We start from the raw sequence: 137,975 nt of genomic DNA on the forward strand, positions 1-137,975 counted from the left end.
TTACCACCAAATAGCGTTAGGGACGGTGAAAATTTCACCCGTGAGAACTTCTCCCCGAAGTTTGTGGAGCCAGACTGAAGCAAGAGGAGAAGAAGAGGCAGGGCTTACTCAACTGGTCTCAGTTAGTGTTAAGACACAGAGCTATCACTGCAACGAGCCAGCAGGTGTGTGCACATGTGTGGGCAGCTATTACCATCTCCACGTGCAGTGCCAGCTTGACACCATTGTGCAGCCAGCTGAGAGCGATGATGGGGTCTCCGTCTAGCGAGCTTGACAGGACGCTTTCCCAGCTATTCACCAAGTGATCCGACATTGACCAGCATTTGATCTGCCCGTCGCCGTCTGCAGACAGCAGCCGTGAGCCTGCAGCACGCGCAAACACACAGACACACACGTCACTTCCTGTCTCTCTCAGCAGAACGTGACACTGCAGCATGTACTTACATAAAGCAGGAGAACAGCAGCTTCTCCTGCTGGCACAGTCTGAACAGCTTATAGCCAATCAGATTCCAGACCAATAACAGTCAATCAATCAGCTGAGCTCATCTCCAAAACATTTAACTGAAGTCTCACCTGATTGGTCCCACTCCAGACAGGAAATGACCTCTGTGTGTCCAGAGTTGATGGAGAAAACATCCCAGGGGTGCTCAGTGTCGATGATATGGATCATGTGACTCACATCTGGAAAACAGAACATCAAGTTCAGCGTGTGTTTGTGTGTTCGCCTGTGTGTGTGTGTTCGCCTGTGTGTGTGTGTGCGTGTGCGTTTGTGTACTCTTGTCGTCGTCCTCGCTCTTCAGGTCTGTGGTGAAGGCCACGAGGTTCCTGCAGGACCAGGAGCAGACCAGCGGGATGGAAGGGCAGTGCGTGCTCTTTGGACGCTTCTCCCACTCACACACATAGGCCAGTTCCATGATTCCACCACAGAAGAAGAATCTAGATCCCAGGTGGATGCGTCACCTAAAAAAAAACAGACCAGTCAGCTGCTCTAATCACTTAAACACAGATTACTGACCTGTTTGTGTGGATAGAGCAGAGATGAACATGAGTGATCAGACCTCTGCCTTACCACTACATGTGTCAGACAGATGCATGAGCCACGGGCTCTCCAGTGCCACCTTTACCTGAAGTAGTGGAAAGTAAAACTTTCAAGGGGACAGCACTACAGATATGTGAAAAAGCAAAGCACAAGTAGAAGGACAAAAGAAAGAAAAGGAACACACATGCAAAGAAGAAAGCTCTTAAAACATGCGGTTGTCCCCACTGGACTTTCATCAAATCAGCAAAGATGCACAGAAAAGAAGGTCAGACACCAACTAGGGAGAATAAGAAGGACAAAGGGGAACAACACTGTAATCCCGTATGTAGCAGGTTTATCATAGAGGCATCCCAGTGTACTTCAGACCCAGCCATCTGCATCTAAAAGTCAAAGGTCACTCTTTTGAGGATGCCAATGTTCACTATTTCCACCCAGATTCACACCTTGGCTCAGGTGTCCTCAACAGGTCACACGATGGGCTGGGGCAACATCTCACAGTGGTTTCACCATTAAACCCCATTGATGGTAATGAGCCCCACCTTCTTTCATACCTTGGTTCTGGTGTTGACTCACATGATCACTAGTGGGTAAATGACCCAGGATCACCTCTAAACACCTGGGACCCTCCACCTTACTTTGTAGAACTGAAGAAGCCTGTTGCACGAAACGTCTTTACAAACTTAAAGCAGTTCAGCTGCTTCTTTTTCAAATTGAACATCAAACTGTTCACCCAGGCCGTGCCAAATAACACCATAGTCACAGTACTCAAAGTACTCAGTCACAACAGTGAATGAGCAGCCGCACTAGCCTCTAGCGTTAGCTCACCTGAAGGTTTTTCGCTTCTGTCACGCAGATGAGAATGAAAATTAGCCGTTTTCCTTTTCCTGTTTTTAAGGCTGTTTAATATTAACTTAAAGTAATTAAAACACCAAAACATCGAAACACCAGACTTGAGTTAAACTCAGCGCTTTTTGCTTGCTGCTGTTAAAAACAAACCGCTCTCTGTTAAAAGGATGTGGGGACCTCGTGGCTGCCTCTACAGCTGCCTGACTATAAAACACTGACGGCACCCCGAAGCTCTACTCAAACAGCGTCACGGCGAGACGTTTAAGCCGCGTGTCATATAAACGTGTTTGTCTGTGAGATGACTGATATAACCTCTGTGATCAGTATGATATCGGCCCTGTGCGACGAACCGGCTGTTTATCTGACGGGCGCCGCGGACACCCTCCTCTTCTTCTTCTTCTTCTTCTTCTTCTTCTTCTTCAGTCAAGTTTAACGGCAGCTTGCATCCAAAACTGTTGCATTACTGCCACCTCCTGGCTGTTAATCGTCCGTCATTCCTGAATCCTCAGATCCTCTTGATGAGACCAGTATTTCTCAAAAAACGAAAAACCACCACTTTCCCTTCACCATGACTTAACTCTTTAACCACTCGTTCAAACGTAAGTTCCCTTCCACCACTCATTTCACCCCACATCACCCTCCTGTGACTTGCATACTTCCTGCAACTAAGGAGTACATGCTCAACCATCTCCATATCAGTGCACCCATCACACAACGCAGTCGATGTTTTCCTATCCTAAAAAGAGTACCATTTAAAAAGCAGTGGCCTGTTCGTATTCTACTGACAACAACCTCCTCCTGTCTCTTTAATCCGCTACTCCTCTTAGCTTCTATTGTGTTTGGCACATATAAATGTCTCGCTTTTGTGTCATTATCCCATGCCATTTGCCACAAGTTCCTACTTTCTGTCCAAGCTACACTTTTCCCTTCAGATTTTGACAGTGGTATCTGTGCATGTATATCGACTCTTTTAACAGCTGCTTTGGCCAACCTATCTGCACTTTCATTACCCAAAATACCCACATGAGCCGGAGTCCACATTATTACTACATGTTTATTTTGGTCAGACAGTCTATGATGAGCAAAAAGAATGTCATAGAGAATTTGCTGATGGGTAGTTGTGTATCCTTGTTCAATACTCAATAACGCCGACAATGAATCACTGCATATCAGTACTTTTGAGACTCTGCTGTCTTCCACCCATTCTAGAGCCAGCAGTATGGCATACAATTCAACTGCATATACACCCAGACGAGTTGATGTTCTTTTCGCAATCTTAAAATTTAACTCCGGAATTACCACTGCTACACTAGTTGCTTCAGTCTTATGATCTTTTGACCCATCTGTATAAACCTGTAAAAATTCACTGTATTTGCTCTCCAATCTGTTATAAAATCGTTGACAAATATCTGTGGTCAATTTCCTCTTTTTAGTGTCCGTTAATGATCGGTCTACGTCAACATATCTCAATGTCCATATGGGTCGCAAAGGCCACAACACTGTCTGATTGAAGTCTGTGTCATACACTTTAAAAGTTCTCGCTCTATCATCGACACCCTCCTCTATCCCCGGTAACATACTTCCCTGAGCGAAGTCTTCTAGGCGGAAAAAAATTACAAGATACCTGCACCCGATTTTAGTTTATTGTGGTTTCCTTTACTAGTATTTACTGGTTGTTGTTTTTAATAATGGAAACTAACGCTGAAAAAAATATCCGACCTCGATGCATTGTCATCTTGTTCATCTGTCCAGAAACATATTTTAAATCTGGTGTCAGGTGACTTTTTCTTTAGCTGCGAGTTCACACTGACAAGGTGCACAGCTAGATTATGGTCTGATCCAATGATCTGCTGTATCAGTGAATTCGATCCTCTGTTTTTTGATCACCTTTTGTGTTGTATCATGAGCAGGATGCTGTCCATATGGTTGGTGTTTGTGTGGACTGAAGTAAAGAAAGACTTTATCACGTCCTCTTTTCCTGTCTCCTCCTCCCTGATCCTGGTTTTCTTCACGATTAAAGAGAGTTCTTCCTCTGTGCTGTCACCAGGTACCCTCTGATGTTGTTGGTTACACTCACCTCATCGTTATGTGTTTGTTTATTGTGTTTATGTTTTGTGCTGTGTCGGTGTGTTTAAGTAAGTAAATGTATTTGTGTAGCACATGTCGGGATACAACATGTGTTACAAAGGTGCTTTACATCAAATCAAAACATGAAACAAAAAAAGAAATGCAGGTAAATTACAAATAAACTAGAATGAAACGTCAGTTTAACCTCCTAGGACCTGGTTACCACATATGCGGACATCACATTTTGGGTTGTCTAGACCAAAATACAAAATTTTGCTCTACAAGGGCCTGATATCCACTTACGGGGACATTATACTGCCACTGTTCTATCAAAATTTAAAACGAACGTCCTCATATGTGGATCTCATTTTTCTCATAAACAAAAATCAGGTAAAAAAAGATAATAAATAAATCTGGTAATTCTTTGTTTTTACATTCATCAGGTCACAATCAGCCCAAATAGCAAAGAGAAAGTAAAAATGCATGCAATGAAAGAGTTCGGGTCTTAGGGGGCTAAAGCAATGAGAATCACTGTTTAATTTTGTGTGGTAGGTTTTCTGGTAATGCTGCTAAAACACATTGTAAACCTTTGTTTCAGAGATGGGTTTGGCATGCTCTGTTTGGCTACACTTCCCGTTTCTGGATCTTTTGGAGAAAGTTAGAACCCTCTGTTCAGGTGTTTTTCAGAAAGCAGGTAAAACTGAGCTTCCTGTCGCTGGGATTCTGCTATAATGCTGCAGCTGTCGGCAGATGTTTGTGTCTTGCAGTGAACCATCTGAATGTCTGAGGACTAAAAATAATTTTTTATTTTTGATGCATCATGAAAACAATCAGAAACTTCCTGTGCTGCTGTGTCAGATTAAAAGTCTCCAGATAAACACTGGAACTCTCTTTTTTTCTCTAGATGAATGAGACACGTTGTCTCTGTTTTAGGCTCTAACCAACGGACTGCTGATTAGACAAGGGGAACTGCTGTCATCTTCAAGGACCAATCAGCAACAGCCATTTCTGTTGGAGCGTCTTTAGAAACCACTGCATCCCAGCTTGAGGAGAGAAACTCAGTCCCGTATTTTAGGATCTCCTGCCCTGCTGCTTGAGGTCGAGTCCTGTTTCGGAGTCAGGCACACTCACTGGTTCTCCTGGTTGGCAAATTGTCTGGCCTCCCAGAGCAGAGCTCCCTGGTTCTTATGTCGACTGACTCGAGTCGACTCCACAACCTGAAAACAGGCCAAGACGACAAGGAGTTAAGGAGACAAGGAGTAAAGGGGTTAAGGTTACAGGAGAAGCCCATACCTCGTTGTTGATCTCATCAACTGGCTGGATTCCTGCGTACTGTAAAGAAACAAACAAATAAAAAATAGACTCTGTTATTATTGTGCAGTTTTAAAACCTCAGTTCCAACAGTCAGGACGCTGGTTGAACTGCAAATAAAAACAGAATGCAATGATCTGCAAATCCCATAAACTCATATTTTATCCACAATAGAGCACAAAAACACAGTAAATACTCAAAATGAGACATTTTACTGTTTCATGACAAATCTGAGCTAATGTGGAATTTGGCAGCAGCGACTTGACCTAAAAGTTGCGACGGAGCAGTAAAAGTGTGTCAAAGTCCGGCAGTGCAAAAGAAAAGATCAAAGGGAGCTGGCAGCAGGTCGGTCACATGATCAGGTGGAAAAAGATCCTCTCAGAGAGGTGGAGCTTCTCAGAGGTTCACCACCCTGTTTCAGAATCACAGTCCGTGCTGTGAACATTTCATCAACTACACAACATGACATCATCAGCATATTCAGTGGATCTGAGCGCAGGGATGAGGCTGTAAATCAGTATTGGATTTCTGTGATCTTCAGCTGTTCTCCTCAGCTCACAGACTGATGTTGCGGAAGAGGAAACATGGACCTGTCCAGATGTGTTGCTGCCATCAGATTCAACACAAGCTCATATTTTTATTCAAACATTTACAATGGTTAAACATTTTCTGTGTTTTCTGTGTTCTGTAGTAAATAATATATTAGTTTAATAGATTTACAGATTGTTGCATTCTGGTTTACAGTTCACACAGACACAGCTTTGTTGGACCTTGGTTTTTATTTTATTCACTTCCATTTTATTTGTCCAGCATCATTTCATTGACAACTTCTAAATTATCATCTTCATCATCTCCTGAAACAGGAAGAGGCTGAAAAAACAGAAAGAGCAAAATTACTTACTGCACTCTCCTCCAGCTTCAGTTTGGCTCGATACTCCTCAAAGTCCTGCAGCAGAGTTTCCGTCAGACCTCGCACTGTTAGGGAGGGGGAGGAGGGAGAGGGAGAGGAGGTGGTCCAGGGCCGAGCCGTGATGAAGGAGACGGAGGGCAGACGGAGGGAGGGGCGAGGAGAAGACACGCTGGCTGGTTTCTCTGAAACATCGTGGAGGAAATCATGAATGACGTCATATGTGACACGCTGTGATGTCATCAGTGTTTGAACAGCAGCTGTTTCCTCCAATCATTTTTTTTAAATTATGTAAATGGAAACAGAACTTTAACCAGGAAACACATTTAAGGTGGAGCTTTCCAGTTTTCAGTTATATTCAGTGGAATCATTTTAATGTGGAGCTGTGGTTGTTCCTCTACCGGCCAGCAGAGGGAGCAGTAAGTAAGTCCTCAAAGACTTCCATGTGTCTGTAGCTACTAGCTGTCTGGTAGTGTGATATCCACTAACATGTGATCACATTTATGTGAATTCATTTATATTTAAGCTATTTTACTTTCAATGTAAGTGATATTTTCATTTGAAACTGCCCTAAATTAACTAGTTTTTACAATAGACCTGCTTGCAGGACACATATATAGCTGTCTACAGGTGCTGCCACATGGTACCTGTAACACTAGCTTCACCGTGTTTGTGCAGTTGGAGATTTTGGAGCATTTTTAATGACATCATCTGACCAATTGTATGGCTGCTGAGAGGTTACTGTACCAACACACAGTCCAACAGGTCTAAGCTTGGGTGTGCAGTGAGATTTGAGGATTATAATTGGATGTTACTGAGCACTGGTTAGCAGATATCTGTGTCTGTGTGATACACCTGTACAGTCTGAGGATGCACACTGATGATGATCATGCAGCAAAACTGTTAAAACCAGGGGTTCATAAACCAATGAGTAACATCACAGAGGTTGGGTCCATCTTTTATCTACAGTCTGCTCATCATGTCTGCTGTGAGGCACGGTTTCTTAAGATTGCGCTGCTGCAATGTTTCCCAGCGTGGATTCTCTGGATAACAGAATGTGCTGATTGGTCATCTGCTCTGATGAGCGAGTGTGTGTGGCTTTGGAGCAGCTGTTACTGATTGACTGAAGTGGATTTCTGTGCTCCGCTGGACTTTGATCATTTCTTTCGTTGAGTTACTCATTCTTTGATTTTTATGTAACAAGTTTACCTTCCTTCCTGCAGATCATTTTCACACTCCTTCAGTGGATTCCACAGACATTTAAACCTTCAGCAGCACTCTGTCTCTCTGCTCTGATCTCTGTGTCTTTTATTTTGAAGATTTCCCCCTCAGCATCACCTGTTGTTAGTCACTTAAGTCAGAATATCACAAACTGGGTGTTTATAAACAAAAAAAACCCTGTTAGTAAAAGTTGCTTGTGAAAATCTGATGACAGCAGCAGTATGGCGTTATTTTTGTGCCACTATTCTGAGCGCACATAAAAAAAAAGTTGTTGCATTGCATTTTGAGGAGAAATTTATTTTGAGCAAAGAAAAACTAAATTTGAGTTAACAAAGAGAGACCAAAGAGAGACCAAAACAGGCAATCAGAAGTTTTTTCCTCCAAGTCTGTGATTGGTTGGTTTTGTGGCACAAATATAACAGTCTACAGAAAGAGTTGAACGCACAGGGAGCAGAGCTGTTGAGAGTGCAAGCGACACACTGCGAACAGGTCTGCAGAGATCTGAGCAAGAACAAATGCAAAAACTGAGCAAGAGGGGCTGTTACTGTGTGTTTCTATGGATAACAGCAAACACTGAAATACATTTTTTGCACGCAGCAATGAATTTTGTTCGCTTAAAATGTAGCTTTTCTTTGCTCAAAATAAATTTCTCCTCAAAATACAACACTTGTAAAACAAAATGTTTACATGCGCTCAAATCTTTTTTACATGCTCTCAGAATAGTGGCCTGACAGAGGAACTGCAGACTGAAACAAACCCTGAAAACTACAAACTAATGACAGTGATGAGCTGGAGGAAACTGTATAACATCCTGCTTGTCCTGAGTATGGATACATGTGAGCCTCACAGCTTTTCTTTGTGTTTTGTTTTTTTACCACTTCATTTGTTGTCTTTGCTCTGTTTGAATAAAGCTTTAAATAGTTCTTTTGAAGAACATCTGAGAACAGCTAAGGGCAAATACGGTTATAGGTTACTGTTTGGCTTTATGGACATTTCCACATATTTGACTTTTAAACCTGCTGATTAATTTAAACTAACAGTGATGAGATGTATTTTAACCTTCAGTCAGTCACTGTGACTGCTGCTCCACACATCGTCCCGAAACATAATCATTTAATGCAACAGAGCAGGGTTACTGTGAAACACCATATTTCAACCCAAACCATCTTTTCCTAAACCTAACCGAGAGCCTTGAGCTGAACGTGAAGCGCAGCAGGGGTCAATGTGGGCCTCCTGGGAGGTTTTACTGCTGCACCTGATGCATCACTCAGACACCATTGAACCAACAACAGTGTTACATGGGTTTAATAAGGCCAGTGAAGGTTAGAGTCTGACCATACATGGCCACCATCTCATGTCAGAGTTTTAATGATGTCATAGTGTGATGAGTTTTTCCTTCAGACCAAGAGCTGGTGTGGACTCTGAGGAGGAACCGGGTTTGAGTCCAGGCCTGCTGGGGGGTGCCACTGTTCAGACTCATAAACACCTCTGAAACACTGAGTCAGCAAATTCTCCCATGAGCCACTCTGATGTGATTGGGTAGGTTCAGTCCTCTTTCTAATATTTGGTGAACATTGGGCCTCGGAGAGGTGTGTTAGTGTCACCGCTGGACAATAAACTCACAAACCAAAGCGCAGGCTCTGTTTAGGGCAGCAGCCAATCCCCCGTGAGAGGAAACACTTTTTCAATCGTGGTTTGGTGTGGGTCGAGTTAACATGTACTCTTTCAGGGCCCAAAGCTTCTCTTCCATCTTCTAAACCTAGCTAACATAGGTTTAGAAGATGGTTGTTTTGACAGTGAATGACAGGCGGAAGATATGTGGTTGGTTACAAACAGGTGAAAATAGTTTTCCTTCAAAGATTACCGAGTAACAGCTAAGCCCTGTTCCTGCCGGAGTGGTGAACTTTGACCTGAAAACAGCCTCAAAAATCATACTTGGTCCTAAGCTGAAATTTATATGAAGTCTTTCCTGAGATATCGAAGGACTAAAATCTAATGAGGTCTGGAAACATTAAAAAACTTTTAGACATGATTGGACTGTCAGAACAAACTGACATTGAGAGTTATGGGGCACTTTGAGTTTGCTGTGATCGGGTCAACAGTACGTACCTGTTTTTATCGGCGGGTAGAACTGACTGACGGCCTTCTGGGTCGCTTGTTCCACCAGAGGAGCTGGAGAGAACAGCTGCTGTTTAGCTTCCTCCCTGGACTCCCTCAGCTCCTGCTCCCTTCTCAGAGCCTCCTCAATTTCCTTCTCAATGAAGTCTGGGGCTCCTTTTCCTCTACACTGCAGGCCAGTGGACTTCAGGCTCTCCCTCCAGGACTGAAGGGCTGTTTCACTTTGAGGTGTCAATGCTGGGGAGGCAGTAGAGGAAAAGGAAAACACTTGATCCTGGTCAAGACGTCTTCTGTCCTGGACCCCAGAGTCTATCTCGATCAAGGAAGAGGGAACCGGGCTCATCTGTTTTCGTTCTTCAGGGTGTCGATGAGGACAGCAAGGAGATGGAAAGACTTCACTTGTTTCAGACTCAGGCTGGCTGCTCTCCTCTGTCCACCTGTCCTTGTTTCGTGGCTCCGACTGACTTCTAGTCTCTTCGATATTCTGAGAAGGATCAAGCTTATTCTGGTTCTCGTTTTTGACCTCTCCCTGGACAATGAAGCTCACTCGAGTCTTCTCTTTCATTTTGATCGGTGCTGGTCGTGGTTGTAAGCGTTTGGTTTTGATCTCAACCATCTGTCCCCAACTGTCACTAAGCTTCAGGCCTCGAGAGCGGCGCAGGTTCTCCTCACGTTCCTGGATTAACCGAATCTCCCGTTCAATTGGGGTCTCACAAGCACTAGTGGACTTGATGGGTCTGTTCAGCTGCTGTATGTTATCGTTGAACACCCCATCATCGCTGACGTAGCCACCACCCACCTCCCCTGATAGCTCCTCCAGTCCAGAGTCCAGGTCATCAAACACGCTGCTTTGCCTGCTCAAACATTCCTCAGTCTGGAACACCGTCACCTTCTTCTGTCGATATGCTTCGTCTTCTTCAGGTGCTTTAAACTGTGCTGCGTTGTTACTTGTCTCCACCTTCTTTGGTGTGGTTACATCATGATCTGGCCACAAATATGACTTCAGGTGTGTTCTTGGGGACTTCAGAGGACTGGACGGAGCCTTCAGCCGGTCCTGCTCCAACTTCAGAAACTGTTGTCGGACCGTGTTGAAGTTGATCTGCTCCTTGTCGATGGTTCCGGGCTCAGCAGGACGAGGGGGTTCTGGTCTGGAACTGACTGGCTTGTAGCTTAAACTGAAACCTTCTATCAGTTTGTTTGTAGACTGGCTCAGGTCCTCCTGGGAGCTCAGCTGGTCCTGAAACCCAGCACTCTTCTTTGGAGCTTGGGTACGAATGATCTCTTTGCGAAGCTCCTTCTCCTCTTCCTCACCAACCACTTTGATTCCGTTGTTTGCATCAACCTTGTACTGCAGGTCTACGTTGCTTTCTGAGAATAGACTCTCGGGCTTCTTGCTGCTTGTGTAGGTCTGTAGTTTGAAGCCCTTCTCTTGCTTCAGGGTGGCCAGCATAGCCTGGCGCTGGGGTGAGACCATCCAAGCTTCATTATGCTCAGCCTTGGGGCTTGCTGGATCTTCCACAAAGGAGTAAAACCCACAATGAGACCCTGAGCTGCTGCCAGGACTGCTGGGACTGCTGGGTTGCCACTCGTCACTGGAGTTTCCCCCATCAGGTGACACAGCAATCTGCCGGGCCTGAACCACAACATCCTGAGACTCATCGGCCTGCTGGGAGGAGACGACTACGCAAGGCTGACTGTGTGAAACTGAGATGCTCCTAAAGGCGGTGTCCAGGTCATTTGGACCTGGGGCTGGTACAGCAATGGTGCGTAGGTCTGATGGTTGGAGCGTGGGGGACAGAGGCTTTAAAACCCAATTCTTTGGAGTGCTGTCCATGGCTGCAGGTGGTGTGGCAGAGCCAGCGGGTGACAGAGGTTCTGACAGATGTTGATGAACAGAACTCGACTGAGAAGATGGAAAAGTCAAAACATCCTGATGGTTGCCCGCTGAAAGTCTCTGAAACAACAGGGAGGAAAGAATGGTTACTGTGGCAACCACAGAGGACAGCAATAGGGACAGGACAGTTTCTCTAGTAACAGGAATCAATATGGAGGGCTGATTGGTTGCATTGGAAACATCCAGTTCAACTCAGTTTTATGTGCCAAAGCACAACAATGGTTTCCTCAGTGCACTTTACGTTGTAAAGTACAGACCCTGCAGTGAACATAAGGGTTGAAAAGACTCAGATCCATCCAAACATGGAGCCGGAAGCTGAGACAGGAGGTCACAGCAGACCGGTTATCATTGGGCAGGTGGGTGGAGCTGCTGTGACCACTTAAAGAAGTTTATCAAATCCATAAACCTCAGAGTAAACCCTGAGCTTTGGGGCCACACATTGACCTCATCATTAGGAATGTGTTTTATATGAACGTTGTCACTAAACACAAGACACAGACAGGAAATGAGGAGAAGCAGAACCGATCCACTAATCACTTCCTGTACTTTTCTCTGTACATTCACTAAGTGTGCTGGATTTATCCAACTGGGGGGCTGGTTCAGGGCCCCGGGCACATGTTTGACTGTAGCATGTCTGACCTGAACTGGAATCAGCAGCTGAGTTTTTATGGAGGAAATTTAACTGAATCCAAGGAATGATGGATCAATGATAACGTTTACAGCGACTCTCGTAAAAGACAGACTGAAGTCATGTGACCGTTTATGGGAAGGCATCTCGTCTGTGGTCATGAACTCTAATAATTAATCCACCATAAAACAGATAAAGTTCAGAGCTGCTCGGATAAAGGTGGAGGTCAGAGGGTTATAAACCTGCAGCAGTTCAAAGTTCAAAAGCTGACAAAGTTGTAAAAAGGCCTGTTAGCACGGAGAACTGCGGCTCAGAGCCGTCACCAATCAGCTGAGCATGCCAGGGTTACAGATACACACACACCTGAGTGCAGGACATCAGGTCAGGTGTGCTCCTCACCTGTCTGTGTCTTTGAGCTGAGTCGGGACTCAGACCGGCAGTGACGGCCATCTATAATCTTTAGTCCGTGCAGGCTGGAAATGCTATGAGGTGCTCAGAGACAACATTTCTTCTTATTCTTTGTCATTCCAGCGTTTCCTGCTGTCAGGGACTCTTTATGCTACCGTCTCCTCACACCTGAGCGCCCCTGAAAGAGCTTCAGAAATCACTTCAGCACTCAGTAGCTGCTCTGATACCCCTGTGGGCAGTTATGTGGGCATCTGCGAACTTTTACTCCGTCACGCCACTGGAACAGACTGGCCTTTCAGAGGGCCTCTTCTGGTCCCTGGGCCTGTTATTTTATTCCCTGGTATAAAGTCTTCTTTCACCTGTTTGTGCAGAAATTCACCAGCCAAACACGAGCCCCAGATGACACTCGACTGATTCCTGGAGTGTTCCAGACAGCGGCGGCCTCAGAGCACCCTCCTGTCTGAGCATGCCTGATAAGCGGCTCCTCCTGCAGACAAGCCGCTGCTGTCACCTGATAACATGTCCAACTGTTTGGAGACCACCCAGAGACCCAGAAACTGATCCTCGGGGGGCAGGGCTGTAAAACTTTGTGTTTCGGGTGCTTTCAATAAGTAACCAAGTCCTGGTCATGTGACAATCAATAACTAATAATAAGGCAGCAAGGTGTGAAGGAGTATACTCTCCTTCACACCTTGGATTCAGAAAAATAGCGCTCCCAGTCTCATCACTAGTCAATGATTATAAATATCATTAATTAAAGATGTTATTGATTACAGTTGTTACTGATTAAAGGTCTGATTGATCGTGTAAAGGTAGATCTGAGCTGATTTCTTACCTCTGATCAGTTTTCTACCTGCTGCACAGCCTGAAGAACAACTGACTGATGTGCCAAAGGTCACTGAATGCCCACTCACAGGCCCCGCCCCTAAAGCAATGCCTCGCCCCCAGAGACCAGTCTTTAATGATATTCCTAACAGGCAGTAGCAGCCTGTGGGTGTTTTATGGTAAGACGCAGAGACGCTGAAGGACAGGAGAGTGGCCTCAGCTCGTGATCCACGCTGGATCATCAAACTGAAGGCTTTACTCCTGCTCCCCTCAGCTGAACAACAGGAAGTAATGCAATCACACCACTCTGACCTCTGACCCTGGGGACAGAAAGTGCGTGTCTCACCTTCGTCTCTTGGTCCAGACTGTGACACAGAACCTGCCAGGGAGGCGTGTACCTGAACATCCTGCCGGTCTGAACTGGATTTGACCAGTTCTGGTTTTGGATGATGATGTTAGTCAGACTCACCTGGTCAGCAGGAACCAATCACCACAAGCCCTGAAGCAACAGTAATAGAAATAGGAAGTTACTAAGGAGCTGTACCTTTTCAAAATAAAGCGATCAGAAAATTATGGATTTGTTCATGTTCTTAATTGCAAAAATATCAAAATATAAGAAACAGATTTGTCAAACAGATCATCCATTTTGTTTTGTGGTGATAAATCTGTAGATGTTGCTGTACTAACTGCTTAGATACCAGGTTATTTTATATAATTTTAAATTATAATTGGCCTATATGATTTTTGTTCTTGTCCATAAGCGTATGACTACATGTCCAGTCTAATTATAGCTGATTTTATTCTTTTCTTTGTTCAGACTGTTCTGAATAATCATTCATATATTTGCTGTAATGTGTGGGGGTCTTTGCCTTTTAATGACATCACCCTGCAGGTGTTACACAGCTTCCCTCAGGTGTTGATTGATTTAAACCTTGGGATGGTGTGTAATTCTGATGCTTACTGGAGTTTTATTTTTTTGAAATGTAAAAAATGTTTCTCAAATTTTACTAATACCAATATTTTTAACTTATAAAGGCACCTTATGTAAGTGAGAGCAGTGTTTCATGACTCATGAGATTAATCATCATCAATTTCACTGTAATTTTTCTTTTTCCACAATAATTAGTTAACACAATAAAACACACCTTTCAGCGTTTCATGCATTTTTAAACTGTGTTTGTTGAGACCTGGAATGTCTTTAAGGCACTTTGGATCACCACCTGTAGTTTAAATGTGCTATAGTCTGTAAATAAAATAAATGTGAAGGTTCAGCTCTTTATCATAGTGCATGTTTGAAGTATACCTTCTCATTTCCAAAAATGAGAAATGTGAATGGGAGGCAGAGGACAGGACTAAAGATGCACCTGTGTGGCACACCTGTGCTCAGAATTAGGGTTAATAAGGTGTGGCCTCCCATCCTGGCATTCTGGGCCTATCTATGATCCATGTGCTCAGTAAAGAGTTCAAGCGCTCTCTTCATTAACCAGTTTGTTGGGCAATATGGTGCTGAACACAGAGCTCAAATCAACAAACAGCATCCGTACAGGTGTGCTGATGAAGGTGTGTAAGGACTGCGTCTTGTCTCTCACAGATGTTTGGTAGACCAGCTGGACAACAGTTGTTTGGACAGGTGACAGCTGGTGAGCTGGCACAATGATGGCTGACTGGCTGAGGTTTTCAAACCAGACATAACAGCAAAAACAACAGCAGCACCTTGAAGACAGCTGGACGCAATCGGTCATGTGATCAGCTGGGCAGTCAATAAGAAGCTGCAGTATTTATCAGATGTTAAAATCCGTTTTATTACTAAGACACACAGAGATTAACTCAGAACCAAAAAACATGTTTCTGTTCTTTCTTCTTGAAAGGAAATTGTAAACATACGAGTGATATCATGAGTAAATATCATTTGTTTGTTTTCTGTTTGTGTAAACAGCTTTAACCAGTCATATTGTCTGACTGCCAGAGGAGGGCGGGCTAATACTATTTACATTTCACAACATCATCAAACTCACTAATAAATTAAACCCGTCATCAGTCACATGATTAGAGATTGGACACACAGGTAGATGATGTCATCATGATGTCACCCAAGTTAGAATAAAGAGAGGAAAACAGAATGTGGACTCACCCTGCAGTCGCCGACAGACAACTGATCCACGCCAACGCTGTGTGTGCGAGAGAGAGAGTGTGTGTGTGTGTGTGTGTGTGTGTGTATGTGTGAGTGTGTGTATGTGTGTCCTGGTCTCTATGGCTCTGTGAGGACATGCCGCCTGGTCCTTACTTCATGTCAGACCTTCAGAGGACTGAGTTCAGGATCAGGCTTAGGTTTAGGTTTGGGCTCAGGTTCCAGGTGGTTTATTCTTCGAGTCTGTTTAATATTCAGAGTTTGGAGGTTTATCAGTCATTCAATTTTAACCTCAGGAGCTTCTGAATAAATTCTGTTCAGATCAAAAAGTGTTGTTTTTACTGTGAATCAGATGTGTAACAGGAGCTCTAAAGATGTGTTCAGCTGCGATTCCCAGACAAAAGTTGACTTTTGAAAATAACTTTTAAAATAAATTTGACATCAACCCTCTTGTGGGTCAAACTGATACTGCACTGTGGGAGTCAGAAGGGTAAGGTCATCAAAATGTTAACCACTGGATTTAAGATATATTTCTAAAATTTCTAAATTAGCTGCTTCCTTCCTCCTTCAATCAATTAAAAAAAAATAGCAGATTTGAGAGTTTGAGGAAAGTTTCTAAGAGCAAGTGTGCAAACAAGGAGCCAACAAAGCTCCAAGCAGCAGAAACAGACGTAGATGAGATAAGGAGCTTCTACAGTCATAATTCATCCACATCAGTTGCACTTCAAGATGCAGCTGGTATCAGAACAAGTCAATGTTTGTTTGTTTTAAATTATTATTCTGAAGATAAATCTGCCTCTTTATAAAATGGAGGGACCCAACTGTCACATCTACAGATCTGCCGCCTCTCTCCACAGAAAGACACAGTAACAGTAGTCACAACAACACAAACAGGCAAAGCTTAGTCATTCATGTACTTATATTCACAGAGTCTAGATGGTGAGTTTTCAATAACCTAGATGGCAAGGTTATTGAAACCTCGCCATCTAGACTCTCACAGAGAAGATCAGCTGATAAATTTCACAGATTTCCTGAACTTTTTATTTTATCTGTTCAAGTTTGTTGGATATTCTTTATTTAACCAGTTCTTAGCCATTGCTTCCTCACTTGCAGGTTATATTTTTAAGAATTATTGATCTTGTTTTTTGAGTTCATTCGAGTGGCGATATAAAAAAGACTAAAATCAGGTTAACCTGTGGGCTGATTATTGAAATCATCAGTGTTGCCAAGAAGAACCCACAGGACAGTTCCAGAAAGCATAAAATTCGTCAGCAAACATGTTCTCTAACAGTGACCAGACTCAGGTATTTCATGCTGTTTTATTCTTACAGTAATTAAAAACCAGAAAGAGTCACGTTTGTTAACAAGGACCCCAAATGCAGACACACAGTAAGCCACAATAAACCAATCAGGATGCAAGAGTGGACGACAGTATAACAAGGCAACGAGGACACACAAATTGAGGGTATAAATGCAGGCAGAGGTATTCAGGGAAAGTAAAACTGAATACTAGATACATGTGAGGTTATGATTAAATCAGCTGTAGAGAAATATTAGCCTTATCCTCCCTCCGGGATTACTGACTGCACAGTTCAAAGAATAAATGTTTTAATTGTGCAGGAACTGTATTTGTGTGTTTGCATTCACATGGACCAGTTTAAAACGGTCCTGGCAACGCAGTGTGTCCCAGGACCTCACTCAGCCACAAAAACCAACGTGTGTGTGTTTCAGTGTTGCTGAGCAGTAGAATTTATCAGGAATGCTGCTGACCAACAGAAACGCACACACAGAGTGAACACATGGAATTTGGAGTTATTTTACGCTGTTTTTTGTGAGTTTTTTTTTGGTTTTAAATCTTTCCTTAAAGTCAAGTTTGTAGTTGTCATTATCTGAAAATTAGTGTTTAATCAGTTAGTTTAAGCGGTTCATCACAATAACAATAAAATACCAATTCAGACAGTTGGGCTGCCACACACATTCGACTAAATACAGTGAAACTGCAGAGACTGTATGTCCATAAAGTCTGACCCCATCCTGCACATTCTTAAAGTGCATCTTTAAAAAACAAATTTCTGTTATTTTGCCTTAAATAACAGAAACCCAGAGTCACAGTTGCTGTTATATATTGTCTCTGATATTTGTGTGTGTGTGTGCAGCCCGCATGCACAGGGTCAAACTTCACTTGTGAACTAATCAGGGAATAATGGGGTGAAAACACAACCCTCACTGTCAGCAGGTACTGTGTCCTGCAGTGGGCGACACTGAGCCTCATTCTGCAGGTTACTAAGACAACAGCAGGAGGCTGCGGAGCATGCAGACACTGCTGAGTGAAATAAATCCCTCCGTTCTCCATCTGAGCTTGTTTTTATCTTCCTCAGTCTCAAACACAGCACTCTGCTGGAAAACCTCCGTGAAGTCACAGACCCACCAAGACAAACCCTCGATCTTCCACTCAGCTCCAGAAATGCTCAAAAGATCAAATAAAAACAGAAAAAGCAGCAACGTGTCAATCACTGTTCAACCCCGCCCTAAATCCTTCTTGCTTCCTGCTCCTCTCTGACCTTAATGGGAACATTATCTCCAAAACAAACATGTTTTATTTAGTCCTGAGACCATAAACTCACCAGGAAAGAGTTCACTGAGCTCAAAGATCATCTGATGAGGAGACTCATTTCCTCACAGACTTCTATCCAATCAGAGCAGAGTCGTTGCCCCCAGGACGTCAGACAGACCGACACTCTGTGTGTGAAACATGACGACCTGATGAATTTCAGACACAAGTTGATGATCTGATAATGTTTCAATACTGATCTGTAGGAGCTGCTGCTCAGCAGATATGAACCTGGTTTTAACCCTGACCCTGTTTCAAGAGCTTTCTCTATCAGACATTGAATCGCTGAAATCATGATCAGCTGTGAGGAGTCTGAAGAAAGAATGAGGGCATGTTTTCAGGCTATAAATAAAACTGGATGTAAGGTCCATCCTTGTGTGTGAACTTCTCAGGTCAAGTGGCTTTATTGTCATTCCCACCACGTGCAGTGGTACAGTACACAGTGAAAGGAGACAACATTCCTCCAAGACCATGGTGCTACATATAACAGACACTCAACACAGGACTAGATAAAGTGCAAGTGTGCAAAAAAAAAAAACCCCTAAACAAAGACAGAAACTATACAGACACAGCAGTGCAATAGAAAAGTGCAACAATGAAAGTGGGTTGTGCAAAAACTAACTTGATGTATTAAGGGGTGCGTGTGTGTGTGTGTGTGTATGAGATTGTGCAAATAAGTGTTTGTGTAGCTGAGATATAGTGACAGTGAACTTTTTTCAAACTGCATTGTATATATTTTATTTTTTATTACTTAAATGGAATTTTTGTAATACTAAGGTTCCACTGTTGTAGTGGGACGTTGATCAGTGGGACACTGCTAGGAAACATGTTGCATGTGTGGTGGGTTCCCAGCCAGAGTCGCATGGACTCCACACTGGACTCCACATTCTCTGTAGCTTGTCTCCCTGTACTAAATTATAAATTTAAGTTCGGTGTATTTTGCTTTACTAAGTATTAGTTCTTAGGGCTAAAAGTCCGCAAAGTACTAAAGTGATGGAAACTGCCTTTTATCATTATACCACCTATTTATGTTTTTCACTTGTGCTAAACAGAGAGGTCTGCTGCTGCATTTTGTCTTTTAGGCATATGTAAATAGCTTTTCCCCCCCAAGCAGTCCGGCTCCCGAGGACCACACTGCCCCCCTCCACACTGGACTCTCTTCTCCACACACTTCTTGGACTACATAACACTGTCCTCTCACTCCCGATACTTGCACTATGCTGTATTGCACTGTTTGACTCTGTCTGTGTACTATTGTACTTATTTATTCTCGTTCTTTTCTGTTCCTATTCTATTTCTATTCAAGTAAAACACTGTTGTACTTATTATTAGTTTATCTTATTCCTGTATAGTTGTGTATATATGTATATTTTATTTTTTTCAGTTCATTTTTACAGTTTGCACCTTTGATCTAGGAGGACGCTATTTCGTCCCACTGTGTACTTGAGTCTATATTGTTGGGTTGACAATAAAACTCTGCTTGACTTGACTTAAATGTTAGAGTCATGTATAGATTTTGTTTTATGTGTATAATGAGTTTGTCATATAAGGCTGCACGTTAAATAGTGTTTTCAGTCATGTTGGGAAAATTTACTTTTGTATGAATATGTGTTTTGTAATTGATCCATCTCAGTGGGGATTTAAATATTATGAGTGATTATCAGTAGTTTATTTTGAAGTATACTTTGCTTCATATTTGTCTCAGTTTTACCCCGCTATTACACTTGATTTTGAAGTGGCTGTTGAGAGAAACCATTGTTTTGATATTTTTATGTTTTTTAAATATTGTGGGCCAAAGTTGTATGGACTCCACATTGGGATTAAGAAACACCTGCTGCTCTGAAAATGCTTAGAAAATAAAGCCAGTTTTGCAACCAGTCCCTGTTTGTCGTCATAAAACAGTCTACCATTTGAAATACGCTACACTTGGCAGTGATGTGTATGAGGGTGTGTGTGGCAGTCTGGTCACTGAGCTGTGAGAGTTGGATCCTCTTGGCGAGCGTTGCTGACTCAGCGGGTGAATCCAAAAACAGCTGATGGGATTGTGAGTGCTGTTTGATGGAGCTCAGTGGGAGTGAATCCTCTGAGGTTATGTCAGACTTTTAATGCAGCACGCTTCAAAAGATTTCCACAGAGACGAAGATCAGCAAATGCTTTTCAAACTTTCAGAGGTCAAAGAAGCAATCAACAATTAAAACGTTTCATTGTATTCAATAAAGACGACGGCAGCTTTGAGCTCTCATCTGTTTCCTGTAAAGGAAACAGATGAGAGATGGTTTGAGCAGCGCTGGATTAAAACCTCTCAGACTGACCTGATCACACAGAGCCATGCACGAGTCTGCAGGATAAGACCTCATTCAAGGACAGGTGAACAGACCTGTCAGGTATAAGACTCCAAACATGCATTTCTGTATTAAACCTTCATGTAGCTGTTTATCAGATTCATAGTGTACACATTAATTAATGCTATAATTTGCAAAATCTTTTACTCTCCCCATTTTTATTGTCTTTGTTCGTTTTCACTGCTGTATATGTAACATTTTACACAGCCTTCAGTGCTCGTGGCACTTTTACTGTGTTTATTTATTGTAGACTGGACCGTCTTTATCCTACTGCTCGAACACAATCATTTCCCTTGAGAGATAGAGAGGTACTTGTTGGTCCATATAGAAAGTGGAGGTGAAGAATTTAGGCTGCGGCACAAAAGCAGACTAGTTTCTGCTCATTTTATTTCTTCTTTTAAAAACTCAGACAGCTTCTAATAAATATAATAATACATTCACAGAAAGGGGGGGGAGGAGCTACAAACATCTTGGCACAGCGAAGGCGGAGGCTAACACTGAGGCTATGCTAACACTGAGACATGTAAGTACAGACGTGCAGAGTAAAAAAGTAAAAAGGCTTCAAGAAAATAGAAAAAGTAAAGAGAGGCTTTATACACCTGAAGGAAGAAACAGGAAGTGATGTTGGGGGGGCTGTGAGCAATGGGAGGAGTTTTCAGTCCTTTTTATTTTTGTATTTGCGTGCTACGTTTCAAGGCGGCACCCCCCCCCCCCACAGGTCACCAGGTCACATGATGCTACAGCACTTACACGGTTTCTTCTCCTTCTCCTTCCCTGCTGTCTCCCCATTGCTTGCCACTGGTATCGCCATTGGAGGTTTAGTGGAGGTTGGTGGGGTCTTGGAGGTGGGCAGAGGTGGATCCGCCTCCTTTTCTCCCCCTGATGTCTTCCCGTTTGGGTCATCAATGTGCACCAGCTCGGCCTTCACCGTGCCCTGCAGCCCCAGCACCTTCTTGGTCTCGTCTTCATCCTCTACGCTCTGGTATCCCATGAACACCATGGTAACCGGGTTCTCAGTGCTCGCCTCAGCCACGCTCGGCTCACCACCCACTTTGGCCTCTAGCCCTGTGATCTCCACTGGAACCTGAGGTAGCGGTGACTTGGACCGCATCAGCCCCAACTCCTCCCGAACCTCTGCTGTCGGGAGGGATGTCACAGTGGTGACAGTCTGTGACATCATCGACGCCTCATCAGCTTTGTGGATGAGCTCTTCAACCTCAGAGGAGCTGAGCAGGTGGACATCCTCACCATTCAGCTCATGGACCACTGGGAGACAGGAAGACACAGGTGAGGGTCAGAGTGCGACACCTGAATGCTCTCCAGCTGAAGGACCAATAAAGACTCACTGAATGATGTCACAGAGTACACCTGTGCAACAGCTTCCTTCAGCTGGAGCTGAAAGTGATGAGGTGTGACCACCTGACTGTCAGGTGAGTGTTGATCAAGCAGGCAGGCTGCAGCCTGTGGCTTTAGGAGAAGGAAAACTGCTGCTGTGAAAATCTGCAAACCTCCAGCAGGAGGCGCTGCAACAACCAGACACATGGATCTGCTCCTCACACTGTGCTATAAAATGTCCACTGCAGGAACTCAGCAGGAATGACCCTCAGATCTGAAACTCTCAGGATACAACAGCCTGTCACAGATGTGTAACGCAGGTGTGTAATGCTATGAAACTGCCTGGTGGAACATCTGACAGGTAATGAGTGGAGTTCAGAGGTCCTCCCAGATATGCTGAGAGTTTCAGAAGTGAAGATGTGGAGGTGTTCAGCAAAGACTGTGAGGGCAAATAGTTCAATAACTTAAGAAAGAAAGAATGAGTGATTCATCATCTACAGTCCGTGAGCTTGTGAAGAGATTCAGATAAATGCGCGCACAGCAGAGCTGAAATCAGCCCTTTGAGAGTCAGTTATTGCATCAGCAGGTCCCTTCTCGTAAAGCCGGCTTTGTTTTTATTTATTTTTTCTTGTTTACTTGCTAACATCACCTTTCTGCTCATCTTCGTAAACTTTGACCCCTTGGTCAGAGAGGTCAACAGGAAGTTTGGTGTTACTGGACAGAACCCTGGTTTCCCCCGTCACTCTGTCCCGCTCTACTTTAATCTCCACCGAGTACATCGCTGGATTGGGAGGGGTTAGAAGGGATCACATAGGGTTACACAGGGTCAGAGAGGGTCAACACAACAGACACAATGAGCTGCTGTGGATCTAAAGATGAAGGCAGCAGACAGAAGGTTAGATCACAGAAGAGAAGAGTCAGGACAGAGAAAACAGCAGGTCATAAACAAGCACCCCAGGTGAGGGGTAACCTTCCAATAGCAAAGGTACAGCTCTATTAGTGTGACATGACATAACCATGCAGAACAAAGAAGGGTCTGATGACCAGAAGGAATATCTGAGGCTCTGCTCGCATCATCCAGACTGACTTTGGTACAGTGTGTATATCCTCTCCTGCTGCCTCAAATAACTGAACTACCAAAACATTTCAGCTGCAAACAACCACAACTCAGATAAGTCCCAAGGATCAGATACACTAAATGGACACCAGCACCCACACATTACCCTGAGAGGAGCTGCTCAGCCATGAAGCTCCTGGTGCACAGTGTCTGCTGATGTTAATGCCAGGGATGGATGGATGAATGAATGGATGAACAGATGGATAAATGGGAGAATAGATGGATGAATGGATGGATGGGAGAATAGACTAATGGATGGACGGACAGATGGGTGGATTGATAAATGGGAGAACAGATGGTTAGGCGGATGGAAGAATTCTCCTGAACTGACTTTTGTAACAGTGGCGTCCTGTTAGCACCACATTGGAATTGCTGAGCTTTTCAAACTCTGTCTCTCATACAGATAAAGGCAGGTCACAGGTGCTGGATTAATACACCTGTGGCACTGATTCACAGATTAACAGGTGACTTTTGTCCATAAGTGTACACGGGAGACGTTTTCCATCAGATGTTGAGGGACACTGTGAGGAGGTGGAGGAAGAGGAGCTTGGATGCAGCTCAGGTTATTGTGAGAGTTTATTCCTGAAACTTGAAATCTGTGAGTCTGCCTCCTCTGTTGCTGCGTTGTTTGAGTACATGTGCATCACTCTGATTTTCTCTCTGCATGTTGAGTGAGGCTGCATGTATTTATTAAAGTCAAGGGAAAGAATGTGAAAGCTCTACTGATGCTTCTAATCTAACACGCTTCAAGCTTCACTTAACATGTGCATGTTGACAGTTGCTGTGAGGACTCGACCTTCAGGATGGACTGAGTGCTGACACAGCGGTCACACTCTGGCTCCGACATCGTCTTTTTCCAAAGACCTTCACATCTCCCGTGGAAACCCCTGCAGTCATGCCAGGGGTAGATTCAGACCTGCTTCTGTTCAGCCTTAAATACCAGCAAAGTGTCAGGACACTCCCACAACTTCATACATTCATTTAGCCCATGATTCATTTCAATAGCCTCCCACAGATCCTACACTATGAGGGAAACAAGACAATAACACACACACACACACACGCACACCCATCACACCAGCCAACACACAAATTTACTGTTAACGTGACCCTAAAACGGACTTACAGATAGAGACAGGAAGACAGCTGTTAGAGACACATTAAGGTTGATGTCCCCTCTCCTCCCACGTGTCCACACTCTATGACCTCTGACCTTACACATTTGCAGGGTGAATGATAACAGACTCATTAAAATCAGTGAAAGCTGCGATTAATTATATTTTACCGATTCTTCGAACCTCATCACGGAGAACCAAACACAAACTCTTAAAGTCAGGAAACAACATGGCTGATCTCATCTGTACTTTATTCTTTTACTGGCTTTATTAGACAGTGCATCAAAGACAGACAAGAAAGCAGGTCTTCCACCTGCGTCAACCCTCCAGCTGCTCTCAGCCATAGGGCCTATGGCCATCTCCTCCTCCCAGTGAGCTAATCGTTAGCCATGGAAATATTCTGGATCTATTTCCTGACTTGGTGACTTCCAGGTGAGCTTCATGTCCCACCTGAGGAAAACTAGCTCAGTTCACCAGTTTAAGACGACGCCCGTCAGGTCGGTGCAGAGTGGGTGTGGTCACTTCTGACTCACCTTTCTTCATCTCCTCGGTCGCCTCTCTGGGTTTGTTCAATCGAGGACTTTTGTTGACTTTGACCTCTGCAGGGGCTTGTGGGTAAAAATGGGCCAGGCACAAAGACAGAGCAGAGAAAGAACTAACAGTGAGGTTATCACAACAACTTACCGTAATGTAACTGTAATCTGATTACTGAGATCTGATTACAGTTATAGCACAGTCTCACCTTGGATCACCTGAGTTGCCAGTGGAGTCATGTCCTGGTGATGCCTTTCGCGATCTTTGACCTCTACAGCTGATCAGAGACAAACATGAGACAAAGGCTTCACGAATAAAAACAGACAGAGAAATTTAGAAATTTACCTGAAGCTGATCTTGATGACACCTGGAGGCACAAACAGAGAAAGGAGGTTTATCTTCACAATAAATCCTCCATCAATAAGTAGAAGGAAACAGGAAACAGAAACATGAAAAAACCTCCAAAGTAAGCCAGTCCTGCCAGCGAACCCCCTTCCCAACAGGCTCACCCATGTAATCCAACCTAATTTGTTTCAAATGATCTATTAACCCTATGAGGACAGCAGAAAAGCTGATTTTAGAAAGGAAAAATAGTGATATTAGAAAAGTGTGTGTGCGTGTACACTCACCTTAATGTTAGTTATGGTCTGACAGACAGATCCAGTCTCAAGGCCGACAAGTTCCTGCTGCAGCCTACAGCACACACACACACACGCACGCACACACACACACACACGCACACACACACACACACACACGCAGACACACACACACACACACACAGAGTTGATGGTTTTAATCCCACAGTGAATAAGGCCACCCTTCCTGGATGTTCGGGCTCGGCGGCTCAGACCTGTCGATGGTCTCCTCCAGGCTCCGGGTCCGGGCCTCGTCCTGCTCCAGCTGTCTACGGACCTCGTTCTGCTCGGGTCCAGCAGATGCTCCCTCCAGCAGCCAGCGGTCCCTCAGAGCCTTTGACTGAAACACAGGTCACACAGATGACAGCTTAATTCTAACACGTGATGAGGCGCGTATCAAATTCATATTTGTTCATGAATGTTTATGAAAAGAAGAGCTGCAGAAACATGTGCTTAAAGTTCCCTCATGATCTGCTCACTATGAAGCCCACCACCGAAGCCGTCGTCATTCCTTCATCATTTCTTTATAAAGGAGGCAGGTCGAAGGTGTGCAGGTGAGTCCAGCTGTTCGATTGGAAGCTGTGAGTGAGACAGGAAGTCCTTTGACTGCAAACAGCTGACAGATCATCAGGAGAGGACAGACTGGCACTCTGATCCACTCAGAAAACAATTAACATAAAGGCCTGAAAGTCCACAGGAGACACCTGGGGATCCTGTCCTTCATCAAAGCTTCCAGCTAAGTGAGGAAGACTCTCCAGCAGGAAGATGTCCACAGAGCATGAAGAGAATAACCAAAGCAGATCAGAGGGTTCAAAGCATCTGTCAGCCTCGGGAATTGAAAGCTTCAACCTTAAAAAGTGTCAGAAAGGCTGAGCAGCTCCAGACTAAACAAATCAGCCAGCAAGACGAAGATCAGAGCAGCACTGCAAAAAAATCCCCATGCACGGTTAAAACTAAACCAGCGGGTTCATCAGAGCTTTTACATATATAACCTGAGCTCTGGTCTCATTCTGAGCGGTTCATTAAACCCTTGCAGCTGACAGCAGCAGACACTTAGCTGCACAGCTCTGAGTGGGATTCGTCTTCGCCGGGTCGTCTTTCAAACTCTCAACGATTTTAATCAGCACCTTAAAAAGCTGCTCGTTTCACACACTTGCTCACATGCTGGCAGAAAAAAATCTTTATCCATTTATTGTTTTGACGTTTTGGCTACCCAACACCACAAATTGGAGAGCATCAGCATCATGTCCTCAAAGGAGAAAACTGTGAAAATGGAATAAAATCATTTTAGTATCTAATGATCGAAAGCAGGCGTGCACAGACAGCAAGGGGTGCTCATGGACCAACGTCCATCAGGAGGACGTCTGAGTGTCCCTTTAATAAACGCGTGAAGCCTGAATGGATCCTTTTAGTTGAATAAAACTATCTGGATGAGCTTGGGCTCTCTGAACTCGCGGCCTCCTCCTCATCAGGAAAACAGCTGCTATTTCACATGGCCCTGGCAGTTCTGTCCTACCTGCGTGCTGTTTGGCTGATCTCAGATATTTTTACCTTGCAGCTGTTCTCAGTTTGTGCCTCTTGAATCTCCAAATACCTGAATGACTCAACACACAGTGAGCCAGCAGGAGTAGGAGCCAGAGAGAGTTACTCTTTATTTTTTCTGGTGAAAGACAAACTGATAAGAGTCATTAATGAAATATGATCTCATATCAAAGATCAATAATAGATGAGATAATTTACTGGCAGAAATAAATTTTCCAGAGCACTTCAGTCTGGAATATACAACATCTGAACGACAGGTTTCTGTTTCTGAGTCTCTTTGAAGCAGAAGATCAGCGATGGTTCTGAGGGTTTCCATTATGACTCTGTGATCTCAACTTATTTTAGACTCCTGAACATCACCACAGCTCAACTACATGACTGCTTTGGTCCACATTCCTGAAGCACTCTAAGCTGTCACCCGGGCCACCATCTACAAATGTTGGAGGGACGGATGGTGCTGCAGCTTTGATAATAAGAAGCAATTTAAAACAGCATTGTGTTTCCAGGAACACAGGCTGATTTATCCCATAAAAGTGCACAGTTCTTCTCTGGAAGACCAGCTCTGAATAGTGTTGAATATTACAAATTTTACACAAATGTGCAAAAAAAAGTCTAGAATAACCAGGACTGCGAAAAGTGTGCAGACCCAGGAACAGTGCAAGGACATCATCAGCAGACAGGAAGTAGGAACACAACAGAGAGCCGCCTATCAGAATAAAACAGGAAATGACCACTGACCATCTGAAAGAAGGACATGAATAAAAACATCAGTGTGAAAGAGCTGGACCCCACAGAGCATTCAGGTTTTGGTTTCGTTTATTTAGTGCACAAAAATGTTCCTTTGTGGTTTGGCATCAATGTCAGCTTTGTAGCCAACTCCACACCGACTCGTCTCAGGTCCCGGCGTGGGACCTGAGGGAGGGAGGGAAACCTCGTTAACACAATCATCTTCACCTGCCCATCAGACTCCATGGCACAGCCCCTTGAGTGCACTGCAACACCCCTCCACTGCAGCGGAGCCAGAGACCACGCCCCTGCCATAATCAGGCCTGGATCAGACCCAGATCAAACCTAGATCGGGCCTGGATCCGATCTGGATCGGTACGAAGGCTTCAGCATCTTGCTCACCTCTGAGTGCACCTGACCTTTAAACAGAAAACAGAAAACAGGAAGTGGTGGGCTCACCTTCAGGTGCTGTAGCGCCCTCCTGTCGTCCTCCAACTGACGCTTCTTGTTCTCGATCTCCGTCTGCCACTTCCTTTTCTCCTGCAGCATTATGGAAAACAGAACCAGCTGCTGATTGGGATCAATAATCCAATCACACTTCTGCTCTGAAGTAATCCACTGAGGTAATCTGATTACTGACTGCATTCTCTTAGTGTGGGCTTTTATTTTGAAATAAAATAAAAGTGTGTTTGTTTAAATAAAGTTTAAAATTCAGAGTCAACATTGATAACTTCGAGCAATAAAACTTACTGTGTATGTGTGTGTGTGTGTGTGTGTGTGTGTGGGGGGGGGGGGGGGGGGGTCTCACACACACATCTGAATCATTGATACTAGGTGTGTGAGATGCTGCATTCACTGACTGTAAGTAAACTCACCACAATGAGCTGCAGTCGATCCTGCTGATAGAGAACCTCGCTCACCCTGAGGGAGAGACAGACAGACAGGTTAATGATGTCACTGTGACATCACTGTGACATCACTGAATCGTACGTTTCCTTGTTCCGCTTAACAAGGAACAAGGAAGCACAGAAAACTGTGCTCGATGCACAGCTCTGTTTACACTTTAGCCTCACACACTCATTCATACACTGACTAGCTATCTCACACATACACACACACACACACACACGCACACACACACACACTCCAGCAGAGTCTTGAAGCGATCAGCTAACAAGCGCTCAACAGCGGTGAGTCATCAGTTATTGGCTGTAAAGATGGCTGCCCTCTAAAGTTTGCTGGAGCTGAAGGCAGTGCGAGGCCTCAGGCGGTCTGTGCTGACGGAGCTGCTGACGGAGCTGCTGCTGGTTGGTCTAGCTTCAGGAAACCAGAGTTCACCAAACAAGGAGCAGCCAGATGCAGACGTGGCGTTAGCCCCGCCCTGATTCCTCCCTGAGTCTAATGGGAGCATCGCACCCAAAGTAGACTTCATGTTTTATTCAGTGAGACTTCTACTGGAGGCTGAGACCATGAACTCATCAGGACAGCGATCACTGGGTTCAGAGGTCAGCTCGATCCAGCTCTCCTCTCTGGAGGACACACAGTATGCTTTACACTTTAAACTTTTCCTCTCAGACACCTCAAACAAAGCTTCACTTTAAGGTCTCCATGGAGACCTCAGTCTACTGCAAGGACCGACAACACCAGCAGCTAGAACCCGGCCCACTGGGAACCAGTTCAGACACAGCGCCCTGACGAGGAGGAGGTGCTTTAAAGGCTCAAACTGAAGCTCTCTTTCTGGTTTTTTGTCCATGCCTACTCAGCAGCAGTGAGATGTATTATAGAGAGGGGCATGGCAGGTAATGGGACAGGAGCTCAGACTGATGATTGGATGATATTAATTATTGATCAGTTTGTGATCCGTCTGAGAGGAAAGGGTTCCGGTCAGTCAGCAGGTGTGTAACTTTTAATTGAAACGCCGCATTAGAGGCAGACAGGAAGTCCATGCACTGCAGTGATGAAGTACTTGCAGTAAAAACAGGAGAGTACAAATACTCAGTTACATGTTAGAGTAAAAGTACTCTCAGCTTAGCCTTTTAAAGTAAAGATAAGAGATAAGATCAGATAAACCTTTATTAGTCCCACATATGGCACTAACACGTGGTTCTGCTCTGGGCTGTGTCCTTGTCCAGACACCACATCCTACTACTGCCTCTGAGCCTCCACCAGGCTGCAGCAGCTCCATCAATCCCACAGGCACACCAAACAAGCACACAGGAAGTGCACTTCAAAATAAAACAGCTGCTTGGATGAAACTCAATCAGCTCCCAGACTCTGATTGGCAGTCTTTTCTGTAGTCTGGGTTTATTAAGTGGCTGTGAGGAAGGCAGGAGGAAATAATGAAGAAGTCACAAAGAAAACAGATTTCTGCAGAACATGATGGAAAATAATACAGATAAAAAATTCCCAAAACACAAAGTGGGAATTTTACCTACAGCTTCCTGTTTACCTGCATCAGGTAAAATCTGATTATCTGATTAACCTCAAACCTGACGTACAGAAACATCAGAACTCATCTCAGCACCATCTGACACCTGGATCTGCTCCCAGGTGTGACTCTTCCTGTGGGAATCATCCATCAGGTGCGTCTCTGCAGGTGTATGGTAACTCCATAGTGAGTGAGACTTTGTGCAGGTGTGTCAGTGCAAGTTTTATGCTGAAGTTTCTGAAAATTCACACTTTGTGGTAATTCTTGTAATTCTGTAAGTGACATCGTGACATCATTAAAGAGCCTGCCTTGCTGAATTTAGAAAACTGAACCAATCGGACTGGGGCTTAAACCTTATATTGTGAAGAACCCTGCCGGAAGTCACCCTCTCCTCACACGTCCAACTTGACGGAAGTGACTGAGCTCAAATGAGGAACACAGAAACTGATCAATATGTAATCATAGACGCTCGTGCTGCTTATTGATCAGAGCTGGTGCTGTTTCCGCAGGGGAAAGTAGAGCACAGAGCGGTTTGATCACTCCGCGTGTCCGCACGCCCTTTAACCCATCACCTGCCGCTGCGGTGACTCGGACACCCCCACCCCACCCCCCAAAGTCTCCAGTTTGGTGCAGTTAGCCCCCCACCCATCCCTCGGTCCTGACTCAGCGCCCTGATGCCGCACAATGACGACACGAGTCTCAGATACGTCACAAACACAGAAAAACAACCAGAAGAAGAAGAAAGAAGAAGGGAAAGAAAGAAGAAAGAGAAGAAATAAAGTGTACTCACTCCTCCATGTCCGACGGCAGATCAGTCCGCAGCAAAGTCAAACATCTGATCCACATCCGAGAGAGAAAAAAACCCGCCCACCGGGGAGGACGGAGGACAGGAGGGAGGGGGAAGGAAAGGAAAGGAGAGGAGGGTAGGAAAGGAGAAAAGGGTAGGAGAAGTTTTGGATGTTGAACCTTTTTTGGTCAGATTTTGACGGCACAGTTGAAAGTGTGCTTGCATATTCATAATCAAGAGATCAGAGTGAGGAAGACTTTTACTTTGAAATCAGTCCAACATGCAAAAACGCTGTTATTGATTCCCAAAAGGTTGATTCTGTTCATCTGGACGTTTTCAGTGGGAGAAACGTTTCGTCATCATCCAGGTGACTTCTTCAGTCTCAGCTTACAGCAGGTCTCCAACCTTATAAACGGTTCTTCTGCACAATGACTGAAACTAGCCAGACAGAATCAACCTTTTGGGATTTACTTACCTGGATGACTGAGCATGCATCAAGAGGCTGTTATTGATCGATTGACTGATGGATGGAGGATCGATGTTAAAAGCTGTGAGGTGAACGGGATGAAGATGTGGAGCTCTTGGTCTCCATGATGACTTATTATTTTTATTACTGCAGCTGTCACGGGGACAGACTGGGACGTCAGACCGGGATGAGACTCGGTAACAAAGCCTTCTGCTTCACACGAGTATTTCCTCACTGCACTCTCCATGTTTGCTCCTCGTCCTTCATATCATTTATCGTACATGTGAATCCATTTTTCATGCGCTTAAGTTTCATGAAGCTTCCTGCAAGTCATTCACATCATGAAAGTGATAAACACACAAATGACTCCAGAATTATCATCCAGTACCAGTAAGAACTCATACTTTAGTTACTCTCAGTGTAGTTTGAGTGCTTTTTAAACTCTGTGTTTCACGTGAAGCGCCAGGATGAGGCGCTTCATTTTGAATATAATGTCATATTTATGTCGACACTCCAGATATTTGGTAATGAACATGTTAAAGTTTTGTTTTTGGTACAGTTTAAAGACAGACATTTATCCCGAGGACAGTTTGTCTCATTTTCCTTTCATTTAACATGGAAGGTGAAGCAATAATCCTGCAGCAACACCTAGTGGTGGTTAGAAAGAGGTTTTTTTTAAATAGTTGACTTCCTGCAGACCACGCTTCTTACTGTACTGACAGTTTTACTATTCTCATCACTTCAGTGTGAGGAGTGGAGGTTCAGGCAGAGCTGGAAGATTGCTCAGGTCAGTCTGGGGGAAGTCTGACAGGTGCTGGAGACAGCTGAGGCTGCAGAAGGTTTTATTCTGAGTAGAGGAGGTAGGATGTGAGTGGAAACAATGGTTTGGTTTCACTTCAGATCTGAGGGCGTCTCTGATGGAAGCAGACGTTTCACGCATGGTAGGAAAGTTCACGAAAACCTCTGGATGGTGTTCCCTGCAGAACTTGACGCACCACGACCAACACAGGCCACCAGAGGGCGCTACATCAATATGAGCATACAGGCTGTGTTTTAATGTGTTGTAATATAAGCGAGCCCCTGAGAGAATCATCAGTTGCCGTTGTTGGCCTCTCTGGCTTTTTATTAGCACGTGTTTCCTGTTGTACTCTTCTCAGGCTCCGTCCTGAATGCTGTTTCCTTCCAATCTGTTGGAATTTCACGGTGATGTTAAAGCCACCTTGCCTCCACCAGTACCACTCTGCATGCAGAACTTTTTCTGCTAATAACTTGAAGAGAAAAATCAGCGGTTTTGTGGAGGACTCTCATTTGACTATCACCGTTGAGCTTCTGTCATGTTGTCGTTTCTTTTAACCTCCTTTTTCTTCATTGGTTCTGCAGGTTTGTTCTGGCCCTGCTAGGTGGGTGTGCTCACATCCTGTTTTATATCACGTTGTATCATGTTTTTGAGATTGTGAACTTTCAACTTAGTTTTACAGGTTTTCGCCTCATTCATAAAGCATCAAAGGAATTAAGTCACAGATAAACAATTAAATGGGGGAAATGTCCTTTTTTCACTTTTACAGTGAGTTCACAGAAAAAAAGACATTTTCTTTGAATGAGAACATTATATTTTATAATTACAGGACAGTGTGATTGCCAGAACTACTTCTGTAATTTTACACATTTATCGTGTGATAAATGGTTTGGCCCCATTAGGATCAACGTAGCTTGTACGTGGCCCATGAGTTACAATGAATTTGATGTCCCTGTATTAAAGCCTCTGTGAGTGATCACTCTGCTGTTGTTAGAGCAGGTGAAGGCATCTGAGGGTCACCCTCCCATCTTTTCATCCCGACTCGACTATTTTAGCCATATTTGCTCAGGTCAATGACTCACTGCACAGAGGCAGGTGCCTCCCTACCTGACCTCTTTATTATTTTCTCTGCTCTGCAGCACTTTTATCAAACAGCTGTTTTTAATTGTGCTTTGAATTAATCTGACTTGAAATCAGCCTGTGTGTTGGGGTTGATCAGTTTGTGAGGACACAAATCACACTGCACGAGTGCCTTAAAGACCTGGATCACCTCTCATTTCTACAAAAGAGGATTAGGAACGCTAAAAAAAAAACCCAACTTTTTCACCATTCTTAAATAATAAAATAAGAAATACAAAAGCTCCCCGCCCACCTTTTTCCAGTGGTCTCAGATAAAACGAAGCTTATCATATTTGGAAAGATGATGCCTGTGAGGACTCCTGGAGCTGTTTCTGACCAGGATAGGTCTTTCTATGTGCATATTAAACAAGTTGTTTCTTTCTAACAACTTCCTGTTTTTGCACTCGCTGCCTCTCCTCCATCCTCACTGATGGATCTTTAAATTTGTCTACTCTCTTTTTCTCCTCATCTCTGTGCTCCCCTTCTTGGGCCTCGTTTCCTGTTAAAAGGGACTTCTTCATCCCCACTGTTGCCAGGTGTTGACATCGTGCAATCGTTCCTCTTAGCAGCTTGAAGCTCTGTATTGGTGCTAATCAATGACTATAGAAAAGATGGCGAACCTGGCTGCATTTCCTCCCATTGTACAAAAATGAAACCCGCTTGAAGGAGCTGCCATGTTGCACTTTTGGAGCCCGAGTCTGCGCGGTTGTGACTTGAGGTAGAGCATCAGCATCATACACCCACTGGACATGACTGTTAACACGCCTCCCCACACTTTTTTCGTAGCCCGGCTGCTCCGGCCCATCTGCTGATGGGTTTACAGTGACTCGTTAAATACAACCACATCACTATTATGAAAAAGACACAACTTATCATCTCATAGTTCTACAAGTTTTCTACAGTAATCAGTGCTAAATGAATAAAACTGAAGTGAATATAAAGGAATGACCATGACTTTAGAGTGGATGTGAACTCACTGGCACACAATCAAACTTTTATGAGACCTTGCTCTTTAACAGAAAGCTCAAGTTTAATTGAGTTTAATGTTAGCCGTGATTGATTTAAACTCAGATCAATTTCACTGATTTTCACAATAAAACACTGCATACACTGTGTGAAAGGGACATTTATTTTGAAAGACAATCATTGCAGTTAGTGTTTCAATGCACAAATGATGTGTGTGTGTGTGTGTGTGTGTCTGAGATTATCAGTACATTTTTTTCAGCTCTCATGATTTCCAGCTCATTGATTGGTTGGATATTAAAAAAAATTGTCTGCAGGCACAAAGAAGAAAATCTGAAGAAAACAAACTAAAGCTGAAAATCACTTCCTGGGTAAAAAAAGATCAATTTAAAGCTTTGCGAATAAAAGTTAAAAGCTAAATGTTCACTGTAAAGATAAAATATCAGAAGGATTTGATTTTAACTTCATCTGTTTGTTCTTCAGTCGCTCCTCTGGGTGGGACGAACACAGCGGACTGCTCCTTTAAGGGTTGATCAGCTCCATGCTGATTGGGTAGAGATGGACGGCAAGCAGCTCGTACCAAACGTCACGTTTGAAGATTGATTTGTAAAAATGTTAAATTAAATAAATAAATTACCGATGAAATGTTTTGACTTTCAAAAATCAGTCAGAGAGAAAATTCATTGGTTCTCGAAGGACTACACTTCCCAGAGTGCACTGCAGCAGGCCAGCCAATCAGCTGGTAGCAGTCTGACCCACAATTCTCTGCACAGTGGGAGAAACACCCGAGGGAGGGGGTCAAGGGTCAAACTGATCACAGACTGTATTGAGACATGTCTTCTGAGGCTCGTGGGTAGTGTAGTACTTGGAGCACACCAAGGAAGAACGGGGGAAGATCTGTGCTGAGGTCAAAGCAGGAAATGGAACTGGACCAGAACCTTCAGGACAGGAAGTTGAACGACCGTCGTCAGGGATACCAGAGACACTACATCTCTGGTTTCCCTGACAATCTTCTGAAGATTATCGGGAACGAAATGCCACTACTTAATCACACGCTTACAGTCCTGTGACCTCTGTGTGCTTTACTGTAACTGAGGGACAGTAACATTCCCACTGAGATAATCGAGTGATCATCACAAGATCTGTATTAAATCACCGCTGAGGTCAGACGAGTCACGGAGTGACATATCCACACATCCACAAGCTAACCAACTCTCATCCTAACATCAGACAGACCCAATCAGAGATGTGAACAGCTGATTTTACAACTACAATTAAAAAAAAAAAAAGGCTGTTTGTTTAATGTGAGATACTATTTGAGGTTGACTTCAGTGTCCCTGAGTTTGATTACTATTCGTTACCCCGATGATGCCGATGGTGACCAGGAGGTGGAGCTTAAGTTAATACAGTTTCATTTATATAGCACCAAATCACACCAGTCGCCCTTAGGCGCTTTAATGACATCAGCCTTACTGATGTCACCTGAACGTTGAAATTATGTCGGATATCTATCACAGCCTCACACTCTTTGTCGCTGACAGAATCAACCTTTGGATCTCGTGCTTGAATCTTCAAATGTTCTCTGACTGACCCGCGTAAACCATCACACCGGACTGCTTAACGAGCACACCTCAGAGACACAGTGAAGTCACCCCGATGGCGATGATAACAATGGCGTTGGTAATCACAAACTTGTTGTCGTTCTGAGAGGCTCATGGTCTCATTTACTTGCACAGCCCAGGATCAGATGATGGAGACATGAGCAGGTGTTTATACGACCTGCATTAAAATGCAATAAAACTTTAATATCTCAACAAAGAAGCCTCCACTGAGGGGGCGTCGGTTCATTTTCTCCGCAGTGTATAAGCTTCTGATCCAGTCGCCGTTTTACCTGCCCCTACATGCCACGCCCCCTAAATTGCCTAGTTTTCAGTGTGTTCATGTAGCTCTTATATTTACAAGGTTTCACTGCTTTACCTGGAGCAAGTGCAAGACTCCATTTGCAAAAACAGGAAGATTACCTCGCAGAAAAGGAGAGGGGATTGTCTGATTGACTCGTTAGTCCTTTGGTCTTTTAATGTCTTCGTTTGTAAGCTCACGAGTTTAGAGATAAACCCCACCTAGCGTGTTTCCTGTGAGGTAAAAATCTAATTGGCGGCTCTGACAACAGCGAGTTATTGTCGGGTCGGTCTCCTGCACCCTGCAGGAGAACCTCGAGATAAGCTTAAAATGAAGAGGCAAGTGGGGGGAGGGGCTAAACAGAATAGTAAATCATAGACACTGACACAACCTAACTGAACAGACATCATGCCAGCGTCACGCTCCTTTGATAAAAATCTTTCTTGTCGTTCGCTTCTTTATAAAACACTGATTCATTTTAACCTCCGTGCCTCGCCCAAGCCATTGTGTTTACTTGTCACATGGTTTTTCAACTTTCTGTCATGCTACGTGTTAATGTTTGCTCTTAGGTGAGATGAAGGTGCTGATCCAGCAGGTGAGAAAATGTTGTCACACAGGTGAGAGAAAGTGTTTCTAACTGAGCATGCTCACAGCCAGCCTCCTCATCACGCTGGTCTGGGTGCAACCGTGGCAAAGGGGAAGGGGGTGGCGCTTCGACCTCAGAACTCGACCTTGCAGGCGGGGAAGGTTTCCTCCTGCATGGCAACGGTGCTGTTGCTGCCCAGCACGGTGACTGACAGCTCCCGCTGCCTGTCGTGGGTCTCCTGGTACCACTCATGCATCGCCAGCGAATCGAACGTTGGGATCAGCGTCACCTGAGAAAAGCCCGGAGAAACACCAATCTCAGAGCAGCTCGTGAGCAGATGGGAAGGTGAAGAAAGTGTCACAAACCTGGATGTCCGGCCAGCTGCTCTTCCCCTCCAGCAGTGCATCCAGGATGCCCCTCATCGCCGCCTCCTTCATCGGGTCGTCTCCACTCACAATGTAATATGAGGAGCGGAGGCGCCTGAAGAAGTCCAAGTCCACAGTGGAGGAGGCAGTCCCGGACGGCAGGTAGGCTAGATCCACATAGATCGCAGAACCCTCAGACCCGGGGGAACCCGAAACTCTGGAACCTGGATCCAAAAGAAGAAACAAAAAGAACCATGGTCATAAACCAGGGTTTTATGATCTGCTATCTTTATTTAACTCTGAGTGAGGCAGTTTGTTACAAGCACAATAAATCAGTGGCCATGTTTTTTGATTGCCTGGTTAAGCCTCAGTGACTTCATGCAGCAGGTCACTGTGTGGGTTATAATCTGAAGGCATACCTGAGGATGGAGGTTTTGCAGCTCCGATTCTAGATCCACCCAGTGAACTCCGGGATGAGGGCTTGGCATCGAGGCTGGACGCCATCTTTAAGGACCCTGTGGAGCTGCCAACCTTCGACCTTCCATTCTGGGCCACTGTGCTCCCTGATGACATTCTCTGCAGCGGTTTCTTTGTCTTTCCGGCTGAGCTCTTCTTGTCAGGCTCTGAGTCAGCCATACAGGCTCCAGGCTGCGGCGGTAGAGGAGGGAGGTCCTTGACCGGCGCTGGCGGTGGGTCGTGCTGCCCTGCCCTGTGGGTAAAGTGTGATGTAGGATGTTCCTGTGGTTGGGTGGGTGGAAAGAAGCCGCTGGAATCATCTTCAGAATCAATGTCGGCTGTGATGGAAGGACAGTCCTCTGTGCTGGGGGGGATATCAGAATCAGTGGTGGTGGGCAGGGTGCCGCTTACAGATGTGGGCGGAGTCTCCTGACTGTAGGCTGAGGCGTGGCCGCTGCTGCTCGCATCCTGAGAGTGGTTGTTGTTATCAGAGACGTCTGGAGAGGTTCCCGTGGCAAGGCTGGGGCTCACGTGTTGCTGATGGTTCTCCGAGGTTCTGGGATGCTGGAACTCACATGGGGAAACCAAGCAGAGGTCGACGTCGTGAGGAACATCCGAGATGACCTCTGACATCCCATGGATGTGGTCCTCTGATCTGTTTCCACAGCACCCGTTATGGGCAGACCTCAAGGCTATCCCAGCACTGGAGTCCAAGTCAATAACGTGGCCGTTGGCGCAGACTTTGGGGGAGGCAGCAGGGGGGGGCAGAACCTGCTCTAAAGACACTGAAAGTGATTCATCAACCTCTGTAGAGTGAGGTGAGCCAATCTCAGCCGGCATGGAGGTCATGGTTGGGGAGGAGTCTGGCATGATGTCCTTAAAAGGACTGAGGGTCAGAAGGCTGGACTGTTTATCTTGAGAGGATGTGGAGTTTTCCAGACCTTCAGGCAGGGAGCTGAGGTCAGAGGTCCTACATGAACTTCCCTGATTGTAGTCCTCAAAGCCTAGACTAGACCCTCTTGCCTCGAGGCCACTGTCCTCGCCCAAGCCACGAATGTCCTCTTCGAGGGACTGGTAGAAAGGGGTATGTCCAGCACTGTTTGGGGCAGAATCTGCAGGAGAGACCAGCTCCAGGGTCTTTTCCTCCATGCAGACATTGGGTCCGTTTTTCAAGGATCTGTCCACTGGCTCATATGTGGTCTGGGTGAGATCAAAGTTCACACTAAGATCACCTTTTGGAGTTTTAGCGACCAGTGAGGAGGCAGTGACCATGTCATGATCGGTCTCCGAGCAGCGAAACTTCTCTGGACTCTCTACTGCAGAAGTCGGGTTCCCGTTGGACTTTACTTCATCAGGAGTCAACCCCCTGGACTTTGCACTTTTACCACTATTCCCATTCTCGTCTTCCAATCGAAGTCTTTCAAATTCAGCCGTCATGTCCTCAGGTGTGGACACCTTAGAGCAAGCCACCTCCTTCTGGGTCTCCTGCTCCTTTGAGACCGGTTTGCCTTTCGTCCCTTTGTTCAAAGTATCTTTCTTGGGAAGAGTCCCATCCTTCTTCAGAGTGCTGCTCTTCCCAGAAGGTTTTCTTATTTCTGCACTTGCTGTTGAAGCTGCACTTGTGGCTTTCTTCACTTCTTTAATGGCTGGCTTTGCTGCCTTCTTCTCATCGCTCTTCACGTCCCTCTTCACGTCTTTTTTTGGTTCAGATTTGAAGTCTTTCCTTGGCTTCATACTTGGGATTTCTTTCTTTGTTGCTTCTTTCTTTTTCTCTCCACTCTCTTCCTTCTTGTCTTTCTTCTTCACTTCCTTCTTCTCTTCTTTTAAAACCTCTTTCTTTGGAATGAGCTTTTCAGCAGATTTCGCTGGCTTTGATTTAGCCTCTGGTTCCTTTGTTTTGGGCTTTTCTTCGGCATCCTTTCTGTCTTTAGGTACAGAGTCAGCTGCTACCCTAGGCTTGGTTTTCATCTCTTGTTTTTTGGCATCCACTCGTCCAAGTTTGTCTTTCTGTAAGGCACTACTGGGTCTGAAGTCCTTAGACTGGGACTTAAGGCTTTCTCGACTGTCTGCTCGTTTTGGTTGCTTTTCGATTTTGGATGTTTCCAGGTCCTTCAAACACACTGCTGGTTGTTTCAGGAAATCCAGATGTTTGAGTTTCTCAAGTCCATCCAGAATTTTGGTCTGAGGCGTGCACCCTGGGAAGAGCACACGGATGATTTTCTCCTGAGAGCTGGACGGGTGCCAGACCAACAAAGCACAAATGGAAACAAGGCACGGCAGTGGAAGATCTGAGCCCTTCACATTCGATCCATTGTTTGGCCAAGTCTGCATCAAAGCTTCGAGCTCTTTGCTACCGCTGACCGGATTCAGAGTGTAAAGCTCCAGACGACCAACTCCCATCTTTTGGAACAAGATCACGGGTTCTATGCTAGGTCCGTTAGGCCGCTTCAGGGGTTCTGGTCTGATCGCCAGTCTCTGCAGGTGCTGCAGAGCAACTGCTGCCTGATCGCAGCTCCGCAGCTCGCTTGGATCTTCCTGGATGAACTTCAGCCTGTCGGGAACATTGAGAAAGACCACCCCGATCTCAGGGGAGATGAGGTTTTTCATCCAGTCCTCTTCGGGATGGGATCCGGCAGCCTCGTCATCCTGCTCGGAAACTTTCCTCAGCAGCAGACTGTTCACGCCCGGCAGATTGTCCACGCCGATGTGTGTCAACAGTACAGCGTCAATCCTGTCCAAGTGTCGAACCAGTTTCCAAAAGCTGGAGCGTGAGTCAGAGCCGCCGTTCACCAAGACATTAAAACCGTTAACAGCGAAGAAGGCAGAGTCACCCCTCCCGCCAGGGAAGATGTAGCAGCAAGGTCGAGACAGCTTCAGGAAGCCCACGGTGCTTGGGGGCTCCAGTAGGTCGAAGGGAGACTCGGGCTCCAGAGACTCCGAAAGGTACTCTATGAACTCTTGCAAACCCTCCATCTCGGGCAGGACTGGGGGAGGGTTGATCCGGATGTTTATGAAGTCTTGCAGATTTTGTTTCTCCAGTGCCGGCTCCTTCCAAAGGCCAGAGTCTGGACAGCTGAGGGTGAGGCTAGGCTTCACCGCTGGGCCTGCCGAGCTCAGCAGTTCACCGACCTGTCGACACAGAGTCAAGCAACTCCAACATCAGCGAGCACTTAAACGTGCTGTGTAAACAAACCCAACAAAGACACAGTTTGCTTACCTCCTCGTCAGAAAAAATCTGGATGAGGTTGCTGAGGGAGAAGCAGCCTTTCTGCAGTACAATGTTGCCACTGCCCTCAACACACTGACCGGCGAGAATCAGCAGTTTGCGGCGCGATGGGTTGCAGACGAGCCGCCGCACCTGAAACAGGAAATGCATCATCGGTGCAGCTCAGAGGAAATAAAAACATACTCAGATACACACCTAGCAAACTGAGCCAGGAAGTATTCTCAGAATACGAGCTGATCTCCGTGTATGCGAGAGCCTGCCAACAGCTGAGAAAACATCTGTAAAGGTTCACGTCTGACTCACCTCTGAGGAAACAAACTCTGAGCCTGGATTCACCACGACTTGCGTGTCCAGGACGTCCCCGCTGTGCTGCAGAGTCCGCTGACCTGAAACACACAAACAGGACAAACGAGTGTCAGGGGGAGATCTTCCCTCAGGCTTGCCGTCATTCCTGCTCACTCTCCTGTTCTCTCCATGAGTGCTGCGGCTGCTCATTCATTGGCGGGACATCGCTCAAGACCACATCCCCCCACCACACTGCCTGCCAGGTTCCACTGAAAATACATCCATTGAAACTAAGGCTCATCATCTGTGTGCATCCGTGTCTGTGTGTGTGTGTGTGTGTGTCTGTCTGTCTGTCTGTCTGTCTGTCTGTGTGTGTGTGTGTGCGCGCGTGCGTATGTCTTCGGGCGGCTCAGCAGAGTCTCAGCTGACTGTGTTTGTGTTTGGATGGAACAACCAATTATCTGTCTCTGTTTAAAGCCCCTCAGACTGATGACTTCACTTCGTCCTGTTGGATCAACTGTGCCACAGTCTGATTTACCCTCTGTCCGGTCATTGCCTTTAAGTCGCTGACCTGTCCCGGGTCAACTTTCCTCTTAGGTGAGGCAGAGGGTAAACACAGCCATCAGATGCACTGAAATGCCTCAGAGGAGCTGAGCAGAATTTGAGGAGCCTTCAACTCCTCAGTTTAGACCCAGTGTTAAGATTGGGAGGGTCAAATTAAAGGAAAACACAGCAAAGTCATAAAATGTCAACTTTAAACCCTCAAAACTGATGATGATGATGATGTTCATCTTCTTCATCATTATTATGACCACAGAATTTTGACGACACTCAACCTCCCCATCACCGCTCTGCTCTGGACTCCCCGTCAGAGAGCTGCCCCTCACCTTGCCTTCATATTCATCATTTCTGTGTCACGGTGAGTGGCAGGAAGCTCGACATCACGCATCACAGTGGACGGCGAGCTCAGTTTGGATACCCCATCAGTAAGGGGTATCCAAACTGTCGCTCAGACTTTCTATCTGTGGTTATCTCAAACAGACTCTGAGGTCCACGTATCTGTTTCTATGTGTTAGCCCTGTGACAGACTGGCCACCTGTTCAGGGTGTACCCTGCCTCTCGCCCTAAGACATCTGGGATAGGCTCCAGCCCCAGCCCCCGCAACCCAAAAAAGAATAGGAGGAAGAGAATGGATGGATGGATCTTTGTTTATCCATGTTAGCAGGACCTGTCAGTGACAAGGATATCTCCCAGTCACAGGTGATATGTGACTGGTTCTCGATCGTTTCAGAACAAAACACGTGGAACATTCTGTAACCAGCATCCACAGAAACCTGTTCATCCTGAAGAAAACGCCACTCGGATCCTTCAGTGAATGAAGCTGGAAGAACGTCTGCAGAGGAAATTGACAACTGCTGCACGTGAAACTGCATCGCTCAGACTGAGACGGTCAGGTGTTTTTAAACTGTTATGACCTGAGATGGACCCACATCCCACCCCGAACATTAATAATTTAAACTCAGCAGCTAATGTCTGATCACTGTCCCGTTACAGAGCTTCCTGTGAGCTGACGGTGAGGTTTTCCCGCTTTAACGTTTCAGCTAAAAGGGAACGAAAACATGAAGTACGGTTTCTTTCAGAGGTTCAGGGAATACACACACAGTCTGACACTTGTGCGAACCTTCATCCGTTTGGTCACCCTCACAATCCTGCACACATCTAAAAGTCCTTGTGATTTTCTTTCAGACTCCAGGTCATGTGACACAAACGGCCGTGTTTGAGGACTCGCGGTTCTTCATGCCTCATGCAGAGTCCTGAGCTGCTGACAGTTTCTGTAAAGCTGTCCTTGCCGCCTTAGTCTGAGGTCCTGTTTACAAAAAAACAGAAGCGCTGCCTCACGCCATCAGCTTGTGGCCATGAGCACAAGTCACAGGACAAAACTGCTTTTCATTTGATCTAAAAAACCCCATCACAGTGTGCCATCATCCTGCTGAACAGAAATTAATGATGCTATTGATAAAGGCATCAGCGGGACTTTCCTCTGCTGATCGAAAGCATTTCATGCATTTTAAAATCCTCCGAGGCCGCCAGGCTCAGCATCAGAGAACACATCAAACATGGAGGTCCACAGGGTACTGGCTTAAGAGGCCCGGGTACAAATCCACCCCGAGTGTCTGACCACTCCTCTTTCCTCCAATCATTCCCAATACAGGCTTACCTCGCACTTCTTCTGACAGGAAGGCTGAATGTCTCGACACAAAGAGCTTCAGCTGTTGATCCAGAACGGAGACGTCCAGATCCACCGCCCAGCAGCGCACACCTGGACATTAATAAGAAACAAACAAAGAGCTGAACATTTTCGTTTTAATGACATTATCTAACATGGCTGCTGTGAGGTTACTGTACTAACAGCCCATCCAGGAAATCTGAGCTCCAGTTAATAAGTTAATAAGTGCTATTAAAGGATTTTGATTAGCTGTCACTAATTAGCAGGTAACTAAGTCTGTACAGAGTCAACGAAGCAGTGGGTGAAATCCCCGAGGTTACATCTTTCATATACAGCTTGTTGTTGGCGTGCTGTGGCTGTGAAACCTCATATATCAGCCGCACATCACTGTCAGATAGACCATTTCCTCTGCAAACAGGAAGTCAGTGATATTTAGTAACACAACTTCCTCTTTTTGTGCCAGTGGACAGAGAGTGAGTTTGTACACGCACACTCATCATAAAACAGCTGTAATAAACAGGCTAAGAGACAAGTGTAAGTGTGTGTGTGGACTGTGATCAGTCGGAAGGTTAGACAGTGAATCAGCTCAGCGTGTTTCAAAACTCTTTCAGATGAATCAGAGATCGCATTAATCATATTGAACAGATATCAAATTGTCCTCCTGATAGTTGCTCTGTTCGTTTTCTGTGAACCTACTTTTACAGAAAGTCCGGAAAATTAAGAAACATAATTGCCCACTTCCGGCGAGACGCATTTTCAAAAAATAAAATAATGACTCAGTAGTATGCATTTTATTTTTCCGGACAAAATCCGGAAATAAAAAGCTTAGACCTCGTCACAGAGCTCAGTGTAAATCAGTCTCAGTTTCTGAGAGTCTCTAAAGTGACCCGAAAAAGAAACCTGCACACTGGACTCGTTAAACAGCTGCACCCGAACCGGAAAAGGTTTCATAAATGTTAAATAAAACGAGGTGCTAGTTACTCTTTACAATTATGTTCAAAGTTTCTCTGCATCAGCTTCAAAGCGATAAAGTCTCTCAAACTTCGGACCGGGCACAGCTCATTCTAACAACAGCAGCCTCCCGGACCTTTATTGTGAAGGGCTGTGGGGACCTCCGGCCCCGCAGCTCTATTCTCCTGAACTTCCAGAACTCACCTGTTTCTATTTGCTGCAGTACCCGCTCCAGCAGCTCCGCGGGTCGCAGCGTTCCCACCACCACTAGGACCGAGTGATCCGCCGCAGTCCGGGAGGCGCCGGCAGGAGATCCGGGAGGAGAGCCGGGACCGCCGCCCCGCTCCGCCGCCATCATGGCATGGACTGTCCACCGCTGACGTCACAGCATCCTCAGCCACAGCCCCACCCCGCCGCTGCTAGAGGCGTGAAAATGATTTAAATGGCACATCAGTCGGCCATTGAGAATAGACAGCCATGTAGCTGTCCAATCAAAAGTCAGAGGTATTTTCAGGGGCAGCTCGGGAAAAACGAGTTTTATAGTTTCGTAAACCAAAGAATAAAGATCAAAACGTCGAATAGTCTTCACTAAACTGAAGCCTGCTCAGAAAAGTAAACTCTTAAAGTATAAGGACACGTTTATGCGGATTAAAATTAACTTTCGACTTTAGTAAAAAAAAATTAAGAGCTGGATCATCAGATTGGTAATTTTAAATTGTTCTTTAAGTTGACGCTGAGAAACACAAACGGGATCGAGAACCATACAGGTAAAACTACAGTAAAATCGTTTCAGTGATTTATAAAAAATACCATCCATTAGACAGCCGTCATGTTTTTACCAGTAAACCACGTGGTTTTCCTTCTTCGGTGGTATTTCCCACACTCCATCGGGCCCCTGAAGGCAGCTGCTTTCGTGTCCTACAACATGGCGGCCCCGGAGCCCAGCCGGTGCTGTTTCTTCGTGCAGAAGAAGAAGCGTTTCTGTAAGATGGTGGCGGGAAAAGGCAGAAAGTACTGCGGGGAGCACGCGACCATGGTGAGTTCACGGATACAGTCACTTGCTCAGGTGTGATCTGGCTCCAGGTGGACCGGTCAGGAACAAGAAGGGGCCATCCCCAAAGTATGCCCACAAAGTCGCAAAGATGAAAGTGTCCAAAGTGTGTCGGTCTGCTGAAGCATGATGAGTTCCTTTCACTGGAACTAAGGGGTGGAACCCGACTCCTGGAAAACACCCCACACTATAATACCCCCTCCACCAAACTTTACGCTTGGTACAGTGAAGTCAGACAAGTACCGTTGTCCTGGCAACCACAAACCTACTCTTATCCATCGGAGACACGTGATTGGTCACTGCAGAGAACACGTCTCCACGGCTCTAGAGTCCAGTCGCTCATGCTTTGCTATTTGTTTGGTGATGTAAGGCTTGGATGCAGCTGGTTGCCTTGGAAACCCATTCCACGCATAGTTCTTAAAATAATCTGAAGGCCACGTGAAGTTTTGGACGTCTGTGAACTCTGTGCACCATGATCCTCAGCATCCTCTGAGCCCGGTCTGTGATTTGCATGGCCGACCACTTCATGGCTGAGTTGGTGTCATTCCCAGTTGTTTCCACTTGGTTATAATCCCACTAACAGCTGGCTGTGGATATCGCAAGGACACTTCTAGCGTCCTATCACAGCACGACGCTGGAGCTCACTCAGCTCCCGAGAGGGAGCCATTCTTTACAAATGTGTATAGAAGCAGTCTGCATGCCCAGATGCTGATTTTATACACCCGTGGACATGGAAGTGATGGAACACCTGAATTCAAGGATTTGGACGGGGGAGTGAATACAATATAGTCTTAATACCTCACTGTCTGGAATGAAGTCGGGTATCTTATTACAGATCAAACCACACATCATGATGACATGTGCACGACATTAATGTAATGCATGCACACACAGAATGAAGATCTCTTTATTCAGATTATACTGTACACCTGTGTATACGACACACGTGTGGACATACCATAGGAGTCATATAGCTTGCAATGGCATGATGATGATCACAAGGTTATGCCTGAAGAGTCAGCGGTGGCTCAGTGCAGGTGAGCCGTTTGTAGCTGCTAGAGTTGGAACATTTGAAGCTGTATGAAGAAATCTGATGCATTAATTTATTTGCAGGCTCAGTGCTAATGATTGTGAGGTAATGGGGCTCTGTATGAGGTTTAACAGCACGGGTCAGTCTGCGCTCTGGACTCACTGCTGCAGATGTCTTTGTGAGGATTTGGCACTGGGCTTGCCACCGTACTAGAATACGTGGTCGATGCCACGGAGAAGACTTTGATCCCATCCTGCAACAATAGAAGTGATGAAGAAGAAGTTGTAATTTTTTCTTAATTTTTCCAGATCCGAACTTGCCATGGATACACCGGACAACGTCCTGAAAAAAATTCACCGTGGAAAGCTACGAGCGTAAATGAAGCGATGACGAGTTCGTCCAGATTTCAGAAATCAGTGGGGCGGTCTGAGCTCACATCTGAGCAGGCAGACTGACCCGTGCTGCAGATATCAGCGAGTTTGAGAAGATCAGTGATGTCGATCAGCTGTGATGTCATGAGCCTGTGATGTGTTTCCTGTTTCCAGGAGGAGGACGGGAGTGGCAGCAGGAGGATCGTCTGTCCTCTGGACCCCAAACAGTGAGTGGCAACACATCAGTCATCAATCAGGTCATTGATCGGCTGACAGGAAGCTGATCACTGGTAGCTATTGATCCTACTCTGCTTGTTTATGTGTTTCAGCACCGTGAGTGAAGACAAACTCCAGAAACACTTGAAGAAATGCAACTCCAGAGAGAAAGCCAAACCGGTGAGACGCTATTGATCCATCAGTTGATCAGCGATTGCGTGTTTATCCAAGTGTTTCCACAGAGATGAACGTTTGATCTCCTGCAGGTTTACTTTGTCGAAAACATCAACGCTGGATCAGCTGATGGAGATGAGACGCTTCGACAGGTAACGACTTTTGTGGCAAAAATTGATCAAAGAAGAACTGGTAAAGTAAAAGATCTGCAGACACTTTGATTCACAGTGCCTCATCCAGGCAGACATTCACTGATCTCTAAAGACCAACAGCAGCTCGATTCACACACACACTGTCAGGAAACAGTTTGTTTCACAGCAGAGGAAGCACCGAGGATGGACAGCAGCGTCTACACACACAATCACACACTTCTTCATTACACACAAACCAGCACAGTAAATACTTTAATAACCACTGATGACAGTGATGGTGACATCATGATAGTGACATCATAATGGTGACGTGTTTCAGGTGAGTCTGTCTGAGCTCAGCAGGACTGAGTTGGAAACTCTGGTGGATAAACTGAAGACAGCGTTCAAAGGTGAGCTGCTGAGATCCGGTGATCAGTGATGGCTGAAGTACTCACAATCTCACACGACTGCTTCAGTTTGGCTGATGTGACACAAAACATCACAAAACTGACAGTCTTTTCACTGAGTAGGTTAGGATTGGGATTAGATTTAGTTTATATTTAAACTGGGTGTAAATTAAGTTTAGGTCAGGGTTGGTTTTAGTTTTTGCTTAGGTCAGGGTTAAGTCAGCTTTAATTTGGGGTCAGATCAGCTTTAGTTTTGATTTATTTGGGGTTAGGTCTCATTTCGGTTTAGTTTCAGGTTAAGGTTTAGTTTGAATTTAGGTCAGTTTTAGTTTGAAATTAGGTTTAGTTTTGGTTCAGGTCAGGTTTAGCTTTGGTTGAGTTTCAGTTCAGGTCATGTTTAGTTCGGGTTTAATTTGGGTTAGGGTGACTCTTAAAGTTTTTGGACATTTTGTAAATCAGCGGATGTTCTCCTGGTGTCCCTGCTGTTGTTGTAGGACTGCAGTGCGATCTGGAGGACAGCGTCCAGTCTCACCCCGCCCTCCACCACGAGCTCCACAACCCAAAGAATGGAGACTCCGCCCACAAACACCTGAAGCAGCAGGTAGACTAGGTGACAGCACCATTAGTCTGTGTATTCATCTCATTTCCATGCTGAAGAATTAAACTGAGAAGTAAAACTAATCTCCGTCTGACCTGCCGGGTGTGCTCAGTCTTCCATCTTAGGTCACATGGAGGAGCTGGGGCTGCTGGGAAGGGGGCGGTGCTTTGTGGAGTTCGGAGCGGGTCGAGGGAAGCTGTCCCACTGGATTCACGAGGCCCTGAAGACTTGCGAGCATCTGAAGACCTGTGAAGACCTGCAGCTGCTGCTGGTCGAGCGCTGCAGCACCCGGTTCAAGGTACAGCCCCGATTCTGAAATCCACTCCACCCTAAACTCAAACCCAAAACCCCGACAACCCAAGTACCTTCAGAACCCCGCCTGCTCACCTGCTGCTTTCCATATTTTCATTTCTGGCTTTGAAATTAAAAGTGGAAGCGTCGCTGTCGCATGTCGGCGTTCCTCTGATTCACACCTCACACACTGATGGTGTGTTCATCTTTTATGTACAGACTGTGATTAAGACCGAGAGCAGCTGATCAGTTTGATTGATAGGTGAAACAGGTGCGTTCTGTTGCAGGTGGACGGGAAACATCAGGATGCTGGAGTTCAGTTTGAGAGGCTGCAGGTGGACATTCAGCATCTGGATCTAAGTAAGACAGGAACATCTGGACACTGTGGTGCTCTGACCTCTCCTGACCTGTTTCTGTGGTGCTTTCAGGTAAAGTTCCTCTGCTCTGCGAGAAGAAACTGCCTCTGGTCGGAGTTGGTAAACACTTGTGTGGAGCGGCGACAGGTGAGAACAGCCAAAAAACTGTCAGCTCTGATTGGTGGTAAGCAACATCTGGCTCATAATTCCGCAGTAACTGCTGCTCTACGCTGGTTCCTCCATCTCCATCCTGCTCTCTGATGGGAGTACACCTCCACCTGGGCTGAAGCATGATGGGTTTGGTTTTACCTGGCAGGGCAAAACCTGGAGCTCAGTTTATGTTTGTCTCAGAACTTCAGCTGAAGTACACCAACATCCACCTGGAAACTAGCATTTCTGTAGTACTTGTCTAGTCTCATCATATTCTGGTTCCGTTCTCAGATCTGGCTCTGCGCTGTTTGTTGGAAACTGCAGGACAGTCGGAGGAAGAAGAACCGCCCCATAAACGCCTCAGACCATCAGAACCATCTGAGCCAAGGTCAGGAGGGGGTCTTGGATCAGCACCAACAGGTTGTGGTCCTGGCCCAGTGCTGGGCCTGACAGTGGCACTGTGCTGCCACCATCGCTGTGATTGGCGTCACTACGTCGGGCAGCAGTTCTTTCTGCAGAGAGGACTCGGGGCGCGGGAGTTCTCTGCTTTCTGTCGGATGTCCAGTTGGGCCACGTGTGGACTCAGACCGACCAATCAGAGAGGAGATGGCGAAGAGCACGAACCAGCAGAAGAGACGGACGCTGTGAATGGGTAAATATTTGACCTCTGACCCTGAAACCTCTCACAGATGGTTGTATGGACCCAGCCCGAAGTAGAAAGTTTCAGTAGTTCAGAAAAAAAATCAGATTTACTCAATGAAGTCTTCGTTCCTCTGGTTTTATTTTAGAGCAGCTTTGCATGATCCACAGTTAAGAATAATCCCTCTTTACTGATTCACATGAGCACCTTCAAACACCACATCAAGCAGCTTGCACTGGGCTTTAAGGAGGTTTGACCAACCTATCAGCACAAGTCAGCAGCATGTCAGTGTTTTATGTTCAGAATCAGCTGCAGAGACAAAGTGAAGGACGGGAGAGTGGATTTATTTCAGTTCACACATGTGATCCATAGATTCATGAGGCAGCTGGAAATCCTTTTTCTAAATATTTATTAGCTCTATTCAATGTAAGGTCTGTGACAAGCTGATGTCAGCGTGTCACACAGGCTAAACACGGAGGACTGACACTGCATATACACTGATCTCATCAGTGCACAAGTGATGAACATGAAAATCAAGCTTCAGAGCAGGAGGGTCTACAGGAAGAGAAGGAGGGGCTATAGGATGAGATGGCGGGGCTACAGGAAGAGAAGGAGGGTCTACAGGAAGAGAAGGAGGGGCTAGAGTTTAATGTTCCTAGTGTATAATAATCAGGACTGTCTGCATGTTTACACTGAACTAACACTGTGTTTGTGTGTGTGTCTATGTGTGTGCACGTCTGTTCGTGACAGGTTTCTGTCGGCTTCTGAGCGTGAGCAGCTCGGCCGTCTATGCAAACAGCTGATCGACCACGGCAGGTGTCACTTCCTACAGATGAAAGGATTCAGCAGCAAACTGACTCGTTACATCAGCAGTGATGTCACGCTGGAGAACGTCCTGCTGACCGCCGTACCCCTCACCCCCCACTCCTCCTGATTGTTTGATTGTAAGCTGCAATTTTGAGTTTTAAGTTACAGGAAGTGAAACTGAACATGCTCAGGTGTTTTCTGTTTATATTAAAGTGTTTTGTTCCTCATGTACATAAAACGTTTGCAGTCTTCCAACAAGCGACGCTCTGAGCATGCTCACTAAAATCTGCATGTCACATGGCACAATCATAGATTATTCCATAGCTGGACAAACTTCTGGAGTTTGACTCGTCCTGCTCGTCCACCCAAAGTCTTTCAAAATAAAAACACAAGTGTGGATCTGTGGAAGTGTCTTTAAGAGGGAGAAGCTCAGAAGAAGAAAAAAAGACATGGGGTCGTATTTCATGCTGAGGATTCATCATTGGACTCATCATCGGACTCTGAAACATTCAAAGAGAAAATCATGTCAGCTGAAACCAACAAAACGTTCAAATGATGTCGGGTTGTTCCTCGTATACGGTGCCATTTCAGCCCCAAAGACAGAAATGAGGGTTTGATATAAACACGGGCCAAATATTCTGTATGCCTCCATTATTTTAGCCAAAACTGAGTCAGTGATCTGAGTTCTTGAAATCCAGACAAGCCCAACTTCGAATATTCTACACCACATTTTTGTATGAAAACACTTTTAATGATTAAAGTCTTTGTGTCGTGTCCCTGAATTGTTATGGAGATCCCTCTGAAAGGGTCCCCTGATTGGTCCTCTGGGACAGTTTCCCTGAATTACAGTGTAAACATGTTGAAAAACCTTGGTGTGGTCTACACGTCTGAGTAATAACGTCTGATTTAAACATGAAACGTCCTGCTTGTTAATTTTTCTCACAGTAAAAGGCAGGTTATGCATAGTTTTAATGAAAGCATGAGTTGTGGGCTGCAATCTCTAAAACATTCTTTATATTCTAAACATGTCAGGCAGCAACGAAACTATTCAAAACTAAATGTTAATTATGGTAAATTCAAAATGAACTGACATTTTCTTTTTTTTTATGTTGTGCTTTATATATAATTTATATAAAAATGTAAAGGGTAGAAATAATAAGCTTAGTGGCTGGTTGGGTTTTGCAGCTGTGCAGTGATACAACTAATGTAAAACTAGGAAAATATGAATTTATCATCAAATATTTATCCAGCCATCCTCTTATCCTTTTCAGGGTTGTGAGGGGGTTGGAGCCTATTTCAGCTAACATAAGGCAAGAGGCAGGGTATGCCTTGGACAGGTGGTCAGTCTGTCGCAGGGCTAATACATAGAGACGAACAACTGTTCACATTCACACCTATGGGCAAATTAGAGTTTCCAATTAACCTAACCCCACTAACTGCATGTCTTTGTACTGTGGGAGTTCCCGGAGAGAACCCACGCAAGGAACAGTGCTAACCACCGTGCCCCCATGCTGCCCCAAATAGTTATGTAAATTTAAAGTTATATGTGTGCTGTTGGTATCAAACCCAAAAGCTGATACTGGCAAGCACCTTCAGTTTAACCTGCAGACAGCTGTGAGAGACGTCACTTCATGAAATCCATAAAATTTAAATTCAGATTTATACATCCAGCTTCTAAAGCTCTTTTTTGTATTTAATAGGTGTAATTTTTTTTAATGGTGAATTAAGGATGATTGGGACATTTCATGTGATCGATCTAATGAAACTTGGTTGGGTATGGGGCAGGTTTCTCTGTTTTTTCACAGTGAACTAAATAATTTTTTTCTATGTATGTTTATGGTTAACTGAAGTGAGTAAATTTAATTTTTAAAAAACAGGTCAAATTTAATTCAACTTACTTTTTAATCATAAAAACGTGAAGTGGAATGACTTGATCATTCCAACACTTCTTCAAATAGATTTACAGAGTAAGCAGGAACATTTCAGCTCTTAGAAAATGTAAATACAAAAGTGACGCCACATTCACAACGCTTATTAACGCCACTCCTGGAACAGGAAGTGCATATCCTGAGCCGGTCCAGTGTATTATTCTAGTATTTTAAGTAGCTGTTGTTCACGTGAAATGCTGAAGTGTGACTTTTTTCCACGTTATCACCCTGAAATGGTGCCGAATGGCAGGAACAACGCAGTGGTTATTGTTGACATCACTCTTTAATAACCTGAGGTCAGAGGGGTCAGTCGGGGTTTAGCTTCCTGTTTGTTGACGTCGTTGAGGGTCACTGCCCCCATGAGATGCTTGGCACACACACAGGTTAGCGTGTTAGCGCACGCAGGTCAGTGAGCATGCTCAGTACTAACGGTTGACGCAGTGCACGTTGAGCACGGCGTACGCTCTCTTTCGGGCCTCCTGGATGTACATGAGCATGAACTCTTTCCCGAACATCTCCCTGTCATCTTCCTCCTCTTCATCCTCAGCCACCGCCTTCCTGCTCGGCAGCGTCACGTCCAGAGTCAGGGGGTTATCCCGGAAGTTCACAAACCTGCTCCGAGGAAGCGAAGAAGAAGTGAGTGAGGCCAGACAGACGGAGGGCAGGTGCGTGAGGATGGCCGGACTCACCTGAGGTTGGACATGCCCTCCATGAGCGGTGGGATGTCTCTCAGCCTGTTGCTGCTGAGCACCAGCGTGTCCAGGCTCCTCATTCTGGCGATGTTCTCCGGAAGCTTCTCCAACTCGTTCCTCTGCAGCCACAGAGTGTGTAGCGCCTCCATCCTGAGGACAAACACATGATCACTGGCTGTTGACAGAAAGGGGGTGGAGTGTTAAGTCAAATTTTGTAAAATTTGTAAAGTCTTAGTTCAAACTATATGATCAAAGACATTTCTTTGTCTGACCACCTCTCCAGCCAATTTGGTGCTGGGGGAGGCTGATGTGGGTTTTATTGTAGATACATCGTATCTGAAGGTTCTGTTTGATGTTTGGTAAGCTTTCTGCTTTTATGATCCTTTTGGTGAGCAGGAGGTCACACAAGTTCTTGCACACATGCTTACACGTGCACACACACACACACAGTGCCTTGTCTGTTAGAACCATGGGGGGGTTTTACGGTGGGAGGTGCTTGTGCTGTGATGTGTATTGTAACAGTTTGTCAATAAATAGCTGCGAGGAGAGCTGCTCTTTGAAGGAGTTGGTCTGGAGACAGGTGAGGAGCATTTAGCTTCACAGCCTGGTTCTGACCAAGCCTTTCCTCGTTAGCGAGTAAAAGACCGGTTGAAGATGTTCTGTCTTGTTTTTCGTTCTTCATGAGGAATAAGTCTCTAAACTAGCAGTGCCTGTGGAAACACAGACTCAACATGGAGCTTAGGCCATGTCCCAGCTCCTACCTGTGTATGTCTTCAGGTAAGTGATGCAGGCAGTTTCCTCCCATGTCGAGCCACTCGAGCGCCGGCAGGGCGAGCAGGCAAGCAGGCAGGCAGCTGAAGTCGTTCATGGAAAGATCAACATGCTGCAGCCGCGACAGCGTCCCAAGCTGAATGTCAGAGAGAGAAGCACACCTGAGCTCAGACTGGACCAGAACCAGGCCTTACCTTTCAGGTGTATGGTAACGAGGCAGTGTTGGTTTAGCAGACACTGTCTGCTGGGTTCTTTGCTCTCCTAAATCACTTCCTGCTTCCTCTAAACTGAAGACAGGAAGTCAGCTCGTGAACACCCCTGGTACAGCCGGGTCCAAGTGTGCAGACGGTTCAGGCACTCACCTGGTCTGGTAGCTCATTTAGGTCCCGGTTCATTGTCAGCTCCAGCCTCTCCAGGCTCTCACACCCGCTCAGCTCTGCCGGAACAAACGGGATTCTGTTGTAGCTCAGCAGCAGCTCTCTGAGCCGGGTCAGCTTTCCTGAGACCAAAACCAGGTAAGGTCACAGCACACAGAACCAGAAAACGTGGCTCACAGGCAGATTAAATCGAGGTGAGCTCACCGATCTGTTTGGGGATCTCAGCGACTCCGTTCCGGGACAGATCGAGCACCAGAAGGTTCTGGAAGCTGGAGATGAAGTGAGGGATCTTCAGTAGTCCGGTCCGGTGGATCTGCCATTCCTGGACCTGACTGAGCTGGATCAGGCAGCCTGGCAGAACCTGGAAACCAGAGCAGCGAGCTCACAATGCGCTGAAGTGACAGTTCAGTGTGCTTCCTGCGAGGGGGGCGTTACCTTCCACTCCTCCTGCTCGATCCGGAGGACCAGCCGGCCGTCCTCAGTCTCCAGCTTCTGCTTTAGCCGGGCCAGCGCCGCCCGGTCTTCCCAAAGCCCGACTCCAAGTCTGGACCAAAATCACCAAGTGATGAAACCTCTTCGGTCTGACTTGGGACATCACTTCAGTTACCTTTTTTTCCAGACTTTATTATTTCGTTTTATTTTCTCATCATGTTTTTCTCTCTAATGTGTTTGATCTTTATGATTTTATTTTTACACTTTTTTGTTTTAAATTATTTGTTTCCCTCTGTCCTGATACAGTTTGACTGATGCAGAGATTCAACATGGCTGCTTTCAGCCAGACCATAGACTGTATGTAAGAGATGGACATAACCACTGAGTTCATCCCCCCTCTGAAACTGACTCATCTTTTTTCAGGTTCACCAAATTTTCATTTACTCTATGGTAGAAACTGCGAGAGAAACAGGAAGTAGGTGGGACTAGAGGTCCCAACACTGAAGATGAACCAGTTTAAACCAAAGGATTATGGGTAATTTTTATAAGGTTCATAGAGCGCTTTTTGGAGATCCCCACTTTGACCAGCACTGTATACCAATAGAAAGTGTGCTCAAGTGACTGGGTGTGGTCTGACCTGCCTGTGGCCCCGCCCCTCGTGGTCCTCCTCTTGTGCTCCTCCTCATGCTCCTCCCTCCTCCTCCTGATCCTGGTCTCCCACAGTGCTTTGATGGAGCTCACCGAGCTGCATGCTACCACCACGCCCACCATCATCACCACTTCCTGTCAACCTTGTGATGTTACAGCACACAAGTGGACATGTAGGATAACCTATCTGAGCTGTAGCCCCATCCCCACGCTGACCATCTTGTGACACTGATTATTGATCTCCAGCAGAAATCATGTTTCAGATCAATTTACTGACCATTAATTAAAAACCCATCAAATTCACTCTGCTCAAACATCAAAAACAACCAGAGACAGTTTCCAGCTACTGAAACAGAGAAGTTTCAGTCCTGCAGTAGGAGCAGTACCAGTACAACAGCAGTATTAGTACTGTAGCAATATATGAAGTATTACCTGCTGAAGTACACGGATATTACTCGTCACCTTGTGGCCGAGCTGCAGCTCTCCTCCATGCTGCGTCCTGTCTGCTGAAATCTGACCTCGGCTCTCCTCGATAATTATAGCCTTCAGGTGACACATCACATGACAGATTACAGACATGCGGTCATATGACCGGCTGTCACTGCATCTGAGGACAGACCCACACTAAAAATACCATCAGCTGATCGGGACAAGAGCTGCAGGTTACTGAGGGTTACCCCCCACCTTTCCCTTACCCTTTCCCCAACATAGGCTCACACTCTCTGTCTCTCAGACTCTCTCTCACACACTCGCTCTCACACACACACACACACACACACACACACACTCGCTCTCACACACACACACACACTCGCTCTCACACACACACACACACACACACACTCGCTCGCTCTCTCTCACACACACTCACACACACACTCGCTCGCGCTCTCTCACACACACACACACACTCGCTCGCGCTCTCTCACACACACACACACACTCGCTCGCGCTCTCTCACACACACACACACACACTCGCTCGCGCTCTCTCTCACACACACACACACACACACTCGCTCGCGCTCTCTCTCACACACACACACACACACTCGCTCGCGCTCTCTCTCACACACACACACACACACACTCGCTCGCGCTCTCTCTCACACACACACACACTCGCTCGCGCTCTCTCTCACACACACACACACACACTCGCTCGCGCTCTCTCTCACACACACACACACACTCGCTCGCGCTCTCTCTCACACACACACACACACACTCGCTCGCGCTCTCTCACTCACACACACACACACACACTCGCTCGCGCTCTCTCACACACACACACACACACACACTCGCTCGCTCTCTCACACACACACGCTCGCTCGCTCTCTCACACACACTCGCTCGCTCTCTCACACACACACACTCGCTCGCTCTCTCACACACACACACACACACTCGCTCTCTCACACACACACACACACACACTCGCTCTCTCACACACACACACACACACTCGCTCTCTCACACACACACACACACTCGCTCTCTCACACACACACACTCGCTCTCTCACACACACACACTCGCTCTCTCACACACACACACTCGCTCTCTCACACACACACACTCGCTCTCTCACACACACACACACAGCGAGTCGTGTTCAGCTGTATTCAGAGGTTTTATTGAGTTTCACACATTTTGAATCTGACCCACTCCCAAACATACAAAACACTTTTTACACGTTTACATTTCATCTGTCGCTAAAACCGACGACGCTAACAAAAAGAAGACGACGTGACACCAACATAACCCGACACCGTGCTCTTTACCCAGCAGCCACCAGGACAGCGAGGAAGTCCAGGAGGACCGACCAACAGCTCTGCAGCGCTACATCATGGCTCCATCACCTCAGATATAGTTATCGGGTTATAGCCGAGGTTTAATTGAAATCAGCATCCTGCTCTGATGTCCAGAGTCGGCGCGCTTCTGCCCGAGACACATAATGAAGGTCCGGACTGGTGTTACCGAGAGAATTTAACCTAATTCAGCCTTATAAACCTGATATAACAAAGGAAATTCTTACTATTTTTGAAAGCACAAAGAACTTCCCGAAATAAAAGATCCAGTGCAGTGTGAAGCTGTGCAGGAGGAGGGAAAAGAAAACCCCACATAACACCATTTACATTTAAAACAAACCATAATCCTTAATTTCAACTCTAATCTCAGATTATCGGCTGTGTCCACGCTCTAGATGCTGAGAAGATGGAGTTTAACAGCTGGCAGACTCTCAGTGAGATCTGCAGTAACAGTCACTAATAAATACGACGAGCAAAAATAACGGAGTCAGGTCAACAGGAAGAGCTCCACAGCAGCAGCTTCAGAGGGTTAATGGTGTCAAACCCCCCCTCCTCACTGACAATAACTGTCATTCCCACTGGTGCGCTTGCATGATACCAACAGTTTCCTGCATTGGTCACAATTCAAACGTGGTCAAGGCTCATGAGCGGGACTGTGAGGAGGATTTTAAAATCAAACAGAACCAGATTGACAAAATGAACTAAAAACACCATGGCACTGCTCACAAACCGCCGCGATGATGTGAGCACACCACGGATTGCTCAGCAGCAGAGAAAACCGCCATCACCATCCGACCGACGGGGCCTGCGTTTGTTTTAAACAACAACTACCTGGATCCACGTATTGAGATCAGCAAGGAGTTTGCCTGACTGATCCAACTGACACGAGCACGATCCGATCCAGCAACATTTGCTTTGATCACGCTTGGTCACATGACTTCGCAGTACATGAATATGTGGAGTTTAATGCTCAGGATTTTAGAGTTTCAGGGCAGCTACAAACCATCGAGTCACCTCCTCCGAGGGTAAGCGTACGTGCAGACGCAGTCTGCAGGTTTAACCTGAACCCGGTGGGTCGGGCTTCGTGTGGGCAAGATGGAACAGCCCGTGTTAAAACTGGGCCTCGGCGGAGGAAATTCAGACAGAGTGAAAATGAATATTATTATTTAACAGTGACAGGACATCAGGTGTCTGCAGGTGAGATTCTGTGGATGACATCATGATCACATGAGTTTATTTAAACTGCTCTCAACTTTGAGTGAAACCATCTGACACGCTCACTGTGCAGCTACAGGTGTTTCCCCTCATCTTCCAGCTCATCTCAGACTTGAGCATCTCACCTGGACACCAGACAACAACTGCTCTGCAGCGTCTGACTGTATATAAAAGATGGACAGAGAATTTAAACCTGCATTCTCTCTACCATCCAGCAGTGGGTGACTTGCCTGAGGTCTATGAGAGTATGATCTCTCAGCTCATGGTCCTGGTGTGTTTTGGTGAAGAAAACAGGAAGTTAATTTCGGAGGAGACGGTCTAATTAGAGTAGTAAAGGAGCAGGAAGCAAGTAAGGATTTAGGGCGGGGCTTCATGTGATTAATGGTGATTGTTAAAAACCCAATTTAAGGTGTCACTAACTGCTGGGTGATAGCATGGTAGCCATCTTTTATATACAGTCTGTGATTTTAATGCATTAAAATGCTGTAGCCTGCATTAATTTAAAAAAAGGCAAATTGTCTCGATTTATTTCCTGAGGCTCCAGAGCAGGAACAGGAACTCGACAGGAACTCACTTCCTGTTTCTGGTCATTTCCACCAGACTGGACCTGCAGAACCCACAATCATGACCCCAGTTCACACTGTGTGTATGTGTGTGTGTGCGTGCCCTCTGATAGGCTGACCCCTTCTCCTCTCCTCACAGTGCCTTGCTTAAAGGCAACAAGGAAATGACAGTTGGCATTAAGGCCTCAGACAGAAACAGGAAGTGAAGGCAGGGAGAGGAGAAGGAGGCGGAGCAGCGAGGTCTGTTAGCGTGGTGTCCCGCCCTCCCCGGGGCTGATTGGGAAACTGTTTATTTGAGGTCCAGCACCATGCTGGCCGGGTTCTCTAGGTACTCCCTCCACAGGTTGGAGAAGCGACACATGGTGGCGCCGTCGATAATGCGGTGATCCGCTGACCAGCTGACCTTCATGATGTGAGCTGGGACTACCTGACCGGCAGCGTCGAACCTCGGCAGCACCTGGACAGACAGACAGGAAGTCAGCAAGCCGTGTTAAAAAACAAACAGCTGCTCTGTAATGCCACTTCCTAAGCAGCAGGTAACAGCGTAGCTGAATGGATAAACTCCTGAATTATGGTCCATGCGCCATCTCCTGCAGTTTCACAGAAGAAAGAGGAACATCAGGTGGGTATCTGAGCATGCTCAGAGCCTGCCAGCTGATTGAACAGTCACCTGATAGTCAGACGGTCCGGTTTAACTTTCTGTTGTGATTCACGAAGAAACCACAGACACACCTTAGTAAGTTTTCCTTCCTCTGAACAAAATAACAGTTTATTGTTCAGTGTGAGGAACAAAACCCTCCTCCGAAAGCCAGAGAACATCATTCTCCTGAAGACACTGATTTAAATAATTTATAAAATATTTATAAATATTTATATGAATTTATAAAGTAAATTCATATTTAATATTTTACAAACCAGGTCAAATGTTTTATATTCTTGAAGATATTAAAACAGAACAGGTAATCAGAGTCAAGGTGAGGTACACTTTAGACCATCTTCTTGTTCTTTATTGCGATCCTTGATATCTTGTGCTATTCACCCTTTTTCCTCTCATAGTAAACTAAAATACACCCGAGTCTGTCTGTGCTGTGTGTTTGGCCTGACCACGGCTCACCTGGATCTTTCCTAGCGCGCCGATGGCGACCTCGGGTGGGAGGATCACGGGCTTGGCGTACGTGCCTCCAATCTGGTTCGAACACAGCAAGCAGAGTGAGGTCAGTGCAGCTACTCTCAGCACTGTTGAGATATTTTGTGTCGCTGTTGTTGTCAGACTCACAGATCCAATGTTGGACAGCGTGAAAGTGCCCCCCATCAGGTCGGCAGTGCCCAGCTGACCCGATGCTCCGAGCACCTGCAGACGGTTCAACTCAAGGGCAATCTCTAACACGCTGAGCAGCTGGACATTCTTCACGTTGGGAACCAGCAGACCCTGACTCGTGTCCATTGCCAGGCCGATGTTGTGGGACGCCTGAATCACATGAAACACCACCATCAGCACTAATGACGCCACTGAGCAGCCAGGGAAGCAAAGCCGGCTCAGAGCGTGCTCTTACCTTGTAGGTGATGTTCTGGCAGTCCTCATCCACCGAGGCATTGAGGATCGGGAAGTGGTGGAGACCGAGGGAGGCAGCCTGAGCCAATGAGAGCACAGCATTAACTTCAATACCAAACATGGGATCGATCGGCAGCTCGTGAATGGCGCCTTAATCCCCAACCTTGATGAAGAAGGGCATGTAGCTCAGTCTGACACCACGACTCTCTGCGAGAGGTTTCAGCTCTGACCTCAAAGCCACCAGGCGACTCAGATCAACCTCGTCACAGTAACCGAAGTGAGGAATCTTCAGCGCCACAGTCATCGTCTTCACCATCGCTTTCTGGACACCTGAAGAACCAATCAGAATGTTTACAGAGAAAAGAGATGACATGCAAGGCTCGCAATGAACAGCGCGACACTTTGGCGTGACAGCAATCTCTGACCTTTGAGGGGCTCCGTCACGTCCTTGCCAGTGAAGACAGGTTTAGGAGTAGCGGGTGGAGGTTTCACAGCCGCCTTAGTGCTCACAGGCTTGGCAGCAGCAGGAGCAGCAGCAGGGGCCGGGGGTGGAGTCTGGATCTCCTGGAAAGGTGCCGGAGGCAAGATGGCTCCTGTTTGCTTCGCCAGGAAGTTCAGGATGTCCTCCTTCAGGATCCGCCCATCTTTGCCAGTCCCCACCACCTCACTGAGCTTTATCTGAGGACAAAGCGACACCTCAACTGGGAACACAGTGGGACAGACTGGGACAACCCGATGGGGACAAATAGGAATCACACTTACATTGTTCTCAATGGCGAGGCGTCTGACTGCAGGCGTGGCCTGCGTCTTGTGACCTTTGATCTCCTGGTGGGTGTGTTCTTCTTGAGCCATGGCGGGCGTCTCTACCACGTCCTCCTCCTGGATCACCTCTGAAGGATAACAGCAGTGAGACTTTCAGGCGTGAACTTGGACAGGCAGACGAGCAAAGATCTGCTGATGTCTCACCTGAGCCAGACTCTGTCTCGATATCCACCAGAGGTTTTCCCACAAAGGCCGTGGCATCTACATCGTAGTAAAGCTTTTTGATGACCCCATCATAGCGGCTGGTAATGGTGACCGATGCCTTGTCGCTCTGAACCTCACAGATGCTGTCAAACTGAGAAACTTTGTCTCCTTCCTTTACGTACCTGCCAGAGGAATCCAGTTTTATTTATGCACTTGTAAATCACAAGAACTGAATATGCACAAGGACATATCTTGGTCTGACTCAAAGATTCCTCACAGTGTTACTGGAGGCCATATTTCTAAGATTTTCTGTCCCAAGTACAATAACCTCAGTTTTATCTGAATTCAGAAAATTAGAGGTCATCCAGGGCTTTAGGTCTTCCTGACATTCCTGCAGTTTAACTAATTGGTGTGTGTTATCTGGCCTAATGGATAGATAAAGTTGGATGTCATCTGCATAGCAGTGAAAATGGATGCTATGCCTTCTGATGATACTACCTAAGGGAAGCATGTATAATGTAAACAGAACTGGTCCTAGCACTGCACCCTGTTGAACTCCATATTTAACCTTAGTGTGTGAAGAGGACTCTCCATTTACATGAACAAACTGGAGTGTAACGAGTTAACAAGCTATACTTCATCACAGGTTACAGAGCTGATGGACTCTTATGTTCGGGGGGGGTCACGTACCACTCCTTGACCGTCACCTCCATGATTCCCTCACCGATGTCAGACAGTTTGAACTGCACGATAGGTCCTTGATTCACTGCCGGACAAAACAAAACAGTGACATTATCAGAGAGGGACAAAACAATCTGCTGATGGAGGTCAGCGTACACCACCATGAGCGATCTGCCTCAAGTCTCCCAGAGTCCATCACACAGCTGAAAACCCAGAACAGTTCACCATGATACAGATCTCCATGGCAATAGTAGAGAGATCAGAAGAGGCCAGGACTCAGGTGCTGCCGGTCTGGACTTACCCACAGCGACATGCAGCCCTCTGCAGCTGAACACCTGGAGATTCCTGTCACACCTGAAGGTTATTGGCTGCAGAGTCCTGTCGCATCTGAAGCTCTGCAGCTGGAAACATCTGCGGCTCTGCTGACTCAGCTGATGGGAAAAGAGCAGATAACAGAGGTCACCTGGACAGCCAACACACAGGTGCTTCAAAGCCACGCCCCCTAATATTCAGGGCCTGATGGTTCTTCCTTCAGGTCCTAAATGTCAGACCAGCACCAGCACTCTGAAACTCAAACATGAAACTCCTTCAGCTTCTAATAAAGATGCATACAGGCGTTATTTTAAACAAGGTGGCGATGTAACCCTAACAGAGAAAAAATCCCAGCCAATAAAAACACCACACATGCCTTTGACACCGTGGCACCAGATCTATGTTTCCTCATCTGCATGAAAATGAGGAAACAGAGTACGTTTACACTGATTTAGTCACTGAAAATAATGCTGAGCTTGACTTTGACACTTTCAGGAAGTGGGGGATGATGGGAAATGGCCTACAGGCTGTCACTCGCTGACAGAAACCCTGCTCAGGCCTTTTTTCTTTTTTTCTTATTACAGGTTTCCTCTAAATTTCTCGAAGCTGACTCACTCCCATGTCACTTCTCAGTCCCATATCACTTCTCACTAAATAAGACAGAAAGTTCGCTTTGAAAGTTATCCCCATCACTGGAGGACCACCTGTCAATCACGTCGTTTCCGTCGTTTGAAACCACATCCGCTCCTGACGTCTGGAACAAACAGCTGTCCTGGTGGCAGCAGGTAAAGCAAGTTTCACCTGCAGGACAAACCCTGGAAATTACTGAGCTCAGATCTGAGTGAGAACCAGAACCCGTACACAGCCGGTTCTGGTTCTGACTCAGACCCTGACCCGGAAACAGCTCCTAACCGTCAGGGAACAGTCGCAGTTGTTAGATGTTAGCCACAGCATGCTAGCTCAGAGGGTGTCTCATTCCATTAGGGTTAGCATCAGCTAGCCCATTGGCTAGCTATGCTAATGCACTGAACTTGGTGACGTTGCGCACACTCTCCGTTAGCATTAGCCGCAGGTCAGCATTAAGCGCTTTCAGAGCCTTTGAGGAGAACACGAAGCTTGTATTTGCTCACCAGCAGCCGCCTGAACGCGCCGAGAGAGCCTCTGGTCACCGCTGCCATCTCTGTGCTCCGCCGCACGCCCCTCTCTGCAGCCAATCAGTGCGCAGCGCCGGTCTCTCTTCTTCTGCTGCTTCCCGCAGTCATACAGGTGTGATGGCGCCACGATCAGGAGAGCTAATGAACAACAAATTGATTTATCAATCCTTTTCTGGTTTTTACAGCCACGTTCCACAGTTTTTATCCATTATTAATAATAAAAATGATTTGTTGTTTATTTAAAGACGGTTCAGCATCATGACATCACCAAGCTGCCGTTTGTGCACCTGTCCAGATAAGGTAAGATAAGATAAGTAAGTAAAAAGTAAGTAAAACTTTATTTATATAGCCCCATTTCAAGATAAAAATCACAAAGTGCTTCACAGAAGCTAAAACCTAAAAATAAAAATCAACCAAAAGCAAGTTTAAATAAAAGATAAGACTTTATTGATCCCGCGGTGGGGAAATTTGTGCATTACCACAGCTCAGGTACAGATAATAGAAGAATACAAAGAGTATACCAGAATATAAAGTCAAGAAATACAAAATAAATAAGATAATACAATATATACAATGGTAGCTGAGGTTCTATGTACACGCACACTCAGAATGTGTTCTTGATAGGAGTTGTGGAAATACGCAAGAAATAAATTAAAAACTATTCTACTACTACTACTATTACTATGGCAGAGAAATCAGACAAACACAGTTGTGTGGCTTAAAAGTACTTTAGTGATGTTAAGCCTTTTAAAAGAATTTTGTGTGTTTTTGAGTGTGCGTGTATATGTATATCGTCTCCTAGGATCTTGGGTTGGCTCGCCATCCAGTGAACACTGGAACACTCTGGGTTCTGGAATCCCTGACCTGGTCTTTGGATTCGTCCCATACAAAAACCTGACCGCTGTCAAGTGGATGCTCAGCATTTACGTGAAGCCACATCTCAGTAACCCTTCTGGTTTCGCTCTGCCCTCGATAACAAAGTTTTAGTCCGCCTGCTCAACTCTCAGCTTTCCATCAGCAGGTCCTTCTCTACTGGAAATGAATCTATAAACATAACTTTACTCCTCACAATACCCCTATATGGAACAACAGGTATATCCGTCTGTGTAGGAAATCTGTGTACATAGATGAATGGAGATCTAAAGGAATGGGGTCTTATTAAAACATGAGACATTTTGTGAGAAATTTGATGTAAGATCTACTGCTAAGAGATATAAATCCCTAATAAAAGCCATCCCAGTCCCTTTGAGATCAATGATGAAAGAAGATATTGTGCACTCAAATATTTCTCCTGGACTGAGACAGCTCTGCATAGCTGGAGTTGAATTTGGTGACAGCAGGTTTACAAACATTTGATATTTGATAAATGAAATTTGCCCTAATCCGGTTAAAGGAAATTATATTCTTAAAGAATTTGAGACCATGGAGGTTAAGGCGATAAGAAGAAAGTATATCTCACTTCCTCTTTCCCCTAAAGTAAAAGAGGTTAACTTTAAAATCATAAATGAGGTTTATCCAAACAATGAATTCTTAAGACGGAAATTTAACTTAGATGTGAACGCCTGCATATTTTGTGAAAATGATATTGAAAGTCTGGATCACTTGTTTTTCTACTGTGAATCAGTGCACTCCTTCTGGATTGACATGTGGAGCTGGCTACAGTCCAGGAGAATTCAGTTACCACATTTGACGGTGACAGTAATAAAATTTGGAATCCTTGCTGAGAATGCAGATTTTGACTTGTTGATTAGGACGTTTTTGTTACTGGAACAATTTTTTATTCACAATTTCATTCATCATTTTAAAGCTAAACCATGTATAAACAGATGGCTGAATGACTTTAAACTCTGGGATAATCGCTGAAACTTGTGAATAAGAAAAAAGCTCATAAACTTGTTGTATTGTTTAACAAGTTTAATCTATGTTAAAAAAGAAACCTCCCTATTTAATGATCATGACTGCTCTTTTTTGTTCATATTGATTTTTGCCTCTGGTTTCAAATCCTTCAATGACTGTTCTTTCTTTTTTGTTAACTCTTTTGGCTTTGTGTTTATTGTTTTTTGTTTTGTTTTGTTTGTTTTTTGTTTCTTTCTTCCTCTTTTCTCGTTGTAACGCTCAACCGAGGATATTGCATATTCGGATTAATGATGGTGCCTTGTATGTTATACTGTTGTTTATAAATAAAGTTCTTAAAAAAAAGTCTGCCTGCTCTGTTCGGCTGTAGAAGCAAGAGACTGAAAACTTGGGACGTGGAACTAAGGAGGGACAAGAGCTGCCAAGAGCTTCACCGATTGGCTGACACGCGAGAAGTGGAGTAAAACAATAGGCTCTGATCAGAGCTCATCAACCCTCGGAGAAACTTAACCCTTGTTTAACCAGAACAAATATATAAATCTGTGTCCCTTTTTTTTGTTTAAGTAAATATAATGATCCCGTTTCACTTTCATTAAACAAGGACACTAAGAACAGAAACAATGAACATTAAATGTTTTACTTTTTCTTCTCTTTTGTTTGAGATGATTTTAGGAACTGGGTTACAATAGACATGCACACACATGTACAAATACACATACAACCATACTCACTAGTGCAGAGTGTCATCACATTAATCAGATCTTATCTCTACAGGGTCATCAGTTTCTACAGTTAGAAGCATAAGAATGTACAATTGAGCAGTTAGTTGCACACAAGGCCTGTCCACGATCAAGTTACTGTGCAGTCTTTTAAAAAGTAGTGGAAAACTTCTGGGCCATTTTTTTTTTTTTTTTTTTTACCATTTCTATTATGGTTTTGTTTTGCTGTTTTGTTTTGATTTCTTTGTACAGCGCTTTGTACCTTTATCTGTATACATTTAAATTACAACGCCTGTGTGGTTTTCCTGCTAGTTGTGTAGTAATGCCAGTTGTTTGTGACATTCGTAGCCGAATTACTGTGAACCTCCTCTGTGTGCAGAGCCTCCTTGCTGAAGGCCTCAGTCTCGCTGTGTGCCGTTAATTTGGCCATTTGATTTGACAAATATTTTACACTGCACGCTCTTCCTGAGGCAACCCTCCCCATTCTTCTGCTCCAACAGCAGCAGCTTCTGAGACCTCCTCAGTTTATACGTGCAATGAACAATTAATCTGTCAGTGCCAATAATTAATATTTATTATCAATGTGTGGCAGAGCTGTGGTCCTTGGCTCAGCTGCAGGGGAGGGGTGATGCAGGGAGGTTGGAGGGACAGGTGGACATGATTAAACTAACGGGGTTCCTCCCTTCGTAAAGTGAGGGCGGAGACCGAAGTGAGAGAGTATACAGACAGCTGGCGATTGTGTGTGTGTGCGCTAAACTAGGACGTTGTACATGAGTGCAAAATCAATTAAAAAACCCAGTGTGCCGGGTCACGGTCCTTTACACAACGTAAAGTGAATAACGGAGTCAAATGTCAGCACATATTGTCACATCATCTTTATTCTGCCTCGTCACAGACGTTATTAATATTAAAATACAAGCATTCATGAAATTTGTGGAGAAGCAGCAGGCCGGTCTGAGCAGACAATGATATCATCACAGAGCGTGCTCGTGTCCGGCTCGTCAGCACTGCTCGAACCCCGCCATCAGAGAGAGCGCCAGAGACTCCACTGCACAACAAGAGAGACAGACGTCATCAGCTCCTCTCTGCTCACAGCATACAACAACACACCGGACAGCTACGGTGGCCCAGAGGTGCCAAACACATATTTCACTAACTGGAAAGGTTTTCAATTATTCAATCCTGTGTGCTGACAGGATGACCAGCACAAACATCCTATTTCTCATTTATTACTTTCATATCCTGTTAAATTGACCTCGAAGGATCAGATTGCAGGAGACAACAGCCTCGAAGCGCCGACCCATTTTACATTTAAGCTTTTCCAAGTCGGATGTTCTGCACCTTTGGACCACCGTACACAATCACTGCGTATGACATCATCACCCAGACGACAGACTCACAGTGAGGGAAGGAGCCCCGGCACACCGCCTTATTGAGGATCGTCACAAGGAACATGTGGCAGTTTTTGAAATCAGATTCCATTTTATCGATGGACTCGATCCTGAAAGAGAAACAACATTTAGCTGCAGAGCTGGTGTGTCGTCTCTGTACCTGGATGCACACAACTGTCACATCAACACCACTGAATAGACACATCACTCTTACTTCCAGGCTCCAGCCTGCCATCTGTCCGAGAAGATGAGCACAAGATTCAGAACCTTCATTATCGCCTCCTTCACAAAACTGACCTGAGAAAAGACAACATGTAGAAACAGGTGAGTCTGAGCAGGGAGCCAAAGTGAGATTCGGCCCACTGAAGGTTTTGGTCCTGCCCACAGTACAGTGTTTTCCTGGAAACATAGAGAATCACTGTCTTATCAGATCCAATTTATTTACTTGCCCGCCATCACACACTACAGTGAGGTCAGTACAAGCAGCGGTGCTGATGGTGCAGCAGCATTTTTTGTACTAAAGAAGGAAAACTGAGAAACATCTCAAGCTGCTCATTGTGTAAACGAACGAACGCTTTTTCATCATCTCAAACAAACAGGAACCTTCTTTACAGCTGATTGCGTCAGCAGTCAGACTGGTGGTGACGGCACCATCATAAAAGTTCACCTTCTCCCTCAGCAGGCAACGGTCGTGAATCGTGGCCAGGTATCTGTAATGGATCTTGATGAGCTGGTCCAAGTCCTTGGCTTCCTGCACTTGGTGCTGAAACTCGAGTCCCGTGCTGTGCAGAATCTGCCGAGACACAAAGCAGATGAAGAGCCAGAGTTGGTCAAACTGAGAGTGCAGTGAGGACTCACCTCATCCTCACCGAGCCTGGTTCTGCAGGACGTGTCTTCCTGTTAAAAGGGAATTTTTCCTTCCCACTGTCACAATTGGCATGGTCATAGGGGGTCATAGGATTGTTGGGTTTTTCTCTGTATATTTGATTGTAGGGTCTACCTTACAATATAAAGCACCTTGTGGTGACTGCTGTTGTGATTTGGTGCTGTGCGAATAAAAATGAAGTGAATTGAATGTCATGGGTGCACTTCCTGTTTGCAGGAGGTCAGTTTGGTGGCTTGCCTCACCCTCGTCATGATGTAGTTGTGAAGGCTGTTGACAAAGTGCATCAGTTTGACCCTGAGCAGACACATCCTGTGGATCTGCTGGTTCACGCGCTCTTTGACCTTGACCTCCTCGGCTGTGGCGCCCTCCAGCTTCTTAGTGACGTCTGTAAAACCTACGAGTAACAACCATTTATCAGAGAAATGACTGAAACGGGCTTATTTTCAGTTTTCAGCTTCACGTGGAGCTTGTACCACTGAATCGAAGCGTGTCCAGACTGTACTTGGCCCATTTGATCTGCAGCAGGAGGAGGAACACTTGGTTGTAGATCTTCTGACACTCAGAGCTGATCACAATGTCCACGGGCCAGGGAACCTGTGCAGACACGCACCAGGAAACGTCAGGTGGCAGATTGAACAACACACCGACAGACACCAAAGCACAAACTGCAGTGTTCACCTTGTAGCTCAGTGTGAGGACTTCCAGGTTGTTCACAGGCTGTTTTTTCCTGGAAGCGTCGATGGGCTCCAGAAACACCGACAGCCTGGGAAACAGAGATGCCTGATCAAACTGATTCTAACATAAATAAGGAACTGTGTCACAGCAAATGTGCACTGTACCTGCTGCTGTCCTCCGGGTAGCGCTGTCCGACCGCCTCCTGCAGCTGCACGTTCAGAAACGACGGCTGCTGCCAGCTCTCCTTCTCCTGCACCTTGTCAAAGATGGCCGTGTAAAAATCATACATGGTGTCTCCAGCTTCAAGCAGGAAGTAGTTCCTCATCGCCTGAAGGTATTCCAGCAACCTGCAGACACGCCACAGAGCTCAGAAGCTTCCCTTTCCCTCATTGTGGAAACAGGAAAAGCGTCGCTGAAGAGCCGTGCTTACCTGTAGTCTTTTGTCAGAGTCTTCATCAGGTTCCCACAGCATTCAATGTACCTCCTCTCAATGTGCGGGTAGAGACAGGAACGCAATGTGAGCTCAAACGTCTGGCAGGTGACCGACTGGGACGAACGGTCCACGCTGAAATCCCCTCCGGAGAAACACTCCTGGAAGTCGCTCTGCTCCAAGTACAGTCTGAGGAAGAGGAGGGCAGACAGAACACACTCAGACTCGGGAATAAAGAAATCTCGCTCATATCCGCGCAGAGCTCGGAGGAGTGGAAAACAGAAAATCTCACATCACAATTTGTTTGTCATGTTGGGAGCTAAAGACAAACTCTGAGCTGTCCTCTCTTCGAAGACGTGAACAGCTTACATTTCTGACAATCTGCATCTTCATCCTGCGATGAATCCCTGACTTTTTGTTGATCCTCGCTGGACATTTGCTCAGAGGCTTGTAGAAGAACTCTGGCATTACCTGGCAAAGTTGATGGCCAGCAGCGGGTCATGGACATCGTCAATCTCGAGGTGCCGCGCCATGATGGACTGCATCTTGATCAGACTCCTCCTTGTGGATTGCTGCTCCGTCACACCATCCGCCGGAGACTCCTCTCGGCTGCAGAGGCGCGACTGCACGGACTCCAGAAAAAGCGTGTGCAGACTCTTCCTCTCTGCGTCTGCAAGCAAACATCCAGGACAGACAGCGCAGGTTAGTGGGGTCAGCTCATCGGCAGAGGCATGGCACTCAACAAACCCTGAAGACATCCAGGAGAGCAGAAGCATAGAAAACCCCATCTGTGGTTTGTGTTGACCCGGTCAATGCAGCGCCTTCCTTTACTGAAACAAACAGACAGAACGAAGCACTGACCTCTGGAGGCTCGCTGCGACTTCTCTGCCTCCTTGCAGTCCAGATTCTTGAGCAGCTGCATGGACTTCCCGGCCATGATAATCTGCTTGAGGACAGGTTTAAGGAAGGACACCATGGTGAGCTGTCTGCCCCCGGAGGCCTGATCCCCCCCGGAGCTCCCGCTGGCCGCGTCATTCAGCTTCTCCTCGCTGTCCACAGTCTCCGATACGCTGTACAGCGTGTAGGTGGCGTACCAGAAGTCCCTGTGATTCACGGGCACGTCTTTGTTCCTGCAGCCGGAGAAAGAAACTCAGCCCACAGAACGTTCCTGACGTCACATCACACGCACGGTTTCTGCAGCGCACCTCTGGATGATGAATTCTCTGGCAGGGTCAAACAGATGGCCATGAACGATCCACTCGTCCACGATCTCCAAATACGGCCGGACCGTCTCCGTCCACAGGGAGAACAACAACGCCACCTGGCAGACAGAGAGAGCAGATGCGTTTGTTTTCTTCCACTAAATCGCCCCCATGTCACAGTATCCCGCGACGAGTGCTCACTGCCTGCTCCGATGCCTCGCCGACGCTGTCATACTCGATGATGGCCTTATAGAGGGTGTTGAGCAGGTGAGAAGCCCGCACAACGTTGGGGGTGGCGGGCGGCACTTCGGCGACACCCGTGCAAAAGACCCTGTGCAGCACTTTGATCTGAGCCAGGTGAGGGCTGAGCCGCTCCAGCACTGCAGACAGAGTCACTGTCTCATCTGCAAACAGACACGACGCAGATTGGGAATCAAACGAAGGCGGCCGGGCTCAGGATGACAGAACAAGAAAACCAGCACGAAAACAGGAAGCCTCAGTGATCCCTAAACAAGCTTGGACTTACCGTTGCATATGAGCTCCCTTTCGATCGTGGTAAGCTCCTCCTTGAAACTTGTGAAGTACTTGTTGAGTGCCCACACGAAGGCCTGGTAGGTCCTGAAGGGAGGCTCGGAGGCCTTCTTAGAGCCGTAGGTGGACGCGGTTCCCGGCGGGCCCGGCTCCGAGCTGTGGCCCGTCACCTCGTCGATGAACCTCTGCAGCCTGAACACAGCCTGACCATAGACGGCGATGTGCTCAAGGACAGAGCGCAGGCAGTTCTGCAGCACAGAGGAGAAAAACCATTTCACTACAGCCCGCATTGCACGTGCTCAGTGACGTCCGTCAGATGTGAACTCACGCCGGTCAGATGAGTCACCACCACATTGCTTCTGACTGACACCTTTCCGTCGTGCTGCTGGAATATGAAGTGTTTCTTGACCCCAGAGAGAAGCCTGCAGGAACAAATTCACACAGTCAGCAGGACCCTGAACCCACTCTCAACACAAACCTGATCTCAGCGTGTGGCGACCTGCAGGCGACTGTCGTCATCTCTTACCACAGCGTTTCTCGAATTACTTGCGTCTCTGTGACGAAGGCCTTCTCTTCTGGCAGGTACAGCGGGTCCGTGTTATACAGGTGCTGATCCCTGAGGGGACAAATGCAGCATCAGCACCAAATACTATAATTTCAAACTATAGCTCCTCCCCCAACTGCACCCAGACATCGCTCTCCCAGCTCTTCCGTTGGGGGGGTGGCTTCCATGTCCAAATGTTCTCCCCACAGGTAGGACACTGTATATTAATTTTTAACTATCAGAGAGGATGAGCTCACCACACATTGAGGAGGTTGGAGTGCAGATGCAGGCTGTGGGGAAAACGAGGTGCGTGCGGTGCCCAGTACGGGGTCACCAGATGCTGCTCCAGCCAGGCCCTAGCGTCAGGCTCCCCCACTGAGAGGAAACATGGGGAAAAGGTTCAGTGTGACAATAAAACACCCTCCATGTTCGAGTTGCTTACACTGCAGCGCATTCTGGGTAGTGACATCAACGTTTTCTGTTCAGCTTTTGTGATGAACAGGAAACAAACCAGGCGCTCCTGCCTCTCATTGGGTGGAAACGTTGTAAAGACCTGCACCTTCTGCTGTGTGACTGCTTCGCACCTGTCCACGTGACTGGAACGGTTTTGTTGGCGTTGTCCTGGTCCTCCTGAGGCGTCCTGTCCAGCTGGATCCCAGAGTCCTCCCTGCTGATTGGCTGCTGACTGTCATCATCCTCGCTCTCCTCCTCAGACCACTCCTATGAAACAGGAGACACTGATGGGCACAGCTTACCTGTGATACGGCTGTAGTTACTGTGCTCAGTATAATACAAAACCAGGCCCATACAAGCCAGGACACTTCCTAAAATATATAAAAGCAGAATGCAATGATCTGCAAATCTCATAAACTCATATTTTATCCACAATAGAGCACAGAAAACACAGTAAATACTCAAAAAGAGACATTTTACTGCTTCGTGACGAATCTGAGCTCATGGGGAATTTGGCGACAGCGACGCCCTAAAATATGGGACGGAGCAACAAAAGTGTGTGAAAGTCAGCGGTGCTAAAGAGAAGATCAAAGGTGAGCTGGCAGCAGGTCGGTCACGTGATCAGGTAGAAAAAGATCATCTCAGAGAGGCGGAGCTTCTCAGAGGTTCACCAACCTATTTCAGCATCACAGTCCACGCTGTGAACATCTCATCATCTACACAACATGACATCATCAGCACACTCGGAGGATCTGGAGGAATCTCTGTGCACAGGCTGATGACTGTGACCTTCAGCAGCGCTGCATTAGAAAAACCACTCTGTGATAAATCATTGCACGGCTCAGGAATATTTCCATAAACCAGCGTCTGCGAGCAGCTCAGCGTGCCATCCACACATGCTGGTTACAGCTTCGTCATACTGACACGAAGCCACGTGTGACCATGATCGAGAAACGGCGCCGGCTCCTCTTTAAAATGGACCAAGGCAAAGCAGAAACTGATTTCAGGTCAGAATCATCAGCATGGCTTCAGAGGAGAAGAGTCTGGCCCACCTGCAGTCCAGACCTCTGACCGGCCGACAACATCTAGAGCGTTGTGAAACAGGATGAAGCAGAGCCGGGACTGCCGAGCAGCTGGAATCCTCAATCAGATCAGACCAGCTGCTGTCCTCAGTTCACAGACCATCACAGACCTCTCCTACTTTACAGACGTGACGCTGCCGTCAGATTCAACACAAGTTCACGTTTTATTCAAAACAGCCTTTTCTGTTCTACAGTGAAGAAAATGTGACTTTCTTTTGGTTTTTTCAGCGTCTGACTTTGTTGGAGCTTTTCTAGGTTTGTACTTGTGGGTCAGAAATGAGTTTTGTTTTTCTGCTTGTGAAGACAGGTTAGTGATGATGTTAAAGTCATGTGACTGTGGTGTGGTGTGCATGTTGCACCACACCACAGTTGCACCAGATCACCCTGAGCAAAAACCCGCTGACACCGGGTTTTCGATCAGAGAATCAGAAACAGCTCTGCATTCATAAAGGTTGGCTCGGTGACTCACAGGTGTGTCTGGGTACGGCCCCATGTCTGCATCCTCGCCCTCCATCAGATATTTAGCCCAGTCAAACTTGTCCTCCGGTTCTGCAGACATAAGACGAAAAGATTAACATAAACTGTGTGATTTTTAGCCTTCAAGGCTAAGTGCTAAGGTTATCTGGAAACAAATCATTTTTTAACTTTCTGCCCTTTGACATGAAGTGAACTTATAATCACTGCACTGATGTTGTGCAGCGAAACACGGTGGGCAGATTTCCTGCTGCTGAAGCTTTCGCTCTGACTCTGAAACAGAAACATGGGCGCGACCGTGACGACTTCACTGGAATCTGTTCATCTGATCCTGGTGTCAAAGCATCATTAGCATCTGTAATGTGGGATTCACTAAAACAAAGCTTTGGTTTAAAAAGTTCTACTTTTAATGAGAGAAAAAAAACTGCTTTGGAAGAATATGTGAAAAACCTTCTGTTTGTACCGTTTGTGTTTCCAACTCCAACCTGAGAAAAGCAGAATTAATGAATTCAGAATGTGTTGACAAGTTGGTCACAGATAAAGGGAACAATGCGGTTCTCACCGGCCTCCTTCAGCCTGGGTCGCTCTGTGAAGTCTGTGTTTGAGGGGGATCCCGACAGGCAGAGCAGCAGTGACAGTATGCTGTAGTGTGCATCGGTCTGAGGAAACACAGATCACGTTTCACTGAGATATTCTCACATCATTGCAGTCATGTTTCAATGTTTGAGCCCGACACACCAGAAAACTGTGTGTGTAACATGTGATACTGACCCATTAGGGCTGCGTAATCTGTCAGAAAACTAGCGCACACTTTATTACTGTGCACTTTTCTCTTGCACTGCTGTGTCTGTATCGTTCTGTCTTTGTTTTGGTTTCTTGCACACTTTATGTAGTCTTGTGTTGATTGTCTGATATATGTAGCACCAAGGTCTTGGAGGAATGCTGTCTCGCTTCACTGTGTACTGTACCACGACACATGGTGGGAATGACAATGAAGCCACTTGACTTGAAAAGACTAATGTGATTGCTTATTGATTGCAAGTTTACACTTATTACCTTCATCCATCCAAAATCCCCTGTGACTCTCGTTCACAAGTTTCATGCTAGAATATGATGCAGCATGCCAACACTGAGTATTGATCGCGTGTCCGTCTGTGATAGAGCAGAAAACAGCTGTGCGCTACCTTTTTCCCATCTGTGTTCGGTAAAGGTGAGTTCAGGAATTCTTCAGTCAGTCTCATCCAGCTTTCTGCTTTCTGTAGGTCCGAGTGCACCACGAGCTTCTCGTAGATTCTGGAAAACAGGGCAGACTGTCACTATACCATAACGTTAGCTGGATACGAAGAGCGGAGGATGACGATGGAGCTGCCAGGCAGGAGGAGAAGAAGAAGAACTCAGGGGAGGTTGGTGGATGTAGCGAAGGGGGACAAGCAGAGGGGTGCAGTGACAGAAGAGGATTCTGGGACAGGAGGACATGCAGAGCCCTGAAGGAGAACATACACATGTTTAGTTTGCTCAGACTTCACTGTTTTGAAGGAGTCACTCACCCGCTGACACTGCGCTCCACTTTGTGGCTGTCTGTGTCCAGATATCGATGAAACCTGAGGAGACACGAGGCGGATGTTAGGACGCTGTGTGCAGCAGCCTGCTCCCTCACACACCCGTAAAAACTCACTTAAAGTTGGACCAGGCGAATTTGAGCGCCAGCTGGAAGTTTTGGTCCTCCTCATCCTCGATCCCGCTGAGACACCTGATCAGCCGCTTCGTCTCTCTCTCACTCTCCTTTTCGAAGGTGCTCCAGTGCGCCATGTTGACGCTGTCAGCCGGGCTGCAGTCCCCGTGAACGGGCACAACTCGAAGCGGCCTGTCGGTCTGCTTCCAGCCCGCGGTTTCCACCCGCGAACAGGCTAACAGCACCGGGGATGTCTTAAATGCGCCATTATAGACAAATGGCTGTCTCCTCCATTGATTCCTACAGGACCGCGCAGTGTTAGCCCCACCTCCACAACAAACAAGTAGCACTGAGCATGCGCAAAAACAATTCAAATTAGTTACGGTTTTTATTTGTTACTGTTTTAAAATGGTTAAACCTCGTTTCTCAGTCGGTACAAAAAAGGACAAAAACTGAATATTCCACTTTCTGTGAATCTACGTAGGAAAATGGCGGTAATGCATCCGTATGAGCAGCAGAGGGCACACGGGCACTAGTAAACAAAAAGCACTGAAATACGTTCAAGGACTAAAATGAGTACTTGAAGATGCTTCTAGACAACAAGTCCATGTTTTAGTTCGTGCAGTGACCCGGATAATGCTCGTTTACGGGTCAACAAGAGGACGCGCTATCTTGATATCGCCTGTTTACCAGGTGAGGAGCGCAGTCAAAAGCCCCTGTTGTGCCAAAAAGTGATTGTCTGCCAAAAACTGATTTCCGGTATTTGCCAAAAACTGATTGCTCGTATTTAGACTGCTATAAGTAAGTGTTGGCCTATAATATGTGAAACATATGTCAAATGCATCCCTTATGGATGACATAAAGTCATCTTGAGCCACAAACAACATTCGTGTAACAAGGTAGAAGCCGCAATCAGTTTTTGGCAGTGACTTTTACGTAACCTTTATTTATGCACTTAAAACAATCTCATTAACATTAAAAATGTCTTTTGTAAGAGTAAGCTGACCAAGAGGACAGTAGAAATGGCAGCAAATATTACAATAGTTCTGTAAAAATATTTTAAGTGGGGATAAAGGACCGGATTGGTTATAATGTAAGTACAATAACACAGAGTTGTAAAGATACTTGAAAAACAGATAGTTTTTTAATTCTATATATAACCCCTTTGTAAACCCTGTTCACCGAAGCCTGTTTACGAACATACGTAAAGATATTACACATAAAAAATACACAGAAACATTGGAAATCAGTTTTTGGCACAACACCCCCGTGTTGATGGTGATGATTCTCTGCGGATGCTCAGGTCATGCTCACATATGTACAATAGAAGATTGTACGAAAATAAAAGCATGTAAATAACTTTTGATTTGGCTGTATTTATTTCTCTATATTCGAATATTTACACATTCTTAACACTCTATGTTTCCAGAAGAAAAAGGTTCATAGTAGTTTTGTTCTACAGCTATAGACTCGCTAGCGCCCTCTGTGAACTCATGAACTATGCTATTAGCTTAAAGCGCTCACAGAAGGCGGCGAGTGCGCTGAAACACTGGGGTTCCCATAATTCAGCGCGCTCACGGGCGGGTGCTTTTGGTGGACGTCTCTTTCCTTCGATGCTCTCTGTTGTCGGCGTCAACAAGTCCCGCCCCCACACTGCGCACTCTTAACTCACAGAGACAGTGGACAGCAGTAGTCCCGGCGTGAGACAGCGGCGCTGGTGTTTCTAGTCGGACGAAGCGGCAGGGGGCGTGGCTAACACTCCGTACAGCAGCGACCCTGCGCGGAGATGAAGAGGAGGCTGAACAAGAAGTACCTGCTGCTGATCCTGGCCTACACCGGACTGCTGCTGCTGCTGCCCTACGTGCTTGACTCTCGGGACCGGGCGACCCGGCCGGCGGCGCAGCTCCAGCCCCGCTGCCCGGAGCTGGAGTTGCCGTGGGAGGACGCTGGCGGTCTCAACGGCAGCGAGCCGGCGACCGAGCCCGCCTCTAACCGCAGCCAGCCACGGATCCATGTCTACCTGCACGCCACATGGAGGACCGGCTCCTCCTTCCTGGGCGAGCTGTTCAACCAGCACCCGGACGTGTTCTACCTCTATGAGCCCATGTGGCACATCTGGCAGGCGCTGTACCCTGGGGATGCGCAGAGCCTGCAGGGTGCCGTGCGCGACATGATGAGCGCACTCTTCCGCTGTGACTTCTCGGTGCTGCGGCTGTACGCGGGCGGGCAGAACGTGAGCAGCGCTTTCATCTTCGGCTGGAAGACCAACAAGGTGCTGTGCTCCGAGCCGCTCTGCCGCGCACACCGGCGCCACGAGGTGGGACTGGTGAAGGAGGAGCTGTGCGCGCAGTGTCCGCGCAGGGAGCTGCGCGAGCTGGAGCGCGAGTGCCGGAAGTACCCGGTGATGGTGATCAAAGGTGTGCGCGTGCTGGACCTGGGCACGCTCGTGCCGCTGATGCGGGACCCCAGTGTGAACCTGCGCGTCGTGCAGCTGTTCCGGGACCCGCGCGCCGTGCACAACTCGCGCCTGAAGTCGAAGCACGCTCTGGTGAAGGAGAGCATCCAGGTGCTGCGCAGCCGCAGACAGAGCGACAGGTACAAGCGGTTGCTTGCGCCCGCGAACCGTGCGACGCGCGCGGAGAACTACGTGTCGGGCGCCCTGGAGCTCATCTGTGACGGCTGGCTGCGCGACCTGTTGCTGCAGCTGCGCGCACCGCCCTGGCTGCGCAGCCGCTACCTGCGCCTGCGTTACGAGGACCTGGTGCTGCGGCCGGCCGAGCAGCTACGCAGGCTGCTCCGCTTCGCTGACCTGCCCGCGTCCGCGGCGCTCGAGAGCTTTGCGCTCAATATGACACGCGGGCACGGCTACTCTTCCGACAGACCATTCCTCATCTCCTCCCGCGACGCCAAGGAGGCTGTCCACGCCTGGAGGGAGCGGCTGAGCGTGGAGCAGATCAGTCAGGTGGAGGCGTCCTGTGGCGAGGTCATGAGGCAGCTGGGCTACCAGAAGACGCACGAGGAGGACACAGCGTCGTGACAGAGCTGTGGGCCGAGGTAAGCTGACAAGCGCCTGTTTATGTTGCTGATCTGAGACCTCTGACCTGACCTGCTTGGATCACAATACAGGTGCAACTAAGACTTTCATACATCACAGCCTCCACGCCGATGACAGGGCAGGTCACATGACTTAACCCCAGACTGAGCCCTGAAGCTGCTCTCACCACACACACACACTCTAATGCACACACACTGTAACAGACATAGATACACACACTATAATACGCATGCTGTAACAGACACAAACACACATACTGTAACACACACTCTATAACACACACACACAGCCAGGAAGAGCAGCCAATAATCTGCTGAGGTCATGTAGCTGTTCCTCCTTAAGTTAGATTAAGAAAACAAAGGAAATGGTTTGTTTATCTCAGAGGATATGATGCTCTGACCAGAGCATCTTCCTGTTAATGACAGGAAGTGACACGAGTGAGGCGGGATGCAGAGAAATTTTATTTCTGACATATGGTCATAATTGTGTCACCAAGCAGCACAAAACCAACAAGAACATCATTTAGATTCAAAATTTAAATGGTAATATTCTATAAAAGCAGACGTTTGCAGGTGGTTTAGCTGTGTCACAGTTGCAGATGGAGCTTTCGCTCCAGCGTTGAGCCCAGCTTCGGGTCCGGGTCCGGGTCCGAGTCCTCATCCGGTGAACAAAACGAGAGAAAAAAATAAACTGAACCAGACTCTAAGAAGTGACAGCCAGCCGACCCCGTCGCCCGGATTGTTGTTGGAGGTGATGTGAACGTGAGAGTCGATGAGGGCATGAATTTGTGCCTGTGGGTAAAACCTGTGAGTCTGTAACATCACCTGTACGCACTATAGTTACAGGTTAAAGCCGCGTCAGTGACAGCGATACAATCCACAGCGCTTAACAAAACTCAATCAGGACTGCACTCACCTGTTCACAGTGTAGTGTCTAACAGCTGTTCCTGCATCAGGAAACACACCTACACAGACAGGATGTAACATGGTGACCTCATCAAGCTCACAGTAAGCAAAGGTCTGAGGCTTCTGGATGTATGGGGCATATTTAAAGATTCAGGTGTGGTTGGAGACAGAGCATTGGGCTAAGAAACGAAGCAGGTGTCAGAGGAAACTTACACTTGCCACTGAGGGCATAAACCGTGCAGGAGGAAGTTCTCTTTCAGGTTGTCTGCGTGTTAACAGGAAGCAGCGGCGTGCGTGCAGAGCTGATGACGTTGTGTCCTCGGCTAGATGTGGAAACATTGGAAACTCAAAACACGACCACAGAGGTCAGACTGTTTAAATGAAGCCTGGATCAAGTCTGTGTGTGTCTCTGTGTGTGTGTGTCTGTGTATGTGTATTTCTAGGAATGTGTGTGTGTGTGTGTCTGTAGTTCATGTGAACAAACTCGATGTGGATGTGTGCAGCGTGACTCCTGATTTGTGGGCTGTCAGCCTCCCTCAGATACAGGTACCACCCGTAGAGAACAGAAGCGCTGACGTTAGGTGTGTTGTGTAGTTCGTGTAGTGTGGTTGTTGGAGCGTGTGTGATGCTGTGATGTGTTAGTGTGTGTTTTCTGAGGCACAGGTAAGAAAACAAATGCTGCAGAACTCGATGGGAACGTGGAGGAAGGCGATTTGGTGATACCATCATAAAGACCTTATGGTTGCGGGAGTCAGGGACGTGCGGTTCTGTGGAAGAACTAAAGCGTGTTTCATGTTTCGATCGTGCTGATTGAATTAAACTTTAATCGTGTCATTGATGGTTTACAGCAGCGTCTTGTGTAAGCGGCTGCACTTTGCTCTGATGGTCAGATAACTGTCCCGGTCTGTTAATATGTCCCAGATTTAACTCAGTCAATCTGTAAAATAGCTTGTGTGGCTGAAGAAGGGCAGGAGACAGATGCTGTCCAGGGTAGCAATCACTGTGACCAAGAATATTTACAAAAATGAAGAAAAACTCAACTCCAAAGTTAACTTGGTAGAAATAAACATAACTGAACTTAAACCAACAAAATTTAATGTCAAGTGAACTAAGCTAAACTGACCTGGTCCTCTCCTTTTGAACTCTGAGTTCTTCTACTTAAATGCTCAAGCTATCTAAACAATATCCTCCTCCGGACTATTCCATTCAGTAGGTAAGATAAACATTACCATTCTCATAAACTCATGATGCTAGCCAATACATGTTACATCAATATATATCTCTCAAACAAACATAATCCTAAAATTGACTTTATTAAATTAAACCAATTCTCCCCCCTCTTCACCTGTTCCCTTCCTGTGACATCAGAAGCTAAACAGGAAGCTATAAATACAGGAGGTGAGGCAGCACTTCCTCCTTTTGCTCCTGGAAGTCAGGTGAGTTCAAACCAAATAAAGTAGACAAATTAACAGTTGAAACAAATAAAATATTAACTTAACAAACTTGTCAATGTTGATTTAAACCAAGATGTTATATTACATAAACTGTAAAAGTCCAAAACATAAACAAACCTGGGATAGTAAATCTTTGCAAACTACAGAACAAACATATGGTATGGCAAAATCAAAGCAAGAATGTTAACTAAGAATAGCAAGCTTCAAATCTGGACAAATGGTGTTCTACCCACTTTGTCATACAATCACAACGTGGCAAAGACAGAGAGAGAGGTCCCCCCTCCCTTTAATGACCTGCTCCTCCATAGAGGCCTCTTTGTTCTGTCTCTGGCATTGCTGGCTCCTCTTATGGGGGGAGGAACTGCAGCGAGCCGTCAAGAAGGGCATCATTGTGTGAGACTGTACGTGACTGGGTAGAGCTCCAGGGCGACAGCACGGCTGTCACCGCAGGCTCCCACAGACACGACCTTTAAGGGTGCTGTGAGAGCCACGCATGCTACAGAAACACACATGCCTGCGCAATGTTACGTCACAAAGTCTGAATGTTCCAAGAACGTCTGAGAAATGTTTGTCATTTAAACGTTAATGGTTAAACGTTCGCTCTGTTGATTAGATATTGACCTGAAGTTGGAATCATTTTATAAAACGTCCCCACAGTGTTATAGAAGAATGCTGAAAAAAAACCCAACCCACTTCATGACCTTTGACCCCAACAACGGCCACAGAAATGTCTCCTTTATTAGTAACCTTCTTTATTAATCTTAATATTCCACAATGTGTCTCTGTATTTTTTCTCTTTTACCACCTACGCAAGAATCACCTGAAAGAGTATGGAGAGAGTTTACGGATGAGAAGCAAAAAAGAGCCGTCAGGTGCTCCAAATAAACCTTAGACTCAAATGTTAGAACAGGCTTTTCCCCGCAGCACGCCGTGTAATAAATACTCGCAAAGAAAATAGAAGCCGTTACAACTTATATCTAAAAATATATAGTTTCATGCATTGGTCAAAACACTTCACACAAGTAAAGTTGCCCGAGATTCACAGAATTTACAGAAAATGCACTATTTTGTGATATTTATCGTTATCGGGATGAGAAATGTCCTATATCGAGATATGAGATTTTCGTCATATTGCACAGCCCTATCTCTGCCCTGTCTTTCTCACCAGCAGATGACGACCCCTCCCTGAGCCTGGTTCTGCCGGAGGTTTCTTCCTGTTAAAAGGGAGTTTTTCCTTCCCACTGTCACTAGTGTGCTTGCTCATAGGGGGTCATGTGATTGTTGGAGTTTCTCTGTATTATATTAGGGTCTTTACCTTAAAATATAAAGCACCTGGACTGTTGTGATTTGTTAAAAAAAAAAAGCAGGTTATTCGCTCACTGTTTTCACTGGAAACGCTTCATATAACATTGTTTTTATTCTAACAAACATCCTCAGAGTGATTCAGGCTAATTATTTAAGACTTAAACGTTCTTGTCCTCACAGATAGATCATCATCCCTGGTTCTCTTTTCTCTGTTTTGGTGGATGTTTGACCCTGAATAAGATCATATGGATGAACGAGTTTTGGTTCCTTTTATCTTTTGTTCAAATTCGTCCCTCAGTCTTGTCCTCGTGTCTCTGGTTAAGTTTGTCTTGGTTACTTCCTTTTTGTTATCAGAGTATTTAGAACTTTCTCGTTCTCTCAGCTGCTTCAGTCTGCGTGACAAATATTCTTGTGCAGGACACTGAACCTTCAGAGTGTGAACGTTAGAAAGCCTTAAGCATGGAAAAAGTGCTTGTGTGAATGTGTGTGAAAGGGTGAATGAGGCATGTTGTATAAAGTGCTGTGAGTGCTCAAGTAGAGCAGTATGATTATGAAGCCATTAGTACCAAATTGACTGGCCACGGTTTTCAGGGTTTTAGTACCTGATACCAGGTACTAAAATGTGACAACAGGCTGCATGCCACCGATTGGCGGGTCAGTGGCATCATGAGAGCATCTCGTTCACAAAAAGTTTTTGAAACCCCATGACGAGGAAACGGCTACAGGAAAGGACGCAGTGTTCCCTGAGTGACAAACAGCCACTCATTATCGTTCTGTGGGAACAAAGCGCCTTCAGGGCTCAAAGTCTTGCAGACTGCAGCTCGCTCACAGCTTCAGATTTATTTTTAATCCTCAGCTGATTTTTTTTTTTCTTCTTCCAGGGTCGTGGTGTTCAGTCTGAGGTCAGAAGGTGGTCTAACTAAACGAGCAGCTGGAATGTGTTCCTCGAGGAGTTTTCAGGCGTGACTTGAGGACTGTTTTCCTTCGGCCGAGCCGGGCTGATGAACTGGAGAAAATCTGAGCAAAAGAGCAGCCAATCACAGGCGGACGATTTGGAATAAGGAGGCGGCAGCTCATTTTTCCTGGTTTCTGTTGGACACCAGCCCTGCACGCCCCGGATGTTCCTCCTCAGGAGGTGACTGCCAAGATCAGAGCGGCGGCTTCGCTGTCACCTGTGTGACTCATCTGTCTGGCTTGCGACTCAGCGTGGCAGAGATCGCCAGTGTTTGTGGTACTCACTAATAGCACTAATGTAGAGCAGTGAAGAAGAACTGCAGTATTTTGGAGAGGCTACTCTCCTCTCTAACCCTCCCCCCGGCCTCTCAGGAATGTGCACTTCTCTGACAAAACACTCACATGGGTGCGAGATTCCTCCGTCCTCACACAGCGTAGGGTGCAGGGCCCTGTTGTTTTCCTCGAAAATGCTGTAAATGTTGTAACCCAAGCCTCCAGAAGGGCTTTAGTGTTTGAGATACCCCTCTCACCCCCTCAGAGGGCTCCAAACCTCCAGCAGCTTCTGTGCACAGACAGACACGGACGCATGTCTGCAGCCAGCTCACGGTGCCAGACAGACAGAAAGCTGAATTTTTTTGTGTATTTAAAAAGTTGATTCACTGTTACAGGATTCGTACAAACAGTTTGTTACGTGTGCACACCTGGATTTGGCCGTGGTCGGTTCAGCGACCAATGAACTGTTGTAGCTCACAAGGTTAAATACTGTGGAGCAGAAGGGCAGGTGGGAGGTGGAGCACTTAAAGATTTGATAATGGAAGCTCACACAGCAGCACAGTCTGTGAGCAAAGTCCGCTTTACTTTCCTCAGCTAATGTCCTGCGTATGTCTTTGAAGACATGACTCGGTGGTAGGGGTATCTCAAAGTCGTGGGAGGTTGCCCCCACCTTCCATATGTGAGGCTCAGAGGTTGTTTCTGTACTTTTTGTTGGCGCTGAAAGAAAAATAACTTCAAACCGACTCAAAGAATAAAAAGCTGACACACTCCCTAAAGAGCTTGTGTATGATTGTTAATGCTAAGCCACATCTGTAGGTTCATTTATCAGACACAAACTCATCTCCAGTTTCTGTTCTCGGACTCTTACAGAGCAGCTTAGCATAACTCACAAAATAATCCTTCTTTATCTGATACCAGGCCTCAGGTCACTCTCTGAAGCAAGCTCATTTAGCTCCTCCCAGTTTGAGGGCTTCCTGATTGAGTTCCCATCACAAACAGAAGCATGAAATGAGCATATAAGGATGGGAATATTCAGTGTATCACAGTAGCACAAGGTACTGAAGCCGGTGAGAAGGGATTAGCTCTGTTAGCACGTGACCTTCACATTACTGGGAAGATCCAAATCAATCCTGAAAGATGCAAATTATTTTGTTATTTTACTGCCACGATTACAACATAAGTGCAGGCGGCCTGTGTGATATGTGGGTGTTCCAACATGAACGTCCTGCCTGTGGGTCCAGAGAGCTGAGATGGGAAGTAAGCAGACCATAATCCACCTTTAATGATTACCGCAACTCAGAATAAGCTGCATCACTCTGATGCACTCGGGTTAATAATACAACAGGACTCAATATGATCTCATGAAATATTCAACTCATAAACTGGACAGGTCATCAGACTTTACACTTTGATCTCAAAGGAAGTGAATCTTTTTTTCTTTTTCTTTTTTTTTGAGAGCATCGTGAAAACAGGACAGCAGTGTTTTAATAACATCACATATCAGACAGTGTTTACACCTTTTTCATTTCCCTGACTGAATTTTTATTTTGAATGTCTGAAAATATCTGCGTGTTCAAAAATACACCAATCTCCTGCCTCCCAATCTGCTGACACACACACAGCCACAAACACGGAGTGCGAGTGGATTTGTAAACACACCACAAAATGCGGCAGCACTGGGTAAGAACTTAAGATTTTATTAACATGCTGACATGCAGACCACAGTGGATGCGGACGGGCTGCAGAGCTGCTACTAAACACAACAGTTGCATACATTGACAGTCAGGCTACGCATCGTATTTCTCACGTACTCCTGCTGGCACGGGAAGGTCAGAGACGGTCTTGCTTACCGACGCAGTGCTCCCACGTCCTCGCAGTACGCTCACAGTTTAGTGCGTTACCTTTCACATGACAGAGGGAACGTGGCTCCCCCATGAGCTCACCTACACAGTCTCACACCAGCGTCAGTGACCCTCGCTGCAGAGCTCGACTTACAGAAGCACACTCGTTTCCTGCTGTGCATCTGAAAGCCTCGCGCTCAGCTGGCAGCTGTGCTTTTCACACCTGCTCCTGCGCATGCACACACCAGCGCAGCAACCACAGCGGGGGCTTTAAACAGCTGTGTTTCAGCTGTCTGAAAAAGTGACAGCCTGCAGCTTTCGGGCAGCGCACTTCCTTTTATCAGCCTGCAGCGAAATGTTTGTCTTAGACTGAAAATATGCAAAATTCTGCAGCCGTCGTGCTGCCGTGCAATAAAATCATCACTGCAGTCAATAATGACTCAATCAGACCGGATGAAACTCACAGTGTGGTGTCCTGTGTGGAGCGCTAAAAGCTTTAATCTGGTGTGAAACAGGTCAGTGGAGCTGGGGAAGCTTCACAGCACGAATCTACCGGCCCCAAACAAGAAGTTGAGTAGGGTTCACATCACTGACCTCCAAACACAAGTGCAGCTTCCTGTTTTCAAAGTAGTCAGCGCTCAGGTTGCCGGCACTAGAGATGAGTGAAGTCTGCAGTATCACCTACATGCAGAGAGTCAGCTGCTCTCCTTTGTTTCAATGTGCACAGCTTTGGTTTTCACAAACAGATGACATCATCACTTCCTCCCTCACTGAAACCTTCTTCACATTTTTATTCCAAAGCTTTAATCGCTCCAGTACGAGCTGAGCAGGCTTCAACTTTCAGCTTTAACACTCTGCTCATTTCCTGTGTGAGGATAAAATGTGAAGACAGCCTTCATGTGGCGTCACGCTCACCTGCACAGTTTGTTGTGAGACACTCAACGCTTCTACAATTGCCCACACAAACACAGCCCCACATCTGGTTCTCTGCTCAGACACACACAAACACACAGAGTGAACTTTATAGAAATTATGCACAGCAGCACGTTTCTAAAACAAAAGTGTGATGTCACTCCTGACAATGAGTCCAGAGGGAAAAATAATAAGTGAACCGTGTGTTTCGAGTGAGCATGGAGGCTACACAGCAGACGCACACACGCCTGTTTACCTGCACACACAGCTGACGCAGGTGTGCGCTGCTCGCCGGGGTCACGTTTGAGCCTGCAGAGGGTCGCTCTGTGAGATCTGCTTCTAAAATCATTTCTGTGCACAAGCCTGCGAGTGACCGAGCTCCGCCCGCTCTCTTCGGCTGACTGCTGAGGATGAGTCAGCTTTGCCAAACGTGCATGGGGAAAGAGAGGTAGGAGAACACAGAGGAGGGAGCTCTGCAGCATTAAGGAGCAGTTACGATGGGAGGTGCCCGCTCTTTGCAGTCAGTAAAACCTCTCAACACCACCTGCTCACTGGGGATCCATCCAGAGGTCACCGAGAGCCTGCTGGATGTTGGGAGAATCATCCATCTTTGCATGCGTATCATCAGTGAAAGCATTTCTCAGCTGCTGCGCTGCTTCTGATCCTCGTCCAAAAGTTGAAGCTCCGCAGTCCGACTGCACACTGCACGTCTGTTTTGAAAAATCAGCATTTCCTTTGGAGGCATAATGAAATACAAAGTTCTTTAACTGCGTATTCGTCCAGAGCAGACACCCGGACGCTGTGTGGAGCAAGGAGGAAGAGGAGTATTCAGACATAGGCGAGTGCAGCGATGCCCGTCTACATGACAGGGTCACATGACAGAATGAGTCAGAGAGACTTTGTCCAACTGAGGTGTTGTGATCCCAAAGGAAGTTCAGAGTCACTCTGCAGGACCGCCCTCCTGGATGTGGAGAAAGCTGAGGATGAGGTGGTCGGGGGGTGGGTGCGGGTGGCGGGGACGGGTGGGGTCAGATGTGGTCCTCGATGGGGAAAACGAGGCGCGTCCCTCGGCTCAGCAGCTCCTGCTCGCGGGAGTCCAGCTCACGCTCCAGCGCCTCCTCTGATGTGCTGCCGCTCCTTTTCCCATTCGCGCTCCAGCCCGACCCACCGGCAGTGTCCGCTCCACTGCCAGACGCCCCGTTGGCGGTGATGGCGGTGTCCCCGAAGGTGAAGGTCAAGTCTGCGTCGCCACGGATCAGGTCAGAGTCCGGGTCTCTCAGCTGCTCATGGTTCTGAAAACGAAGCCAGAGCAGAACATGAAGGGGAAGAACGGGACCACACGAGAACAGATGTGGGACGCATGTGGCAAGAACACGCATGACCACACGAGCACGCTGACATGAGTGCAAGGGCTCAGAGAGGACACAGTGGATCTACACGGGGGAGGGGCAGATTTAGGCTGGATTAACCTCCAACTGTCGCCCTGCTTCTCTGAGCTGCCTCTAATCGGAGAGAAATCACACATCTGCCCCTGCTTCTCAGACTTTCCAGGCCGGAGAACTGAAAGTACACGTATGTGTTTATTTGAGTGAATTTTGTTGGTAATTCGTCTTTGTGACAGTTTTCAGGTACTTCAGTGATATGAATTTTCAAAGGTCTGAGACGCACACAGAGCCGTGAAAACAGGATTTCTCTGTGAAACATCAATGAGCTCAGCGATATCGCTGAAACATTTGGGTCAGCTTCCTGTGAGCATCTAAAGCTCCAAATCACACGCTGCACGGCGCTCGAGTCCGGGTCTGAACTGATTGGCGGATCAATATTTGGCCAGGGGCCCCCCAGGGAGGACAGGATGAGTTAACTCGGGGGTCAGTGCGGGGATTACTCTCACAGAGGGATCCAAGAGAATTACATAACACTTTCTCTGCAGCAGAAATCATGGCAAACGGAGCAAAGCTTTATGTTTTTAGTTGTGAAACTAAGCCACCTTACTTCCTGTTGACTTCCTCTGTGAACACGAGCAATATGTGAACTACGGCTTTGTGAGCCACTTTTGAAATGAAAGTGTTCGTCAGGAGGGTTAGGGTTAGCGGCGCATCGATGCTTTCGCTGCATTTAGCTCCTTTACAGACCGTGAGACATCTGTTGTTCTGAATTACATTTTGAGCCATCGCATTTCATCTGTTTCGTTCCCATCTGTGTTTTATACAATTTATAAACGGAGGAGAAAGCAGACGGGGAGCTTTATTTAATCTCCTGTGCCCACACAGAGTCCTGGATGGGCCTGATTACATGAGCCTGGCAGCCAGCCGCTCGCTGGCAAACAGCAGCAACAAACTGGGAGGGGAAGCGTTTCTGTGAGCAGACTTGGGATAGGAGGCACATTCACATAAATAAATGAAACGAGAAACAGTCAAATTACAGTTCAGATCTCTGAATGCGAGCCAGCTCTGAGGGCTGAACTCCTCTTTGAGCAGGAATCTCTCAGAAAATGAAAAGGGGAATTTGCCAGAGTCCATCCAAGTGTGACCGCGCCTTCAATGGTTGCTTGTGTGGCTGAAATATCTTTCATTACAGTGCTCATCATTGAGGCGGAGCTGAAAAGGCCCTTTGTGCTCGCTGAATGCCAAAAGGCTTTTCCACCGTCCAGTTACTCTGCCGCTGAAGGCCTCGGCTCTTTGTGTGCTGGCTGGCAGGCTCTGAGAGCTTCAGTATTCACAGGAAGCCTTCTTGAGGAGCCGGCTCCCCACTGAGCACAAAGAACGAGAGAAAATGACTCCTAACCACTCACTGTGTCCCAGAACGGCTCGGAAATCTATTTCTGTGGAAAAACATCTCCTAAAGAAGTTTTTCTGTGCTGAAACGCACACACGCAACACCACAATCAGCTGATTTTTCTGTAATATCATGCTGTAAATATTTACAGAGTTACAGGTCCTGAAAGGTCCTGGAAGAACAAAATAGTGGGTTTTTGAACAAGTCTAGATGATTTTTCCAGCATTTCAACGTCATGAATCCAGCAGAGATCTGTTATCTTCAGGGCTGAAAACACTGAATCAGTTTAATAAATAAATGTAGTCCAGAAATATTCACAGTGTAAGTTATTGTGTAGTGAATATAACAGTGTGGGCTGGGGGGTATATATGTGTGCTGATTGTTTTTCGGTTTGTCTTTGGGAAATGTGCTGACTGAACTAAAATAAAGGCAGACACTCAAATAAACTGTAAATAAAAAGAAATGACAGAGATGCTAGAATGGTCCGTGAACAGATGAAAATAATGGTGGCATCGTCATGTACTTTATTATTATTATTAATTTATAGAATTCTTTTAATACACTTAAGAAAGAAAGAAAGTGTACTTTATTGATCCCCGTGGGGAAATTCCTCTCTGCATTTAACCCATTCACTCAGTGAAGCAGTGGGCAGCCATTGGAGCAGTGTGTTGGGACGGTACCTTGCTCAGGGGTACCTCAGGGTAGCTGTTCCGATCATGGGGCCACCACTCTACCTACTGAGCTATCCCTGCCCCACAACAAATTAAGGGAGCACTTTTTAATCAGAGTGCAGCATCAAGTCAGTTAAATTCCTGGATATATCAGAGGGGGGTGCAATAGAGGGGCAACAACCCCAAACCAGGAATGGTTTTCAATTTCCCCTCCCCGTCTTTTATGACTGTTTTTCACTAGTCTTGCATTTGGCTAGGGCCAGTGTAACTGCTGGTAGCATGAGGTAACACCTGGACCCTACACAGGCTACAGAGGTCATTCAACTCCTCCACATTAATACGTGCCACTGCCAGCAGGTTTGCTGCGTCTCCCAGCACAGTCTCAAGAACATGGAGGAGAGCTGGACAGGGCCGTAGAAGGCCTTGACCCATCAATAGACCGGTATCTGCTCCTCTGTACACGGAGGAAGAGGGCGAGCACTGGAATAGCTACAAAAAGACCTCCAGCTGGTCACACCACGTCTCTGATGAAACAATCAAACACAAACTTCATGGGGGTGGCATATGTCAGTCAGGTTCACGGTGCCTTCTAGTGCACTCACTGCACGGCACCGTGGACCTGACGGACATTTGCCATAGAATGCCAGAACTGGCGTGCCCACCACTGAACTTGAGCTTGTTCTCGGTTATGAAATCAAGTTTTCCTTCAGTTTTTTATGTTAGAAAGCTCTCTGCATCACCCTCAGAGGTGTTCTTCTACACTTCATACAGACTCACTGCTCACTGTGAGTTTGCTGTGTTAGTGTGCACGTGGACACTCACCTCGTACGCCCGGGGGGTGGTCAGACAGCTCGCCAGCGGCCCGCAGTAGCTGGGTAGGGTGGAGGTGAGAGGCGGGCCACTGTGGGTCAGAATGGGCTTCAGGTAACTAAAGGCTTATTAAGGACAAGCAGCTGACTGAGTCTTAAACACTTTAAATGGTAATGATCCACCCACCTGTCAATCCATCCATCCACCTATTCATCCAACCATTCTGCTTATCAATACTTCTGTCCATATGTTGGAGAAAACTAGGATGTATCAGTGGTTATGGCGACTTTAGCTCATCAATGATATTTTTCATCTCTGAATGAATTCTTTCAGGTATTTATGCTAGTCCACACTGCGAGGCACCTTTACTACACTTAAAGGAGATCTTAAAACTGAAGTAATGGGGCTCCTGAGTTACTGACAGACTCATTTTAACCCTAACAGCGAGTGTTAATCTCTAACACCTTGTCAGCTGTGATCACCCTGACTCCAAGTTTTAGAGAAAGTCAAAAATAAAAAAATGTATAAACCTGATAGTTTGAGGTCAGGGTCATCTCCAGTGACTAACAGGTTTAAACCAGTTGAACATAAAACTCTTAGGTTTTTGTCACTTTTGTCACACTCTGGGAAAAGGCCGCTGTGGACGCTGCAGGGAGGGGCAGGCTGCCCATTTATCTCATAGACAAAGCCACTGCGGGGGTTAACTGGAAAACACAGTCAGTCACCGGGGAAACCGTCGCTCAGCAGAGGGGAGAAGCAGGGAGGGACCAGGTGCACGAGGAGCTAAACACCTTTACTGCAGCCTGTTAGCAAGCAGGGGAACAGATTTTATGGGCTTGTTAACCGAGGCGATTCTTTGGACACAGGACAGAACCATCCTGGATGAGACCACAGAGCTCTGAAAGGATACTTGTGATCGAACGTGTACCACAGTCTGAAGAGCCATGCGCTCTCCTGCTTGGTTTTACTTTGTCCTTCAGCCTGAGGCCCGTCCTGGACAAACACACACAGATAACACAGCTTTATACTCACGGGAAGAACAGCCTATCAAGATAAAATGCTTCACCTTTTAATTCACTCAGCCGGGCTGAATAAGCGGGCTTTTTTAAAAAAAAAAATACAAACAGAATGTGAGTTAAATATCACGAATAATCATACTTATTGGTAATCTCTGCAGAGACAGACTCAGACTCCATGACAACTGATACATGTAAAAATATTTTCTCACATCAGTGAACCAGCAAAGATATACATTTTTTACTAATCAATCATTTTTTTAAAAATCTGTGTATACTTGGTGATGTTTCTGGTTGCAAAGGTCTGAGGTTTTACGTCATAGTCACTTATATATGAAAATAATCATTCATAGTTCATTGTGAGCCGTGAATAAACTCATGGGTTTGGAAGGAAATAACTCTCACTGATAACCAATAACTCTAATAACTGCACAGAAGCATGTGTGAGTGGTGCTCACCCCCTGCAGGACCTGGAAGCTGTCTGCAGACGGCTGCAGGTCTTGGTCTGGATCAACATCGACTCTGAAACAGAAAAGGACAAAGAAATAGTTAAGAATCATCACAATGCTGTTTTTCTGTGCGGTTAATAAATGACTAAATTTCTCAAACTGGGTGCTGCGTAATTATCTGTCTATATCTATCCATCCATCCAGGTCTCAGGGGCTTGGTTCAATGGTAACTTTATTCTCCCCAATGGGAAATTGATTTGTAGTATGTCCATACTGTCATGGTCCTGGGTCGGTGACCCAGCGCTTTTAGTTTATTATCATTTTCTAGTTTATTATGATGATGATTATTATTGTTTGAGTTCTATGTGTTATATTCGGTCTGCCTTTGAGTCTGTGTCTGTGTCTCTGTCTGTCTATGGTGTCACCCCGCCTGTTTGTGAAGCTGTCTGTTTAGTTCTGTGTCTTGTTTGGTTCCTCGTGTCTGAGTTTCCTGTTTTATTGTTCAGTTTACATTTCCCCTGTCCCATCAGCCCTGATTCCTCCCAGCTGTGTTGCCCTCCTGTGTGCCATTTCCTGATTACCTGGTGTGTGTATTTATAGTTGGTGTCTGCCTGTGCTTCTCGTCGCGTCGTCTGTGTTCATTTGTGTCTCTGCTCCGCGTCTCTCTGCCCCTCGCTCCATGTCCTCCTTTTGTGTTAGCTTTTCCAGTTTAGGTTTATGTTCAGTTCTGCCCACACCTTGGTTATTTGTGCACTGTAAATAAAACCCACTTGCACCTCCGCCACTGTCTGCTTTTGGATCCTCCTTCCTCACCTCCACACGACTGCCGCCCCAGCCGTGACACATACAATGACAACACATACCCACAAAAATAAGCACAGCGGTAACAACCTAAATTTTATCATCAAAAAAAGTGCAGTGTGCAATGGCAACAACCCTTGTGGTTTAGTGTTAATAATCATGATAATAGCGCTAGGTACAAAAGACAATTTATGTCTCTTTGTCTTTAGGGCTAGGGTGATGTGATAAAATCACCCTAACCCCTAACCCTAACCCACTTTATACCAACGACCTGATGGAAGCAGTTGAAAATCATTAAAGAGAGGGTGATCTGAACACAACATGACAGAGGTTGCCTTCCTCAACACCTGCCTGTTATAGAAGTCCACAAGCTGGACCTGAGATCTCTCTGAAATCTAACCAGCCACTTTAACCAGGTTACTAAGTCCGGTCTTACTATTCAAAGACATATTACCATACCAAGCAGTGATACAGAAGGTTAAAACAGATTCAATAAAACTTTTATTAAAAAAAGAGTCATCATTTCAGATGAAACATTAAACCTCTCCCACCAGCTGAGAGACGTCCTCTCCGCAGTAGGCGCTGGGTTGGCCCAGGTCCTCCTGTTCAAACACCTGAAATCACCTGAGCAGCGGCTCCATTCGCCACACGAACATTTTAGGATGTTATTTGTGTTGTTACTGTAATGATATTCCCTTTTTAAACATCTCTCCCATCTTTCATATGACGATAAATTAGCTCTGAGGGTTAAAAATGTTTGTGTGGGATGGAAAAACAAGCTGAACCAACACTAACGCTCATATCACTGAGTGAAACAGCGCCCTTTTAATGTAGTGGAATACAGTGCTACACTCTCACTCGGAACCAATTAGCTTCCCCTGAAGAAAATAAATAAATAAAAAAGGCTGACCGGTCAATCAAATGACGGTAATGTGTTCTTGACCTCGGGTTTTGACCTGTTTTGTGTAACAGGTGCTTTATAGCTCACGCTGCTTCACATCACTGATGGTCCACAGATTCCTCTGGGTTTTAGTTCACAATTCCATGACACAGTGACATCACTGGGTAGGTCCTTCAGTGACAGGCTGCTTTCCTGCTGAGCTCAGATTATAGTGTGTGTAAAATTCCATAAACACTGTGAAATCACACAGGACCTCTGGTAAATAAGCAGTTACCAGCTACCTCTAATATTTAACTTTTTATTAAAATGAATTAATACTTCTTTTTCTGTTTAGCTGTTATTTATAGCGCCTGTGATCAGAAGTGAAAGCATGCCAGTCTCTGGGGGATATTTCTATTTCTCTTCCCTGTAATTGACGAAAAACAGAAGTGAAGAGTGCGAGAAAGACTCTCCTTTGACGTAACCACACTTACACAATGCCACTCACTGTCCCAGCACCTGCAGACTCCGCCTACTTCCTGCATTGCTGTAATCATTACTGTCATACCTGTAATCTGTAATGAGCGAGTTTCATATTCACAAATTATCTCTGCTGGGATGCTCACAGACAGCACTGACCTTTGAACCCATTACATCATTACTGCGGGAACGCAGACTGTGCGCCCCTGACTCTGGGACAAACATCCATTAAACAATCATGAAACTACAGATCCACATCTGCTCTGATCTCAGGGCGAGCGCTGTCACCTCGCAGCAGCACGGTCATCCGTGATGTCAGCCTGCACCCGACACAACTCGGCCTTCACACCCACACAGGCGGATTCAGGGCATTCACAGTGCACGCTGCACTCAGCTACATACACATTAATGTGTAAATCTGATCCCTGAAAATAATCATCATTATCGTTTCAGTGTGGTCTCCATACCATACAGAAGCTTCAGCTGCGATCACAGGGAACATTTCTGCTTTGCCAGCATTTCATTTTAATTTTGACTAAGCAAGCCACTCGCAGCTCTCAGAGGATTATTACAGCCTAGCCTGCCAACTGGTGCTACAGAGAAGTGAAAGCTCCAACTTCCGACTCTGAAAGTTCTTCTTCCAGATGCTGACGTTTCCTCAGCAGCTGCTTTCACACGCCAGTCAGCGTGTTTTTGATGGTTTCTATTTTGACTTCCACTTCCTCTTCTATCAGCATCAGTTTCAACATGTTTCGGCATTTTGGTTTGATTTGGAGCCTGAAGCTCCAGCACAGAGCACGTTTAAATAAGCGTTACCGGGGCTGTCTCTGTGTCACTTGTTCACTCACAGAGCACGTTTGGATGCAGTCACACTTTAAAACCTTTATTTAAACAGGAAACTGGCGCCACTGACAACCAGAGAAACTCCCAGCCTGAGAGACAACGGTGTTAACCGTTGAGTCTGAGCTTTATTACAACATTTCTTTGTCTCAGTTTTAAATGTTTTGCTCAGTTTGTTGTAAAGTATTTCTGGGCTTTTATATTATTCGTCATATTTCTAATGTTGGCGCCTCTCGTCTGCGTGCTAGTGCCTTTGTCTTTGTTCCCTGCCTGCTATGGATTGACTTCCTGCCTCCTGATTCGCTGCTTGTTTCCACCTGTGTCTGATTTTTACAAACCCAGCTGGAACTGTAAGACATCACTGCCTATGGAGCTGACAGCTGGCACATCTGGAAAGGCTCCATCAGTGCTCAAAGGTACAAACAGGTGTTAGAGCAACATCTGCGCCATACAAATGCTTTTTTCAGGAAGGCTGCTGTGTTTGACCGGGATGATGCTAAACTGTAGACTGCATCCATTCCAGCAGTACGGCTTCAGAGGAGAAGAGTCCAGCCGCTGGACCGGCCCACCTGTTCTCCAGAGCTTTGACCAGCCAAGAACATCTGGAGCATCATAAAAGCAACAACAGCAGCCAGGACTGCTGAATCCTACATCAGACCAGAACAGCTGCTGCCCTATGTTTTACTCAAAGACTGACTTCATAAACCTGAAAATACAAGCTAAGCCTGAAGTTTCCTCCTAAAGCTAATAGTCTGTGATGTAAAGGCCTCACGTCCGCTCCTTGTGCTCCTGTTTTTCTCTCTGATCCTCGGCTTGTGTTCACCCAATAACATCTAATTTCATATTGTAAACTCCACCTCTCTCCACCTGACAACTTTACCTTGACTTTCAGCATCAAACACAGAGCAGCAGCTTCATGACTTTAAATGCTCATTCTCCTAAAAGCTGAAACCAGCACCCTGACTGTCCCACTGTGGTCACAGATTAGTCATGCCGCTCGGTGATAGGCTGCCTGCTTCCAGACCGTCAGGACCAACACTCCATCAGGTCTCACTGTGCCGCTGTTAATAATCTGCACAGAGGGAGGAACACCATCTGAGGCTTGTTTTTAACCCCATCACCAAGAGGCAAAACATAAATTTACACACACATCACTGCAGAGAAGGATGCTGAGAGCACAGAGCAGCACGGCCGGTTACTGTCACCATAGCAATGAGTTCACAGGGTGAAAGGGGCAGAATCTGGCAGTGCTCTAAACCTCCAACATAATACTTCCTGCTCCGCCCTAAGACACAGCACACATATTAAATACACACACACACACAAGCCCGTTCAGCTATCTTAGTGAGGACCTTCATTGACATAATGGTTTTCCTAGCCCCTTACCCTAACCATTAAAAATGAATACCTAACCCTAAACCTAACCATAACCTAATTGTAAGCCTGACACTAAACCACATTCTGAGCCTCAAAAAGGCCTTCAAACTTGTGAGGACCGGTGAGTGTGTCCTCACAAGTGACTGTTGGTTCTCACAAGTATAGTAGAATGCAGATTTCGGTCCTCACAAAGATAGCCAGACAGGAACACACACACACAGTCGTGTTTTTATATCTTTGTGGGGCCATCTAACTGATATTATGCTTTCCATAGCTGCTTACCCTAACCCCACCCATCACTATAAACACCTAACCCTAAACCTAACCATAATCTAACTGTAACCCAGTCACTAAAACCACATTTTGGGTCTCAAAAATGCCTTCAAAATGTCCCCACAAGGGTAGTGGTCCAAAGTCCAACTTTTGGGCCTCATAAAGCTACCTAAAACTTTGGTAAATGGCCTGTATTTGTATAGCGCTTTTACTAGTCCCGCCTAGGGACCCCAAAGCGCTTTACACGTCCAGTCATCCACCCATTCACTCTCACATTCACACACTGGTGGAGGCAAGCTACAGTTGTAGCCACAGCTGCCCTGGGGCAGCAGACAGAAGCGAGGCTGCCATATCGCGCCATCGGCCCTTCTGGCCAACACCAGTAGGCGGTAGGTGAAGTGTCTTGCCCAAGGACACAACGACCGAGACTATCCGAGCCGGGGCTCGAACCGGCAACCTTCCGATTACAAGGCGAACTCCCAACTCTTGAGCCACGATCGCCCCACACACAAATACACACACACAGCACACATGTTACAGTTTTTCTTAATTGCTTTGACCTGCCTAAAGAAACTGGGATCCACTCAGTTTTCAAAATTATCCAAAATGGAGATTTCTTATACTGTAACAGATTTTGGTTTACGTGTATTATCTGTAATAATTGAAGTCAAATTTGACACAGCCTGTGTAGAAAGATAACACACAGCACTGCCATGAAGGCTGTGTAACGGGCTACTCGCACTGAGTGCTGCATTTTGTATTTTGTTGTCCATCGTGTAATGATTTATTGGATGAGCTCATACACTTGTTCACAAGTTGTTGTTTGAAGGCAAAATTTTCTTTTGCTTCACATTTTAAATGTTTTGGCACAGTTAGAGCCTTTTGCAAATAAGATGTGTCACTTTGACCACAAGTGTCTCTGTTCAGGCCTGTGTGTTTGCTGTCATTCAGCAGTCAAGAAAAACTGCAAACACACACACATCCTGAAGCTGAGCTTCTTCAGAGGAGCAGCAGGAGGTGGAGGGAAAGCAGCAGAGTAGCTCTGGCTCCATCTCCTGGACGCTGCGGTGTCTACTGTGCAGCCCTCTTAAGACCTCTGACAAACAGTCAGTACTTCAACATGAATATTAATACTTTGATTAATAATTTTTCTTGATCCATGCTCAATCATCCAGGTAAGGAAATCCCAGGTCGATTCTGTTCATCTGGATGTTTTCAGTGTGAGAAACGTTTCGTCATCAACCAGGTGACTTCTTCAGGCCTGCATGACTCTATTGTTCATTCATTGGGCTAGTTTCTCCCACTAAAAACGTTCAGAATAATAATTTCCTCTTTTACACCCACATTCACATGTTTACAAACCACATTAAGGATGTAGTCGTAGGATGCAGAGGCGGTATAATAATACAATTTAGGTATAATAATAGATAACTTATCTAACTAACAACTAATTGCAACTTGCATTAAAAACACAAGTTAAAAAATGTGAATAGAGTCAAATTTGCAACAATTTAATTACGGAGGTCTCAGTAATGTACATCAGTGCCATGATGTTCACCACTGCATACAAAGACTTGGAAACATCATGGTTCCTTAAACTGGGAAAACCTGATTAAATGTGCAGATATTCTACCTGTGTATAAAATTCACACACAGTCCTAAATTTTTGTTTTCGTCTCTGGAATTTTGCAGATTTATCTTAAAAATAAAATAAATAAAAATACAGAATGAAACACACTGCTAAACAACAAAACTTAGGCATATATAAAAGAGACACACTTCATCCTCTCACACACACACACACACAGTTACAGAGTGTTACAATGGGCTGAGCCGCAGTAATCCTATAAAGTGTCTGCAGTGCAGGGAGGAGAAACCAAACAGCCACTCAACAAACACATGGAACAACACTCAGCTGCACATCTGCACCACAAAGGTCAAAGGCCACTCGCCGAAGACATCAATGTTTTTGGACAGAGGACACAGATGGTCTGAAAGAGGAGTAAAGAGCCCATCTATGTCCACTGTAAACGGTCATCATTGACCAAAAGTGGTGGCCTATGACACCAACTGTCACAGTCCACTCTGAGATTCTTCCCGGGTGTTTCAACCACCACTCACACCTTGCTTCAGGTGACCTCAGCAGGTCAGGTCATGTCTTTTCTTTACTTCGAATATTTAAAAATTTCTGTTATTATTCACAGGTGAGGACTTAATTGGGTCCAAACACAACGTGAAGGCAGTGTAGCACTTTGATTTTCTAACCTGATATGCAGCCAGGACAGCATGGGTGTGGTTCCACCTCCAAACACCCACACGGTGAAGAAGACGATGAGCAGCGTAGTGGTGAACATCATCTGACGGGCGTACGTAGCTGTGTCGCGTATGGCCAAGGCGAACGCCATCGCCCCACGCAAACCTGCAGAAAGAGATTCTGAAACCACCCAGCCCGACACGACGAGCTAGAACTACAGAGACAGGAAGCGCTCCTCATACCTGCAAACATCATCATGTGCTGGAAGTTTCCTTTGATCTTGTGCCTTCGACCGAGGTTGAGAAGAAAGGAGAGCGGGTAGATATTCAGAGCTCTTCCGATGAAAATGGCAATCTGACGGCCCGGGTTAAGAAGTTTTAATGCTGGGAAGAAAGGATGCTTGTGGTATATGTGAGGTCACACACAAAAATATCAAAAGGGACAAATCAGACTAGAGTGTACTGAGCTCCATCTACTGCCCTGCTTCAGATGATCAAATAAACTTTAATACTAGACAAAGATCTGAGATCTGTTCAGTGTCACTGCCACGCCCAGGCCTGATCACTGTCAAAGCTGCTGAATCACAAAATAGAAGTTGTCTGACAAAGTGAAGCAGGGTAAAAGATGTAAAGAAACAGCTGAGAAACAAAGTCACTGACCTCTATCAGTCTGGAAAGGATTACAGAGGCAGGTAGGTTTACATAACCCCTTTTCCCTTGAAAATTGAAATCATCTTTTAAAAACTGTCCCAGTTGTCTTTGTCTAATATTAACATTCGCTGGATGATCTGAAAACACACAAGCGTGACCAATATGTGAAAAAAGAGGAAAGGAGGGTGCAGCAGGTAGTTTTCAGCGCTGCAGGTACTACTCTGACAATGAGAGAAGCTCAGAAAGGATACGAAGGCTCCGATGATGAAGACGGGGCTGAAAATGTGATTCTGGAAGGTGAATAGAGCCAAGCCCATGTAGGAGAAGATGAAGTTCTCAGCCAGGAAATGAAGAACCTCAAAAAGCTGCAGTTTAAAAATATTCATCATCATTTAGAATCATAAAATATGTGAATGTGGTTACACAGTAAACAGGATGAGCCTCATCATGCCTTTAGGTTAGCAGAACAGATAATGTTACATTTAATGATGAATTGCTATAATGATCCACTCTTTGCAGTAACTGGAGACCAACTGAGAAATGTTTAGTTAATCTCAGTTCCGCTGCTTATCTGAAGAAACTTCTAATATTACATTTGTAGTGTTAGTGAGACGATTTAACAGTTTATCACTTCTGTTTATGAATTTTATCTCGTCGTCCACTTCAGGGTTATTACTGGTGTGATAAAACTTTATTTAAGTAAAATAACAATAAAAACGGAACTATACTGTGTTCAAGTTTAAAGGTTAAAAACAGAAATGTATATTGAACCAGGCCTCCTGGGAGGGATCCAGGGGCGTGTGCGCTGTTTGTTCCCTAAAATGACTCTGTCTGAGAGGCAGTAACCTTCCTGCTGCTCCGTGACACCGCCCCTTTTTCAATGGCAGCGCCATGTACTGATCCAAACTGTGTTCCTGCTAATCTCATCCTGTCCCTCAGACCAACCCCCCCACATGGAACTGAGCAGTCAGGGGGGGAAATTAAGGTCACAGTCGGCTCATCGGGCAGGCACCATCTGGCCCAGACGCCAGATGGCTGGGGGGGCATGCGCGGGGGTGGGGTCACATGTTCACATACCTGCTTGGTGCGCTTTGTGGACTCTTCAGAGAGGTTGTTGTAGGTGTAGTGAGCCTGCGTGATGCCACAAAACAGCACGGCCACAACGCCTGCAGGACAACGTACACACACACACACAATTTAGAATCACCAGTTAAAACCCCACTGACGGCATGTGTTGGACTGCGGCAGGAAGCTGGCATAACCAGAGAGAACATGCAGACAGAAAGGCCCCGCCCACATAGTAGTGAGTGTGGAGTCCAACCTAGGACGCTAGTGCTGACCACTGCACCACTGTCCTCCCACCTCAGCCATCAGATTATTTTGAATATCTGAACCCATTCTGACTCCTGACCACATCTGTGTGTGTGTGTGTGGGGGGGGGGGGGGGGGGGGTAACACAGAATCTGTGAGGATGCTTTAAGCAGGTGTGTAATCTCTCTGAGGTGCAGTGAACGTAAAGCGTGGATAAAGCAGAAATTCTCACTCACACCTGTGCAGGTTGTGTCCCCCACAGCCATCGCAGACAGTCAATGGATGACAGCTGAATATCTGTTGTGTTGATGCAGATTTCTTTTTTTCTTGGATGGAAATAAATGGAGCAGTTTTGATTCTTGTAAAATGTTCTTCTACATTTTCAGGTGACTTTTCCTAGCTTGTTAGCAGTGGATGGTGCTGTTCGGATCTGATTTGACAGTGTGCCTGTAACACATCCTTACAGCTGACTGTTTCCTGTATAAGCGCTCTATGAATAACCTTTTATGATGTATTCTGATGATAAACGTGGGGCGGAACGGAACAGTGTAAATCTGTGAACAGGACGAAGTGCTGCATGTGAAGCGAGTCGCCCGGTGATGGTCAAATGGCAAGGCGGATGTTTGTGACACGTCAGCTCACCTGTGAAGCCGCAGGCCTCGGCGAGGAGGAAGGTGCTCCAGGACATGAGGAAGAAGAGGGCCGTCTCCAGCAGCGGGAAGCAGTGCAGCTTGGTGAACTTGGTGACGTAAGGTTCCGGTCAAAGAGCGTAAACAGGGGACTGAGACACCAGTTGGCAAATGTGAATGTAGCCCCACCCCCGCAGTCAGATGATCTGTCCTGTCCAGCTTACAATATTTACTGAAGACACGTACGTCTTTACCTCTACGTCAAAGGTTCTCAGGAGACATCCACCTTTAAAACCCACCCACTCATCCTCACAACCTCTCTCAGGACTTAAATTTGCGTGATCAGTGTTATTATACATTACAATTATTACAATACAATTACAATACAGATTATTATACAGATGTTTGTCCACCTCACAACCACGACCTCCACTCAGGGAGCTAAAATCAGACTATTAGAAAATAATCTGACCCAGAAAAATCCCAGCTGGAAAAGGGACTGTTCAATTGCTCTCACCTGAGCTCACATCTGTTCCAACTGCTGATGTGAGGCCGAAAGTTTACACAGATATTAAACTGCTGATAGATCACAGCTGGATACAGGGACCAGGACTGGAAACTAGAGACTGGACGCTCATCTGGGTTCAGCTTTTAAAGGAGTTCACGTGTGTTTTTCAGGTTTATGCGAATATCTGCTGTACTTGGGTGGAGGATGGGGGTGAGGGGGGTCGTGTGGTGGGTGCTGACTTCTCTGAAAGGATATGAGAGCGGTGACCACTCCCGTGGCCGCGCCCATCACGAAGGAGCCGCTGAAAATGCCAATGAAAACCCCCACAGACTTGAAAAAAGCCGAAGCATCAAACTGGTGCGTGTTGGCGCCGGCCGGCTGGTACGCCACGATGGACCTGAAACACAAAAACACGAGTCAAGGGTGACTTGTGATCTTCCAGCAGGGGGAGCCAGAGCACTGCCTGCAGCCCCCACAGGTGGTCACTAGAAACCACAGCTGGAAACATCTGAGTGCAGCGCTGAATGCAGTCAGAGGTTTCTTTAAATAAAAACAGTCAGACTGCTGGGCTCACAAACACCTGGAGCAGGGACAGGAAGTGGTAACGTTCACTGATCAGCACGCCAGCAGTGTCCCATTTCCTATTTCTGTGTTAAGAAGCAAATAAGCAGCTGAGAGCTGCGCAGACGTTTACTTCCTGAGCAGTGAGGGTAACCCGTGCCCACCTGCTGCCGGAACCCCGCCTCCCTCAGCTGTTAATGATCACAGCTGAGGATGCAGATGTTATGAAGTCATGACTGTCAGCAGCTGGTCTGTTGTTTCATCTACTCAGTTAATCAGACCTACACAATCTGTCGTCTTTAAAAGCACAGCTCACCGCAGGGGTCAAAGGTCCCTACTGCTGACCACTGTCATCTAAACCAGTAAATGTGGGTAAAGCGAGGCATGGACTCACGAGGACAGCACAATGGCCACGGCGTCGTTCATGACGCTCTCGCCGAAAAGCAGCGCGTACAGATCCCCGTCAGCGTGCAGCTCGTTAAAGATGGCCAGCACCGTCACTGCGGAGACACAAAGAAAACACTGAAAACCTTGCTCGCGTTCACACTCATGCACGCCGTCTTCCTTCCCGTGCTCGTGTTCATGCCTGGGTCCGTGGCAGAGATGATGGCGCCAAAGAAAAGGCAGTCAGTGTAGTAAAACTTCCCCGTCAGCTGACCCACTGCCTGCATCAGCTTGACCACGCCGTACATCAGGTTCCTGCGGAGGGAACAGGTATGACACGTCAGTCACGCAGCAGCAAACCGAAGGTGATGCCACACCTGGCTCTTACTCACCCGATGACGAAACAGGAGACGGCGGTGCCCAGGAAGGCGTAGGTGATGATGGAGCCCAGGTTCCTGAAGAAGTGTCTCTGGAAGAAGCAAGAAGAAGAAAGAGAAGAAGAAATGTGGTTCTTCCTCACACTCACCCAGCCAGGCAGCCAATCAGAGGCCTCTGCGGCTCGCTGCCGCACGGAGCGCGCTCAGCTCTCTATGCAGGCCAAAGGGAAAGTGCTGAGTCAGGTTTCTAAAGGACGTGAACCTGTACAGGTCGGCGCTCAGTTCTGTTTGCATCCAACCCACCTGACTCACACATCAACCAAACAGCAACGCCAGACAAAAATGCTCTTCTTCCTTCCTGTTTCCTGTTTCCTGCTGAATCAGCAGATCCAGCGTGAAAAACAATTTCACAAGAAAAGCACAAAATGCTGCTCATGCACTCTTCAGCTGCACAGCACACATAAGCAGCACCACAGTACAGATGAAGGCAGGTGTGTTTACCTGCAGGTTCTTCTGGGTTCATGAAAGATTTTTGGAAAAGTCGGTTAGGTGATCAGGAAAGATGGCCAGGTTCACTCCAAATTCATTGGTTGATATTTCTCATAAGACTTGCCTTCTAGCGACTCACCCTGGAGTGTTATTGGTCAGACTGGAGCGCCTGAGCTGCTGGTGGATGTCTGTGTGGCTCCGCCTATCTATTCTGGCGTAACCTTGATATCGTTCATGAGTGCGTTATGTTATCAGGTGAGATGTGACCTTGCTGTGAAAGCATCACCTGCTATGCTTTAAATGTAAATATGGAGACAGGTGAAGCAGTTAGAGCATCGCCGTTCCTCTGCTCACACACACACCCCCACCCGTCCACACACAGCAGGTGACTCTTACCTTCTTCAGACTGTAGCCCGCATGGAAAATGATGGGAGGCAGCAAAATGTTGAAGAAGACCTCGGGGTCAAAGGTCACCTGGAAAAGACATAAAGTTTGAAGTTGCCGAGCGGATGTGAGAGATGCCAGCGTACTTCCTTGCCTTCCTCACCTTTCGCAGCATGTCGTTCTGCTCCACGTTGTGTATCTCGCGGGAGTTGATCTCTCCTTTCAGCGTGTACTCAAAGAACTTCCCGCTGACATTCAGCAGCAGTGTGCTGGTGGGTCCCTCCCTCAGCGAGCAGCTTGCTGGCGTCTTGTTGTGATAGCTGTTGGCTGGGATGCCATAACGCAGAATCACACCAACCAGTAAACCTGAGAGAAACAAACAGAAATACCGAAAGGTTAGTGGGGACCTCGTGTCTCTGTTTCTGGTCTCAGTCACAGACTGCTGGACCTGATTTTCCATCAGTCTGTTTTCATAGATACTGATTCATGTCCAGGAAGCAAAGGGGCCACTTTAACCTCCTAGGACCTGGCGTCCACATATGTGGACATCACATTTTGGGTTATTTAGACCAAAATACTCAATTTTGCTGCCCAAGAGCCCGATATCCACTTACAAGGACATTATATTGCTACTGTTCTATCAAAATTTTAAACGAATATCCTCATATGTGGCTCTGATTTTTCTTCAAAACAAAATTAAGGTAAAAAAAAAAAAAAAATCTGGTAATTCTTTGTTTTTACATTCATCGGGCCCCAATGTGACCAAATATCAAAGAGAAATTAAAAATGCATGCCGTGGAAGAGTTCGGGTCATAGGAGGTTGAAGAACACACACACACACACGCACAGTCACACACACACATGCAGACACACAAACACACACATGTAGACACACACACAAAAATACACAGACGCACGCACACAGACACACACGCACAGGCGCACACAAGCGCACACACACACACAAACATAAACAGACACACACACACACACAAACACACACACACACACACACACACACACAAACATAAACAGACACACACACACACACAGTCACACACACACATGCAGACACACAAACACATGTAGACACACACTGACACCTACACACACCTGAAGACACACACACAAACACATGCAGACACACACACAAAAACACACACACACAAACACAAACATAAACAGACACACACAAACAAACACACACAGTCACACACACACATGCAGACACACAAACACACACATGTAGACACACACTGACACCCACAGACACCTGCAGACACACACACAAACACATGCAGACACACACACAAAAACACACAGACGCACGCACACAGACACACACCCACAGGCGCACACAAACGCACACATAGTCACGCACACAGACACACACGCACAGGCGCACGGAGTGCTGGAGGGTGGAGGACCGTCAGTTCCCATAGATGCTCATGTTAAAGCACTCAGGGCTTCTTTAAGCTTCTGTCCAACTGTAAGGGATCAGTACCAGCAGACTGGAACACCGACTGTCTCACTGGCTTCAGGGTGGAGGTTCTTTGCCTCATGGTTCACTTGTTCCTACCACTGTTAATTTTTTACATTGTGTTATGTGGTTTGTGTTTTGGGTGTATGTGTTATGTGTGTTATTTATGCAGGTGGCAACAAAGCAAATGCCCCTTGGAGATAATAAAGTTTATCTTGACCTTGATAAACTAGGTAGGTAACCCAAGTTTGTGTTTTAGGGGCGTGGCCTCTTTGACCTGTGTTAGTGTTGAAAATGTTTGACTTTTTATGTTAATCATTAAATAAAGCTGTTTTAATCATTTTATTTATACACTATGCAAATGTGCGCATAAACGAGTTGGCGCTCCGTATTTTAAAGGCTGAGAGCTTCATTCCTCGTTATTGTCTGGATTTGAAATATTGCAGGTGCATGTTGAGTGCAGAGAGATATTTTGCAGCATGCTTACACACACTGATAATGGTTAGAATGAGTCTCTGGGTCAGAAAGTCTGAACAAGATGTCCTTAACCAGACCTTAGAATCAGTAGAAGAATAATGGATAACATTACATAATCAAGGCTACTCAGGGTGTGTTTTTGTGTAAAAGTCTCTCTGACAGGTGGATGGCAACACAGTTAACTGTAGCTGTCTGCTCGGCTTCACCTCAGCTAACCAGAGTCCCTGAACTGCACCGCCTGCTTCCTCCAGCACGCTTTAAATGGTCTGAGGTTCCTGTGTGAACTTGTTTGCCTAACTGCCGCCTGCTTCCTCCAGCACGCTTTAAATGGTCTGAGGTTCCTGTGTGAACTTGTTTGCCTAACTGGAAGTTAAACGTTACTCAATTAACTGCAGAGTATGGCTGACAGATATTAGTACATGAGGTCTGCATGTATAAGTAGTAATGAAACATGAAACGGTGTTAAAGAAGCAAACGTCAGCTGTGAGCGCAGTGCCTGTTTCCTGTTTTTGACCCTGTGCAGCACAGACACCACACTTGGAAAATCACCAGAGCCATGTTTGCCTTGGAGCTTTAGGTCCAAACAAATCAAAGTCTGCCTTCTTCGGAGGACATGTGTGGTTAATGAGTGACACGCTGGACGGACGGCCTCCATCACTGGGACCGTGCAGATGTGTCACACCAGCAGGCCTTCTGACTAATCACTGCAGGTGATCAGAGACATTCGCACATTATCTGATGATCTTTGTTCATGTCATCATTCTCCATGTTTGCTGAGGCAGGACAGCCTCAGCAGAAGAACCAGGCTGGGCTGAGGCTCTGAATCAGCCCACAAACAGACACACTCACACACACATACACAGTATTCTACCGGCAGCAGGGTTATAACAGGGTTGTTATAAGTGGTGTGTGTGTCTGTGATGAGTGTGATGTGACTGCCGGCTGGTGTCACTTGGACTCTTGAAGCAGCTGCTCGGCTGATCTCCGCTCAGACAGAGAGGTGCGCGCACAGGAGCGCGCTGACACAGAACCGGCAGCTCGATGTGAAACGCGCACGCGCGTCGGCGGCTCTGCACTGTCTTAAAAATAACGGCCGCGTCTCCTCCTCTGACCGAATCACGCAAAGAGTGCGGTGTCGGCGTGCGCGAGCGTGCCGTTAAGCGTAAAGGCGAGGCTCACCGTAGATCATCGCCAGCCCGGTCTCGTGCAGGAAGCGGACCCGCCGGTGCTTGAAGAGCCAGATGGTGAGGATGGTGAGGGTGAGCAGCAGGATGAAGGTCAGCATGTTAAAGCTGTCCTGCCGGTGGCTCTCCTCCGCCTCCTTCTCCGTGGCCAGCTCCTCCATCGCGAAGTCCTCCGCGCGCATGCCCTGTCCCCACGCACAGCTCAGGAGGATCCATGCGGCCATCATCTCTGCGCCATCAGCTGAGCCTCTGACGAGCGCGGCGTGCACCGAGGAGGTCTCTCAGCCACGCGCCTGAGTCACTGCGCCTGCGCTGTGACGACCGCGCAGCTGAAAGCGGGCTGAGGTAGAGGAGGGGGAAGCTGCTCACATGATGTGTCTGCAGTGGAAGCAGCTGCACCACCCACTCCACCCTCCAGTGTCCAGCGTGAAAATACGAGGATCGACGTTTTCTCCTCCTCTTTAATCCTACCCGCCCCCAACACCGTTTATGAAACAGTGTAAACACAATAAACATGATAAAACTGTATGCAGTCAATTATCACATTTCCACTGTTAGTTGAAATTTTCACTCCTTGACGTGAGCTTGGTTCTCACACTGATCATCGAGGTCCACCTCCCTCACCTCCATCAGTCCCTTCCTTACTACTAGTTAGATACATAGCTCGTTATGACTGCTGATTGTGGATATGGAGCTGGACTGCGGTTTTTATGTAATACCATTTTAAACCACAAGATGGTGCAGCGAGTCACTGTAAAGCATAGGTATCAAACTCTGGCTCGCGGGCCAAATTTGGCCCGCAGCCTAATTACATTTGGCCCGCGAAGCCATACCAAATTACTATTAGAGCTGGCCTACTGGTATTATACAGCTAATATATCAGCTGACGCTATCAGCAAAACTTGTTTGAGTCCATAAGAAAAGATTCATTCTTATATCTAGAGGAAGATTTTTTTTTTCAATAAATATTAACGTTAGACACCCCTGCTTTAAAGCCACCCGAGGGAACTAAAGGGAGGGGCTAAAGAGAATGGCCGTTTCTCAGCACGCGTACTTGCGTTCTTGCAAAGGAGAGTGGCTAAAAAGTTTGGACCCCAAAGCGCTTTACACTATACACAGTCATCCACACATTCACACACTGGTGATGGCAGCTACAGTGTAGCCACAGCCACCCTGGGGCACACTGACAGAGGCGAGGCTGCCGGACACTGGCGCCACCGGGCCCTGTGACCACCACCAGTAGGCAGCGGGTGAAGTGTCTGAAGTGAAGTGGACACAACGACCGAGACTGTCGGAGCCGGGGCTCGAACCGGCAACCTTCCGATTACAAGACGAACGCCCAACTCTTGAGCCACAATCGCCCATTGCAAATATGGGCGATCGTGTAATTTCCATTGCAAATATTAAACAAACTCTGGAGTTGTGATGTCATCAAGTACAGTGCCATTCCAATTTTAGAATGATTGCGTTATGTTCTTGGGAAGTATGGACTCCTGTGTGAACTTACTAAGTATGGACTAGCAAGAATGCAAGTACCAACTTGCGTTCTTGAGTACTGAGAAACGGCCAATATAAAAAGTTTAGACAGCAACACACTCTGAAAATGTTACAGATGCTGCCCCTTGGTGGTCAAAGTTTCAGTCAGTGTCTGCAGAGGGTCACTGCGAAAAGCACCTTTAAGGAAGCAAACAAGCAATCAGAAAGCAGGTTTTTGTGTCTTTTTAATCTTATCCAGCACTTTCTTTTATTATTATTGTGCATATATTATTCATTTTCAATCTTCCTGGTTTTTACAAATTGACAGGTAGATGAATGGGGCTGTGTTTTTGTGTGAGTGGGAGTGCAGGGCTCCTACTCCTTTGCATATTTGATCATTCTGTTCATTATTATTCTACACAGCTTATAGTAGTAGGTAGTCACTCCTGGGCTATCTGAGAAATCTGGAGCTGTTTCCTTGGACTTTCTGCTTTTGTGTGAGTGATGCTGAAACTGAACTTCTATAATTCCTCCTGATGCACAGGGTTCCCAGCATCTCTGCTCCAGCAGGCTGCAGGCAGAACAGGAGCTACAAAGACATCGGCTGACCTCATGCTACTAGATTACCACAATAAACTGGAGTAATATGACACCACAAGACCTAAAGAGCATGGGACTTCCTCCCATGTGGATGAAAGTGAAGTGGACACATTAAACAATGTCAGCTCATTCCTGGAATTAAAATCTATCTGCATAGCGATGTTTTAGAAAAAACAATCAAGGCGCTTTATATGGTAAAGTCAAGACCTACAATAAGACAGAGAAAACCCAACAATGATATGAGCCCTGATGAGCAAGAGCTTTGGCCACAGTGGATCAGAACCTGATCAGAACTTGATCCAGTGATCCATTGATGGGCTTTGATCAGTGGTCATGACAATTTGTATTTTAATGATCAATTAATGAGAGAGGCTTCAGCAGGGAGAGGAGAATTACATATAATTACAGTGGCCTGTGGCTTAACTTGCAAGCTAATCTGTCGCGAGCGTGTGTGTGTGTGTGTGTGTGTGTGGTTTTTGGTTGCGCACAGTTAGACCTCAGCACATAAACATGGCGGCCTCAAAGCAGCAGCTTTGAACTACATGATTTTCATGTCAGCGGTTATTATTTACATCACAATAATATGTTTGTGGAAGCTGCTTTCTGGTGTGAAGGAAGCAGCCTCAGGGGCGTGGCCTGGTGTCACTGCTGCTGCCTTTGCAGTACTCTGTAAAAATAAGAGTTTTTAGTTTTCACCTGGGTGAGTGCTGCCCACCTCTGTTTAGGTGTAGATGTGGAGCTAGAAAAATATACTTAGGGTGGCAAAATCACAGTCATTTCTTTACACATATACAGGTGTTACATCCTGTAGTATGCATTATATATGGTTAAAATACAGCAAGTGCAAACATGTTTCTTATGAACATAGTCTGTAAATTTCTTACTTTCTGTAGCCCAGATAATTAAACATTTCAGTTACATAAAAGATGTGAATTTTGATTTTATATACTGTATAGCCTGGATAATAAGTTTAAAATCCAGAAGGCTACACAACATAACGTGGTTTGGTTGTAATTAATAAATTAAATAAATTAATACATAAATCATGAATTAAATGCCCATTCATTCCATCTAAAACATTTAATAAATTGTGTAATATTTATTTCCAATTGTAATTAATTAATAACATATTTAATGATTTATTTAATTAATTAAATATTTCATTTTAGAGCTTCTGGCCTTCCACACTCTTCATGTGCGTGTTTCGCAAACATAAATCAGAGTTAGACTGGTTCTGAGCTCCTTTTTCCTACTTGTCCATAAACGTCTCGTGAGCGTGCCCCCTGTGAGCGTGCTTTCGTCATTATGCTCACGTCTGTAATTGGCTGACACAGCGACCCTCGGGGTTTCGATTGGTTGCGAAACGAATCCGTGAAACGGGAAGCTGAAAAATACCGAGCCAAGCGAAGAGTTCGAGCCTGAGCTTCGGCCGCATTAACCGCGTTCTCCGAGCCCACAAACCCGCTCCCGCTTGCCCCGTCGTTTCGAGGCCGCCATGGGCTGCTTCTTCTCCAAGAAATCCAAGAGAAAGTCGCCGGAAAAAGAGGAACGGGCGCCGACCACAACCTCCGCCGAAACTGCGTCGACGGGCAACGCGGTTCCCCTTGGCAACAACAGCGAGGAGGCTCCGAAGCAGTACAGCTGGGACAAGCGAGAGAAGGTAAGCAGCACCGGGACACACCCACAGCCAGGCTTTAGCGCAGGTAGATCACACCTGGCAAAAGACGCCGGAAATAGCCCTCTCAGTTCACCGACATTTCTGTTCCTGTCGTTGTTCACAGCCAAAACAGCCAGATGTGAATATGTGAATTTAAACGAAAATTTATGTGTTACCTGTTACAGCTACAAAAAATTAAAGACAGCAGCTCGAAGCTGAAAGCAGAATAATAAACCCAACAATTAAAAATGCAGAAGAAAAAAAGTTACACTTGAACTCAGTTTGCATGCATCTAAATAAAAAAAAGCCACATGATTTAAATAAATTCATCAAAAAATGACAATAAACTCTGTGTATGCTAAATAAAATTCCATACCATGTCCTTATGAAAGGGAAAATAACTCAACTGAACAAAATAAAGAATAAGAAGTGTAAAGTGCACAGGTCCAGCTGGAGCTCCACAGCTAAAAATGCAAATAACACAGTGAGATCAGCAAGTCATGAAACCAAGACCACAAACAAAAAGCTTTAACATATAAAAACGGCTCCGTTATGTATACATATTCATTTAGGGAAAGCCAGAATATGCAAGAGATGAATAAATACACCAGAATGTTGTTGGAAAAGCTCATTATAAAGTCCCAGTTGCCTAGGTAACGCTCCAGGTCATATGTTAATCAACAATAATCTTTGCTCTCATTGGTAGTCTCCTTTTCTCTCCTCAAAATAGGGAAAAGTTTAATGTGTCCATCCTCGTAGTGTCTGTGGCATTCAGTTGCCAAGTCACTTCCTGTTTGGACAGAAGTAGTGACACACACAAAAAATCGGAATAATCGGAACAAATAACACTGCATAAAAAAGTGTGGGCCTAGCACCGAACATCGTCAGATGATGATCCCTGTGATGTCACATATCTGTCAGTCTCAGTGATGATTATAGTGACGTTATCTGCACTGACAGTGCTTTCGTGGGCTCGTGTTGTTCTGGAAACATGTTTCCTGTTGTTCGCCAGCCAAAGATTCAGCTTCACGTGTTCGCTGTGAGCCGAGCAGCGAGCTAAGACAGCAAGGCTCAGACACCCCCACCCCTCCCTCCTGCAGCCGGTGTTATCTGATTATCAGATTTACTACCAAACGGCATGTGGTTCATGTGCACCCCGCTCACACATTAAAGCTGCGGTGTTACCCCACAGGAGGTCACACCTTTAAAAGTGACAACCAAAATATCCACCAACCATAAACCAGCTTCAGTTTGCTGCAGGCTCAGAGGGATGTGGTGTCAGAGTCACACATCTCAGATATCTGAACGTGTGACAGGCTCGAGTTTTGGGACTGATATTAGCTAAAAACACATATTTGTGTGGATATATCAAACAAGCATGCTTTAGAAGCTGATGAACCAGCGTCATGTCTCAACATCACGCACAGTTGAGCAAGGAGCCAGTTTTAGGTTGTGCGTGCTGCTCTTTGTTAACAGCAGTGATGGGAATAACGGCGTTACAAGTAACGGCGTTACTTTTTTCAGTGATGAGTAATCTAACTAATTACTATTTCTATTGTTTCAACGCCGTTACCGTTACTAACAAGAAAATGCGGTGCGGTCGCGTTACTATTTTTCAACAAACAGACGGTTAAAGCTGTCTTCAGCTTACCGCACCTTATATCAGTTGCATGGAAGTAGCTGTCTACGTAAGTAATCTGGGCACTACTGCTTTGAGCAGCTGCGCGCGCTCCGCAGACAACAATCACTTTCTGCCCGACAATCACTTTTTGGTACAACACCTGGAGCTAGGGGGCAAAACAATCGCATGAGTGCTGCTGTTTGACTGAGGAAGAATAAAGTAGTTGTGGTAAGCCAATCACATGACCAATTTAAGGTGATAAAGCAACAAGGTGATATATACCAGTTTTTAAATTGTGTTGATAGGCCAAACAATATATACGCTGTGTTTTTTCCTGAATAGTTTCATCACGTTTACTGTCTAAGGACAGCGCTAGAAAGCACTCTCTGCTTATGACAAAAAAATAAAAACAAACAAATATAAAAAACCCCACCCCTTTCGTGTTGGTGAAAAATGCACCATGTCAACCAATCAAAAATTATATGGCAACATGACATTTGGTTGTTTAGGAAGAGGGGGAAGTTTTAGGAGCGATGGCGAGAGAGAGAGAGAGAGAGAGAGAGAGAAAAGAGCGAGTTTTGAGTTGTGAGAGATTTGTGATGTTTAGCGTGTTTGGAGTGTGTAGTTAATGTGTTGTCTTGTGTAGTTAGTGTGTAGTGTTGTGGATAGTTTTGTGTTGTGTGTCAGAACAATGAGGCAACTGCTGAATGAAAACAGGAAGAGTGATACACCTCCTGCTTTCAGACCTGCAGGTATCAGGCTGTGATGTTCTCCTTTATAGTGGACAGAAATTATTTTTTGGAATGGTATAGATAATTTGTGTGCCATCTTATTGAATGCAGAACACCTGATTGTTATGTAAATAGTTTGAAATGGTTATTTTAAAAAGGGTAAAAGGTAAATGGCTGCAAGTAACTTTGTTGTTTGCAAAACTTGTGTATATGATTTTAAAACTGACAATTTATATTTTCATTTAAAATTATGAAATATGATTCAATAAACATGTTTGTGGTTGTTACAGTAAAAAAAATATAAATTTTTCTACTCTGATTTTATGTTTTATGTCTAATTTTAGATCAGTTGTGTTAATACAGTATGTCAAAATGAAAACATAACTGTAAATTCAGACACATGAGGTTGTGCTGAAAAGAATGATACCAAGCAAGGCAAAGTAAATAGTTTTTAAAGGTGAAATGTGGAGGGAAAATCAAAAGTAGTTAAAAATGGGAAATTATACCCTGGACCCATGGTTAAACTTTTTTTTTTTTTTTTTTAAAGTAACGCAGTAGTTACTTTCAAGTAATTAAGTACTTGTAGAATTTTGTAACTCAGTTACTAACTCAGTTACTTTTTTGAAGAAGTAACTAGTAACTATAATTAATTACTTTTTCAAAGTAACTTGCCCAACACTGGTTAGCAGCAGCCTGCTGCAGAAACACATCATCGTTCTTTAGTTGAATATGACACAAATGCCAAAGATGACACAACGTGAAATAAAGTAGTACTTCTGGTCCAGCTGTTTCCCACACATCTGTTAGCAGCGTGTTTTTAACTCTCAGACTTTGCTTTCGGATCTTTAATGGTCACAGGAGGGTTAAAAATGGTGTCTCTGTGCATCCGTAAGAGTGTGAACAGTGTTTGAATCCTCTGTTCTCTCTGCACAGGTGGACCCGAAGGACTACATGCTGACCGGCCTCAAAGACGTGACGGTGGGCCGTCTGCCCGGCAAACTGAATGGTCAGCAGTTCGTCATCCAGGAGTGCGAGAACTGCAACATCTATGTGTTCGATCACTCGGCGACCATCACCATCGACGACTGCGTGAACTGCCGCATTGTTCTGGGGCCCGTCAAAGGCAGCGTGTTTTTCAGGGACTGCAAAGACATCAAGTGTGTGGTGGCATGTCAGCAGTTCCGCACACGAGACTGTAAAAAGTTGGAGGTGTTCCTGTGCTGTGCCACCCAGCCCATCATCGAGTCGTCCACGGGGATGAAGTTCGGCTGCTTCCAGTACTACTACCCCGAGCTCGCTTTCCACTTCAAGGACGCAGGGCTGAGCATCTTCAACAACAACTGGAGCAACATCCACGACTTCACGCCCGTGTCCGGGGAGACCAACTGGAGCCTGATGCCAGAGGATTCACCCGTTCTGGATTTCGTTCCGGCACCAGACCCTGAGTCCGATTTCAAGTCAGTGCGAGTCTCCACCGACCCCGCGCGAAGCATCGTGCCACTGACAAAAGGTGGGAGGTACAAGGACAGCGAGGAGTCCTGCCTCTTTGTCTTCTTCGCTGGAGAGTACACTACTGCAAACGCCCGCAAGCTCATTGACGAAGTGAGTCCATCGCCAGGTCTGAATTGCAAAAAAGTGACGTTTACTTGTTAATGATGCGATCCTTTAAATCTCTAAAACACACAGGTGTGTCATACAGACAGCTCAGTACACTCTTTACTTCTGTTGGCGGCTTTATTTGATTTTAGATTATACAGTATTTAATAATGTACAACAGAATGTATACAATAGAGTAGCTTAGCATGAGTCACAAATGAGCGAACAGCTCATTTACAGCTCATCTCTCCGCTCTCTGTGACGTCACACAGATCCAAGAGCAGAAAGCTGAGATGAATGGAGTGTTCTGAGCTTTTGGGCATCGAGGATTGCTATTCATACACACTGAGCTGATTATTAGAACCTCTAGCTGTGGACTCTCGCAATCGGCACATGTCCTCAGGTAGATAAAATGACTTGCCAAAGGCCGTAAAGCTGAGCAAACAAAGGCATGTACGATGAACCTGCTCGGTCACGCTCCTGACGCCGACTTGCTTCCTCGTCTCAGAAATGTTTTTACTGCTCTGAATTCTTTCAGTTCCGGTTCTTGAGGTTGACAGCAAGGTGATGACTCAGTCCTCCATGCTCTGCTCGCTATGTTGAAACTTGTGTGACTCCAGCACTCAGGCATGCGGGACATGCTCTGAATCTGAGCATGCTCACTGACGGTTCTTTAAAGTGCCACTGCGAACTTTAACCTCTTTAACCTCTCTCCGATGTGGTCAGGCGACCGCTAAAGGCTTTGTGCTGATCCAGACGAAAGAAGTGTCGATGCGGCCGGAAGACGTGAAGCGAGTGTTTCAGAGGGACGCGGATGACCTCACGGAGTGGATCACCAAAGGTAAACTCGCTCCTTCCTCACTGATCAGCTGATCAGGAGCTCTTTCGTACTGACCAGAGAGTGTGTGTCAGTCAGTGTGTGATATTTGTAATCACACTCTCATTCATTTATTTATTACATATTTGGGGGACAGCAGGTAAAACACCTGAACAGATACAGCCATTTACGTCAATTTGTATTATAACACTCCTGGTCATAAACTGTATGTAAAAGATTGACATGACTTCAGTGATGTCACCTGGTGGTTTTGGACTGCACATTTTAGCATCTAAAGGTTACTGTTGTTTCTACAAGTGACCATATTCAGGTGAGAGGGTGGAGCTAATGCTTGTCCACAGACTGTACAAGTATATCAGTCTGACATAGATACCTGCTAATCAGTAACGTCCAATCGAAATTCTGTAATTTCACTTAGCAAAGTTGGAGTTCAGCCTTGTTGGACGCTCTGTCACTACTGTGACCTCACAGCAGCCATGTTATTGGTCACGTGATGGCAAATAAAAATGCTCCAAAAGGTTCCAAAAGCACAAGCACAAACACAGTCCACAGGTCCAGTTCAGGTGAAGCTAGCAGACAGCTGTCCACCTGTCAGTCAAAGAGGCTATGCATCTAACAATGCAGACAGGCGACTTATAAAAACAACTGTTATGAAGGGGGAAGTTATGTTTGTATCAGGCTGACTCACAGGTGGAGATGGGGCGGTGGTGCTGTCGGTGTCCTAAAGGTTTGACTGTCGTGTTTTCCCTGAAGGCCCCGTCATTGCCCTTGAGATGAACGGGGACGGAGTTGTTGAAGCATGCAAGAACATTGCCAGTGAGGTGTTCAGCGGGACGAAGGTGAGCGCAGCGCGGTCCCAGCCCGATCCTTATGGCTTCACTCTGTGTTTTCGAAGATGTCACATTTACTGCTATTTTTTTGTCTTGCAGCTTTTTGTCTCCGACAACAAAAACACGTCGTCTCAAGACGTCGACAACTTCTTCAATTTCGCCGACATGCAGATGGGCTTGTAGGTGATGTGATGTCACAGTGACTCCGCCCTCCACGCCGTCCAGCTCGGACTAAACTGATGGTCCTTCTGTCCTTAAAGAGTAGAGGAGGTGAAGGAGCGCGTGATGAGCTTGGGTCAGGAACCCCGCTGCACCTTCATTGCTCATAGCTGTGAATATTTATATCGCTCCGAATGTACTCGGTGATGTTGCTTCATTGTGAATGTAGCTCTGTGCTGAACCTGTAACCTGACTGTAGTTCAAGCTGCTGCACGAGGGATGCTCGCGCTGCCCGAGAGAGCCAAGCCCTCTTTGTGTGTCTGACCAGGGTCTGTGTGTGTGTTAGAGAGAGGGAGTGTGAGAGAGAGGGAGTGTGAGAGATTCACATGACAGACTCCTGTGTGTATCTGATGTATTGATGATTGTTACGCCAAAGCTGGACTGATTAAGTGATCGCTGTGTGAACAGTAGCTGTGTTTCTGATGTAGGCACTTCTGTGTGATCGTTTTTTAAAGAACAACATTTGTAATATTTGTTTTATACTCTGCTGATGTTTTTATATAGGAACATGAAGGGTTTCAATCCCGATGTTTAGTAAAAGATCCATTATGTCTGGCGTCTTTTGTACTCCGAGAATAAAACAACTTTGTTTCAGGCCGAGCTGACAGACTGGGTGATCCTGATGTGGTCAATGATCGTCTCAAGCCATCAGCACACACTCTGTGGAGTCAACTTTACACAAACACAGCGTCTCAGAGTGAATAAGGGAAGCTCTCTGCTTCCTCTTTCTCAAATCACCAACATGTGTCCATGATGAGCTTTAAAGGTCATAAAAAGCTAAAGCGTGTCGGGTTATTTGTGATCAGGTCCCGTTAGGAGATCACAGGAAGGTCAGAAATGAGTGGGAGGTTATGATCATGCTTCTGTCCTCATTAACTCAGTGTCCAGCGTTCTGGCTTAGTGTGGTGCGTTACTACTCCCTGACTGTGATGTAGGGACATCACCTGTGTTTGCACACTTGTTGTACCTGTGCTGCAAGGCTATAGTCTGTTAAGTAATGTTGTTATAAAAATCAGATTACAAGCTGAAAGATCTTGTTTTCAACCATTCTTTTCAGTGTAAGTCTGCTTCTGCTGATGGAGGTCAGGGCTTAGAGCATGTTCTCTTTTTGTGTGTGTGTGAGTGTCAATACTTTCTCTGTAAACTCCAACCACTTGGTTGGTGGGAAAATCCTAGAAACACTCACGGTTGCTGGGGTCACCTTTCTTCATTGTTCTGATGCTCACTTTAAACTTCAGCAGCTCTTCTTCATCAGGTCTGTATGCATAAATGCACCGAGCTGATAAGATACATGTGTTAAAGGGAAGATAAATAGGTGTAGCTAATGAAGTGGCCAGTGAGAATACTTACACACGGTGTCCGTATTTTATGAATCAGGTCTGTCTCCACTGTGTTACTGAGGGTTGACCAATATCTCCAGATTAACTGTAAAACCCAGGAAACCCTGACTGATGTGTCTGAGAGCAGAGGTTCAGTGAAGCTGGAGCGAGCGGAGTGGTGAAGCTATGGAGCCCCCTAAAGGAGGGACAAGAAGGCATTTGAGAGGACAGGTGTTATTGTGTTTTGTTGGCAGCAGTTATAGTTTTGTATTTTCTGCCTAGTTTTATTTTTATTTAGTTTTTTTAATTCCAGTTTAGTTTCCACAGCTGGTTTCATGTTTCAGTTTAGCTTTTATCGTCTTTTTTTTTCCTTCACTTTTTCACGTTACTGTATGGAGGGTGTGTGTCAGAGCCAGTCTCAGCACAGATGTAACAATTAAGATTTTTTGACAACAGTCACTCCAGAGTGCATCACTCTGTGTGCATCTGAGCTTCATCAACCAAACTAGCAATACTACCGCCAGGCGGCTGGTGGAAAAGCTGATGCTTGTTTCTGTGGACACTGCAACCTGCGAATAGGTTCTCAGCTTCCTGACAAAGTGACAGCAGACAGTGAAGGTGAGCAACCTAACATCAAAAACCATTTCGATGAGCACAGGCTCACCTCAGGGCTGTGTCCTCAGCCCGCTGCTGTTTAGTCTGCTCACACAGATCCAGCACCAACCACATTGCAAAGTTTGGAGATGACACCACAGTGGTTGTTCTCATTACTAACAATAATGAGTTCGCGTGAAGAAGCTTGAAGTGGTGTGCAGATTTCAGGAGGTCTGGCTAAGATCACCACGCAGACCTCACCATAAATGGTGCTGCTGTGGAGAGGGTCAGCAGTGTTCCTTGGTGTGCACTTAGCTGATGAGCCGTTCTTCTCCGCTAACACCATAGCAGTCATCAAAAAGCACAAAAGCCACCCCCCTCAGAAGATTCAGGAAAGCAGGGCTCCCAACACTTCGCCTCACAGCCTTCTATAGAGGTGTAACAGAAAACATCCTGATGCTAAGCTTCACATCCTGGTTTAGCAGCTGGACGTCCCGTGAGAAGCAACAACCCAACAAGATCGTAGGACTGCCAGTAGGATAGTAGATGCTGGATGAGTTCTTTGCACTGTAAGACTGATAAATGGACTGTGCCCCCTACCCACTCACACTGTAAGACCCACAAACCAGGGGCGGATCAAGAGAAATTTTCTTAGGCTGGCATGGAAATCAAATGGGGTGGCAAAATCAAAGCCTTTTTTAAACACATATGCAGGTGTTACAAAGGGTTAAAATGATTCAAATGCATTAAGTTTACATGTTTCAAATAAATATAGTCAATAACTTCATTATTTTCTATAGCCCACATAATTAAACATTTCAGTTACATAAAATGTGAATTTTGATGTCCTGTATAGCTTGTATAATAAATAAATATGTAGCCCAATAAGTATAAAATCCAGAAAGTTACACAACATGGGGTCATTTTATTTAAAAACACATATCTAACTTACGTTTCACACTTTTTTTGTTAGAAAAAATCAAATTGTTACTTAAATTTACACAAAATGTCAGAAATCTGCACTGTGATGAAAAGAAATTTGAACCTACTTTTCCATGATTTGCTGGCTTAACACTCTGAGGTCCAAATTATAATTGGCCATTTTTACTACTTTTGGTTTTACATTTGTATTTCACCTTTAAATTTTTTTTGTGTTGTTTGGTATAATTATTTTCGGCCCAACCTCACGTGTCTGAATTTAGTTATTTTTTCACTGACGTACTGTATTAACACAACTGATCTGAAATTACACAAAAAAATAAAATCAAATCCTGGTAGTAGTTATATCTATATATATTTTTTACTGTAAAAACAACAGACACGTTTAGTAAATTATTTTATAACTTTAAATTCAAATAATAATTGTAAAGTTTGAAAACGTATTCACAAATTTTATAAACAATAAAGTTTACAAAATCTACTGAAAACTAGTGAAAACAAGAAATAAAGCCGGTCTGCGCCATGGGCAAAACCATTTGTTAATGGTGTGTGTGTGTGTGCAATATATTCAGTTTTAGGATTTATGTTCATTTTTAATTGTGTCTGGGCTCAAAGTGTTAATGCTACCTTATTTTTACTTAAAAAACAACACTGTCACATGCAAAACTAGGGTGGCACTAGGGGTGACAAGAAATCATTTTAGAGTGGCACCCTATGGCAACTAATGCCACCCCTCTAGATCCGCCCCTGCCACAAACGGACTGTTTCATTTTCCAAGTCTCGTTTTATCGAACAAAAATCTGCCTGGGGTTCACACTCCCACCGCTTGGGGGCGGTAATGCAGCGTTAGCACCACTCCGAGGAAGGCGGAGGCTGACTGCGACGGCGGGGTTTAGGACCCGGTGGGCTGCACTGTACAATAGGGCCGTTGTGGCGTGTTGGTGTCCGGGCAGCAGAGCTGGATCCTCCCGTTGAGCTGCGGGGATAGAAGTACCGAGTCCGGAACCAGAGCCCGGGCCGAGGCCGTGTGAGGACCGTGCGAGCGGAATAACGCGGGCGGCAGCGGCGGGACTGCAGGTATGAGCGGGAAAATGTGAACAATGTGGTGGCGAGCTGAGCCTGAGCTCTGGGCTCTGCCCTGGACGGTCCCTTCAGGCCCGGGGCCTGCGCTCTCTCTGGGGCCGTCCTGCCATTTAACCCCGGAACCACGAGCGGCTGGTAGGCTCCCGGGGTATGAACCCAGCGGAGCAGCACAGATGCCCGCCTCAGAGCCTCCGAGGAAGTGACATGTTTGAGTGATGGAGGCGCCTATGTTTGATTTCCCAGCCCGCGGGCAGGCCTTACAGTTTGGCGCCAACACTTTACACAGGTGTGTGAGGCTTTCTTTCAGGTGAGCCAAGAAACGGCACAAAACAGGAGGAGGGAGGGAAGTAAACAGTGTGTTAGCCTTTTCTCATCGTTTCCTGTCAGGTGCGCTTTTTACACAACCTGACGTCATATCCGTGCACCCTCCCTCCACAGGTTAGATGTCAGGTGGAGAACACCTGCCACACCTTGCTGTGGAGTAATGAGATCTTACATATATGAACCTGTTTGAACAGCCTCCACACACTGTACATAAAAGATGGAGGGAGCACTCATCGTCAGCGTGGAACCCTCAGCATTGAAGTGGTAGCTGCTGCCATACTGGTTTTATTTGGGGGCAGAAGTGAGCCCACTGTTTAGTATTAGTACCTACTCGGGTAGGCTCGTCGCGGTTTTTAGGGTTCTCTGTTAGGGATAGGTCATAGTACCCGGTACTTTTTTGTACATACTCCACTGGGGTTCCAAGCGATCTGAAAATGTGATGTCAACAGACTGCAAGATACCGATTGGCTAGTCAATGACGTCACTTGAGGAGTCATGAGAGTGTCTCCTTCATGAACCACTATTTTAAAAACCTGGCAACGAGGAAATTGGCAACACAGAAACAATACTGTGGTCCTTGAGTCCATGAGGGAGTCTATGAGAGCTAACTCACTGCAGCCTCTGCTGGACAATAAAGGAACTGCAACTTCTGGTGCTTAAGGTTACTGAAAAGTCAAGTGGAAAAGCACAAACATGGAGTGAAAATATGATTTTTGTTTATCAGGGAGAACCTGCTGTTATATTTACCAACAGCTTCCAACACTGTAAGTTGACTTGAGCTTTTCACGTGAGGTGTACGTCACTATGGTATGGCAAGGAGAGGGGCTCCTGGCTCCTCCTCTTCCTCGTGTCTTCATGGGGAATGTCAGGCTTGTGCCCCCTGTTGAAACAGCGTTCTGTATCTAGGACTGGTGTCGCTCTGGCCTCTTCCACCTCCTGTTTATTGACACAGATATGATTTAAAAGTTATAAAAACCAAATATTTTTAAGAAGAACTGCTGTAAGTCTTTGTTGTGTGTGATGTGTCTGTATGACACCTGTGAGGCGGGTGAGTGCTGCTCCGTCCTTCACAGATAGAGATGCAACACAAAGTAATAAAACAAAAGTGATCATATGTGATGATGATGCGTTAAAAGCAAGTGAATTAGAAAGTTACAGCAGAGATATAATAACATGTAGTCAGTGAAGTAATAGTTGAGTAATTTTATAAATGTCTTTATTTGCTTGTGGTTTGCAGATATGAACTGAAGCGGTCTGACAGAAGAATCTACTAGCATGCTTTTCAATTTGAAGTTTACGGTGAGTACAAATTTCTTCTTTGTGTCCACAAACTTCTGTTCCGTTGGCCTTAAAAATCATCAATATTTGAATGTCATCATCTTCTTTTGCTGCTGCAGGATGATACAGGATGAAACGCCTCCGGTCCTCCAGCAGCAGTGACACTTCTGACAATGAGAGTGAGTCAAGCTTGCCACTTCGTTTCCGGCGTCATCATCATTTCTAACCTGTGACTGCTCTGTAACTATTTCTGTAACAACAGAAGAAAGTGATCTGTATGCAGTCTTGCCTGTTGGTGCAAAAGAATCAAAAGGATCCCATTTGAATAATCAGTGTGAGACGGCAGCATCATTAAAACTGGAAAATAATAAGCCTGTTCCAGTTTTAAAATGTGAAAACGCTGTTCGAGCATTTCAGATTTATGCTGTTGGTGCATCACACCTGTAAATGTGCCTAACGTGCGTCTCCCTGAACACGTCACATGGATGCTGTTCATGGTTCCGTGGAGACATTGTCTTAACATGTTTAAAGAATTGACCAAGACCAAAAAGATTCTTATTTAATATTTAAACTGTTCTTTGGAAACCTTTCTGATTTAAAAAAACAACAACAACAACAACCAAAAATTAACATCAAAATCTGATGCCACACCTCAGCCTAACGTTGCCCTCTAGTGATGGCAAGTTTCAATCGACTGAAGAGTGTCGGTCACAGAGCGAAACTGTGCTGCCTCCTGGTGTTTTGGATGTGAGAACAGACGGACACAGGTACACCACTCTCAGGCTTGGGGTCCAAAAACAGTCGCGGCATGGCAGCGTGACCCGTAACCCAGACCAAACTGTCTCCTTCATTTCTTTTTATTCGCCTCTTTCTTCTTTCAGGTCCATCGACCTCATTCTGCTCCTCCAACAAATATGGGAGCAAACCTGGAACGCCTGCATCCAACCCGAAGAAGCCAGCTGAGGTGTGTATCAGACTTTGCTGAGTGTCAGTAAATGTCAGGATGGCGTTTGACTACCTGTGTGCGTCTCTCTCCCCCACAGGTGTTCAGGAAAGACCTGATCAGTGCAATGAAGCTGCCTGACTCCCACCACATCTCCCCAGAGGACTGCTACCTGCTGGCAGACACCTGGAAGCAGGAGTGGGAGAAAGGAGTGCAGGTACCAGCGAGCCCAGACACCATCCCAGAGCCGTCCGTCAGGTGAGTCTGACCGCCTCCCAAACATCTTAGTTTTCCATCTCCTCTTCATACAGGTACTTGAGTACGCTGATCAGCGTACTCAAGTGACAAGTTTACACGAGTCAGCCGTAGCTGAGCACATGACCACGTCAGACACTGCCTCAGAGACTGAATGCTCTGGAGGAGCTCCACCCCAACGGGAACCGGCTCAGGTATCTCATGACCCAGTGGTAGGAGCCCTGGGGGGGAATTCACCTGTCAGCTGGATCGGGAATGCTCCTGCGTCTCCTGGAGGAGGAGGAGAAAGAATCTGTGCCATGGCTTCAACATGACCACAGACCAGTCTGAAAGTGCAAACAGGAGAGCAAATACGTTCGGCATCAGCTGATCACCTCGCTCTCTCAATCACAGCAGGAGGAGATATCGCAATCATTACAGCTTTGACCTTTAAATGTGATTGTTGGCTCTCTTTGAAGCAGGTTCTGGTTGGTTCAGCTATTCAGTCTAACGGCTCTCTGCTGTTTCTTTTCAGAGTAATCGCGGAGAAGCAGAAGGAAACGCTGTACGCCCACCAGAAGAAGTACATCCAGTGCTGGAGCCAGGAGTCCAAGGAGCCGGGATTCGTGAGCATCAAAGAGCTGGCGGAGGCCATGTGCCGCTACGACCTGGATGACATGGACCTCTACTGGCTGCATGCGCTCAACCACGAGCTTGAACGCATGGGTAAGACGGGCCCGATGATCCAGCGTGATGCTGCATCTTCCTTCTTTCTGTTTCTGCACATTTGTTTTTGTCTTCTGTTGGCTTTGTATTTGAGGCTTTTTACATGTATTTTTATGAGTATTTTAATATTTGGCTGTTTTTCAAAGTTAAACCTTCCTGTTTATTATAAATGAGGGCCATCTGCAGCACTGGTGCTGCCCACTGGGGGGGGCACAGTCCACACTTTGAATACTTCAGACACCTCTGTTCTTGTTGTCGGGAGTGTCTGATCACGTGGGATGTTGCTGTTTGGTCCTGCAGGTGAAGAGCCGGTGGACGAGCTAATGATGGAGCGAGCGATGGAGGCGCTGGAGAGGCAGTGCCACGACAACATGAAGCACGCCATCGAGACAGTGGAGGGTCTGGGGATTGAATACGATGAAGACGTCATCTGCGATGTGTGCCGCTCTCCGGACAGCGAGGAGGGCAACGACATGGTGTTCTGTGACAAGTGCAACATCTGTGTGCACCAGGTAGGAAACGCCTTTCTGCTTTTGCTAGCCCTGACCTTGTGACTGGAGCGTGTGTCGGAACCCCGGGCAGCACACTTGTTTTTGTGTTGTTTCTGCTGATGTTCTGGTTACACATCACTTGCATCCCACTGTTCTTTCCGCAGGCGTGCTACGGCATTGTTAAGGTGCCCATTGGTAACTGGCTGTGCCGGACATGCGTCCTCGGTATTGACCCGCAGTGCCTCCTGTGTCCCCAGAAAGGCGGGGCCATGAAGGCGACACGAGCCGGCACAAGGTGGGCTCATGTGAGCTGCGCTCTGTGGATCCCTGAGGTAAGTGAATCCGGGGTGAGGGGAAGTGGGTGCAACAACACCAACAGTGACAAATAATGTTTTGGGGGTTTTTTTGTATCAGAGACTGAGATGAAAATATTTACTGCTTTGGTCTATAGACCTTTAATAAAGGAGCACATGTGCAGAAATGATAGTGACAGTGAAAATGTGTGGTGCTGTCGTGTCCTCTGTGTGCTCCTCATCGCCTTCTATTTTTCGGCCTCCATCCTGCAGGTGAGCATCGCCTGTCCAGAGAGGATGGAGCCCATCACCAAAGTCTCCCACATCCCCCCCAGTCGCTGGTCTCTGATCTGCAGTCTGTGCAAGCTGAAGACAGGTGCGTGCATCCAGGTGAGTTATTCCTTCCGTTTCATGCCATAGAGATTACTTTAGACTGATTGCATGGCTGCAGACATTCAAGTTTGATTTTATGATCCTCGAACCGTCTGCAGCAAGAGGTCTGCACTGGCCCTGGACATAAGCTGGCTTTTCCCTCAAGTAACTCTGTCCGCTCTCTCCCCCTGTTCAGTGTTCAGTAAAGAACTGCACCACCCCCTTCCACGTGACCTGTGCATTCCAGCACAGCCTGGAGATGAAGACGATCCTGGATGAAGGGGATGAAGTCAAGTTCAAGTCGTACTGCCTAAAACACAGCCAGCCCAAAGCCGGAGAGGCTGGCCTGAGCCCGGCTCGATCCAAAGCCCCTGGAGAGGCGGGGAAGGGGGGCCAGCGAGCTCAGCGGCTGCAGGAGCTGGAGGAGGAGTTCTACACCCTGATTGAGCCCGAGCAGCTGGCCCGGGACCTTGGGCTGTCCCCGCACCTGGTGGACTTCATCTACCAGTACTGGAAGCTGAAAAGGAAGAGCAGCTTCAACAGGGCTCTGCTGCCCCCTAAAGAGGAGGAGGAGCAGCTGGTGCTCCAGCCGCAGGAGGACAGCATCCACACCCGGATGCGTATGTTCATGCACCTGAGGCAGGACCTAGAAAGGGTGGGTGCTTCCTCTGTGCCGTGTGTGTGTGTGCAGCCTGTGTTAGTGGTGATGTGGTTTTTTAGCTTTAGCCTAAATGATCGGCGCATGCACTCGGTGTCAGAGCAACCATTGCTGATTCAGTAGCATTTATAGAAACTCTGAGGCGTGAACCTGTGTCAGCCAATCAGATCCCATCTATACTGCTGTCTTTAATAAAGTTGTGTGTATCTGGCTGCAGGTGAGGAACCTGTGTTACATGGTGAGTCGGCGGGAGAAGCTGAAGCTGCTGCAGAGCAAAGCTCAGGAGCAAATGTTCAACTTGCATGTGAAGCTCACAAACCAGGAGATGTCTGCAGGTGAGTTCACAGTGAGAAGCAGCACCGGCTCTGTGACTTGCTCTTTGTATCAGCTGACCTCAGAGCAGGTCACGTCACAGAAAAATACAAAGCAAAGCTCAGACTCGGCTCAGTTCAGAGGGATCATCCCACATAGGATTATTTTCAACTTGTCAAAGCTTTTCAGTGAGAAATTAGTGATTTTTGACTCCTATGAAAAGTTTCTGTGTATTTTACCTGTTAATGAGCAGGTGGAAACCAACCCTCGGTATGTGATAAGAAGAACATCCCGTCAGAATCATAAATTTATTTTATGATTTGGATCATTTTCATTTCTTTCTATTTATTAATAATTAATTTGGATCACAGCTTTCAAAGCTTAACTTGAAGCTCCAAGTGAGCCTGAGTTACCTGCTGAGGGGCGAGCCCAGATTTTACAGTGACTAATCAGAAATGGGGTAAAGTTCACACTGTAAAATGATCTGGTTTGAGTTTTGAATAATTATGTAAATTAATGTATGCACAATAACTTGGGTATGAAGGTGATGTTTGGAAGCGTCATTAAATTTATTGAAGTTATGGTATATTTAAAACCAGCTGAATGTGGGTGTTGGGGATTTCTACGAAGGTAGGAGTGGTTTTCCATGGGGATCAGAAGGATTTATGATGGATTTATGATTCTTTTTTTATTTTTTATGATGAAGTAAAGGATAAAACAGTAGTTTGTGAGGACTCTTAAGCTGTCTGTGATGTGATTATGGAAAAGAGAAAAAGGGACTGAACATGTGTTTTCTCTGCAGGTCTTCCTGCTTCGTTCCCCTTGGAGAGTGTGCTGTCCCGGCCTCCTCCGAGGATCACTCTGAAGCTGAAGATGCCCAAAGCTCTGGGTGTTGGGAACGGACCGCTGTGCCCAGACAACAGCGGGAATGTGGGTGAGCACGGCGGTGAGGGGGTGGGCCAGGGGAAGCCTCAGCTGCACGGCCGCAGCATCAGAGATGAGCGCACCACCGGTCGAACGTCTTCCACCAGCGGTGCGCCGCAGCACGTTAAACCAAGCGGGAAACCTCTGACGCTGCATGGCGCGCTTCACGGACAGCCTTCCAACAGCAATGGCAGACTGGAGCGAGACCGAGCACGCCTGGCCAAATCTAACGGCGTGCTGGAGAAGGGCGCTGCTCAGAGAGACGGCTCATGCCAGACGCCCGCTGACCGCAACACCGCAAACGAGAAGAGTGTCTTTCGCAAGTCCGCCATGGAGCACTTTGGCCGCTCCTTCAAACAGGCCACAATCAACCTGGTCCGGACCACCGAGGACCTGCGGGCAGACAAACTGTCCCGGAAGAGCGGTGCCAAGGAAAGGCTGTGGGCCAAACCAGCACCAGAGCACCGCTTGAAGAGCGCGCGATCGTATCAGGACAGCGACGGGTACTGCCCCGACGCTGAGCTCAGCGACTCTGAGCCAGAGGCCAAAGGTCAGTGCAGGCGGCCACTCGGGCTGCCGGACATTCCGAGGAAAGGGAAACAGGCACCGGGCTCCAGGCACGCCATGCAGAGGTGACGGCTGTGCAAACTGCGGGGCTGATGGTCCGCACGAGGATGCACCGTGAAGGCGATCTGCTCGCTAAGTCCTAACATACCGACCATGTTTCCGGCCCCAGCATCTCTTGGAGCGCACGTGCAGAAACATACACACCCAACGCTGTCTTCCCATCATGTGACGATGTTTGTCTCCACCCATGTTGGTCCTGAGAACGGTCAGTGATTTCACAGCTAATGAGCAGATCGCCAAGAAGAGGAGGACAGGATTTCTGAAGGGACGCTCAGGGCGGGAGGCGCTGTGGGGGGGACCCTAGTGTATTGTGTGCACACGGGCATGTAAATACCACGTGACTCCCGCCCGTCAGCGCTGCACGTCTCCTTGCTTTTGCCTTCACACCGAGGTGCTGCAACTCTTTGTCTACCTTTCTGAAAACACGAATGCCTTCTGTGTGCAGAAACACTCCACACGCTTTAGCTTCCAGAAACAGTTAGAAACAATAGAAACACATTCCATGGTGCGACAGACACTGAACTGAGGTCTTCAATCATCATGATGAGCCTTTATTATATCACAAACTTTAATTGTGAAAGCGAGCTGCAGTTTCTGTTACGAGGTGCAATTCTTGCTGCTCAGCCCAAAAAAAATAGAATAAAAAGTGGGCGTGCTCTTCTCCTTACTTCCTGTCGTGTACCTGCACTTCCTGCTCGATGATCACGTCAGTTGAGCTCCAACTGCTCTGAACACTCAGTTTATCAGTTTTTTTTTTTTGTTTTTTTTTGTATACCGTTGGCCCTCTGAAGTCACAGAGAGAGAATAGAAACCCCACCTACAAGCTGTTTGGAACAGCTAGAGGGGCAGCTAATCAGAAGACAATAACCAGGAGCAGTGGTAAACAGCTTGTTTCAAGTGGAAGGGCTGTTGGAGCTGAGAATCACGCAAAGTTGCTGTCATGGGGCGGAGTTTAAACCTCAGCTGTGATCTGAAAATCAGGAAAACGTGTTCAGAGCTTGACTGACCCCTTTTGGGTTTAGAAACAGGGTAAAAGACAACATCTGTGCTGCTGCCACATGATCTAACCGCCTCTCCACTTGTGTCACTACGAGCAGCCGAGAGGTTCGCTTTGAGGATTAAACCATCTTGGAGAGCGATTTCACTGCGAACGCTTCAGTGTCGATCAGGTTCAGTTATAACGTTCAAATGCAACCTCTGGTGAATGTGAGTGTGGTCTTGGGTCGACGTTCTGACCTTCAGACGTCTGCTTTTGGTTTATTGCAGTAATGATATTAGTCGGCGGTCTGAGTTGAGCTGCGTGCACACTGTCGCTCAGTTTTTGTGTCCTGTTTGCTGCCCACGAACCACTAAAGCTCGAGTGTCCGCAAACATGGCCAAAACAGTGACATAATCTCCAGGACCAAAGCACCAGCAGCGTGACGCGGTGGTCAGAAGGTGGAGGCAAGCGCCATATTTGAAACGAGTCGGTTTCTTTTTTTGGGTTGAGCTGCAGAAACAGAACCCGTCACGGGTTTGTCCTATTTTTCTACAGATGCTGAGTCAGTGCTTTTATTTTATACCTTCATTTTTACCTCATTTTTACGCAGATCCTTCCTCATTTAACAGAAACCGTCTCTCGTGCCTCAGCGTGGTGTCTCCACACAGACCGCAGGCATGGTCACAGGCTGTAAACGGGCCTGTCGGCTCAGCTGCGAGCAGAAGGTTGAATCCTCGGCAGCTCCAGGCAGGTGGAGCGGCTGCAGGAAACACTACATGAAGCCCAGAGTTAAACTTTGACCTCCATCGCTCGCCATTCTGAGCCTGTGTGTGTGTGTGTGTGTGAGGGTGAAGCTGTGCGCCCACCCACGGCGCTCCAACACTAACATATTCACAAAGATGTTTTTTCATGTTTGTTCCTCGTTTGGAAAATCATTTTTTAATAAAGTCTAAATGTTAAAGTCTGATGCTTGAATTAATTGAATGTTCATCAGTTTTCAGGGAAAGTCAGCAAGCAGGTTTTCTGTTTGTGGTTTCAGGTACTGCTGCACAATACTGCAATACTTATGGTATTAATCCAAGGCCAAGTAAGTAGAGGGTCAATACTGCTGGTACTGGTATCGATACTCATGTAGGGGAGGGCAGTGTGTCGTCATCTATGAAATAAATTTAAACATCACTCAGTCACAATAATAATAAAACACTTTTCATTCTTTTATCTTTCCAAAGCTTTCAGGACACCGGGCCTGTGAAATGTACCTGTGATGCACTTAGCGTGTGTAGTTTAAATAAAACCGTTGACACAAAACATTGAGATGTTTTTCATACTTCAAAGTTAGTGTTATTGTCAAAAACCACATGTACAGATCATACACAGGAATTTGAAATTGCAGTTCTCCCACACCCCTCAGTGTGACACTTAAGTCTTATATACAACACAATCTTTTATAAACAATAGTGTCAAACACAATCAGAGTGATTGTAGGGTGGTTGGGTCAGAGGTGGGTATGAAGATGGTGCGTATGATAGAGCAGGGAAAGAGTTCACACCACCCAGTCACCTCTGTCCCACAGCAGTCACACATTTGTGTTTTATTGGCACTGCCTTCATTTTAATTGTTTCCATTTTAACTCATATATTTAATCAGCCAATCACAGCAGCGGCTCAGTGCTCTTGATGATGAGCCGCTTAACTTCAAACTGAGCATTGTTTTAGGATCTGCTGGGATTTTCCCATTGACCATGTCTGGATCCATCCTGCCTGGTTCGGGGTGGTCGTCAGCTGTGCGATGATGTCACAATGATCAGCTCCGAAGCGTCAATCTGGTGCTAGTGAGGTGTACCTAGTGAAGTGTCCAGTGAGAGTAACTGCGCATATTTACAGAGACCCTCTCCCTCCACTAGATGGAACTGTGATGGAGATCCTTCTGAGGTTGTGAGTCCTGCTGTGACTGACTGTCATTTTAACTTTATTGGCTGCTCTTGGGTCAGACGTCTACTCTCAGTGTGCTCACTGGAATGTCCGGCACCTGTACAGTCCCACAATAAACACAGGAAGACCAGAGAGCAGACGAGTCGCCCCCTGCTGGAAATGGGAGAGAATGTCCATCTTTTATGTACAGGCGTTTCATCAGCTAATCAAACGTCGTGACGTCTCTCCAGATGTTTTACCTTCACGTGCATTTTGGAGGTGAGCCGCGTGTGCGCGCGGGGCTGCAGCAGCCTCGCGGTCCTGCGGTCTCTTTAAGAGCGGAGCCGCGCTCTCGCAGCGGCGACCGGAAGCGCGCGGCGGGTCACGGCTCACCGGTAACAGACAGAGATCTGCTGCGGAGGATCCCAGCTTCCTCCGCGTGTCCGTCACACATGCTTAATGTGCCGCTCCGGTCATGACTCGTGCACGCGCTCTCAGACCGGCGGCTCGTGGCCTTTGTCAGCGGGCTGTGCTCGCGTAAGCGGATCTGAGACAGAGTGACGATCAGATGAGGTGAGGAGGGCTGACTGCAGCACACACACATAAACACACAGGCACGCGCAAGTTTACTGCTGTGAAACAGCGCAGTGCACGCACCTGCTCACTTTCACTTTATTAACCATTAATAACACAATGTAATCAGTGAACCTGTGTTTGTGTGTGTGTGTGTGTGTGTGTGTGTGTGTGTGTCAGCAGCAGTGATGTCCGGGCTGAGTGAGCCCAGCCTGATGGAGCTGCCCATGGAGAGTTGGATGTCTCGCCTGCCATGCGCGCTGTGGGACATCCCGCTGTTCCACCTGGCCATCCCAGGTAGGCCTGGTGTTGGGGGCAGATGATGCTGATGGTGTGATGGGACCTGAATCAGTTTGTTCTGTCTTATTATCTCTGGTTTATTGATGATTCTCTGACTGTGAGGACGTGATGAACACATTGTGTCCACATTTCACACACACACAGTTCACCTGCTGCTCTGACAGTCAGAGATTCACCTGTTCATTCATTTATCAGCCTCTTCATGTTTTCTGCCTGATTGAACTGTTTCCTATTGAACTACAATTTTAAGTGGTAATTAAATTAACCAATGACAGAAATCTGAGATCAAACAGCAGACTCAGTAAGAAAGGAAAGATTGGAGCAATAAAGGAAATGTGCTGCAAGGAGACCAAGAAAAGCCAAATGCAGATTTGTGTGTTTGCATTTCTGTTTGTTATGCAGCATGTCTTATTGTCGTCTTAGTGAGTGGCTTTATTTCTTGACCCACAAGTACAAACCCAGAAAAGCTCCAACAAAGTCAGACGCTGAGTAAAACATAAAGAAAGGCGCATTTTCTTCACTGTAGAACAGAAAAAACTGTTTTGAATCAGTGAGTGATTGTGGATACAGTTTACGAAAAAAAGAAAAGAAAAGTGAAACACAAAAACAGGTTACATTGAATACAAAACAGAACGTTTTATGTTAGCACATAGGTAAAGAAAAAAGAAAACAAACAAACAAATAAACAGAAAAACACAACCCAGGAGGGGCGATTGATACTAACAAACCCTTTTCTTACAAACCACGCAGAAGTTAGCTGCACTCCACTGAGCTTCACATTCCCATTAACACAGACACACATCGGACCTCTATGGAATAAGCAAATCAGTTAGTCAGCAGGAACATCCTTAAATTGAAGGTTAGAGAGGTTTGTCTGAAAAAGACCCCAGATTTGATTCTGGATGGAGCAGTGGATCTTTTCAAGACTACGACACGACATGAGATCAGTTTCCTCTTTGCCTTGGTCCATTTTAAAGAGGAGGCAGTGCCGTTTCTCCATCATGGTCACACGTGGCTTTGTGTCGGTGTGACGGAGCTGTAACTGCATGTGTGGACGGCACGCCGAGCTGCTTGCAGACACTGGTTTCTGGAAGTGTTCCTGAGCCGTGCACAGATTTATCACAGAGCAGTGTTTCTGCTGAAGGTTACAGTCATCAGCCTGCGCACAGAGATTCCCCCAGATCCTCTGAGTGTGCTGATGATGGCATGTTGTGTAGATGATGAGATGTTCTCAGCGAGGACTGCGATTCTGAAACAGGTTGTGAACCTCTGAGAAGCTCCGCCTCTCTGAGATGATCTTTTTCTACCTGATCACGTGACCGACCTGCTGCCAGCACACTTTTGATCTTCTCTTTAGCACCGCTGACTTTCACACGCTTTTGTTGCTCCGTCCCAAATTTTATGACACGTAGTTTCTGCCAAATTCCACATGAGCTCGGATTTGTCACGAGCAGTAAAATGAAAATTCATTTTCTCAGTTACATTTTCCTGGTTTTATTGAACATTTGAAATATCTGTCAGAGAAACAGGAACAGCGGTTTTAACAAGGATCATACATGTGCTGACTCGGTCATTTAAGCTGCTAAAAATGGTTGATTAATAAATGAAGACATTGATAAAGCACCTTTTTTTACACACACATGCCAAAAACAGTATTTATTGTGTGACTTTAAAGGTTTTGGGCTCAGTTTGGGGGTTAGAGAAGCTCCAGATCCACAGTTTTATATGTGCAGGAAGTCTGTCAGGGCAAAGTGGAACATTCAGGATTATCTTTGTCCCTTTCAGGCAGCCATAATGCAATAACCTACTGCCTGGATATGGACGACAGGTCTCCCATCGACCTCATGCAGCCTGACATGCTGCAGAAGCTCGACAAATTCATGAAGCCCCTCATTCGCCCATTTGTGTACAAGTGGGCAAAAACCCAGGTAATACTTTTACAGCACTGTTCTGAAATAGCTGCCGCCTCAGGCGGATTACACTGTACAGTATCAGAGAGAAACCCAGCCATCCCACGATCCTCTACCAGCGGCTGACAGTGGGGAGGAAGAGCACAATGTGATGACAGGCTGTAACTGTACCTGTGTTAGTCCTTCTTGTGTATAAAGCCGGACCTACTGTGATGAGTTGTGTGTCCTCCATGTTTCAGGAGTGTTGTATAAAGCATCAGCTGGACTGTGGGGTGAGGTACTGCGACCTGAGGATCGCACACAGGCCCAACGACAGCTCCACACACCTGTACTTCTACCATGGCGTCTACACCACGCTCACTGTGGAGGTGACTCACAGCCCGGTCACACATATGCAAACAGATGCTAAATCCATGACAGGTTTAGATTTGGAATTCGGTGGGCTTCATGGTTATCCAGTCTGGCTTTTAGCTTTCTTCTTCACGGCTTACAGAGAAAGTTATGTTTCAATAGAGAGCAACAGAATATCAACCAAAAATCCAGAAACTCAGTTTGAAATAAGTATTTGATCCCCTACAGATGCCCACAGAATGGCTGTGTGGCCCACGTAGCACAATCACCCAGTCAGATACTCCTGATCTTAGCTCGGTGTGCGAATAAAGCACCGCTGTCCACAGACTGCAAGACCAAAGAGCTGTCACCGGATGTCAGAGGCAGGACTGCAAACCTGCACCAGGGTGACGGAGCGACAGGAGAGAAGGTGAAGCTGTCAGTGCGATTATTCAGAAATCTAAAATTACCGTCAGCCCCCCTCAGTCTGGAGTGAGGATGATCCTGAGAAAGGTGGTGGGAGGAGCTTGTTAACGACAGTCACAAATGACACCGCAAGTAGCATGAAGTTTGCAGTGAACATGTGAATCACAAGCTTGACAGAAAGTGCTGAGTTGCGTTTTCCTTTAATACGCGTTCACTGAATGACATGAAAACCAGTTTATACCTTTCAGGTTTGTTCTGCGTCTTTGGTTGATATTCTGTGATATTCTCTCCATAAAAGTCAAACTTCCATAAAAGACAGACCGTCTTTGGAAATGAGCACACACACACACACACACACACACACACACAGAGTAAGAGTATCCCTATGTTAATCTGAGTGTTCAGGGAGCTCATTTTTAGAAACTTTGACTATGTTTGACATGAGCAATCCCACACGTGTGTTTTAAAGCAGGAACAGAAAACAGCAGGACTACATCATTAGGAACAAAATGGCAGCAATAACACGTCAAATCAGCTGTGCACGTGGGCGGGATAAAGTTCATTTTGCTGTGTGAGGGTTGAGCTCGCCTGTGTCTCTGACAGACAGTGCTGACGGAGATCCGAGAGTGGCTGGACGCTCATCCCAAAGAGGTGGTCGTCCTCTCCTTCAGCCACTTCCTCGGCCTGAGCCAGGAGCTCCACGCGGTGCTGCTCACCACCATACGCACCGTGTTTGCCTCCAAACTCTGTCCCAAAAAGGTACGGACGCACTTCCTGTTTCCTGAAACATCTCATAGGTTTCTAACTGTAAGGGTGAAGCCGGCACAGAATCCCAAAGTACCCTGTTTTACAGATTTACAGCAGAGGTGCTGCCCTCCATGCTGACAGGGCGCTCCCGTTAAATAGCTCACACTGGATGAACCCATTTCACGGCAGTCGCACACGCATCAGTCAGCCAGTGTCGGTATCAAACACAGAAAGGATTCATCCATCCATTTATGCCTCCTCCAGTTTAGCCCCGCCCACAAAATGTGCAAACATTAAAACCGACTGTACACAAACTTCATATATCAAAAAAGTGTACTTCCATTAAGTGTACTTCTTTGACCTTTAACTCATATTAAAGAGCCTGGTGGGGTTTATTTAAACTTTTAGGTAGGATTATGGGAGCCGTGGTGATTGCATTACCTGGATTATTAAGGCGTTCACGGCTCTGATGTGTTGCTTTCAGGCTGAGGTCACTCTTCGTAAGCTCTGGGCTTCGGGCTACCAGGTGATTGCGTCCTACGAGCACAGCACGGAGCGCCGGCACACTGAGCTGTGGCCGGACATCCCGTACTGGTGGGCCAACAAATGCAAAGCCGAGGCTCTGATTGACGAGTTTGAACGCATGAAGCAACAAAACAGGAGACCAGGTGACCTGCTGATGAGTCATAATGTCAGACAGGTGATGATTAAACACATTCACCATCTGGATCTCACCGTGTGTGTTTCAGGAGGTTTCTTTGTGACGGGGATTAATCTGACGGAGGACCTGAAGTACATCTGCACCCACCCAACTGAGTCCCTGAAGGACCTGGTGATGTCCACGTACCCGACGCTGCTCGGCTGGGTCAAAGAGCAGACGCCCGGCGAGGAGGACGGCTCGCTGAACATCATCGCCGGCGACTTCGTCTCGGAGAGCCGCTTCGTGCCCACCGTCGTGGCGCTGAACCAGAAGCTTCTGAAGCGGTCCTCATGACTGTAACAAGCGTGACCTGAGGAGAACGTGAACCACAGCATGAGAAGCACACAGGCCTTTTTGTTAGCGGTGACACAATAATACTTGAATATTTGTTCAGACATGAACGTTTCAGCCTTTAAGCTGCTTGAAAAGAGACGTTCTGGTATTTGGACCTGCACTGTTTGTTTACACTCACCTCATTATTTATGCAATGTTGGAGGCAGCGCCGTGGCCGGACTCACGTTACGCTGACCGAAGCAATAATTCTACAAATAATCCAGTGCGTAGGCTTTTTAGAGCTGGGTCGTGCTGCGTGAGATCGATCCGAACCCCTCACAGTCAGCTGCAACATGACCCTACCGTACAAGCGAGCCTTCACCTGCTCTCCCCTGTCCCACCTGCTGATATGAGCCTGAAATTTACCCAGGATGCACTTAAACTGTGACAGATCGTCACACTGTTGCTCACAGCTGCTCAGAGATCAGGAACAGAGTTCAGAGGTCTGCAGAGTTAAACTGAGTGGCGTTAAACACCTGATGTCTTCTGGATAAGAGCTGAAACATCTTCACAAAGTCGAACTGCTGCAGTCTGAAACACAGTTTAAATGTCCCAAAAGGTTGATTCTGTCCATCTGGACTTGGCGTTTTCAGTGGAAGAAACAGCCCAGTGTTCATTCAGTGGGCTGGTTTCAGTCATTGTGCAGAGGTACTGTTTATAAGGTTGGAGACCTGCAGTCAGCTGAGACTGAAGAAGTCTCTAAACTCTCGCTGAAGAAGGATGATGACAAAACGTTTCTCCCACTGAAAGCATCCAGATGAACAGAATCAACTTTATTGGTGTTTCTTTACCTGGATGACTGAGCATGTATCGAGATGCAGCTTAAATGTGTTTTCAGCCCTGACGGGTTCATGTGCACTTATGAAAGTAATCATGAGTGTAAAATATTCCCAGTATGAAGGTAAAGATATGTGTGGCATCAGTAAATAATCTGAAGGAATCAGCTTATTGTGAGGGGTCAGATGGGAGCTGCTGCTTGATTTTATTTTGAAATGACCCACGAATAAGCACAACGAATTCAGCGAGCACACATGACTGTACTCTTTTATAATATTGTGTGTGCAATATTATTTCGTATTTAACCACAGAGAATGTAGAAGAGATGTGAAACTTATGCAAACTGCATGGAAAACATATTTGCATGAACACAGCACTGTTCTACTAAAGCCTGATTTAGCCAGTAGATTGAGGCTTTTTTCCCAATGATGCTGTGCCGCTGTGCCTGTGGACATGAGCTTTTTCAATAAACACAAGCATTTGTAAGAAAATCCTCTTTTTGTTCCCTGACTCATCAGCACAGTGTGAGAGGTTTTTCCCATTACAGCTGAACTCAGCCGGAGTGATCTGCCCTCTGCAGGGTTTCACCAGCAGGGTGCAGTGTTTGACCTGACTGCTCTATCTTTTCCTGACCACTTTCTGTGTCATGAGGTGAAGGAAAGGAGCACGGAGCTCAGAAAATCTGATATGTTTGGTACATCATTCATTTTTTCTTCCCTCTGCTGATCCCGTCCATCTCCTCTGGATCTCCTTTATTCAGGTTTCCTGTGACTGAAGTTCATCATCATCCTAAAGGCTGAAACACAGAGCTAATGCAAACTGAGTTACAGACGCACGACATATAAGGAATGACACAAGTGACAGCTGTCATTGTAATCAGCTTGTGAATGGACGTGTGGCTTTAAAAGCACAATGATAGACGGAACCTTCAAAACCTTTAAAACTTTGAACTTTTCTTTTTGATAGAGCTTATACAGCAGGACAGTTAATCAAAAACACAGCAACAAGTCCACCTCTGATTGGCTAAAAGACTCTGAAAGACTAAATGAATGTTTTGGAGTCAAAGTCTGGACTTAAATCAGACTGAGCTGCATCAATGTGACCTTAAACAGGCATTCATGCTGGGAAATCCTGGAATGTGTCTGAATTAAAGCATTTCTGCAAAGAAGAGTGGGCTAAAGTTCCTTCACAGTGACATGAAAGACTCACTGAAGGCATCACAAATACTTGGTGGTGGAACAGCCAGTTATTATCAGGTTTAGGGGCCGTTACTTTTGCACACAGGTCAGGTAGGTTTACATAACTTTCATCACTATCTTTGTCCAATATTCAAATTTGATGATCTGAAAAATGTACATATGCAAAAACAGGACAAACTCTCATTCTTATCAGTGGGAGGCA

The 137,975-nt window shown here is 46.2% G+C and overlaps 13 protein-coding genes across 26 annotated transcripts in view; 5 read left to right on the plus strand and 8 right to left on the minus strand.

Moving 5' to 3' along the window:
* Window positions 1–2,254, minus strand: part of med16 (mediator complex subunit 16) — an 8,746-nt gene extending 6,492 nt beyond the window's left edge. The window contains exons 1-5 of one of the 2 annotated variants that reach the window (XM_087836934.1): window positions 1,865–2,254; window positions 776–960; window positions 574–681; window positions 194–363; window positions 1–74 (exon numbers count right to left, since the gene is read on the minus strand). The exon at window positions 1–74 is cut by the window's left edge and continues 208 nt beyond it. In XM_087836934.1, the coding sequence (XP_087693060.1) occupies window positions 1–74; window positions 194–363; window positions 574–681; window positions 776–914 (491 nt within the window). In that variant the 5' untranslated portion in view covers window positions 915–960; window positions 1,865–2,254. Of the gene's footprint in view, window positions 75–193; window positions 364–573; window positions 682–775; window positions 1,093–1,864 lie in introns of those variants that run through there. The other variant, XM_087836935.1, reaches the window with a different exon arrangement.
* Window positions 2,255–4,740: 2,486 nt separating this feature from the next.
* On the minus strand, window positions 4,741–13,758 carry misp (mitotic spindle positioning). 5 transcript variants are annotated; one of them, XM_087836939.1, is made up of 5 exons: window positions 13,611–13,758; window positions 9,501–11,463; window positions 6,165–6,355; window positions 5,246–5,284; window positions 4,741–5,169 (listed from the first exon to the last, which is right to left on the minus strand). In XM_087836939.1, exons 1-5 carry the CDS (start codon window positions 13,668–13,670, stop codon window positions 5,080–5,082), a joined length of 2,343 nt encoding a protein of 780 aa, XP_087693065.1. In that variant the 5' UTR covers window positions 13,671–13,758; the 3' UTR covers window positions 4,741–5,079. The 5 variants fall into 5 exon arrangements, with proteins under 5 accessions (XP_087693065.1, XP_087693066.1, XP_087693067.1 ...); XM_087836940.1 differs by lacking the exon at window positions 13,611–13,758 and adding an exon at window positions 13,275–13,472; XM_087836941.1 differs by lacking the exon at window positions 13,611–13,758 and adding an exon at window positions 12,799–13,113.
* A 6,957-nt stretch (window positions 13,759–20,715) lies between these two features.
* palm1a (paralemmin 1a) lies at window positions 20,716–30,650 on the minus strand. Its single transcript, XM_035907564.2, has 10 exons — window positions 30,571–30,650; window positions 28,228–28,273; window positions 27,812–27,892; window positions 25,300–25,424; window positions 25,076–25,139; window positions 24,792–24,813; window positions 24,655–24,723; window positions 24,446–24,520; window positions 22,330–22,461; window positions 20,716–21,611 (listed from the first exon to the last, which is right to left on the minus strand). Exons 1-10 carry the CDS (start codon window positions 30,624–30,626, stop codon window positions 21,073–21,075), a joined length of 1,209 nt encoding a protein of 402 aa, XP_035763457.2. The 5' UTR covers window positions 30,627–30,650; the 3' UTR covers window positions 20,716–21,072.
* A 3,352-nt stretch (window positions 30,651–34,002) lies between these two features.
* map1sa (microtubule-associated protein 1Sa) lies at window positions 34,003–44,997 on the minus strand. Its single transcript, XM_006790280.3, has 8 exons — window positions 44,746–44,997; window positions 44,111–44,325; window positions 42,947–43,048; window positions 40,747–40,829; window positions 40,435–40,575; window positions 37,181–40,346; window positions 36,762–36,985; window positions 34,003–36,685 (listed from the first exon to the last, which is right to left on the minus strand). Exons 2-8 carry the CDS (start codon window positions 44,262–44,264, stop codon window positions 36,530–36,532), a joined length of 4,026 nt encoding a protein of 1,341 aa, XP_006790343.2. The 5' UTR covers window positions 44,265–44,325; window positions 44,746–44,997; the 3' UTR covers window positions 34,003–36,529.
* Window positions 44,590–50,910, plus strand: trmt13 (tRNA methyltransferase 13). 3 transcript variants are annotated; one of them, XM_035907563.2, is made up of 12 exons: window positions 44,623–44,673; window positions 44,808–44,942; window positions 46,533–46,585; window positions 46,688–46,754; window positions 46,841–46,900; window positions 47,220–47,289; window positions 47,781–47,887; window positions 47,997–48,182; window positions 48,463–48,535; window positions 48,604–48,678; window positions 48,973–49,333; window positions 50,072–50,910. In XM_035907563.2, the coding sequence occupies exons 2-12, from the start codon at window positions 44,832–44,834 to the stop codon at window positions 50,253–50,255; spliced, it is 1,347 nt and encodes a 448-aa protein (XP_035763456.2). In that variant the 5' UTR covers window positions 44,623–44,673; window positions 44,808–44,831; the 3' UTR covers window positions 50,256–50,910. The 3 variants fall into 3 exon arrangements, with proteins under 3 accessions (XP_006790342.2, XP_006790340.2, XP_035763456.2); XM_006790279.3 differs by having other exon boundaries at window positions 44,590–44,942; window positions 49,006–49,333; XM_006790277.3 differs by having other exon boundaries at window positions 44,591–44,942.
* lrrc39 (leucine rich repeat containing 39) lies at window positions 49,446–55,678 on the minus strand. 3 transcript variants are annotated; one of them, XM_087836942.1, is made up of 10 exons: window positions 55,611–55,678; window positions 55,409–55,519; window positions 54,966–55,119; window positions 54,332–54,440; window positions 54,101–54,257; window positions 53,882–54,018; window positions 53,510–53,655; window positions 52,746–52,898; window positions 52,487–52,668; window positions 49,446–50,628 (listed from the first exon to the last, which is right to left on the minus strand). In XM_087836942.1, exons 3-10 carry the CDS (start codon window positions 55,100–55,102, stop codon window positions 50,591–50,593), a joined length of 1,059 nt encoding a protein of 352 aa, XP_087693068.1. In that variant the 5' UTR covers window positions 55,103–55,119; window positions 55,409–55,519; window positions 55,611–55,678; the 3' UTR covers window positions 49,446–50,590. The 3 variants fall into 3 exon arrangements, 2 of the variants coding, with proteins under 2 accessions (XP_087693068.1, XP_006790338.2); XR_436871.3 differs by lacking the exon at window positions 55,611–55,678 and having other exon boundaries at window positions 52,348–52,668; window positions 55,409–55,550; XM_006790275.3 differs by lacking the exon at window positions 55,611–55,678 and having other exon boundaries at window positions 55,409–55,550.
* A 920-nt stretch (window positions 55,679–56,598) lies between these two features.
* Window positions 56,599–63,301, minus strand: dbt (dihydrolipoamide branched chain transacylase E2). The gene is made up of 11 exons (XM_006790283.3): window positions 63,209–63,301; window positions 62,068–62,197; window positions 61,776–61,851; window positions 61,086–61,267; window positions 60,882–61,009; window positions 60,545–60,797; window positions 60,283–60,449; window positions 60,121–60,198; window positions 59,844–60,035; window positions 59,682–59,753; window positions 56,599–59,024 (listed from the first exon to the last, which is right to left on the minus strand). Exons 1-11 carry the CDS (start codon window positions 63,254–63,256, stop codon window positions 58,857–58,859), a joined length of 1,494 nt encoding a protein of 497 aa, XP_006790346.1. The 5' UTR covers window positions 63,257–63,301; the 3' UTR covers window positions 56,599–58,856.
* A 3,364-nt stretch (window positions 63,302–66,665) lies between these two features.
* On the minus strand, window positions 66,666–75,672 carry tubgcp5 (tubulin gamma complex component 5). The gene is made up of 23 exons (XM_087835704.1): window positions 75,149–75,672; window positions 75,021–75,074; window positions 74,658–74,766; window positions 74,036–74,132; window positions 73,469–73,548; window positions 72,049–72,184; window positions 71,722–71,839; window positions 71,447–71,536; window positions 71,249–71,342; window positions 70,916–71,168; window positions 70,591–70,793; window positions 70,393–70,508; window positions 70,049–70,317; window positions 69,659–69,857; window positions 69,188–69,376; window positions 68,922–69,104; window positions 68,761–68,845; window positions 68,556–68,676; window positions 68,325–68,476; window positions 67,864–67,989; window positions 67,411–67,493; window positions 67,206–67,306; window positions 66,666–66,853 (listed from the first exon to the last, which is right to left on the minus strand). Exons 1-23 carry the CDS (start codon window positions 75,280–75,282, stop codon window positions 66,807–66,809), a joined length of 3,039 nt encoding a protein of 1,012 aa, XP_087691830.1. The 5' UTR covers window positions 75,283–75,672; the 3' UTR covers window positions 66,666–66,806.
* Window positions 75,673–76,812: 1,140 nt separating this feature from the next.
* On the plus strand, window positions 76,813–83,885 carry chst7 (carbohydrate (N-acetylglucosamine 6-O) sulfotransferase 7). The gene is made up of 2 exons (XM_006790284.3): window positions 76,813–78,199; window positions 82,746–83,885. Exon 1 carries the CDS (start codon window positions 76,932–76,934, stop codon window positions 78,180–78,182), a length of 1,251 nt encoding a protein of 416 aa, XP_006790347.1. The 5' UTR covers window positions 76,813–76,931; the 3' UTR covers window positions 78,183–78,199; window positions 82,746–83,885.
* An 883-nt stretch (window positions 83,886–84,768) lies between these two features.
* Window positions 84,769–107,206, minus strand: slc9a7 (solute carrier family 9 member 7). Its single transcript, XM_006790286.3, has 16 exons — window positions 106,900–107,206; window positions 103,927–104,129; window positions 103,776–103,853; window positions 102,906–102,982; window positions 102,716–102,828; window positions 102,524–102,629; window positions 101,824–101,965; window positions 101,074–101,179; window positions 100,198–100,286; window positions 99,372–99,485; window positions 98,713–98,824; window positions 98,482–98,635; window positions 91,575–91,638; window positions 91,011–91,093; window positions 90,113–90,218; window positions 84,769–87,136 (listed from the first exon to the last, which is right to left on the minus strand). The coding sequence occupies exons 1-16, from the start codon at window positions 107,129–107,131 to the stop codon at window positions 86,873–86,875; spliced, it is 2,043 nt and encodes a 680-aa protein (XP_006790349.1). The 5' UTR covers window positions 107,132–107,206; the 3' UTR covers window positions 84,769–86,872.
* Window positions 107,207–110,325: 3,119 nt separating this feature from the next.
* On the plus strand, window positions 110,326–117,239 carry rp2 (RP2 activator of ARL3 GTPase). The gene is made up of 5 exons (XM_006790287.3): window positions 110,326–110,640; window positions 113,923–114,591; window positions 115,312–115,426; window positions 116,177–116,262; window positions 116,353–117,239. The coding sequence occupies exons 1-5, from the start codon at window positions 110,476–110,478 to the stop codon at window positions 116,434–116,436; spliced, it is 1,119 nt and encodes a 372-aa protein (XP_006790350.1). The 5' UTR covers window positions 110,326–110,475; the 3' UTR covers window positions 116,437–117,239.
* A 3,004-nt stretch (window positions 117,240–120,243) lies between these two features.
* Window positions 120,244–129,535, plus strand: jade3 (jade family PHD finger 3). Of its 2 annotated transcripts, none has more exons than XM_087836184.1 (12): window positions 120,244–120,401; window positions 121,969–122,030; window positions 122,129–122,188; window positions 122,891–122,973; window positions 123,053–123,210; window positions 123,722–123,912; window positions 124,213–124,424; window positions 124,568–124,735; window positions 124,970–125,086; window positions 125,265–125,723; window positions 125,944–126,061; window positions 126,841–129,535. In XM_087836184.1, exons 3-12 carry the CDS (start codon window positions 122,140–122,142, stop codon window positions 127,596–127,598), a joined length of 2,313 nt encoding a protein of 770 aa, XP_087692310.1. In that variant the 5' UTR covers window positions 120,244–120,401; window positions 121,969–122,030; window positions 122,129–122,139; the 3' UTR covers window positions 127,599–129,535. The 2 variants fall into 2 exon arrangements, with proteins under 2 accessions (XP_087692310.1, XP_087692311.1); XM_087836185.1 differs by having other exon boundaries at window positions 124,661–124,735.
* Window positions 129,536–130,857: 1,322 nt separating this feature from the next.
* Window positions 130,858–137,041, plus strand: plcxd1.1 (phosphatidylinositol-specific phospholipase C, X domain containing 1, tandem duplicate 1). Of its 4 annotated transcripts, XM_035907558.2 has the most exons (7): window positions 130,858–131,051; window positions 131,235–131,348; window positions 133,137–133,279; window positions 133,501–133,629; window positions 134,621–134,776; window positions 135,249–135,432; window positions 135,514–137,041. In XM_035907558.2, the coding sequence occupies exons 2-7, from the start codon at window positions 131,240–131,242 to the stop codon at window positions 135,756–135,758; spliced, it is 966 nt and encodes a 321-aa protein (XP_035763451.1). In that variant the 5' UTR covers window positions 130,858–131,051; window positions 131,235–131,239; the 3' UTR covers window positions 135,759–137,041. The 4 variants fall into 4 exon arrangements, with proteins under 4 accessions (XP_035763451.1, XP_087692222.1, XP_087692221.1 ...); XM_087836096.1 differs by having other exon boundaries at window positions 131,232–131,348; window positions 135,249–137,041; XM_087836095.1 differs by having other exon boundaries at window positions 135,249–137,041.
* The last annotated feature ends 934 nt before the right edge of the window (window positions 137,042–137,975 follow it).

This window comes from Neolamprologus brichardi, chromosome 23 (genome assembly GCF_056152115.1).
Source record: "Neolamprologus brichardi isolate AB-2024 chromosome 23, ASM5615211v1, whole genome shotgun sequence".
Taxonomy (NCBI): domain Eukaryota; kingdom Metazoa; phylum Chordata; class Actinopteri; order Cichliformes; family Cichlidae; genus Neolamprologus; species Neolamprologus brichardi.

Coding starts and splice junctions, on each gene's coding strand:
- misp (XM_087836938.1), bottom strand. CDS start 13,670: ATGTTCAGGTACACGCCTCCCTGGCAGGTTCTGTGTCACAGTCTGGAC. Junction 11,464..13,610: donor GTCTGGACCAAGAGACGAAG/GTGAGACACGCA, acceptor CTGTTGTTTCAG/AGACTTTCAGCGGGCAACCA. Junction 6,356..9,500: donor CTACCCGCCGATAAAAACAG/GTACGTACTGTT, acceptor ACGATGTTTCAG/AGAAACCAGCCAGCGTGTCT.
- palm1a (XM_035907564.2), bottom strand. CDS start 30,626: ATGTGGATCAGATGTTTGACTTTGCTGCGGACTGATCTGCCGTCGGAC. Junction 28,274..30,570: donor CTGCCGTCGGACATGGAGGA/GTGAGTACACTT, acceptor TCTCTCCCTCAG/GGTGAGCGAGGTTCTCTATC. Junction 25,425..27,811: donor GGGCGCTACAGCACCTGAAG/GTGAGCCCACCA, acceptor CCTGTGTTTCAG/TCAAAGGCTCTGAGGGACCG.
- map1sa (XM_006790280.3), bottom strand. CDS start 44,264: ATGATGGCGGCGGAGCGGGGCGGCGGTCCCGGCTCTCCTCCCGGATCT. Junction 40,576..40,746: donor CAGAGTTTGTTTCCTCAGAG/GTGAGTCAGACG, acceptor TTCCTGTTTCAG/GTGCGGCGGCTCGTCTGCAA. Junction 36,986..37,180: donor TGCAAAACCTCCATCCTCAG/GTATGCCTTCAG, acceptor TTTTGGATCCAG/GTTCCAGAGTTTCGGGTTCC.
- trmt13 (XM_006790277.3), top strand. CDS start 44,736: ATGTTTTTACCAGTAAACCACGTGGTTTTCCTTCTTCGGTGGTATTTC. Junction 44,943..46,532: donor GCGGGGAGCACGCGACCATG/GTGAGTTCACGG, acceptor TCCTGTTTCCAG/GAGGAGGACGGGAGTGGCAG. Junction 48,679..48,972: donor CTTGTGTGGAGCGGCGACAG/GTGAGAACAGCC, acceptor TTCCGTTCTCAG/ATCTGGCTCTGCGCTGTTTG.
- lrrc39 (XM_087836942.1), bottom strand. CDS start 55,102: ATGATGGTGGGCGTGGTGGTAGCATGCAGCTCGGTGAGCTCCATCAAA. Junction 54,258..54,331: donor TCGAGCAGGAGGAGTGGAAG/GTAACGCCCCCC, acceptor TCTGGTTTCCAG/GTTCTGCCAGGCTGCCTGAT. Junction 53,656..53,881: donor TAAATGAGCTACCAGACCAG/GTGAGTGCCTGA, acceptor TCTGACATTCAG/CTTGGGACGCTGTCGCGGCT.
- dbt (XM_006790283.3), bottom strand. CDS start 63,256: ATGGCAGCGGTGACCAGAGGCTCTCTCGGCGCGTTCAGGCGGCTGCTG. Junction 61,852..62,067: donor AGGGCTGCATGTCGCTGTGG/GTAAGTCCAGAC, acceptor TTTGTCCGGCAG/TGAATCAAGGACCTATCGTG. Junction 59,025..59,681: donor GCGCGCTAGGAAAGATCCAG/GTGAGCCGTGGT, acceptor CTGTCTGTCCAG/GTGCTGCCGAGGTTCGACGC.
- tubgcp5 (XM_087835704.1), bottom strand. CDS start 75,282: ATGGCGCACTGGAGCACCTTCGAAAAGGAGAGTGAGAGAGAGACGAAG. Junction 73,549..74,035: donor ACCCAGGCTGAAGGAGGCCG/GTGAGAACCGCA, acceptor TTATGTCTGCAG/AACCGGAGGACAAGTTTGAC. Junction 70,794..70,915: donor AAGGGAGCTCATATGCAACG/GTAAGTCCAAGC, acceptor GTCTGTTTGCAG/ATGAGACAGTGACTCTGTCT.
- chst7 (XM_006790284.3), top strand. CDS start 76,932: ATGAAGAGGAGGCTGAACAAGAAGTACCTGCTGCTGATCCTGGCCTAC.
- slc9a7 (XM_006790286.3), bottom strand. CDS start 107,131: ATGATGGCCGCATGGATCCTCCTGAGCTGTGCGTGGGGACAGGGCATG. Junction 100,287..101,073: donor CGAGGCCTGCGGCTTCACAG/GTGAGCTGACGT, acceptor GTTGTCCTGCAG/GCGTTGTGGCCGTGCTGTTT. Junction 91,094..91,574: donor GCTTCCAGGTCCTGCAGGGG/GTGAGCACCACT, acceptor GTGTTTGTCCAG/GACGGGCCTCAGGCTGAAGG.
- rp2 (XM_006790287.3), top strand. CDS start 110,476: ATGGGCTGCTTCTTCTCCAAGAAATCCAAGAGAAAGTCGCCGGAAAAA. Junction 110,641..113,922: donor GCTGGGACAAGCGAGAGAAG/GTAAGCAGCACC, acceptor CTCTCTGCACAG/GTGGACCCGAAGGACTACAT. Junction 116,263..116,352: donor AGGTGTTCAGCGGGACGAAG/GTGAGCGCAGCG, acceptor TTTGTCTTGCAG/CTTTTTGTCTCCGACAACAA.
- jade3 (XM_087836184.1), top strand. CDS start 122,140: ATGAAACGCCTCCGGTCCTCCAGCAGCAGTGACACTTCTGACAATGAG. Junction 122,974..123,052: donor ACCCGAAGAAGCCAGCTGAG/GTGTGTATCAGA, acceptor TCTCCCCCACAG/GTGTTCAGGAAAGACCTGAT. Junction 125,087..125,264: donor AGACAGGTGCGTGCATCCAG/GTGAGTTATTCC, acceptor CCCCCTGTTCAG/TGTTCAGTAAAGAACTGCAC.
- plcxd1.1 (XM_087836096.1), top strand. CDS start 131,240: ATGTCCGGGCTGAGTGAGCCCAGCCTGATGGAGCTGCCCATGGAGAGT. Junction 131,349..133,136: donor GTTCCACCTGGCCATCCCAG/GTAGGCCTGGTG, acceptor TGTCCCTTTCAG/GCAGCCATAATGCAATAACC. Junction 133,630..134,620: donor ACACCACGCTCACTGTGGAG/GTGACTCACAGC, acceptor TGTCTCTGACAG/ACAGTGCTGACGGAGATCCG.